The sequence below is a fragment of the Capricornis sumatraensis genome, chromosome 5 (genome assembly GCF_032405125.1).
Source record: "Capricornis sumatraensis isolate serow.1 chromosome 5, serow.2, whole genome shotgun sequence".
Lineage (NCBI taxonomy): Eukaryota > Metazoa > Chordata > Mammalia > Artiodactyla > Bovidae > Capricornis > Capricornis sumatraensis.
Genome location: NC_091073.1, coordinates 81338039 through 81477688, shown reverse-complemented (window position 1 = coordinate 81477688; position 139650 = coordinate 81338039). Strand labels below are relative to the sequence as shown.

Here is a 139650-nt window from a genome sequence, read left to right as displayed (position 1 = left end):
GCCATTTGCAGCAACGTGGATGAACCTGGGGATTGTCAAACTGAGTGAAGTAAGTCAGACAGAGAAGGAGAAATATTGTATGACATCCCTTATATGTGGAATCTAAAAAGAAATGATACAAATGAACTTACTTACAAAACAGAGACTCACAGACTTAGAGAACAAACTTACGGTTGCCAGAGCAGGAGAAGGAAGAGGAGGAGGGATAGTTAGGGAGTTTGGGATGGATGTGTACACACTGCTGTATTTAAAGTGGATTACCAACAAGGACCTACTGTATAGCGCATGGAACTCTGCTCAGTGTCATGTGGCAGCCTGGATGGGAGGGGAATTTGGGAGAGAATGGATGCGTGTGTATATACGGCTGAGTCCCTTCTCTGTTCTCCTGAAACCGTCACAGCGTTGTTAATCAGCTATATCCCAGTACAAAATAAAAGTTTTAAAAACATACAAACAGCAACAACAGAAAAACCAGGAGGCCAAGCATCTCTTTGTGTGCTTGTTGGCTCTAGGTGTTTCCTTGTTGGTGAAATGCCTGTTTGTGTTTTTTGTCTACATTTCCCCTGGGCTAGGAGAAGGCAATGGCACCCCACTCCAGTACTCTTGCCTGGAAAATCCCATGGATGGAGGAGGCTGGTAGGCTGCAGTCCATGGTGTCGCTAAGAGTTGGGCATGACTGAGCAACTTCACTTACACTTTTCACTTTCATGCATTGGAGAAGGAAATGACAACCCACTCCAGTGTTCTTGCCTGGAGAATCCCAGGGATGGAGGAGCCTGGTGGGCTGCCCTCTATGGGGTCGCACAGAGTCGGACATGACTGAAGCGACTTAGCAGCAGCAGGAGTTCTGTATACATTTTTAACACAATTGTTTGTACTCCTGCCCTCCTCACCTCCCACTGCCACCCCTTTGGGGTCCCAGTGGCCCATCACACCTTGTCCTTGAGTGTTGAGGGACTCTGAACTCTCACTGCGTTTCAATGGGTCATGTCCTCACCAGAGCCCTTGACCTTCTGCCTGGGTTGGATTTCTCACTCACTGGATAGAGCTGCCTGTCCTGCCTCCATCTCAGACTCCGTGTGGCTAAGACCAACCCCTGTTTTTCTCTAGCCCTGGTCCTGGCTGTCCCTACTGTTGGAGCCTCTGCCTCACCATCTGCTCCCAAGCCACCGGCTGTAGCTGAATCTACCCCAAAATGGAACCTGACACCAAGAGGCAGAGCCATGGATCAGAGCCTTGAATGTGCTTTTATTTCCAATGTCTGGCTTCTCTGGTCTTTAGAGTAAAAAGGGATAAACTCCAGCTCCAGGGAGGGGGTTATACTTTCTCTCTCTCTTTCCAAACAGTATTTTCCCGCCTGCCTAGTGGGTTTATCAAATGAGACATCCCCCTTCTTATCCTTCTACTGAGTTGTTTCTTTGTTGAACACAAGCTTTAGTTCAGAAGATAGAAATATTTTTAAAGTGTCATCTATTAAAACTTTCCTAAAACATTAAAGGAAGTTTAAGGTGAAAAAAAAATACAATACACATAATCTTTCTTTTTCATTTTTCTGGTTCCCTTCTAGTTTCTATCAACAGCATATCTATTTTTATGTTGTAATTAGAGTGTGTAGTTATATATAGTATATTGAATATGAATAGTTTCCCCCGCACACTTTACATGGCATATTTTTATTGTTGCCATATTTTTATTGTTATCTTATGTGTGGGTGTGCGCATCACTCAGTCATATCCAACTCTTTGTGACCCCATGGACTGTGGCCTGCCAGGCTCCTCTGTCCATGGGATTTTCCAGGCAAGAATACTGAAGTGGGTTGCCATTTCTTCCTCCAGAGGATCTTCCAGACCCAGGGATTGAACCCTCATCTCCTGCGGATGGATTCTTTACCCACTGAGCCATCAGGGAAGCCCATTTAATGATCACCAATTTAAATGAGCTGGTAGCATTAAGTGTCTTGCGACTGGGAATCTGGGTTGTTTCCAGTTTTGTGTTTGTTATAAGCAATGCTCCTGTGCCCAGTTATTTTTACTTGGGAAATCTGCAGAGCTGTCCCACTGGGTCAGAGGTAGCGCTTGGACATCTGCGTTTCCACCTCTGTGGCTCACAGTGTAGATTTATTTTCTTTTGTTTTAATTTGTGGGGGTTTTGGGAGGGGGCTGTTCTTGGTCTTCTCCGCTCTGCACAAGCTTTCTCTAACTGTGGCTTGCGGGCTTAGAGTGCCAGTGTTTCAGGAGTTTTGGCGCATGAACCCAGTTTCTCTGTGGCATGTGGGATCTTCCCAGACTAGGGATCGAACCCACGACCCCTGCCTGCACTGGCAGGCAGATTCTTGTTCACTGTTCCACCAGTGAAGTCCCAGTGCAGATTTCTAAGTCTGCTTCCCCACAGTCTGTTTTATCATTTTCCTCTAAATGTGACTTTAAGAGATTGGAAACTAATAACTTCATATGGTAAAACTCAAGATAAGTGCCCTGTGTCCCACATTCTGTGGCCAGGGAGCGTCCTCCACTTCCCCCAGGGTATTCCTCAATCTCCTAGATAGAACTCGAATCACCTCCTCCCTCTTGGCAGGACTACCCATGTCTGGTGGTTTAGGACCAGCCAGGACTCCCAGGAACATCAGTGCCTCTGAGAAACTGGGGTAGTGACTGGAGCTAGACACAAGTTGGAAGGCAGGGGCCACCTCCCATGGGAGTGTCAGGCAGTTTGAATGGAGGTTGGGCTGCCGAAAGTGTCTGCAGAACCCCAACCCTGGGACAAGTGATCTGATGTAGAACCTCCGTCACAAGCTAGAAAGAGACAAAGAAGAGATTCATGCATGGATGCATGTGGGGGAAGGCAGAGCCTGCAGGGACCAAAGGGTGGCTGTGTATTGGTCAACTCTGGTCACCATAACATATACCACAGACCAGGGTAGGGAGGGGCGGGGTGGTGGGGTTAAACAACAGACCTTTAATTGCCTCAGAATTCTGAAGGCTGGGAGTCCAAGATCAAGGTGTCTACAGCACGGGTTTCTCCCGAGGCCTCTCGTTATGGTGATGGAGGCCCTTTGTGTCCTCACAGTCATCCCTCTGTGCGAGTCTGTGTCCTCATCGCCTCTTCTGATGAGGACACTGGTCTTGTTGAATTAGGCCTCTTTTTACCTTCATCACCTCTTTGAAGACCCTATCTCCATATACTGTTAGGTTCTCAGGTCCTGGGGGTTAGGGCATCAACATGGGATTTGGGGTCAGAGTTCAACTTAGCAGCAGCTACAACTCTGGGAGCTCAGTACAGTTCTGAGTGTAGGCCCCCTGGGGTAGGGACTCCACTGGCTGCAGAACACACACAGCAGCCTCCCACTAGCCAGGAGCTTCTGCCATTGGCTTTCACGGGTGGGGTGGTGGTTAGGGGGCTCCTCTGCCTATACGTGTCCTAACTCACCTCTGCTTTGACCAGCCCCCCCACAAGCTCCCAGGCAGGATCACTGTTCCTTCCTTCACCTAGGAAGGCTCATCATGGGTGAGACTCCCCACCCAGGGTTTCGGGGATGAGGAACAAGCCTCACCAAAGAGGTTTCCTACCAGATTCCTGGGAACAGCCAGGGCAGCACCTGCAGGAGGCTTGGAGTCACAGGAGCATGACTGTGTGGGGCTCACAGAAGAGACTTCCAGGATGCTCCAGTGGGTGGAAGGTTTGGCCTTCCCCTCTGCACACAACCCCCACCTCAGCCTTGGCCATGTTGGGGAGGAATGTTGGACCAGAGATATTGGACCAGACACTCCACTTGTGTCCTGCAGTCACTCTGATTGGATTTAACCCCTATGGCCTGGCTGACCTCTGTCCTCCAGGTACTGCTGACCTTCCAAGGCAGGGCTCTGCTCTTCTTGACAATCCTGCTCCAGGGCACAATGCTTGTCACACAGCAGCTTCTTAATAAATATTTGCTGAAGGAATGACTGAATGGGAGAAGTGGTGGTCTTGGTCAGGGGCGGCTAGTCTCTATGGGGGTAGCTCATCTCCCTTCTTGTCTCCCCAAGGTCCCCAGGAAGATAGATTCCCCATTTCCCTCTGCTGAGAAATGAGGGCATTAACTTTGAAGTTAGTTGAGATGATCAGTTGAGTTGTGTGTTAAGTGCTTTGGAAATATCAGAATAAGTGTCTGAGTCTTGCCTTCCAGCCAGTTCTACCCTTGTATTCAAATACTGACATTGAGCTTAACATGGCAGATGTGGAAGAGAGTAGCCACCTGAATCTTTCATTCATCCCACTAGAGCCTTGGATGACAATCATTCATTCATCCCATTTGGCCTCCCACTGAGCATGGCCTTCTGTTCAGTCAGTTCAGCTCAGTCACTCAGTCGTGTCCGACTCTTTGTGACCGCATGGACCGCAGCACGCCAGGCCTCCCTGTCCATCACCAGCTCCTGGAGTTTACCCAAACTTATGTCCATTCAGTCAGTAATGCCATCCCCATCTCATCCTCTGTCGTCCCCTTCTCCTCCTGCCTTCAATCTTTCCCAGCATCAGGGTCTTTTCAAATAAGTCAGCTCTTTGCATCAGGTGGCCAAAGTATTGAAGTTTCAGCTTCAACATCAGTCCTTCCAGTGAACACTCAGGCCTTCTGTTAGATTATGAATATTTACCCACCACTTGCTGAGTATGGCCTTCTGGAAAGGTCCTTAATTTTTAGAAGGGGAGTGCAGAGGGCGCAGACCACCTCCAAATGTCTGGGTGTTCTTTTTGCGTGAAGATGCTACCAGGGTTTTTGTAAAAGAGCCCCCAACCAGGGACCAGAACGGATTGAGCAGAAACACGAGAAATCTGGCGGCCGCAGAGCGCCCGCGCCCCCTGCTGGCCATCGACTGCTCCGCGCGCCGCGCTCCTCTTCTGGACAAGATCTCTGGCGACTTGGCCTTGCTCTGGGGTCCTTGGTCCATTCACTGGTTGGTCCTGAATGGTTTGAGGGCCTCCAGAGCTCTCCAGTTGTGTTGTGCGCTGGCAGCCACAGGGCTATGAACCCTTGCAATCGGGCGAGTCCAAACTGAGATGTGCAACCAGTGGAAAACACACATTAGATGTCAAAGACAATAACTCCAAAGTTAAATGTGGTATTTAATTTTATATTGGTTCCAGGTTGAAATGATAATATTTTCAATAAATTGTGCTGACTAAAATATGACTAAAGTGCAGCGTGGCTGCTAGATAGCTTAACATTCCATATGTGGGTTGAATCCTATTTCTTTCTGTTGGATAGTGCTGTCTCTAGACCATGGATTGCCTGGGATGTCACGGATGAGCAAAAGCTCCCCAAATGTGACTGCCAGTTTTCTACTTTGCTAAGTGACAATGTTTTAAAAAGCACTAACCCAGCTTATCCAGTGAGGATGGGCTTTCTGCTACCAGGGAGGCAGGATGCCAGGGTCAAGAGTAGAGAGCCCACTGAACCACTCACTCAGTGGCCCATCGATTCTTTTTCTCACTGAGCTGCGTCAGGCTCCAAATGCGGGGTGGCTCTCTAAGGGGCTTCGCTTGCCTTCTTCCTTCTCGGTGTCCACACCAGCTGCAGCCCGATATCTGCAGGTGCCCCACGAGGCTCTGGGACCTGGGAAAGCTGAGGAGGCTGGGACCCGCAGACCTTGGGTCTGTGGAAGTCACATGGTCCTTGGAGCCATGCCTATGCTGAGAGGAGATGGAGGCAGCTGTAATTAGTTCCCAGGAGAAAGGGTAGGCTCAGTCCCTAGACCCTAGGAATCCCATCACTGTCCCCTGATCCCTGCTGCCCACCCTGCTCTGCTCAGGGGTGGAGGGAAATATGCTAGGGAAGGAGACTAATATGCTAAGGAAGGCTGCATTCCAGACCCGCATCCCCAGGCTCACTGGCACAGTTCCTTGTCACGGGTGTGATCTGGGCTCAAAATATCTTTTTTTCTTACTGCCACATAAAATTTGTTCAGAGCATAAACTTCAGAGGATAGAGCTGAGTAAAAGGAAATAACGACACAATGAGGTCATACAAAAGACAGCACCTTCAGCAGTAAGATCTCTTTCCTGTCCTGCCTCTTTAACACACAACCATATAATTCGCAAAACTGTAAGCTATAATTATTCTATACTTACTTATTTCATTTTGCGTAGGTTAACGTCTTCCCATGTCATTTAAATATTATTTCAACAGTCTTAATGGTAGCGTTATGTTCCTTTCTGTGCTCAACCACGGTTTATTGAACTCATTTTTGAACATTCAAAAATTTTCCAAGGTCTTAAGTTTAAATACAATATTGACTTGATATTTCTGCTGTGTCGGTTTTGAAATGAATGTTGATTCCCCAGACTACTTTTTAAGATGCATCCCTGCTTGTCACAAGCCACGTGAAAGTGAAAGTTGGTGTCTCATGTTTTCATGCTCGTGTCTTATTACATTCAACATTTAATATTTTTCATGAATTTATAGACCATTTGTATTTCTTCTCTGTGCAAGTCCTATTTGTGTACTTTTTTTAGTTTTCCAGAAGTCTGGCAATATTACAATTGATTTATAAAGACAGTATCAGTTCAGTTCAGTTCAGTCGCTCAGTTGTGTCCAACTCTTTGCAACCCCATGAATCGCAGCACGCCAGGCCTCCCTGTCCATCACCAACTCCCGGAGTTCACTCAGACTCATGTCCATCGAGTCGGTGATGCCATCCAGCCATCTCATCCTCTGTCGTCCCCTTCTCCTCCTGCCCCCAATCCCTCCCAGCATCAGGGTCTTTTCCAATGAGGTGCATGAGGTGGCCAAAGTATTGGAGTTTAAGCTTCAGCATCATTCCTTCCAAAGAAATCCCAGGGCTGATCTCCTTTAGAATGGACTGGTTGGATCTCCTTGCAGTCCAAGGGACTCTCCAGAGTCTTCACCAACACCACAGTTCAAAAGCATCAATTCTTTGGGGCTCAGCTTTCTTCACAGTCCAACTCTCACATCCATACATGACCACTGGAAAAAACATAGCCTTGACTAGATGGACCTTTGTTGGCAAAGTAATGTCTCTGCTTTTGAATATGCTATCTAAGTTGGTCATAACTTTCCTTCCAAGGAGTAAGCATCTTTTAATTTCATGGCTGCAGTCACCATCTACAGTGATCTTGGAGCCCAAAAAAATAAAGTCTGACAGTTTCCCCACCCATCTATTTCCCACAGAGTGATGGGACCAGATGCCATGATCTTCGTTTTCTATATGTTGAGCTTTAAGCCAACTTTTTCACTCTCTTCTTTCACTTTCATCAAGAGGCTCTAGTTCTTCTTCACTTTCTGCCATAAAGGTGGTGTCATCTGCATACCTGAGGTTATTGATATTTCTCCCGGCAATCTTGGTTCCGGCTTGTGCTTCTTCCAGCCCAGAGTTTCTCATGATGTACTCTGCATAGAAGTTTAATAAGCCTTGATGTACTCCTTTTCTTATTTGGAAGCAGTCTGTTGTTCCATGTCCAGTTCTAACTGTTGCTTCCTGACCTGCATATAGGTTTCTCAAGAGGCAGGTCAGGTGGTCTGGTATTCCCATCTCTTTCAGAATTTTCCACAGTTTATTGTGATCCACACAGTTAAAGGCTTTGGCAGAGTCAATAGCAGAAATAGATGTTTTTCTGGAACTCTGTTGCTTTTTCCATGATCCAGTGGATGTTGGCAATTTGATCTCTGGTTCCTCTGCCTTTTCTAAAACCAGCTTGAACATCAGGAAGTTCATGGTTCACATATTGCTGAAGCCTGGCGTGGAGAATTTTGAGCATTCCTTTACTAGCGTGTGAGATGAGTGCAATTGTGTGGTAGTTTGAGCATTCTTTGGCATTGCCTTTCCTTGGGATTGGAATGAAAACTGACCTTTTGCAGTCCTGTGGCCACTGCTGAGTTTTCCAAATTTGCTGGCATATTGAGTGCAGCATTTTCACAGCATCATCTTTCAGGATTTGAAATAGCTCAACTGGAATTCCATCACCTCCACTAGCTTTGTTCGTAGTGATGTTTTCTAAGGCCCACTTCACATTCCTGGATGTCTGGCTCTAGGTGAGTGATCACACCATCGTGATTATCTTGGTTGTGAAGCTCTTTTTTGTATAGTTCTTCCGTGTATTCTTGCCATCTCGTCTTAATACCTTCTGCTTCTGTTAGGTCCATACCATTTCTGTCCTTTATTGAGCCCATCTTTGCATGAAATGTTCCCTTGGTATCTCTAATTTTCTTGAAGAGATCTCTAGTCTTTCCCATTCTGTTGTTTTCCTCTATTTCTTTGCATTGATCGCTGAGGAAGGTGTTCTTATCTCTCCTTGCTATTCTTTGGAACTCTGCATTCAGATGCTTATATCTTTCCTTTTCTCCTTTGCTTTTTGCTTCTCTTCTTTTCACACCATAATCACAGAAAACTAGCCAATTTGATCACACGGCGCTCAGCTTTCTAACAGACAGCCTTGTCTAACTCAGTGAAACTAAGCCATGCTGTGTGGGGCCACCCAAGACAGGAGGGTCATGGTGGAGAGGTCTGACAGAATGTGGTCCACTGGAGAAGGGAATGGCAAACCACTTCAATATTCTTGCCTTGAGAACCCCATGAACAGTATGAAAAGGTAAAATGATAGGATACTGAAAGAGGAACTCCCCGGGTAAGTAGGCGCCCAATATGCTACTGAAGATCAGTGAAGAAATAACTCCAGAAAGAATGAAGGGATGGAGCCAAAGCAAAAACAATACCCAGCTGTGGATGTGACTGGTAATAGAAGCAAGGTCTGATGCTGTAAAGAGCAATATTGCATAAGAACCTGGAATGTCAGGTCCATGAATCAAGGCAAATTGGAAGTGGTCAAACAAGAGATGGCAAGAGTGAACGTCGACATTCTAGGAATCAGCGAACTAAAATGGACTGGAATGGGTGAACTTAACTCAGGTGATCATTATATCTACTACTATGGGCAGGAATCCCTTAGAAGAAATGGAGTAGCCATCATGGTCAACAAAAGAGTCTGAAATGCAGTACTTGGATGCAATCTCAAAAATGACAGAATGATCTCTGTTCGTTTCCAAGGCAAACCATTCAGTATCACAGTAATCCAAGCCTATGCCTCAATCAGTAATACTGAAGAAGCTGAAGTTGAATGGTTCTATGAAGACCTACAAGACCTTTTAGAACTAACACCCCAAAAAGATGTCCTTTGCATTATAGGGGACTGGAATGCCAAAGTAGGAAGTCAAGAAACACCTGGGGTAACAGGCAAATTTGGCCTTGGAATACGGAATGAAGCAGGGCAAAGGCTAATAGAGTTTCGCCAAGAGGACGCACTGTTCGTAACAAACACCCTCTCCAACAACACAAGAGAAGACTCTACACATAGACATCACCAGATGGTCAACACTGAAATCAGATTGATTATATTCTTTGCAGCCAAAGATGGAGAAGCTCTATACAGTCATCAAAAACAAGACCGGGAGGTGACTGTGGCTCAGATCATGAACTTCTTATTGCCAAATTCAGACTTAAACTGAAGAAAGTGGGGAAAACCACTAGACCTTTCAGGTGTGACCTAAATCAAATCCCTTATGATTACACAGTGGAAGTGAGAAATAGATTTAAGGGACTAGATCTGATAGAGTGCCAGATGAACTATGGACAGAGGTTCGTGACATTGTACAGGAGACAGGGATCAAGACCATCCCCATGGAAAAGAAATGCAAAAAAGCAAAATGACTGTCTGAGGAGGCCTTACAAATTGCTATGAAAATTACAGTATATGTGAATATAAAAACTTTACATATATGCTATAATTTTTAAATTTCATCATTTCTCATTAATTTCTTTTGTGGGTTTTTTGGGGGATTAGAAAATTTTGCTTTTACATGCTGATGTTGCTGCTGCTGCTAAGTCTCTTCAGTCGTGTCCAACTCTGTGCGACCCCATAGATGGCAGCCCACCAGGCTCCCCCATCCCTGGGATTCTCCAGGCAAGAGTACTGGAGTGGGGTGCCATTGCCTTCTCCATTGCTTTTTACATAGTTATATATACATATATACAACACATATATATGTGTATATATACACACACATACATTTTGCTGTATTTTATGCCTTTATTTTTCTTAATATTTTTCCTAATATTTTATGTGTTGCTCTTATGTTTAAAAAGATTTCCCAATGCCAAGATAATAAGGCTATATATTGTCACCCTGCTTATTTAACTTATATCCAGAGTACATCATGAGAAACGCTGGACTGGAAGAAACACAAGCTGAAATCAAGATTGCCAGGAGAAATATCAATAACCTCAGATATGCAGATGACAACACCCTTATGGCAGAAAGTGAAGAGGAACTAAAAAGCCTCTTGATGAAAGTGAAAGAGGAGAGTGAAAAAGCTGGCTTAAAGCTCAACATTCAGAAAACGAAGATCATGGCATCTGGTCCCATCACTTCATGGGAAATAGATGGGGAAACAGTGGAAACAGTGTCAGACTTTCTTTTTTTGGGCTCCAAGATCACTGTAGATGGTGACTGCAGCCATGAAATTAAAAGACACTTACTCCTTGGAAGAAAAGTTATGACCAACCTAGATAGTATATTGAAAAGCAGAGACATTACTTTGCTGACTAAGGTCTGTCTAGTCAAGGCTATGGTTTTTCCAGTAGTCATGTATGGATGTGAGAGTTGGACTGTGAAGAAAGCTGAGTGCCGAAGAATTGATGCTTTTGAACTGTGGTGTTGGTGAAGACTCTTGAGAGTCCCTTGGACTGCAAGGAGATCCAACCAGTCCATCCTAAAGGAGATCAGCCCTGGGATTTCTTTGGAAGAAATGATGCTAAAGCTGAAGCTCCCGTACTTTGGCTACCTCATGCGAAGAGTTGACTCATTGGAAAAGACCCTGATGCTGGGAGGGATTGGGGGCAGGAGGAGAAGGGGACGACAGAGGATGAGATGGCTGGATGGCATCACTGACTCGATGGACGTGAGTCTGAGTGAACTCCGGGAGTTGGTGATGGACAGGGAGGCCTAGCGTGCTGCAGTTCATGGGGTCGCAAAGAGTCGGACACGACTGAGCGACTGAACTGAACTGAACTGAACTGATATATATTATTAATGGTTTTCTTTTACATTTAAAACTTTACTCAACCTATATTAATTTTATAAAGAGATGATAAACCCAGACAGCGTATTAAGAAGCAGAGACATCACTTTGCTGACAAAGGTCCATATAGTCAAAGCTATGTTTTTTCCAGTAGTTATAAATAGATGTGAGAGCTGAACCATAAAAAAGGCTGCGCACCGGAGAATTGATGCTTTCGATCTGTGGTGTTGGAGAAGACTCTTGAGGGTCCCTTGGACAGCAAGGAGACCCAACCAGTCAATCCTAAAGGAAATCAACCCTGAATATTCATTGGAAAGACTGATACTGAAGCTGAAGCTCCAATACTTTGGCCACCTGATTCGAAGAGCCAACTCATTGGAAAAGACTCTGGTGCTGGGAAAGATTGAAGGCAAAAGGAGAAGCAGATGGCAGAGGATGAGATGGTTTAGTATCACCAATTCAGTGGACCTGAATTTGAGCAAACTCTGGGAGACAGTGGAGGCCAGGGTAGCCTGGTGTGGTGTAGTTCATGGGGTTGCAAAGAGTCAGACATGACTTAGTGACTGAACAACAAAAACATGTAGTGCAATAGAAACCATTTCCCAGATACCTAGCAGTTTTATCCTCAAAACATTTCTTAAGAAAGCAGCAATTCTTTGCAGCTGTACTTATCATATTTCTTATCTTTATAATAGAATTCTGCTTTTGGAATTCCTAATTCATTTCATTGGTCTGTTCTTTATATTTGTCCTGGTGTCAAGGAGCCTCAAAATTAGTACCAATATGTTAAAATTTGTAGAGTGTGTCCTCCTAATTTATCTTCTGGTTATTATCATATATTCATGCCTTCCAGATGAATTTGAAACATAATAATATAATTAATATAGTCAATATAATTCAAATAATATATGACAAGTCTCTCCATAGATACAAGACAGGTAGTTGAACAAAAGTCAACTGCATTGACAATTTAAAGTTACTCAATAGTGTAAGAAATGTGTACGTTTTATTAATAACCTCAGGTCAAAGCCAAGCCCACCATATGGGAGAGCTATATAGGCCTTCCCTTTGAATTCAAGGAGATAATGATTTTGACTGCCTGCTTACTATTTAAGTTTTGTTTTCTACCACACTTTTCACGTTTCAGTGTTTGGTGGGGCTTATGGCTTGTGATTTCCTGGCTATTGTATCCTGGTAATTTTTCCCTATGAACTTTCTTATCAACTTATCCATGTTCACAAAAGATCTTGGTATGTTTATGGAAATTGTGTTGAATTTATAAATTAACTTAGGGAAACTGACATCATCAAAATATTGATGTTCTATCTAAGAATTAGAAATAGATATCTTCTGTTTATTCACATCTAGGCTTGTGTCTTACAGGAATACCTTAATGTTTCCCTTCTACAGGTTTTATACATTCCTTTTCAAGTTTCTTCCTAAGTAGTTTATTCTCTTTCATGATATTGCATATCATTTGCTCTACCACTGTATATGAAGGCTGTTTGTGATTTGTATGTGAAGGCTATTATGGATTTCTCTGTGTTAATCTTATATCCTCTCACCGTAGTGAATTCTTATATTGTCTCAGTTAAGATTTATCATTGCATCTCTAAACACAGTCTTAATCCTAAACTAACCTTAATTCTAATCCTACCTTTAACACTAAAACTCAATTTAACCCTAAATCTAACCTTAATTTTTTTAAAGGTACATTTTGTTATTTTTAAAAAATTTTTTATTGATTGATTTATTTTAGCAGTGCTGGGTCTTTGCTTCTGTGCACTGGCTTTCTCTACCTATGGCGGGCAGGGGCTACTCTTCACTGTGGTGCTCAGGGCGTCTCTTGTTGCAGAGCACAAGCTCTGGGCACGTGGCCTTCAGTAGTTTCGTCACTCGGGCTCAGCAGCTGTGGCGCAGGGGCTGTTGCTCCACGGCATATGGAATTTTCCCAGACCAGGGGTCAAACCTCTGTCCCCTGGATTAGCAGGCAGGTTCTTATCCACTTGACGACCATGGATGTCCTAACCTTAATTCTAATCCTAGCCCTAACCTGAAAGTGAAAGTGAAAGTCACTCAGTCGTGTCTGACTCTTTGCGACCCCATGCATTATACAGTCTGTGGGATTCTCTAGGCCAGAATACTGGAGTGGGTAGCCTTTCCCTTCTCCAGGGTTTCTTCTCAACCCAGGGATCGAACCCAGGCCTCCCACATTGCAAGCTGATTCTTTACCAGCTGAGCCACAAGGGAAGCAACCTTAAACTTAACCCTAGTGCTGAACCAAACTTTAACCCTAAACTTTTACCACCCTAGCACTAACGCTAACTCTATACCTAATGGTAACAAGCATTAACCCAAAAGTTAAGGCTGTCATTAACTCTAAATTTCATTCCTACCCCTAATCATAAATCTAACTATAACCCTGACCCTGATTCCAGCCTAATTTAACTCTGACCTGAACCCTAACCCTAATTCAGACTTGGAACCTACCACTCACAGTAGATGAAACATTGCCTTCCTGGGACTTCCCTCTTCAATGAGGGCACATGAGTACTATCCCTGACCAGAACTGAGATCCCACACGCTACCAGGCCACTAAGCCTATGGGCCACAAGTAGAGAAAGCCTTCACTCTGCAACAAAGACCTAGGGCAGCCAAAGAAAGAGAAACATAATCTTCCCTCAAACCGAGTCCTAATCCTAAAGCTTTCTCTAATCCCTGGCTTTAACAGGCACTCCACCCCCGAAATTACCTTAATCGTAACAGTAGCTTCCTCGCTCTCGCGTGAATCTAACATTACTTCTAGTACTGACCACAGCCTACCCCTAACCCTAACCCTAAGCAGCCAACCATTCTAAACCCTGAGACTAACTAAGGCTGAATGTTTGTGTGTCCCCCAAACCCACGTGTAGAAGTGCCAGCTTCCGCTGTGGCTGTATTTAGAGATGCGCCTTTGCAGACATAGTGAAGGTTAATAAGAGTGAAAGTGTTAGTCTTGTCTGACTCTTTGCGACCCCTTGAATTGTAGCCCACTAGGCTCCTCTGTCCATGGAATTCTCCAGTCAAGAATTCTGCAGTGGGTTGCCATGCCCTCCTCCAGGGAATCTTCCTGACCCAGGGACTGAACCCATGCCTCCTGCATTGCAGGCAGATTCCTTACCGTCTGAGCCACCAGGGAAGCCCAGGGTTAATAATGTTATAAATAAATAAGTGTAGGCCCTGTTCCAGTACAACTACAGCTAAAACAAACTCCAACCCTAAAGTTAACTTAACCCCAAGCCCAGTGCCACCTCTAGCACTAAATTTGTCCTTAAGCCTAATACTACTCCAACAAGAAACTTAACTCTTTTACTCTCAATTTTGATTTGAATAAATAATCCAATTCAAATCTCTGTCACTATGTTTATATGTCATGAGATGAAAAGAACCATGCTGATAGGCACATTTCCCCCTAACCTGCTGTAAATGTTGAAATTCTAAGTAGAAGCCACATGATGGTTTTCAGGGAGACTGGTGCCCCTTCCAGGAAGGTTCCCTGTCTGGTACTCTGATCCCATTACCAGATCCTTGTGTGATCTTTCTCTGGAACCCCTGCCAGAGTGCACACAGAGCTGGCCTGATTTTTGGGGACTGATTCATACTAATCAAAATCTAACAGGTAAATGTATAAATCAAATCGCTGGCCTATTAATTTACTGGGTTCCACTTTTCAGTGGGGTTACCATTTACTATTGATTGGAATAGTCCTGGCTACCATTCACGAGACCATTGCTAAAAACTGTCTTTGAAAGACTGCTATGTGGCTGCTGCCCCACTGTTTTGATTCTTGTGTTCAGATGTCCCTTGAACTTGAGGCAAGGGTCCCCACAGCTGAGGAGATGCCAATTAGCAACAGCCAATGAGAGACTGAATATACAAACAATGGCCAGGCTATTTATAAAAACAGACCTCTGACCCACAAGCCGCAGCAGTCAGCCCAGGGAACCAACCCCTTCTCTACAGCAGCCAGCCCAGGAAGTCGGCTGTTGTTAAGTCAAACTTGAAGGAAGCCAGCCTACTGTCTCTAGGGACAACCCAGGAAGCTAAACAATAACCCCTGTAATGATTGGCCCCAAATGGCCAGCTCTTTGTCAGTAACTGACAGCTTCCCCAATTTCTGTCCCTACTTCCAACTCAGGACCAAGCAGAGAAAGCCAAGCACCTGCCCCCTCCCCCAAACCAATCACATGAGATGCCCCCTTTCAGTGACGGTGCCTCTAGCTTCCCCAGGCTCACAGCCGCCACCAGCACATCTGCACCCCTTTCTCCCCCAGGAAGCTTGCCCACTCCCCTGCTGGCCCATGAGTCTCTGCCAGACTAGTGATGAGGGCTACTTCCTCAGTACAGGCAGCTCTGAGCACACACTTCTGCCCTCTTCTGGTTCGGGTATTTGCACCCCAATCAAGGTCTTGCCATCTTCCCAGCCAACAAGAGGCTCAGACAATGGCATGAGCCCAGTCCCTGGCCAGCGGTTCCTGGGAGAGATTTTCTCCTTGACTAAAGGCTTCAGGGTGGGCACACCCTCACTCCCTTGGGTGTAGCCCTGTGAGCTCTGAGGCTTGAGTGATGGATCCTGGGGGCTGAATCAGACACGCGTCAGACAGGCTGCCACACCAGATTCTTGTTCATAAACTCTTCCAAGACTCTGGAAAGACCATGCCTCTCCTATGAACACTTACTTATTTCCAGACAAGACCTGAATCACCCTGATGGCCTCCTGTCCCCAGGCCTCCGCTCCACTCTGGCCTCTAACTCCATCATCCTCTCTCCTGTCTCTTCAGCCTGTGTTGCCCGTCATTAGTTTCAGTCCCGACACTCATGGGGTTTTCAGATCCCTGAGCTGCTCCTTGCCCTGGCCTCTCACCTCCACATCCAGCCTGCCATTCAGACCAAGCCTCTCTCAGCTCTCTGGTCCCCTCGGTTCCACATGGGGTCGTGACAGCCAGCTGGTGTGGCCCATGCTGTTTTGGGCGAGAGCAGGAGAGTGGAGAGTTTCTGTCCTGCTTCTTCATTTGGGAAATGTATGGACTGCTTGGTGGCATGTTTTTGACCCTGGTAAACTGAGGGCAGAGTGACGGGTGGCGTGGGGAAAGTGGGTTTGAGGCCGTGACTGCACAGCGCTGTGATGGGGACCTTTGCACCATGCCCTTTCTCCACCTGTAGCATCGTTCTCCTGTTTGCTCAGCTCACTGAAGATTTAAACAGAACAGATGGTCTGCTCGTTCAGATTTGATTTCTGGAATATTCTGTCCTTTTGCAGGCCAGAAGGGTATTTTTCCCCCAAGCAAAAGTAAAAAGCATAGTTTGCCAACTGACCTTGGGGGAGGAGAGAACGGGGCACAGCTCTGGCAAACCAGGCAGTGGGGTGGGTGGGGGGCATAGGGAGCTGCCCTCACCCCATGCTGCATCTCGTCTCTGGGCTGCCTCCATCAAGACCCTGTGCTGAAATGCTGGGCATCTGTGCGAGGCTCTCAGGGAAGGTATCAGGGGGTTGACAACACTGGCTTCATGGTCTCGCAGCAGCCTGCCCAGTGCCCTGCCAGTCAGGCCAGCTCGGGTTGGTGATATTTATTGTAGAAATCTGGAGAAAAATGAAAAGCGCCTGCAAAAATAGGCTAGAAATCACCTATAATCCCAACAGCCAGACACAAGCACCCTTAACATTTTGGTATCTCCTCCCATCTTTTTCTACACGGGAGACACATAGACAGCACATATTATTCTGTCATATCAAATGTGGACCCCCTGCCCCCCGGCTCCGGCTCTACCCTCTCATACTGTTCCTGATCCATCTCACTGGCTCAAGGCCTTGCCTTGGCTCCTGGGAGGGAAGCTGTGGGGGGTGCCTGCTGTGGCTGGAGGACTCTCAGAGATGGGATGGCAGACCTAGGAACGCCAACCATCCTGCCTGGAATCAAAACAGAGCTTCTAGAAGATACTGCTGCATTCTCAAGCATGGGGGCTGAGCACACTTCCTGACGTGGGCAAAACTTCATCCCTTCTGGGGTTCAGGAGGGCTCGGTGAGATCACCCATCACCCGTGCTCACCTGCAGGACCACACATACCTACATGACCTGCTGTCTGGACAGAGCTCTGGCTTTCCATTCCACACGGCTGGCAAGGGGTCTCTGTGAATAGGGGCCAGACCCAGCTGCTCCTGGCTTGGAGGAGCACCGCGGTGACCACCAGGGAAGGGTCAATAGCCCATACATCATCTCACAGCACACACCTTTCTGAGATAAATGGTGCTCACATGAGTCCACCTCTCCCCACAGAACACCAGCTCACAAGCCATTAGGGAAACACTCAGGTTAGGCATTCACTTAGAATCAGGATGAGGTCTATTGAATCAGATTGGGCTGAGAAGTGGGTCTCTCCTAGTACTTCAGACACACATTTGTTGGTGTGCTCCCTCCCAATAGTCAGTGTAACTCTGGTTTTAGCCTATGCACAATATAAAACAGGGGCTTCCCCAGTGGCTCAGCGGGTAAAGAATCTGCCTGCAATGTGGGAGACACAGGAGACATGGATTCGATCCTTGGGTCTGGAAGATCCCCTGGAGAAGGAAATGACAACCCACTTCAGTATTCTTGCCTGGGAAATCCCATAGACAGAGGAGCCTGGTGGGGTACAGTCCATGAGGTTGCAAAGAGTCAGACACGACTGAGTACATAAACTCATTACTCATTAATATAAAACAATGAAACCTTATAAATATTTAAAAAGTGGCAGAGGGACTTCGCTGGTGGTCCAGTGGATAAGAATCTGCCTGCCAATGCAGGGGGCATGGGTTTGACCCCTCGTCTGGGAAGATTCCACATGCCAAGGAACGACTAAGCCCATGTCCCACAACTACTGAGCCTGTGTGCTGCCACCACGGAAGTCTGTGCACGCCAGAGCCCATGCTCTGCAACAAGAGAAGCCACCACAATGAGAAACCTGTGCACCAGAATGAACAGTAACTAGAGAGTCTGCATGCAGCAACGAGGACCAGTTAAGTAATTCCTAAAAAGTAGCAGAGTATCTGGGATATATAAAGAACTCCTACAACTCAATAATCACAGACAAATAACTCAATTTAAAAACGGGCCAAAGGAACTTCCCTGACAGACCAGTAGTTAGCACCGCACTCTTCTGCTGCAGGTGGTGCTAGTTTGACCCCTATTCGGGAAACTACAATCCTGTATGTTATGTAGTACAGCCAAAAAAAAAGGATCAAAAACTTGAAGAAACATTTCTGCAAACAGAGTACATGAATGGCCACAAGCACATGTAAGCTGCCCAATATTATCAGTCATGAGGGAAATGCAAATCAAAACCTCAGTGAGACATCACTTCATACTCTTCATAATGGTGTTTGAAAAAAAGCAGAAAATGACAAATGTTGGGGTTTCTCTGGTGGTCCAGTGGTTAAGAATCTGCCTTGCGATGCAAGGGACACTGCACTGGGTTTGATCACTGGTCTGGGAAGACCCCACATGCTGTGGGGCAGCTGAGCCCATGTGCCGCAACTAATGAGTCGGCACCCTGAAGCCTGTGAGCTGCAGCTTCTGAGCCCACACACCACAGCTGCTGAAGCTATGTGCCTGGAGCCTGTGCTCCACGAGAGAAGCCACAGCAATGAGAGGCCCAGGCACTGCAGCTAGAGTAGCTCTCGCTCAGCACAACTAGAGAAAACCCGTGAGCAGCAAGAACTAGACGCCCAAAATCAAATACATAAATATTCAAAAACAAAAAAAAACATTCTGGGACTTCCCTAGTGGTCCAGTGGCTAAGATTCTGAGCTCCCGATGCAGGGAACCCAGGTTTGATCCCTGGTCAGGGAACTAGATCCCACATGCAGCAACCAAGAACCAGAGCAGCCAAATAAATAAATAAATGTTAAAAAAGAAAAATTCTCAAAAAAGAAAAATTCTCAAGTGTCTGAGCTACTTTGTGAACAAGAGAAAATAACAGATGTTGGCAAGGATGAGGAGAAACTAGAACCCTTATACACATTAGTGGTGGGAATGTAAACTGGTGCAGTCACTTTGGAACCATTAGTGATTCCTCAAGAAAGTTAAACTTAGAGTTACTGTTTGACCCAGCAATTCCACGCCTATGTACATATGAAGAGAACTGAAAACCTATGTCCACAGAAAAACTTGTGCACAATTATTCATAAGTCAACCAAATGTCCATCAACTGACTAACAGATGAACAAAATGTATATGCTAACAATAGAATATTATTTATCTGTAAAAGAATAAAGTACTGGAACTTCCCTGGTGGTCCAGTGACTAAGACTTTGTGCTTCCAACGTAGGGGGACTGGGTTCAATTCCTGGTCAGGGAAATAGATCCCACATGCAGCAGCTAAGACCCCATGCAGCCAAATAAATAAATATTTTTAATTAAAAAAAAAGAATGAAGTACTGACACATGATACAATGTTACGATATGGCTGAATTTTGAAGACATTATGGTAAGTGAAAGAAACCAGACAAATGAGATTAGATATTGTACAACTCCATTTATGTGAACTGTCTAGAATAAGCCAGATCTATAGACACAAAAAGTAGGTTAGTGGTTGCCAGAGGCTGGGGAGAAGGGAATGGGCGTGACTGCTAGTGGGCAGCAGCTTCTCTTTGGTGTGATGAGAAGTTCTAATATTAGATAATGGCGCTGGCTGGTTGCACAACCTTGTGAATATACTAAAAACCACTGAATTGCCCAAATCAAAATGGTGAGTTTTGTGGTGTGTGAATTATACATCAATAAAAATAAGTGGCAGAAGTGTATGCAAGGTTAATTGAAAGAATTAAGTCTAAGCATTTTTTGAGGGGAGACCAATATAACCTCAAATTTTATAAAAGAAAAGAAAAATGGCCACCATAATGGTTCTGTTTCCTCATCTGCCAAATGGAGATCACCTTTTCTGGTCCTGGGGTTGTGAAGGGACCAGACACACTGAGGGAAGCCGCCGACCGAGCCACATACGAGATGTTCCTGTCCCTGCATCCGGATAAGGCTCACCCCTGCGTGCTGGGCATCTTTCCCACAGCCTCATGTAGTCTTCCAAACAGCCTGAGAAGGAGGTTCTAGCAGACTCACTCTGCTGAGAGGAAGACGTGAGGGGTTCCCATGCCTGGGGTCCACGATTCTAACAGAAAGAGCCGAACTTGATGCCGCTCTGTGGGACTTTGGGGTGGATGCTCCAGACCCTCACCTCAGCGTCATCTCAGGGAATGGCCCTCAGGGGCAGTAGGTTTGTTTTGTGGAAACATGGCCCTTCTGGGCATCAAAACTCTTTTTCGTGACTATGTCACATCCTCCGTGGGAAACCTCAGCAGGTCAAAACACAAAACTGCGAGAGCAGCCCCTTCTGTGGAAGACAGCCCTCCTGAGAGAGGAGGGGCTCAGGGGCTCTTGGGACTGAGCCCCCTCTTGGCAGACCCTCTCCAGACCCAAGCTCAGGTTTATTTTCATTTTTTCACTGATGGGGGCTTTCCCTGTCAGGATGCCACTTAGCAAACGCCTCCTACCCTTGGTCAGTGAGTGGTCCCTGTGTGCCCCACCAGGGCCGGCGCCGCACTGGAGCCACGGTTGCAGTGGTGAGCAGAGCAGTGTCCAATCAGAGCCACCGTGACCAGGCCTGAGGCCTGACTCGAGCAAACAACAGTGAAACCCATGCAATGTTTGCAAGTGACCGGGAAGCTGCATAAGAGATGCACTGTGTGCATGATGACAAGGTGCCCCGCAGAAGGGGGCCCAGGAGTGGGGCAGGAGGGGTTCTCAAGGAATAAAGAACATGTAGGAGAGAAACTGGGAGAAGGCGATGGCACCCCACTCCAGTACTCTTGCCTGGAAAATCCCATGGATGGAGGAGCCTGGTAGGCTGCAGTCCATGGGGTCGCTGAGGGTTGGACACGACTGAGCGACTTCACTTTCACTTTTCAGTTTCATGCATTGGAGAAGGAAACGGCAACCCACTCCAGTGTTCTTGCCTGGAGAATCCCAGGGACGGGGGAGCCTGGTGGGCTGCCATCTCTGGGGTCGCACAGAGTCGGACACGACTGAAACGACTTAGCAGCAGCAGCAGGAGAGGACCTGAGGAATGAGGCTCGAGCAGGTGAAGAGAGGCAGCGGGGACACTCTTCCCAGAGGTAGACGCATGAGCAAAGGTCCCAAGGAAGGAGGGGGCTGGGGTCCTGCTGCCTGAAAGGGCTCTGAGCTTGTGGTGGGCATAATTCTGGAAGGCCTATCTGATTAGGATTTGCCATCTTCCTAAGAGCAGTGAGAAGGGGGCCGGGGGGTGCTTCAAACTAGGCAGCGTTCTCCATAGACAACTGGTAGCCACAGGGAATGAGACCACAGCAGGTTAGAATTTGAGAGAAGGTGGAAGTCCAGGGTGATGGCTAATAAGTGTGCTGATCTCAACGTTACTTAAAGGTGGAGCCAGTTTGCCTTGATGGGGGCCCCAAATAATGAATGGAGGTGAAGGTAGGCTGCAGGATCATGATGTTAGCCTTGGGGCAGGCGCCTGCCCTAAGACAAGAACACTGGAAGGAAGGAGCCAGCTTAGCCATCAGCGCTGGGGAGAGACTCTGGAGTAGGCCATGTCAGGGCTTTGGGGGGCTGCCTCAAGTCTGGGTTCCGAATCAAGCTGCTCTTCCAGGTCAGGAGCAGACAGACACAGACCTGCATGGTGGGGAGGTTACCCCACCCACCTCCAGGAGAGGAGAAGTGTGACAAGGGGAAGCCTCTGTAAGTTCTGAGCCCTTCCATGACACAGCCAGAATCCACAGCAAACAGGTCAACCTCTGTCCATGCCAGCGGGTCACAATTAAGCAAGGATGCCCCCCAAATCAGAGTGCCCCAGGAAGAGGAAGGGAGCCGCTGTGAGAGCAGAGAGGCCACCTATCAAGAGAGGAGAAGGTCTGGGACTGGAGAAGGGCTGGGAGGGGAGGTGCTGGAGAGCTGGGGTGAAGGGCTGGGGGGTAGGGGGGTGGGGAGGGGATCTGCTGGTCAGAGTGGGTAGAGGTGTGTCTACTCTGGCCTTCCTTGGGTTGGCTTCCTGGAGAAGCCCAGGCACAGGGATGCCCTCCCAGACTCTGGAAGGTCCTGGCTCCCAGCATCCCAGATATAGGATTCTCAGGGCCTGGGATGGCCACAGTCAGCACCGACACAGACAGCAGCTGGGACAGTATGTGCCCCAGTGTGTTCTCTGCCCAAGCCCTGCCCAAAGACAGCCCTGGGACCCCCAACTTCCCCAATGGCCCAGTAGGAACAATGGGCCTACAGGAGTGGGGGAGAGAGAAAGAGACCAATGCTGTGGGGAGAGTCGGAAACCCACGAGGGGCAGCCTCAGATATAGGGATCAGCAGAGGACACGGGTGACATTTGCCACATTGGCGATGGCTGGAGACTGTATACCCATAGACACAAGCCATGCCCATCACAGACTCAACATCCTTTATTGCACAGCGAGAGTGCGATCTGTCACTGGTGTGGGCGCAGGTGGAGAACCTCTCAGCAGCTTGGCCACAGGAGGGTGAAGGTACCACGGCTGCAGCGGAAATCCGGCTCTGGCTGCTCTGATCTGTGCTCCACGGATACCAGGCGCCGGGCCCCGCGCTGGGTGAGGGGGATGCAATCGGACACGCGGACCTCCAGGGCCCGTCCCTCCCTGAAGGAAGGAGGGCAGGGTCAGGATGGGCCAGGCTCCTCAGATAGGCAGCTGCCGCCCTGCCCGTGCCCAGGGACTCACCCTTGGCAGTGTGCGGCCAGCACCCCCACCAGCTCCCCGATGCGGTTGTCCAGTGGCGGCTGGGAGCGGTGCAGACACACCACCAGGTCATCATAGCCCCGCGCGTGCAGCACCACCAGCTGGTCCCGCCCGCTGGTCACGCTCAGCCCGGTCACCTGAAGGGGGCAGGGTCTCAGGGTCAGGGGTGCAGCAGGCCCTCCACCCCGACCTTGCATTCTGGAGGGCCCCAGCATCCCAGGAACACACGTTCGCCTGGATGTCTTCCCTTTCCAGCACCCTGCCCTCTTCAGACAGCCTCTTCGAGCTCCAGTCCTCCATCTTCCCTGCAGGCTGTACAGTCCTGCCGTCCCCTCTAGGTCCCTTTCCTCCCTTTCTGGTCCTGCCCATTAAGGAGAGGGTTGGGCAAGGTGCACCGCACAAGAGGACTTTTGCCGTGACGGAATATTCTAGATCTGCGAAGTCTAACATGGCACCATTGCTCACCTATAGCTTTCTAGAACCTGAATGTGCCAGTGCAACTAAGAAGCTGAACTTTCACTTTTCTTTCCTTGTCCATTGCATTTAAAATATCCACACTGGTAGTGGCCATGGTACCAGATGGTCCCTCATCCTGAGAGCTATAGGGACTCCCAGCCTCAGTTTCTGCCCTGGGTTGTCCCTTGTCCTGATGGAGTATGAGCTGTGACTCCAGGGAGTAGTGGGCCATAGAGCTGGGCAGAGGGGTGAAGGGAAGGGACAAGGTCCCATGGGTGGCAGCCACACACTGCAGCCAGGACCATGTGGTCCAGGTAAGAAGGACCCCCAGGCAGGCTCAGGCGCAGATGTGGGAAAGAGGGGCCATTTGGCTCTGCCCAAGAGTTCAGCAGGAGCGGGGTGAGGAGGCTGAGCATGGAGTTTGGGGCCCTACACCCATGGGCAGGCTGTTCAGTGGGGGTTGAGGGGAAGCCGCCGTCCTGAGCCGATGGCTGAGTTCTAGATAGCTCTGGTCATCCCAGGGAGGCATGAGGGGAGGGGCCCAGCAGCAGTGCCCAGCAGGACACTGGGCCCACTGGAGCCCGGCGAATGCCTCTGCCCTCCCACAGGGCTCACCGCGTCCAGGGGCACGGCCCGCATCACCCGGTACTGCCGGCCTGGCTCCAGCTTGTAGAGGTGCCGATCTGTGAGCAACAGTGCCCGGTCCCGGCTTTTGCTGAAGCGATTCACCTGCAGGACGGGTGGTTTCAGGGTCACTGCCTGGCCCAGGGGGCTCCCCAGGAGGTATGGCTGGAGGCCTCCCCTCTGTGAAGCCATTCTCTCACTAACTGGGTTGGAGCTGAAGTTTTTGAAGTGCAAGAGTAGTTGTGAAACCTCTTAGCTGGGCCTGAGCCAGGGCTGCCATCAGCCAGCAGCCCTGAACCCACTGCTCACCTTTCTGACGTGGCTGGAGAAGAGCACGGCCCCAAAGCCGTCTTTTTCCCGAAGCGTCTTCAGTCGCTGAGCAAACAGGCCTGAGGCTGTGGGGTTGTCTGTGGGCTGGGGACAGTTGGGGGTTGCGTGGGGTGAGGTTGTGGGACCATGTGTGATTGACCAAGACTCTTCACGAATCCGCACAGCTATCCTTGACCTCAGAAAACCTCATCATGTCATGCACGAGCCTCCCGGTGGGCCCAGCCACCACGCTGGGTTTCCTGAAGCCCACCACACAGACCCCTGCAGCCCTAAGGTTCTAGGCACATATCTGAGCCCCCCACACCCACCCACCCAGCTCCTCAGGCCAGGCCTGGACAGACGCTGAGATGGAAGGGGCCGAGCAGGACCTGGCTCTTCCATGCTAAGCCATCCATTTGGGCCAACCTCATACCCCTGAGGCTTCTGCCCCTGCAGAACTGGGCCAGGGGGCCACTCACAGTGCCCATGTGGGCCAACGGGAGCCACGGTGTTGGGTGCCAGTCAAGGGGCTGTGCCTAACAAGGGGGTCTGTGCCTGAGAATGGGAGGTTGAGAACATAGGAAAGGGAGTGGGAGTAGGGTACTGGAGGCTCTCAGTAAAGCCTAGGTCAGCTGGTTCTCAGTGAAAACCCTTAAACTGTGGAGGCAAGGGGCAAGGACACAGGGGGACAGCCCACAGGACAGCCAGGCCCAGAGACAGGACAGCTAAGGTGGACACAGGCAAGGTCTCAGCCTGGAGCCCCTCCCTGGCAGCCAGCCCCCACAGCCCTGACACTTACGGAGGACAAGTAGTCCCGGGCCCAGGCCCGCCGGCAGCCCCAGTCCTGCCGTAGCTCCTGCAGGGCTGCCATGGCGGCCACCTTGGCCTTGATCTGAGCCATGTCCGAAGGGGGGATGTTCTTCACCAGCTGCCGGGCCCGCCACCTGGAGAGGGCCAGGTAGTCAGATGGACCGCTGTGAAGGCCTTGCCCCTCCCCACTCCTGGTTCTGTCCCCTTTCCTGAGAACACACGTTAATGACTTTTCACGTCCTTTACCCCAGTAGGAGAAGGCCAAGCCCCTCAGCCTGGCACTGGTCACCCTCTGTGTCCCAGCCTCCCTGGTCTCAATGGAAGGTGGCCTCTCCCCCTCTGAGCACACTGGTTGCCCTTCACACCTTGTCCTAAAGAACTCCTACTCAGCCTTCAAAGCCTGGCTTAGTTGCAGTTTCCCTTACTTCTAGCTTCAACCCACCACCCACCCTGCAGGACCCTAGGAAGGAGATAAAGGCCTGCAAGCCCTCCAGATGTCCAGAATGGTGCTGGAGACATTAGGAATCTTCTAGCGGTTGTGAGGTGTAGGCTGTCAATGGATGCGCACAGCCCTCTGTCTTCCTGTTTATCCAGTGGGACTGTGTGTCTCCTAGCTGGCTCTGTGGGGTTCAGATGACCTGGTCCAGGTGTTCAATGGGCTCTAGCTGAGTGGAAAAGACCAAGGGGGGTCGGGGCGGAGAGCAAGTACCTGGAGAAGAGGGCCTGGCAGATGTCCTGGAACGGCTGCAGCACGGTGGGCGGTGGGGGCCAGACAAGGTCACGGCCATAGTGCGGGGGCTGCCGCGCAGCCTGGAATCGCCGCTGCAGCTCTGTCAGGTGAGCACGCACCTTGTGCCTCCGGAACCAGCGCATGATGGTGTAGATGGCCCTCAGTCGCCGGCAGCGCCTCCTGGCCAGCGTGCCCCGCCATGCCTGGGGGCCGGTAGGAGGTGGTGCTCTGTCAGGCCATGCCAGGCCCCACCTCTCTCACATGTGCTGCTGTGCTGTGCTTAGTCTCTCAGTCGTGCCCCACTCTTTGTGACCCTATGGACCATAGCCCTCCAAGCTCCTCTGTCCATGGGGATTCTCTAGGCAAGAGTACTGGAGTAGGTTGCCATGCCCTTCTCCGGGGGGTCTTCCCAACCCAGGGATCAAACCCAGGTCTCCTGCATTGCAGGTGGATTCTTTACTCTCTGAGCCACCAGAGAAGCTCCTCCCTCATATGAGGAGATCCCAAATTGGATGAGTACCCTGAGAATGTGACCGTCAAATCCTACAAGATTGGAGACCCTACAAGACGAGCAGCCCAGTGAACTCACAGATTAAAACCTGACTTGAACAGACTGAGGACATGAGTGGGGACATGTGGTTACTGACTGGACAGGACACAGGAAGTCAGAAACAACTTTCTAAATCCTATTTCTGGGATGGTGTGGTATTGTGTCATATTCTTAAAAATAACCCCTGTGTGTTAGAGGAGATATCAGAGGTAACAACAAAATGCAGTGTGTCATCATTCATTGGATTCTTGGTTTTTAAAAGACATAATGGGTCATAGTGGGACCCTTTTGGAAATTTGAATATGGCCTACATGTTAGATACTCAGCTATGTAGGTTATATTTTATCAGTGTTAGTTTTCTTGAATGGGCTAATGTCAGTGTGGTTATAAAGAGTAATGTCCTTGTTCTCAGGATACATGTGAGATGAAGGATTCAGAGGTCATTACTTTATGTGGATAGGGAAATAATACAAATATATGGGTATCTGTATGTGGATGTGGAAAGAGATAAAGGCAGACAGACAGAGATGGGGCGGTGGGCGAGAACACATAATTGTAGCCATCCAGTTGAATGGTACATTGTACAAATGTTTCTAGTTTTTATAGGTTTGAAATGTTCAAAGTAAAACATTATGAAGAGAGGTGGGAGAATCCTTATCCTTTGGAAAGCCATACTGAAATGATTATAAATGAAATGATTTGATTCAAAATAAAGCGAATGAAGGTGAGGTGTCTACACAAAACCACAGGGGTCATGAGGCAGGGCAGTCAGAATGTGGGAATTTAGTACACCATTCTGCCTGATTTTCTCCAGGTTTGAAATATTTCAGGATAAATGGAAGAAAGGAAGGGAAAGGAAAGACGTAAAGAAGCCAGATTCCTGATTATCTTGTTTTGAGCACCTGGGCCAAACTTTTTGCTTGTCAGTTTCAATTTCCGTTTGTCACCCGTGAGCAGGGGACTTCTCTAGTACTTGGAACAGTGTCTGTGGTCCCCTCAGTGCACGCACACACACCCCCTCCCTCGGGTGGTGCACATCCATCTCTCCCCTACCCCCAAGTAATGCTCAGAGCGCTCTCCAGCCCCCCTCGACACCGACACCGGCCCTGGCAGGCGTCCAGCCAGCCGCACCTTCTGCAGCAGCAGCACGATGATGGGGATGAGACAGGCGCGGCTCTGCTCCAGAGTGACCAGTGTCCGGGGCGAACGGATGAAGAGCTTGCTGTGGCCAAAGGCCACGTCCCCCTGCAGCCCGTGCTGCTCCAGGAGAGCGCCCACAGCCGCCTTATCCGAGCCCAGGAGGTGATTCGGCCACGTGTACTCACATGTCATCTTGTACCTGTCACGGCAGGACCGGGCTGTGGGCGCTGGGCCCTGGGAAGGGGTGTGGACCTAAGCCCCCATCCTCCCCCTCTCTCCTCCCCACGACCCTCTCCCTCCTCCTCTCCTCCTCTCCTCCCCTCCTCCCTCCTGCCCTTTCCCCCAAGCCACTCCCACTCCAACGCCAGCTCCCTGCCACGCCCACACCCCGTGCCACGCCCATACCCCTCCGTGCCATGCCCACCCCTTGTATCATGCGAGGGGCCTTCAAGACTGGCAGTGTCCCCGGGTCAGCAGCAGCCTGCAGGCTTCCGCACTGACGTCTGAAAAGCGCTCATTGCTTTGGGCACCCCCTGCCAGCTGATGGAACTTCTCAAGGACCAGTCCCCTGGGAGAAGGGGCCGTACCTGAGCAGGAATCGAGGATAGGGCTGGCGGGAAGCGAAGCCTGCCCTGCGGACCCTCACGTTCTCCAGCAGCCCCAGGTATGCGACCTGGTGGCGACAGTGGCCCTCGTCCAGCTTCCCGGCCACCTTGTCCTCATTGGGCTTGATGCAGCGGACGTAGAAGGGCTCCTGTGGGGACAAAGGACACTCGGAGAGGCCAATGTCACAGCCCTGCAGTTACCAGACAGGGGCAGCGAGGAGCTCAGGCCTGTCTCTGTCTCTCCAATGCTGCCATCCATAGGGCAGAGAATCTCTCAGGGGGACAGGGAGGCCTGGGGGCCAAGGGCAGGCAGAAGGGCAAAGCCAGACAGGAGGAGAGTGAGGATGAGGGCATGGTGGGCAGAATGGGACCTGGGAGCTCCAGTGCTGGGTGTGGCAGGAAGCTGGCCCACATTCAGGTTCTGACAGTGCAGCAGAGCCCCTCAGCTCTTCCTCTTGCCTTCCCAGAGGCCCTACAGAGTCTCTGGACATTCTGATGTTAAGCTGGCCCTGGCATCCTCCTGCTGCCCTCTCTGACTTTCGGCCCCAATCTCTGCAAGATGTGAGTGCCACTTTCTTGTCCTGGTGGCTCCAGCTTCCAGAAAGCTAATTGTGGCTCCAGGCAGGACCAGGGCTGGGCCAACTGAAGTTCTGGGTGAGATCTTCCCCAGCCCATCCCTGAGAAGCAATGGGGCCAGGGGAAGGCTACAAGGATCTTGTGTTTACTCAAGCCTTGGCCCAGCCCAGGGCATTGTAACCTGAGCGGTGGCAGGTCCCTTTCTGCTGGAGGAGGTATGGCTCACAGCAGACAGGAAAGGAACACCCTCTTATGATGCATGGAGGCAGTGGAGGACCCAGCTTGACATCCAGGCACAGACAGAAGGATTTGAAAGGATCCAGACTCAAGGTGGGGGTGCCATACCTTGGAGGCCAGGTTTTCCACCAGGGCCACCATGGAGTTCTTGAAGAGTGTGCCGGCTGTCAGGGGACGCTTGGTCACCTCTGTGATGTCCTGCTGCCCATCTGGCCACATGGCCCGCAGGGTGGGATCCGTGCTGTGGACACAGGCATGCCCAGATGCCCTCCAGGAGGACAGCCCCCACCCCAGCTCAGCCATGTGTAACCTTCATGACCTTGGGCTGTGAGGGTCAGACGGAGTGTCTGAAGGCCCTTCCAGCCAGAGTGCCTGGGCCTTCACCGTCTGGCACCCACGAACAGCCCCAGAGAGCCCCCCTCACCTGTTGTACAGCAGCCGCTTGAAGTCCTGGAAGAGGAAGTCTCTGTTCTTATCAATGAAGCCCTCCACAGAGTACCTGGGGGAGGGCAGGGGGAGGGCCAGTGAGGAAGCAAGGGGCTTCTGACCCCCTAGTGTGCCCCTCCCCCTCCTCCCACCTGGCCAGCCTCCGTTCCTGTCTCCTCACGTGCTCCTCTTTCTTCCCGTCTCCTATCTGCTTTCCCTCTCATCATATAAGACCTCTTCCCTCAGAAGTTTCTCTTCTGAAAGATGAGTCAAGGGGTTATGCCCGCAGAGCCAAATGTTGCATCACTGAAGCCTGGCTTTAGCACATACATGCTGTGTGACTTGGAACAAGTGACTTAAACTCTCTGTGCCTCAGTAGACATCACACCCTCAGTGCCTACTGAGTTTCCATAAATAAATGTCAGCGATTGCAGTTACAACCAGAAACTCCTGAGTCATTGGTCTGTTTGGCTCCTTGGCCTGGAGAACTTCAGATTCATCATTCTAGCCTTTGCTAGAAAGCTCAGTGTCAAAATCTTGGCTTCACTTGCAGTTCCTAGAAAAGTCTCGGGGCCATGGGATCTAACTTCTGGCAGCTTCGTCTTTTTGATTTTATTTCTTCTCCTCCTGAAGGACACGTGGGACATTTGTGCCTCTCTCTGTGAGTCACCTCAGATCCAATTCTGGGTGATGTGTGTGACAGGGGAATTAATAATAATCATGGCCACTTTTGGGAGACACTAGGGACTTTGGTGCTCAGTGTGTGGCCTGAGGACTGGCTATGTCCACCTGGCCTGGGAGTTCATTAAAAACATATCATCTGGCCTCTTTATTCCGCCTCACTGACTAAAGGTGACAAGAACTGGCCCCAGGGCTTCCCTGATGGCTCAGTGGTGAAGAATCCGCCTGCCAATGCAGGGGACATGGGCTTAGTCCCTGGTCTGGGAAGATCCCACATGGCGCAGAGCAACTAAACCCGTGCTCCACAACTGTTGAGCCTGGGAGGCGGAACTAGTGAAGCTTGTGAACCCTAGAGCCTGTGCTCTGCAACAAGAGAAGCCACCACAACGAGAAGCCCGTGCACCGAAACTAGAGAGTATCCCCTGCTCTCTGCAACTACAGAAACGTCCACACAGCAACAAAAATCCAGCGCGGCCAATAAATAAGAAATAAATAATTTAAAAAAAATGAAAGAACTGGTCCTGGGCTCAGAACAGAGGTCCCACCCTAGCTGCACCTCAGAATCTCTAGCCACTCTACCAGAAATTGGCTTTTTCTCTTTTAAAGCTGCCCAGAAGATTCTAGGATACAGCCAGGGCTAAGAATCACAATCTTAAAAGCCCTAATTTGATATTTCTCATTTGTGAATCTGGTGAAGAGCATATTTCCAGTGTCTTAAAAAGGGGAAGGGGCGGTGGGGGGGAACCAGACGCCCAGTGCGGGGGGACCAGATGCCCAGTGGGGGGCCCTTACGTGACATCCCCTGCATAGTGCTTGATCCGGAAGTCTCGGCCAAACTCCATGGTCTTGTCTGTGGGGCAGAGCTATGGATGGGGACAGCCCAGATCAATACCTAGAAGGTGTGAGGGGGATCTGGGGGAGAAAGGGGAGACAGCCCTGCAGAGGAGGCTGAGCCACCACCAAGACCCCCCACCCACCCCAAGACAGGCAGTGTGCACCGTGGGGCACTCGCCAGTGCTGGGAACAGTGGGAGGGGCACAGGGAGGGGGTACCGCAGGGGCAGAGGGGCACCTGGCGGCTGGTATAGTGTGGGTGGTGGCGGTGGTGTGTGTCCAGGGTCTGCAGGAAGATCCGGTCGGTGATGGGGCCCGCAGTGCTGCAGGCCTCATCCAGCACCGCCAGGATGCCCCGGTGGGGTCGCTCCACCAGGTCCACGATGGTGGCATTGTTGAAGTACTCCACCTGCGGCAGGCAAGCAGGGTAGCTCCCGAGCCCTGTCCGCCAGCCTCCTGCCTGTGTTCCTGCCCAGTGTCCACATCTTGCAGCCCTCCTCCGCACACCTGCTGGCCCAGCACTGTCCCTCCCCCCATCTCCCTCCCACCCGGGACCCGCGGGTTCAGGGAGGGTCGGGCACCCACGGTCTGCCAGGCGATGCCCTCCCGCTCGTATTCCTCCTGCTCCTGCTTCAGGATGAGCTGGATGAAGAGCTGCTGCAGCTTCTCATTACAGTAATTGATGCAGAACTGCTCGAAGCTGGAGGAGGGGTGGGCAGAAGGGCTGTTCAGAGTCATGCCTCGACCACCCACACTAAGGCTTTGGCTCCGTGCAGAGTGAGTGCAACCAAGAGCAGCTGTGCTGTGCTTAGTTGCTCAGTCGTGTCCAGCTCTTTGTGACTCCATGGACTGTAGCCTGCCAGGCTCCTCTGTCCATGGAATTCTCCAGGCAAGAATATTGGAGTGGGTTGCTATGCTCCCCTCCAGGGGATCTTCCCAACCCAGGGATCAAACCCAGGTCTTCCACATTGCAGGAGGATTCTTTATCATCTGGGTCACTAGGGAAGCCCAATGAATAGCAGGGATCCCCCCAGATAGATGTCTTGAAGATCGCCTGAGGGGTCTGGAGCCAGGCACCCCAAGTGGCCTCCCTGTAGGGTGCATCTCCCACTCTGGGCTGCTCTTTTACTTGGTCCCTACCCCCTAGCCCACCCAGCACATGTGCCCTAAAGTGGATTGGGGAGTCCCTGTGAGGGAAAGTAAGCCAAGATCTTGGGATCCCAGGCACCAGTGGGCAGTGGCACAACTGAAGCAGGCTTGAAGACATGAGCCTGGGGGCCAAGGACCAACCATGGTGGACACTAGGCATCCTGTTCCTCTGCCCAGCCGAGCTCCCCAGGACTAAGAGTTGGGGAGGAGGGGTCAGAGTGTGGGAAGAGGTGGCGGAACTACCCACCTATTGACGGGGAACACCTCAAAGCCATAGATGTCCAGCACACCAATGACTGTGTCCTTGCCATCACGCCGGGGGTCCCGGTCCCGGGGTTCCATGACATGATTAATCCGGTCCACCACCCACTCAAATAGTCGCTGGTACACTGCCTGGGGAGAGGCAAAGAGCCAGCTGCTTCTGACTGCCTCTGGCCTTGTCTCCTCCGGGGTTCCCCACCCACCCCCTAGAATACCTTGGCACAGGCGTCCCGGGCATAGCTGGCCTCGGCCGCAGTGTGGCCCTTCTCAATGACCTCCCTGCCTCCGGAGGCCACAGTGCGAGCTAGTAGGCAGCGCAGCACTAGCTCCCGGGGTGTGGCCGTCAGCTCAGCCACGTGGTCCACCAGCACTTCCTCGGTCACCGCCAGGTGCCCCTGCTCCAGGTTGTTCTCCTCTAGCTCCACGAACTCAATATTTCCCTGGTGATGGTAAATCGTCAAGAGTCAGGCTCTGTGTCTCAGAGGAGCCTGTACACTTATGCCCAGGGAAGGAAAGGCAGGGGCATGAGGAACGGCTCCTGGAGCACACCAAAGCCTTCCCCAAGGCCTCCCACCGGGAATGTCATGTGAATGGGCCCACCGTGTTCTCCTGTAGCTGGTTATGTGCTGCCCACACCTCATGTTTCCTCAGAGACAGCAGAGGCTCAGAGTCACTGAGTAACCTGCCCGAAGTCACTCAACTCTTAGGTGACAGAAGCAAGAGCCAGGTCTGCGTGTTTGTTGTCAGTTGCTAAGTTGTGTCTGACTCTTTGTAATGCCATGGACTGCAGCATGCCAGGCTTCCCTGTCCTTCTCCATCTCCCGGAGCTTGCTCAAACTCATGTCCATTGAGTCAGCGATGCCATCCAACCATCTCATCCTCTGTTGCTCCTTCTCCTCCTGCCCTCAGTCTTTCCCAGCATCAGGATCTTTTCCCATGAGTTGGCTATTTGCATCAAGTGGCCAAAGTATTGGAGCTTCAGCTTCAACATCGGTGGTTCCAATGAAAATTCAGAGTTGACTTCCTTTAGTTGATTTCCTTTGGTTTGATCTCCTTGCAGTCCAAGGGACTCTCAAGACCAGCAGTTCAGTTTGATAGCATCGGTTCTTTGGTGCTTAGCCTTTATGGTTCAACTTTCACATCTGTACGTGACCACTGGAAAAACCATGGCTTTGACTAGACAGACCTTTGTTGGCAAAGTGATGTCTCTGCTTTTTAATATGCTGTCTAGGTTTGTCATAGCTTTTCTTTCAAGAAGCAAGCATCTTTTAATTTCATGGTGGTAGTCACCGTCTGCAGTAATTTTGGAGCTCAAGAAAATAAAATCTGCCACTGTTTCCATTTTACTGAGCCCAAACTGCCCTTACCTGCTGCTGCTACTAAGTTGCTTCAGTCGTGTTCAATTCTGTGCGACCCCACAGATGGCAGCCCGCCAGGCTCCCCCATCCCTGGGATTCTCCAGGCAAGAACACTGGAGTGGGTTGCCATTTCCTTCTCCAATGCATGAAAGTGAAAAGTGAAGGTGAAGTCGCTCAGTAGCGTCTGACCCTCAGCGACCCCATGGACTGCAGCTTTCCAGGCTCCTCCGTCCATGGGATTTTCCCAGCAAGAGTACTGGAGTGGGGTGCTATTGCCTTCTCCGCCTTACCTGCTAAGTACAGGCTAATCTACCAGACACAGACCAGACACATTATGGGAACCCATAATCGAAACAACTTGGGTTTCAGCAGAGGGAGGAGTGGGCCAGTTACACTGCTGGGTTGTTAGAGGCCAATCATCTCCTTCAAGGGAGGTGCCCAGCCAGAGCACCACATGGGGAAGTGGCCGCAGTGCCCACAGGCAGGCTCACCAGGTGCAGTATAGCGGCCAGGATCCGGTGCACAGAGGCCACCTCCTCAGGACTGAAGCCGATCACCCGCATGGCCTCCGTCACCGCCTGGTGGTGGCTCTTCTCGTCAGTGTCCAGGACCTGGGGGGTAAAGGGCTCAGCACACCACTGCCACACTGAACCTCAATTCCTCTGCCTCAGTGCACTTGCTCACCATTGCACCCCTTCCCCACACTAAGCCCTGATTCCTCCAACTGAAAGCCTGTAGAATCGGGCCCCACCAGTCCCACTGAGCCATTCACACCACCCTGGGCCCAGCTCAAGCCACTGGTCTCCAGCCCCAGGGTCCTGGGACCAGGAGTGACTAGAGCCTGGGCTCCCTGCCCCCACTCACATTGAGCCCTGCCCCCTGGCGGGTGAAATTATACACTGCGGGGTTTCTCTGCAGGTGCAGTTCTTGCAGCTCCTCATCCTCACAGCCCCGCAGCACCTGGAGGACCCAGACGTCCCTCTGTTAGGCCCCTGAGCTCCAAAAGACTCCCCCCCATACACCCTACCCACAAACAGATGGCATCCTTCAACCACTGTTGACCCAACGAATGCATGGTATGAGTCAGCACGGTGATGGTGTGGACAGTGCCTGAGCCCAGGGAGGATCCACTTCTAAGTCAGAAATGGTGTAGATTCTGAACAAGTCTGATGAGAACCCACGCGATGTGGTGTAGACACCACTAGAATCCAGGGAGATCCCATTTTGCTGTCAGACACTGTGTAGAAACTGCCTGTGTCCTGGGAAGACCTACTTCAGTGATCAGACATATGTAGAGATGGCCAGTGTCCAGGCACCCACTTTGGTGAGTCAGAAAGGATGTAGAGACCACCTCCAAGTCCAAGGAGATCCCACCTCAGTGGGTCAGACATGGTGTAGACACCACCTGAGTTCTCAGTGGGTCTTACCCAGTGTAGACACTATCAGTGCCCAGAAGCCACCTCAGTGTCAGACACAGTGTAGACACTACCCTGCCCAGGTCCAGGGAGACCCCACGTCAAGGCCAGATAAGGTACACACACTTCCATGTCCAGGGAATTCCCAGCCCAGTGGGGCTGGGGGAAGACAGGGGGAGGGGAGGGGAATGGACTGTGGGTGGGGCCAAGAGGACCTCCCTTGCAGGTCCCCACCTGCCAGCTTTGGCTCACCTGATAGAAGGCGTGGAAGTTCCTTTCGCCTACGTGCTGCTTAAGGACCCGAGACTGTGGAGAAAGGAACAGCTGGGCTCGTGCCTGGGACCGGCCCCATCTCAGGGGCCTGTCCCAGAGTCCCCAGGACAGGGCAGGTAGTGGGTAGTGGTGGACCTGGCTGTGGAGAGAGCCCCGCTCTGTGAACCTGAGACATCAGAGGAGGTATGTTCTTGCCTCCAGGGTGCCAGGGCTGGGAGAGTCAGCATGGTGGGTCGGCTCTGCCTGGACCCCCTGAAGGAGGCCTGTGTGCAGCCCACCTGCCCGGGTCTTAGTAGCATGGCCCACCTTCTCCAGCAGGTAGCTGTGGATGTGTCCCCCGACGGGGTCTCCTTTGAAGTCAAAGTTGATGTCCATGTACTTGCCAAAGCGGCTAGAGTTGTGGTTGCGGTTGGTGCGGGCATTGCCAAAGGCCTCCAGCACGCATGTGGACTTGAGCAGCACGTCCTTGACCCTGCATGGAGTAGGGAGGCAGAGAGGCCAGGACTATAACACGAAGACCTTGCACTCAGGACTGTGTCCCCATGCAGAATCGCTGTCTGAGGCTTCCCAATCACAGGAGGAGAGGGAGTCTGAGGGCCCGGTCTCACCCTGCGCTGCCCCTTGCAGGCGCTTGACTCTGAGATGCTGGGAAAGGCACCTGCCAGGCACTCATGCTGGGTGACCTGTAAAGCCTTGAGCTTTGAAAGGCATTGGCCCGCCTCCTCAGACCAAAGTTGTAGCCCAATGAGGAGCTGGATCTGGACACTTGGCGCTGCCAGGCATATGTGCTTGGGAATTTCCAACGCTGCTGCCACCCCAATCCTATCCCGAACCCCACCTTACCCCACCTTAACAGGAAGAGGCAGGGCTCTCACACAGGAAGCTGCTCCCACAGATCCCTGTTGGTGAGCTGCTGGCAGGTAGATGGGTCCTGGTTTCTGGGTTTCTGGCCCAGCCCTGATACTGGCCTGGCATCAAGGGCTTTTCTTACGGGCAGCCAACCTCTCTGCTTCCATCGGGTCCCCGTGAGGGCCCAATACCTGTCTGTTGGCCCTCTTCACCTCCTCCCTTTCCCATCCCTAGAGGAAGGGCATCCCTATGCTGGGCCTCGCCTCTCCTTGGATAGAGAGGTCCTAGCTGTGGGTCACTTGGAGTCTTACTGACAGCCTCTGAACTTGGCCTGAGCTGGGCTCCATTGTGTTTCTTGCCCTCAAGCAGGCACGAGACACAGGCCAGCCCTGCCCCACCACCCCCGCCTCCCTGGCCTCACCTCTCCACCTCAGCCCGCTGGCTTGGGTTGGTAACGGCTGCGATGTATTGCATGATGTGCTTGCTGGCTTCTGTCTTCCCTGCCCCACTCTCGCCTGCCAACAGATGGACAGTCAGAATTTTTGGCTGCTCCCCCTTAACCAGCTCCCTGTGCCCACCTGTACTCCCAGGCACTCCAACCACCACACCATCATTGACAAATGAAAATGCTGGGACCCAGGGAGGCTGTGAGCCAGCTCCTGGGCCCTGGATGCTAGGCAGGTACCTGAAATAACAATGCAGGTGTCCCTGGACCGGCGCTTCATTGCTCTGTAGGCGGCGTTGGCCACAGCATACAGATGGGGTGGCCTCTCATAGAGCTCGCGGCCCTGGTACCTGGCGATGGCTTCCGGCCCGTACAGGGGCAGCTCCTGGTAGGGGTTTACGGACACCAGCACCTCACCGATGTATGTGTAGATGCGGCCCTTCTCGAACCTGGCACAGGCAAGGCAGGTCCTCAGTGTTCAGGGCCAAGGGGACACGTACCCAGGTCCCGGGGCATTGGGCCCAGGTGGGAAGTCTTGGGGCCCTGGCCCACCCCCAGGGTTGAGGGCAGAGAAGTTCGTGGAGGGGAAGTGGTGGGGTTGACTTGAGTCTTCCACTGCCATCTTGCTGGGAGCCTCATCCACACACAAGGTAGTGTTGGGGTCCAAGCCGCTCTCCATGGGGTGGAGTCACAGGAATCCTGACTCTGTTTTATCAAGGGACTGACTTGCCCTAGGCCACATTGGGCCAGGCAGAACTGGCAGCTTAGGTGATGGGGTTGAGCTCAGGGAGGAGATGGGGTGGGAGGCGGAGGGAGGGACCTCCAGTTGTTTCCGTCTCAAAACCTGGGCGGGGACCCAGAAGCAGAAGCAGGACCCGCCCAGCCCCACCCAGGCAGCAGACTGGGAGGCACTGGAAGGGTGCCTGGGGCAGCAGTGCCGCCGGCCTCCCCTGCACTTCCTCAGACCTCTCGACCCTAGTCACCATCGAGGGTGCCTGTGTCCGTCCGTCTCCTGACCCTTCTGCCCTGGGAGGAGCCCCAGCCTGCCTGCTCCCCGCAGTGTCTGGGACCCGCCCTGTCCCTGACTGCCGGTCCCGGTTCCCCTTCCTCCACTGCTTCAGACACGGCAGTTCTCCGGTTTGGCTCCCTGCACACCCAGGACCTGCTGAAGACAGACTCCATCTGCAAGCTGTGTGGCCCCGGGTTCAGGGTCTCAGTGTTAATATGGTGATGGTAGTACCTATCTCAGAAGCTAGCTTGTAATCTGCTTAGTTATGTGCCTCATACAACAGAGAAGCTCATTTCCGGTCTGACTCTCCATCCCACAACCCTGGCCTTGACTCAGGACCTGTGGTGTCTGACTTCAACAATCTGGGCTCAGGGGGACCTGTCCCTAGGCTCTGCACAGTGGGTACCATCCGCTCCTCATGGCTGTCCAGGGATGCAGCCAGCTCCTGTAGCCACCCGTTGTCACCACCAGCAGCTCCTCCCTGCCCTCTGCCCTCCGGCAAATAGGGCCCCGTGTCACTTCTACCAGCCACACCCTGAAGCACCCCACATGTCCCCTTGAGAGTGGCATCTCAGTTTGTCCACCTGCACCCCAGGGAGGCACCTGACCACTTCCCTTTGAGCTCCCAGAGCTCAGCACAGCCTCACTAGGAAGATGGAGCGGCCACTCCGTCCAGATGCCTGGTACCTGCCTGCCCCTGCCAAGAGGAAGGCTCAGGAGACACCTGAGCTGTGTGGAAGGCACGGGCCTGGGGAGCCTGCTCTAGCACTGGCTGGCTGTCCTGGCCCTGAGGGGACAGTCCTTCCAGCCCCGACATCTCCCTGAGGTCACCCAGATGGTGGGCTGATGGAGACCAGTTGGGGATGGGGACAGGGAGAAGGGGAGCCCATGCCCTGGGTCTACCTGAGTTTCAGATTCTCCATGAAGTCTTCCATGGTCACTTGGTCCAAAAGCACAAAGTCGGGTTTGCCGCACTCAGGGCCTTCATCGTCCTCCATCCTGCCGGCGCGGGAAGCACCCAGGCCAGGTTGCCCCAACCTTCCTGTGCAGAGTGGCTGAGGGGAGGGGTGCTCTCGCACAGGCCCAGCCCTCCCTGCCCGCAGCCTCCCCGCCTGCCGCCCCAGCAGTGTGGTGAAGTAGGAAGTGGGTTCTTCTGGGCCCCGGGAAGGGGTTGCCCTCCCTGCTTGCTGTCCCCTCCCAAGGGGCTCTGACCCCTACTTCCTGGTTCTCTCCCCTCCGGGCGTGCCTAACGGTTGAGGTCGAGGCGGTCAAGGAAACTCCGACCCTCTGTGATCTCACCCTCACCCCAAGCAGAGGAGCCTCTGCAGTCCCCGGCCCTGCTGATCACTTGTGGGACCCTGAGGAGAGATTTCTTTTTGTGGTCCTGGCTGCAAAACTCTGTCTGTCAACTCTCAGACCTCAACACTAGGTGGATTTTAGGGTAGGCACATTGTACCTTGAGAAAAAGTCAAAGAATGATGATACCCAGGCCTTTGGGGCAGAAACCTAGGCAGTAATTCTTCAAAGTGTGCGGGACCACGGCAGGATAGACAAATGGCGAATGACAAAGCCAGCTTCACGGCATACCCCGCCATGACCAGGGGCTTGATGTTTTGGGTTCATCATGCTGACACTCAGTCTTCCAGGCTTCTGGATGCTTCCTGGAAGGGTCCTGTGTCCTTGAGGCCCACCTGCCTGTCCCTCTAGTAGTAAGGACAGGAACTGCTCCAGGAGCCCCCTGTCCCACCTCGGTCCTCACCGCACAGAGGTGTGGCCTCACCTTCCTCTATAGACCATGCAGCACCTTTAGACATGGCCAGACTGGCCAGCTCAGATTTTGACCACATGGCGTCCGGGATTGGGGTTGGGGAGGGGACAGTTCTCTCTTATCCCTCCCCTCACACAGGGAGGATAGTGTTTCCCAAATTTCAGTCATCTCTGTACTACCTTTGGGATTCTGTACTCAAAGAGCTAGTTTATTTTGAAATATTGTTTGATATGCAAGGGTTTTTTTTCTCTTCAAATACCTTAAAATGACTCAAGAGACATAAGTGTGAGCAGACTCCAGGAGATAGTGAAGGACAGGGAAGGCTGGTGTGCTGCACTCCATGGGGTCACACAGTCAGATATGACTTAGTGACTGAATTAACGTCAAAATTGTAAAGTGCTTATTTTCAAATGCCTGAAAAACCAAGCCTCGCATTACACACCGCTGTTCTGAGGGGACCCTTCTGTTAGGATCAAGCTTTGGTTCCACCCTGTGCCAGGCCTGGAGCTTCTTTTGAGCAAACTCTGGTCAGGTTTTATCCTCCCAGTCTCTTAAACACACCCCCTTCATCCCCTGCCTCTTGGGCTGGTGCTTTTGAAGGGTTTTCCAAACCAAAGTTCCGGAGTATCTGGGGGGTTCTCACAGAGCCTCAACGTTTCACTTCCCCAACCTTCAGGCTTCCCCAACCGCCTGGCCTGGGGTTTACATTAAACTAATGTGCGTAAAAAATGATATGGTTGTTCCAGTGAAACTTGACACTGAAACCCGAACTTGATAAAATTTTCATGTCACAGAATAGTTTTCCCACGTAAAGATGTAAGGTTGTTCTTAGGTTGGGGATTGGCCTGTGGGTGGAGCTTGCCTGATCCTACTGCTGTGACCCTGAACTGCAATCATCTCTCTCCACTCTGACAGCTTGCAAAAGGACTTCCCATTCACTACCTCGTTTATCTCACGAGGCTGATGAGAGCACACCAAAACTCCTTTCCCCTCCTGAATCTGGCTGGACCTCTGGGTCTGCTGGCCCCTGCCTCTTCTCAGGCAGGGAAACGGCGGCCCTGTTTGCCACTTCCCCCCGCGAAGGGTGTGACCATCTGTGGCAGTGACTAGCTAGCAGATGGGTGAGAAAGGACAGCTGGGAGGGGCTCCTGGGGGCTGAGGGTTAACAGTTTCACTGGTTACCTAGGTCAATTTCAGGATGCCGCCCTCTAACCAGTCCCTTCAATGACCCCCACATTGGGTCCCCTTGCTGATGCCATTGACCTGTGTAGCAGGATTCCAGTTCCTATTTCTTAGCTCTCCTACATAGTTGTACCCATTTTAGGATTTGCTTTTACTTTCACCTTGTCTCAGAGCACACTAGTTTTGAGTTAGTTGCAGGGACTAAGTCCATCCAAGGGCCATGGAGCCACCTGCATCCGCAAAGGCCACATGACCCAGCCTGAGCTGCTACCTCTCACTCTGTCTACCGCGGAGGCTGTCAGGAGGGTTTCCCCTGGTATGCGGTTCTGAGGTGTGAGGCTTTCTGCCTCTGCCCCCTCAGGATGTAGCTGCAGTGACTCAGGGTGAAGGAACCTTTGGGTACTTTTCCATTCATGACATCAGTAACAAACTGAATGTAAATGTGGTTTACTTAATTCTTTCTGGCCCAATCAGCCTTGGCTTAACCTGCTGACATTCCTTGAAAAGATCACCACCAACAAGCTAAATAGGCTTGTTATATAAGTTTACCAGATGAAAAAGATCATGAGAATAGAGCAACTCTTTATCATAAAATCATATCAATATCAATCATATCACATCAATCCACTCGCTGGGGTCTCAATACTTCGGTGTATAACCAAGACTGACCCACACTGGTATAGAGGACAAGAGCCAGAGAACCCTGTCAGGCCAGTGCAACCCCCTCTGGGATCCAAGGTACAGCTCCTGATGACAGGTCCTAATTCTCTATCAACCACTCTGCAGTCTCAAAAGCAACAAGAATGCGAGACACCTCAGGGGCTCCCTCAAACTTGGCTGAAACTCCTTCAGGAAGGGCAGGGCCCTCCTCTTTGTACCTAACACACAAAAAAGAGAAACAGAGGCTGGGCTGAATTAAAAATTTTAAACTGTTTTATTAAATATCACTTTTCATGCAGATGTCAGAGGGGCCTGGGTCCCAATGTATAGTGAAGATCCTTGTTCTGGAAGCAGACAATATGGCATCCAAACCTGGGGTCAGCGAAGGTCAGTCAGATGTGCACATGTCAGCTGGGCCAAGAACCAGAAACTCCTGACTCCTGGAAGGGGAACAAGTGAGGATTTAAGCTTCTTCAGAAAACTGTGGTGCAAAGGCCTAAGTTCAAACTCCGCTGCACCTTCACCAGGTGCATCAATGCGGCCAGGCCACCACCTCAGTTCCCACTTTCTCATCTGTTAAAATAAGCTGGAAACAGCATGGAGGCCTGCTGTAAAAATAAAGTGATGTAAGGATATAGCCAGGGATTATTAAATTAAGTGGATGGTTTTGAACCTCTTGGTAGGGAGACCTACAGCAAATGAACAGAAATTATCTGCTAGGACAGACCTGGCATACTCACGACTGCAGATTCCCTGAATAATCTATCATCCATGGAAGGGATCACCTCTCAAGTCTCTTCTAGCTCTCGCATCCTGGGATGTCTGCTGCTGAAGCTGGAGCAGGAACACAGTGCAGAGTCTGCTGGGTTGGGGGGCGGTGCCTGTCAGGACCTGATATACCCACAACCAAAGGCAGGTGACACAGTAGCCTGTCAGTTACATGGATGCGGGTAGGAGTTGCTCATTAACCACAGCAACATCCAGAGCCTCAGTGCTCTCCAACTGGCCCCATTTCCCACAGGCGGCACAAGGGGAGCCGGAAGGCACCCGCACGTGGGCTCTCTGAGCACAGGAAAGCCAACTTTTACATTGGACAGCCCGCACACCTGCTCTCTGCCCTAGAGGCACTATGTCAACGTCCCAAGGCTGTCTGTTACTTGAATATCTTTGAAAATAAAGTCAAGTGGCAGCCAGCATCTGACTCCGAGGACTGCAGAAACATGAGACTCACCGAGAAGTGCCTCTGACAGGAACTTCAGGAGACGGGCGTGTTCAACGTTTGCACTGAAGAGACGGATCCAAATTTGCTAGAAGCTTTGACCTTCAGGGGAGAAGGTGCGGTGTGATCCTACTGTCCAGGAGCACAGGAGCTGTGCTGCTCCTGCTATGACCACGCTGGCCACTCTTTCCATCCTGGCATTTCTGTGCCTGGACCCAACAGCCCTCACACCAATGACATTTCCCTCCAATCCAAACTTCTTACCCAATTCTGGATTTCATTCCTCTCTCCCTGTCTGGCATTTTGGAAAAGAGCAGACTGTAGGATTGGAGAGGCCTGACTTGCCATTTTCTGGCTAGGAAAGCTGGGCACACAATTCTGGCCATGACTCCTTCATCTGCATTGGACCTAAGGCTATCCTATGGTGGTCCTCAGAGATTTAAATAGGTAACAATTAAGTTGGGCGCAAAACAGAGTTCAACCAACATTTGTGCCCTCCTAGCCCATGAGGTCTTCCTTTACAATAAATGCATACTGACCTCACCCTCTGTAAGCTCCATGGCCACCCAGCACTGTTGCAGAACTTAGCCTTTGGGTCTGTCTTGTTTACCAGCTAATAGTAACACCCTGTATGTCAGTCCCTCAGGGCAGGGCCTATCCCCATTCTTTCTTTCTACTCTATATTCCCTGCTACTGGTCTAACTCCACCTTTACCACTCCCTCCGAGCTTCATTTTCTTCTGTGAGAATTTTGTTTAAAAGATATAAAGTTTTTAAAGAGCCTGGAACACAGCTAACACCTAAAGTCCAAAACAATTCCTGCAAAGATATCAATGTTCTCTAATCTGCATGGTCCAATACAGTAGTCGCTTGCCTAATGTGGCTACTGAGCACCTAAAATATAGCTAGTGTGAAGGAAAAACTGAGTTTTAAATGTAACCATATGTGTCGAGTGGTCACCACATCAAACAGTACAGGTCTGTGCGCTGCCCAGAATGCCAGATAGGGGAAGGGAACAAGCAACTGTCTGAAATTTCTATAACCTTGCTCTGGATGGAGCAGGGCAAGGCCTCAAACCGTTTCAAAATTTTCTTGCAAGCACTGTAGGAATGCACAGGGTCACTGCAGACCCAAGCACGCTGGAGGCTTGCAGCCCACATTCCTTCAAGTCCCTAAAGCTCTGGGCAGACAGCAATACTTTCACTGAGCACCAGCCTGCACCAGAACCTGGAAGAGATCATGAAGTTGAATTAGGCCTACTTGGGTTTCCATGGACACAAATAAGACAGACAGTAGGGAAGGACAGACGAGGGACAACAATCTCTTCTGGCTCAGAGAGTGAGGGAAACGGCCCTGGGGGAAGCAACCTTATCAAGAAGCTGACAGAACAGGGTTAACTTAACTTCATTTCTTAAGAGATGAAATCCTCACCATCGCATCATTATACAAAATAGCTCTGTCTTCCATATTCTCGGTATTTTTTTTTTTTTTTTTTTTTTACTATTCAGAGGATACTTAGGAACTGCAGACCCAAAACGGGGACCCACTTCTGGGAGCGGGGAGCTGGGCTGGGGTAGCGTCACTTACCGTTGCATCTTACAGGAGCTCTGCTGCGGAGGAGCCGAGGATCATCCACCTGGAGTGGGCACACGGTCAGCTAGAGGCAGGTCTCGTATCGCCTCCCTAGTTCTCGCCCCTTGTGAGACCATACCCAAGACCCTATTCCTCCTGGAGCCGCCCGCCAAGCCGGCACGTATACTCCGAACAGGACTCGGAGAAGATCGGTAGAGTCCCCCTGCAAACGCGGGATCGAACCGCCAGGGCCGAGCACCCGGAATGCGCACCGGACCGACGGGGCCAAGCGCGGGACAACTTGAGGATAGCGCGCCAGCTCCCACTGGGTCCAGCGCCCGGCACGTCACACCCTAGCAGGGCCTCCAGCCTGCACGATCCTCACCTGTACTCAGCAGGTCGCAGGCACCACCTGGGACTCTCGATGGCAGTGGATGGTAACGACGACCAGGAGCAGCCTCACCACCGTAACCACACATGCCTGCAGCCGCGCACATTCTCCTTGCGTCATCACGCCGCCAGCCGGCAGCGGTACGTGCATCACGTGACCCGCGGTCCCGCGCGGCGCCAGGAGATGACGTCACTAGAGCGCCGGAGCGAGGCGGGGCAGGCTTTAGCTGCTCCTTTCAGCTGTCCTGAGAAGTGGATGGGAGGCGCGCCGCGTTACTGCTACCTCGGGGCGGGGACTGAGGGACTGGGGAAGCAGGCATAGCAAAGGAACAGGAGTACCGGAGCCGGCGGAGAGAGGGGCGCGGGCAGGCTGGTGCTGTCTGAAGGCCGCGCACAACTCAAGATTATGTTTCAAAGGGCTTGGGAACCCTCTTTCTGAAATATTGTCAAGGGACTGAAACTGATCTGCTTGTGTCTTGGAAGGTTAAGAGCCCACTTGTCGCCTGACTTCAAATTGCATAACCTGCCTAGGGTAACGGGTTATGTGCTTTTAGCTATATAGGAGTAGGATTTCTGTTTGCATTTTTTTTTCGTTGTGATGCGCATCACATTCTGGTTTAATGCTTATCCGATAATAAAATTGTTTTCTTCTAACTTTGTGGAGAGGTTCTCTGAGTTGAGAAGAAATTTTGTTTTTTTGTGTGTGTATTTTTTGGCTGTACTGCGCAGCTTGTGGGATCCTAGTTCCACCAGGGACTGAACCCTGGCCCACAGCAGTGAAAGCACGAGTCCTAACCACTGGACTGCTGGAGAATTCAGCAAGTATTTCTGCCACACAGGCTGAGAAAAACACATTGGAAGTTACTGAGACTAGCAAGGTCATGGCTTGTTGGAGATACAGTAAGTATTAATGGGATTTTAAGACTACATGAGATGGATGAGAACTGCATATTCAAGTCTTCAACATCAGGCTAGGAAAGCAAGAACCTGGTTCTGTAAAGAAAAGCAAGCAATACTGGAAACTCATTTTATGTATGTGTGCTTGCTAAGTAGGTTCAGTCATGTCTGGCTTTTTGGGACCCCATGGATTGCAGCCCACGAGGGTCCTCTGTCCATGGGATTCTCCAAGCAAGAGTACTGGAGTGGGTTGCCATGCCCACCTCCAGGGGATCCTCCCAATGCAGGGTTCAAACCCGTGTCTCTTACAGCTCCTGCATTGGCAGGAGGGGTTGGGGGAGTTGGGGGTGGGAGGTGTATCTTTACTGCTAAAGCCACCTGGGAAGCCCATTTTTATGTCTCAGTTCAGTTCAGTTCAGTTCAGTCGCTCAGTCGCGTCTGACTCTTTGCGACCCCATGAATCGTAGCACGCCAGGCCTCCCTGTCCATCACCAACTCCCGGAGTTCACTCAGACTCACGTCCATCGAGTCCGTGATGCCATCCAGCCATCTCATCCTCTGTCGTCCTCTTCTCCTGCCCCCAATCCCTCCCAGCAACAGAGTCTTTTCCAATGAGTCAACTCTTCGCATGAGGTGGCCAAAGTACTGGAGTTTCAGCTTTAGCATCATTACTTCCAAACAAATCCCAGGGCTGATCTCCTTCAGAATGGACTGGTTGGATCTCCTTGCAGTCCAAGGGACTCTCAAGAGTCTTCTCCAACACCACAGTTCAAAAGCATCAATTCTTCAGCACTCAGCCTTCTTCACAGTCCAACTCTCACATCCATACATGACCACAGGAGAAACCACAGCCTTGACTAGACGGACCTTAGTAGGCAAAGTAATGTCTCTGCTTTTCAATATACTATCTAGGTTGGTCATAACTTTTCTTCCAAGGAGTAAGCGTCTTTTAATTTCATGGCTGCAATCACTATCTACAGTGATCTTGGAGCCCCCCAAAAATAAAGTCTAACACTGTTTCCACTGTTTCCCTATCTATTTCCCATGAAGTGATGGGACCAGATGCCATGATCTTCATTTTCTGAATGTTGAGCTTTAGGCCAACTTTTTCACTCTCCACTTTCATCAAGAGGCTTTTTAGTTCCTCTTCACTTCCTGCCATAAGGGTGGTGTGCTGGGGTCCAGCCCCGGTGGATCCAGGGTAATTTGAAGTGGGGACGGAGTCCACGTCCTGGAAAAAACTTATTTAATTACAGATATAGAGGGAGATTAGAAACAGATAGTGTAGTAGGAGAATTAGTGGAGAAAAGAGGCTGAATAACTGATTTACATGGAATACCAATCACCACCTACGTAGGCCACAGGCGTCTTTCCATTCTCCCAAAGGAGAGGAAGCACTGAGGCCTCCCCAGTCCGATCTCAGAAGCCCAGGCAGAATTAGCAGGCTTGGTGAGTACCCACATTTCAGATGGGAATTCAGCCAGGAAAACGGGGAGGGAGAAAGAAATGACACGGGGGAATCAGTCTTTCCAGAAACTGATCCGATTTCTTTATTTTTCAGGTTTGTTTATATATCTTTTTGTTATACATAGGGATGAATACAGAGTCACACGGGGGTCAGCAGACCTGACCCTTGTCACAATCAGGTGCTTCATATAAAATTATACAAAGGTCTTATGAGTTTCATCATCTTCTGGCCATGAAGTCTGCTGACATTTTATGGCCCTTTCTGATACCGGTCAGTTAACCAGAAAACTTATTTTTCCAGGGGTGATTTTTTTCTTAAATCAGGCGCCACCCTCCAAATAAAGTTGCATTCCTATAGGGTGAGGGTGTAGTGGGTTACAATCAAGAAAGGAATTTACTTAACCTAAGGTTTAACATGATTAATCTTAAAGGTTAATACTTATTTCTCCTATATGCTAGTTGTATTCATTGTAAGGGCAGGAATATGGAGATTTAGCAGCAAATATCAGCTCAACAAATGTAAACCCTTCACCAATGTTTCCCTTAAGATCTATTTTGTCTTAAGATAGTGATAAAGTTAAATTTTTACATAGCATAGTGATTTATAACAAAGTACAGTGATCTATAACAAAAGAGAAGACTAACTCAAAAAGTCTAGTATTGCTAACATCAAAAAACTACTGTATTTCCTTTTCTATATTCCAAATACATTGATTAATATATTCCCAGGTGCCTAAGGATATGGAGGCCTGATGGCAATCATTGACTCATCAATGAAAAAAGCCCTATGCTAATACTCCAAACTCTCTGTGCTGTTTATGGTTGAGAGGTTGTCACACAAGCTAGTCTGTCAGCAGAGAGGTTTGACCTGAGACATCCTTGTCACACCCAGGGCAGGGAATTAGCAGTAATTATTGGCACTACAAATGAAAAAAACCCTTCACCAATATAATTGATTCACTAATCAACCCACTATACTATACTAATGATCTTCTAACTTCTCAAAAGAGTCTGTATTTAGAAAGTTTTAAAACATCCCATGCCTCTCACAGTTGGGAGGCTGTAAACAATCACATGCGGCCGGACAAGCCTGATCAGGCAGCCAGAGAAGCTTCAGAGTTCCTAAGTTGAAACACTCTAGTCACGCCCAGGAATTTTTATTAACTTGGAGCTGCAAGTTAACTCCTCTGAGAGAAATGGTTATGGGGGAGAGCTCCCCGTAAAGTACTCTGGTTTTGGGGGTAGATGCTCGGGAACAGAGGGTTTCCTGAGGCTTGATCCCGCCTTTGCATATGCCAAGCTTCCTTGCTCATGACCTTTGTCATGGGCGGAGTTCCTCACGCTGGCCCCCAACAGTGGTGTCATCTGAGTATCTGAGGTTATTGATATTTCTCCCAGAAATCTTGATTCCAGCTTGTGTTTCGTCCAGTCCAGCGTTTCTCATGATGTACTCTGCATTTAAGTTAAATAAGCAGGGTGACAATATACAGCCTTGACGTACTCCTTTTCCTATTTGGAACCAGTCTGTTGTTCCATGTCCAGTTCTAACGGTTGCTTCCTGACCTGCATACAGATTTCTCAAGAGGCAGGTCAGGTTGTCTGGTATTCCCATCTCTTTCAGAATTTTCCACAGTTTATTGTGATCCACACAGTCAAAGGCTTTGGCATAATCAATAAAGCAGAAATAGATGTTTTTCTGGAACTCTTTTGCTTTTTCCACAATCCAGCGGATGTTGGCAGTTTGATCTCTGGTTCCTCTGCGTTTTCTAAAACCAGCTTGAACATCTGGAAGTTCATGGTTCACGTATTCCTGAAGCCTGGCTTGGAGAATCTTGAGCATTACTTTACCAGCATATGAGATGAGTGCAATTGTGTGGTAGTTTGAGCATTCTTTGGCATTGCCTGTCTTTGGAATTGGAATGAAAACTGACCTTTTCCAGTCCTGTGGTCACTGCTGAGTCTTCCAAATTTGCTGGCATATTGAGTGCAGCACTTTCACAGCATCATCTTTCAGGATTTGAAACAGCTCAACTGGAATTCCATCCCCTCCACTAGCTTTGTTCGTAGCGATGCTTTCCAAGGCCCACTTGACTTCACATTCCAGGATGTCTGGCTCTAGATTAGCGATCACACCATCATGATTATCTGGGGCGTGAAGATCTTTTTTTGTACAGTTCTTCTGTGTATTCTTGCCACCTCTTCTTAATATCTTCTGCTTCTGTTAGGTCTATATCATTTCTGTCCTTTATTGAGCCCATCTTTGCATGAAATGTTCCCTTGGTATCTCTAATTTTCTTGAAGAGATCTCTAGTCTTTCCCATTCTGTTGTTTTCCTCTGTTTATTTGCATTGATTGCTGAAGAAGGCTTTCTTATCTCTTCTTGCTATTCTCTGGAACTCTGCATTCAGATGCTTATATCTTTCCTTTTCTCCTTTGTTTTTCACCTCTCTTCTTTTCACAGCTATTTGTAAGGCCTCCCCAGACAGCCATTTTGCTTTTTTGCATTTCTTTTCCATGGGGATGGTCTTGATCCCTGTCTCCTGTACAATGTCATGAACCTCATTCCATAGTTCATCAGGCACTCTATCTATCAGATCTGAGAACCCCATGAACAGTATGAAAAGGCAAAATGATAGGATACTGAAAGAGGAACTCCCCAGGTCAGTAGGTACCCAATATGCTACTGGAGATCAGTGGAGAAATAACTCCAGAAAGAGTGAAACGATGGAACTAAAGCAAAAACAATACCCAGCTGCGGATGTGACTGGTGATAGAAGCAAGATCCAATGTTGTAAAGAGCAATATTGCATAGGAACCTGGAATGTCAGGTCCATGAATCAAGGCAAATTGGAAGTGGTCAAACAAGAGATGGCAAAGGTGAACGTCGACATTCTAGGAATCAGCGAACTAAAATGGACTGGAATGGGTGAATTTAACTCAGATGACCTTTATATCTACTACTGCAGGCAGGAATCCCTCAGAAGAAATGAAGTAGCCATCACGGTCAACAAAACAGTCTGAAATGCAGTACTTGGATGCAATCTCAAAAACGACAGAATGATCTCTGTTCGTTTCCAAGGCAAACCATTCAATATCACAGTCATCCAAGTCTATGCCCCAACCAGTAATGCTGAAGAAGCTGAAGTTGAACGGTTTTATGAAGACCAACAAGACCTTTTAGAACTAACACCCAAAAAAGATGTCCTTTGCATTATAGGGGACCGGAATGCAAAAGTAGGAAGTCAAGAAACACCTGGAGTAACAGGCAAACTTGGCCTTGGAATGCAGAATGAAGCAGGGCAAAGACTAATAGAGTTTTGCCAAGAAAATGCACTGGTCATAGCAAACACCCTCTTCCAATAACGCAAGAGAAGACTCTACACATGGACATCACCAGGTGGTCAACACCGAAATCAGATTGATTATATTCTTTGCAGCCAAAGATGGAGAAGCTGTATACAGTCAACAAAAACAAGACCAGAAGCTGACTGTGGCTCAGATCATGAACTCCTTATTACCAAATTCAGACTCAAATTGAAGAAAGTAGGGAAAACCGCTAGATCATTCAGGTATGACTTAAACTTTTATGTCTAGTTCTTAGTAAATATATTCAGTTTGACTTGGAGAATTTTGAGCATTACTTTGCTAGCATGTGAGATGAGTGCAATTGTGGGGTAGCCGAGCATTCTTTGGCATTGCCTTTCTTTGGAATTGGAATGAAAACTGACCTTTTCCAGTCCTGTGGCCACTGCTGGGTTTTCCAAATTTGCTGACATATTGAGTGCAGCACTTTCACAGCATCATCTTTTAGGATTTGAAATAGCTCAATTGGAATTCCATCACCTCCACTAGCTTTGTTTATAGTGATGCTTCCTAAGGCCCACTTGACTTCACATTCCAGGATGTCTGGCTCTAAGTGAGCGATCACACCATCGTGATTATCTGGGTCATGAGATCTTTTTTGTATAGTTTTTCTGTGTATTCTTGCCACTTCTTAGTATCTTCTGCTTCTGGTCCATAACATTTCTCCTTTGTTGTGGCCATGTTTGCATGAAATTTTACATTGGTATCTCTAATTTTCTTGAAGAGATCTCTAGTCTTTCTTTTCCTCTATTTCTTTGCATTGGTCACTGAGGAAGTCTTTTTTATCTCTCCTTGCTATTCTTTGGAACTCTGCATTCAAATAGGTATATATTTCCTTTTGTCTTTAGCTTCTTTTCTCAGCTATTTGTAAGGCATCCTCAGACAACCATTTTGCCTTTTTGCATTACTTTTTCTCGGGGATGGTCTTGATCACTGTCTCCTGTACAATGTCACAAACCTCCGTCCATAGTTCTTCAGGCACTTTGTCTATCAGATCTAATCCTTTGAATCTATTTGTCACATCCACTGTACAATCCTAAGAGATTTGATTTAGGTCATACCTGAATGGTCTAGTGGTTTTCCCCACTTTCTTCAATTTAAGTCTGGATTTGGCAATAAAGAGTTCATGATCTGAGCCACAGTCAGCTCCCAGTCTTGAGCAAATGCTCAAAATTCTCCAAGCCAGGCTTCAACAGTATGTGAACCGTGAACTTCCAGATGTTCAAGCTGGATTTAGAAAAGGTAGAGGAACCAGAGATCAAATTGCCAACATCTGTTGGATCATCAAAAAAGTAAGAGAGTTCCAGAAAGATATCTACTTCTGCTTTATTGATGACACCGAAGCCTTTGACTGTGTGGATCACAAGAAACTGGAAAATTCTTAAAGAGATGGGAATTACAGACCACCTTACCTGCCTCGTGAGAAATCTATATGCAGGTCAGGAAGCAACAGTCAGAACTGGACATGGAAAAACAGACTGGTTCCAAATAGGAAAAGAAGCACATCAAGGCTATATATTGTCACCCTGCTTATTTAACTTGTATGCAGAGTACATCATGTGAAAGACCAGGCTGGATGAAACACAAGCTAGAATCAAGATTGCCAGAAGGAATATCAATAACCTCAGATTCACAGATGACACCACCCATATGGCAGAAAGTGAAGAACTAAAGAGCCTCTTGATGAAAGTGAAAGAGGAGAGTGAAAAAGCTGGCTTGAAATTCAACATTCAGAAAACTAAGATCATGGCATCCGGTCCCATCACTTCATGGCAAATAGATGGAGAAACAATGGAAACAGTGAGAGACTAATTTTGGGGGGCTGCAGAATCATTGCAGATGGTGACTGCAGCCTTGAAATTTAATGATGCTTCCTACCTGGGAAAAAAGCTATGACCAACCTAGACAGCATACTAAAGAGCAGAGACATCATTTTGCCAACAAAGGTCCATCTAGTAAAAGCTATGGTTTTTCCAGTAGTCATGTATGGATGTGAGAGTTGGACTATAAAGAAAGCTGAGCGCCAAAAAGTTGGTGCTTTTGAAGTGTGGTGTTGGAGAAGACTCTTGAGAGTCCCTTGGACTGCAAGGAGATCAAACCAGTCCATCCTAAAGGAAAACAGTCCCAAATATTAATTGGAAGGACTGATGCTGAAACTGAAACGCCAATATTTTGGCCATCTGATGCGAATAACTGACTCATTGGTAAAGACTGTGATGCTGGGAAAGACTGAAGGCAGGAGGAGAATGGGATGGCAGAGAATGAGGTGATTGGATGACCAATTGGATGGACATGAGTTTGAGTAAGCTCTGGGAGTTGGTGACGGGCAGGGAAGCCTGGCATGCTGCAGTCCGTGGGGTCGCGAAGAGTCGGACACGACTGAGCAAGTAAACTGAACTGATGATGTTCAGTTTATAGTATTCAAATCCCATTATTTTGTTAAATGTCATGTGACAGAGTAGGAACAGTCTGCAAACATGGAAATAAGTGTGAAAAATGTGTAAGTGTTAGTTGCTCAGTCAGGTCTGATTCTGCGACCCCATGGACTGTAGCCTGCTTGGTTCTTCTGTCTGTGGAAGTCTCTGGGCAAGAATACTGCAGTTTGTAGCCATTCCCTTCTCCAGGGGATATTCCCGACCCAGGTAAGATCCAGGTCTCCTGCACTGCAGGCAGATTCTTTACTGTCTGAGCCACCAGGGAAGTCCCAACATGGAAATTAACCTAGAGAAGTTAAATGGCTTGCTGAAGATGTCACAGAAGGTTGGGGCTTGATACAGGTTAAGCTCAGAATTTACTGCTCTCTCCATTCTGTCACTCTGCCATGAGATAATCAAAGAGAACCAGGAAAGTAAATGGTTATGAAGGGTCAGAGTATGTATGTGAGGGTGTGTGTGTGTGTGTGTGTGTGTGTGTGTGTGTGTGTGACCAAAAATGGTGTACTTGCCAAGGACTGAAAGAAATTTTTTTTTCTGAAATGATAACCAAAAAAAGTCACTAGAAAGGGCAAGATGCTCCAAGTAATAAAAAATGATACCAAAACATTAAAAACCACATAATCAAAGCTCAACTGCCTTATACAAGGAGGCTGCATGAGGCTGGCACAAAGAGAGACAGACCTATCAGCAGTATCTTAACTACTTCAAATACTGAAAAGAACTTCTTCTAAAACCACATCTCCAGACTTCCCCAATGGTCCAGTGGTTAAGAATCTGCTTGCCAATTCAGGAGACACAAGTTCGATCCCTGGTCCTGGAAGATTCCACATGCAGTGGGGCAACTAAACCTGAGCTGCACAGCTACTGAGCACACACACGAGGGCCCATGAGCCACAACTACTGAAGTCCTTGTTTCCTAGAGCCTGTGTTCCACAACAAGAGAAGCCACCACAGTGAGCAGCCCAATTGCTGCAACTAGAGAGTAGGCCACACTCATGGCAACTAGAGAATGTTGGCACACAGCAACTAAGACCCAGCACATCCAAAAACAAATAAAACCACGTTTCCAAAGAGTAACTTCTTTATTCTTCCAAATCAATTGGGATGTATGCCTGGAAATAAAGTTAGTGATTTGGCTCTGAAAGAATATATAGAGTAACAACCACCTGGAAACTTCAGTGGTGGTCCACTGGTCGACTCCAAGCTTCCACTGCAGGAGGCCTGGGTTTGATCCCTGCTCAGGGAACTAAACCCCACATGCTGCAACTAAGACCAGGCACAGCCAAACTAACAACCCGATAAACAATAAGGAATCTGTTTTCCTGAGTTTGTGAACCATTCTAACATATTATTTGCATTCAAGGAGGGGATCCTGGGACCCTCCAATTTATAGCTGGCTGGTCAGAAGTACAAGTAACAATATCGACTTTTAATTGTCATCTGAAGTGGGATGCAGGGCAGTCTTGTGGAACTGAGCCCTTTACCAGTGAGATCCAATGGTCTCTACAGGTCGCTGTATCAGAATTGATTTAAATATAGGACAGATAGCTAGTGTCAAAAAATTGCTTGGGGTGGAAAAAAAGCCCACACACCTGGTATCAGAAGTGTGAGTATGGTAGTGTGAAAAAAGCAAGGGAGAAATACAGGAATTGAGTGAGTTTTTCCTAACACTAGGTTAAGGGAAGTTTTAGTAGGGTTATTTACATTACAGCATGAGTATGCAAAGGTACATTAGTGGAAGATCTAAAATATCAGGCCTCTTTTCAGTGGATGGTGGGGAAATAACCACTGAATGCATTGCATTATTTGTGTCTGTGAATGTGGGAAGCTAAATTATTGCAGGAGGGAGATTGAAGTCATTTCCCACACTTCGGCTTTATATGCCAAAGGGACTGGAATGCCTAATGCCTAATCCCTAATGCCTTCAGGGAGTACTAGAGACCACTCATTTCTTTGGTATCTTTATCAAATAGGGTTCAATCAGGAGATAGAAACAGTGTAGGAAACATTTACTATAAAGAATTATTAAGTATAACAGAAAATAAGGGTAACAAGGGAATCGGTATTAAAGGTGAAGAGAACTCTGAATACAAGAATAGTAGATATAAGGAGCAACTACTGTACTGAAGGTTACTACAGGGAACACAGGATCTTCCTTCCCCTGGGGCTGAGGTCCAGACTTTGTCAGAAATAGCATAACTACAGCTCACCGAATGGCAGAGAGGTGCTGGCAAAGCTTGCTGAAGTCTACCCTCTACTGCAGTGACCCCCAACCTTTTTGGCACAGCACCAAGGACCAGTTTCGTGGAAGGCAATTCTCCACGGGCGTGGTAGCTGGGATGGTTCAGGCGGTACTGTGAGCAATGGGGAGCCATGGGAAAGGCATATGAAGCTTGGCTTGCCGGCCCGCTGCTCACCTCCTGATGTGTGGTGGCTTTGTTGCTAACAGGCCTCCCAGAGGATTGGGGACCCCCGCTCTAGAGTGCAGGGAAAACTGCTCATGGAGGGGGTCTTGCTGACCACTCCGGATAGAAAACTTCTCAAGATGAGTGCTGGAGGAATCTGCCGGCTGCTGGGTGTTGCTGGCAGGCCCCCACTGCAGTGTCAAGTGCTTGAGAGAACCCGGAGTTGGAGAAACTACCCCTGATGTAGGAAGGTGTGCGCCTCAGAGGCTTCTTTAGGAATGCGCCTGCCAAGAAAACTCATTGAATCTAGGTAACAAAGCCCCTTCCCTCCCACACTGCCTCCAAGCAGTTTCTCCTGGCAAAGCTTCACACTGGGTTACTTGGCAAAGGACTAATGCTCAAAAGGCCCAGCTCCATCCCGCGATGGGAACTGAGAGTGAATGTGAAACTGAGAGATAATCTACTGACCGCTACCACAGGAGGCAATACTCTTAAAAAAGATCAGTTGAGGCAAATAGCGGTTTGTTTGCTGTGGGTTTACATGCTACCTGTGCTGCAAGATTCTTACTGGCAGCCTAGTCGTGGCAAAAAAGCGGGCCTGCTGCAGCTAACTCCGATTTGCAGTGTACTTTTGGGCAAACCAATCGGGCCGGATCTCATTGTAAGATTGCTGTTACTTCCAGGTGGCTGGTTAAAGTTCGAAGTTTTATTCTGTAGGGTCCGGACGTGTTCTGTTGCATTGAAACTTCCCTGACAGGTTTGTATAGGAAGTCTGAAACATAGGAAGTCTTCCCAGAGCCTGCAGGAATGGAAAGTAAAGGGAGAAAAGAAAAGGGCGTCGTCTTGCGCCCCTTCCCCAGGCTCGGCTCCACTTTGGCTTCCCGCCTTCACCTTTCCGCAAGCCCCGTCCTTCTATCCCCTCCGGCCTCTCCCACCCGCAGCCCCGCCGCCCTCTCCGCCGGTCCTGCCCCTTTCGTCAGCTCCGCCTTCCTCTCCCACAGGCCCCCTCCCATAGCCCCACGCCCAACCTTCTTCCCGTCCTTTACCTTCCCCACAGGTCCCACCCGGCCCGCCGGCCCCGCCCTCCGTTTCCTGTCGGCCCGAGCTCCCTCTCCCTGAGCGCGAGGCAGGCTGGGAAGTTGGCTGCCGTAAAGATGGCGGCAGACTTGAAAAGCTGGAGACGCTCCTGTAGCTCTGGTAGGCAGGAGGACGGGCTGAAGGCGGGGCAGGCGCGCTCTGGCCCTCCCTGACGGGCGTGAAGGGTGGTGCGTAGGGGCGCGACAGACGCGCTCCCGCGGTCCTGAAAGGGCGAGGAGGGCAGGCTCATTCTCGGCGGCTCTGAAGGGTTGGAGGCGGGGCGTGTGGGCCGAAGGGGCGTGCGCACACGGGGCGGGGCGTATTCGCGGGGGCGGGGCCGCGCCCTCGGCCCGGAAGTGCGGGGTGTGGGGTGCAGGGCGCGGACGGCCCCTGGCGGCCACGGGCGGAGACTGCGGCCGGGCGAGCGGCGCAGGACCGGCGGTGGCCGCGGGGCCAGGGCGAGCATGTAGCGGCAGCGGGCGGCGCGGCGCTCCCGGGACGGGCCAGGCCGCGGGGGCCGCTCGCGGAGACATGGAGGAAGAGGGCAAGAAGGGCAAGAAGGTGAGCCTGCAGAGCGCGTCCGCCCGAAGGCTGAGCCGGGGGCGTGCTGGACCCCAGACCTAGGCAGGCGGAAGGTGGAGGGGCTGGGGCTGGGCGAGGAAGGGCTCGGGGGACATGGGAGGGTCCCTCGGGGCTGCCCGTCGGTCGGCCTGTACGGGGCGTGGGAAAGTCTGGCTTGGGAGGTCCGTGTAGGGGAGTTCTGATTTAGGCGGTTCGGTGTGGGGAGGTCTAGGACGGGAGTCCGGCGTGGGGAGGCCCGGCACGGGGAAGTCCGAGGTGGGAGTCCGGCGTGGGGAGGCCCCAGGTTGGAAGTCCGGCGTTGGGAGGCCGGGAGGCTCACTCTGTTGGAGGTGAGCGTGGTGGGCAGGCCGGGGCCCCCCGGTGAACGGCGCACGGTCGGGCCCGGGACAGGGTCGCGGGAGTCAGGCTCCGCGCGGTGGAGTAGGAGACGAGCCTCTGGACAATGGGTTTAGGTGGTCTTTTGCCTGCAGGGCGCGCGGGGGAGGAAGGAGCCACGCCTTTCCGCCCCTTCCGGTCAGTGACTCTCCCCCAAACCTAGGCTCTCCACATGGCCTTCCCGGCGGGTGAGTGACCAGGGGCTGCAGAGGAGCTGGCCCCTGTTAGGGGCCAGAAAGTTTTCTAGGGTTAGTGTCTTTGAGGAAATGGGGTGTAAGGTTAACGTAGAAACATTTTCTGCTTAGTTGACTTCATTATCGGAGTGTCAAGTAAAAACAAAAACTGCTTCATGATACAGCCGGTTCACGCTTCGGCCGGCGCGGGCTGAGTTTTGCTCTACCTAGTACCAGCTGAGCGATTTCAGTGACGTTACATTTGGCAGTTGGATTTAGGACATAGTTCAAGAGGCTCCTTAGTCTGTGTACTTTTTAAACTATGTCTTTAATTACAGGCTCGGGTAATTGATAAAGAAACTCAACATTTTAAGGAGTCAAATAACCACATGGGATAAGCTATCATTGAAATGAATAGTGGATTTCAATGAAATGTGTCTTTCTTAAGTACAGGCTTTATAATCCCAAGTGTCTTACTTGTTATTTTCATTTTCACGTATGTGCACTTTTATGCACAAGTTTAAAACAGTCCTTTATAAATGTTCTGATTTTCTGCTCTTCAGAGCCAGCTGTGTCCTTCAGTTGAGGATTACTCATCACAAGGGGCCCCATTTCAAAAGGTATTTCAAATGAAGTGCAGCCAGATGGTTTTCAGGAGATTGTGTCCTGCTTCTCTCACTTTCTTTATTCATTGCTTTGTTATGGTCATAGTATGCCTGTCTAAATTCAAGTGCGGTATCAGTTGCAGTTACCTGCAAAGTTGGCTTAAGTGTGGAAAACAACCCAAGAAAGTGATTCTGTAAGCATCGACCACAGACGGATGCTGCCCACCAAAAAGGGAGAAATCTGAGTTTAATGTTTCTACCAAAGCTGGTAGAAGGCTTCATAAGAAATACAGTCAGTTGCATCCTTCCCTGTCACAGATAGGCAGGTGGGCCAGGGCCCTATAGGAGGAGGCCTGTCACCAGCACTGTTGGCTGCCGGCATTCTCTAGATTAGCTGCCTCAGTTCTAGCAGAGGACCAATCCTAGCCACATGGTATCTTCCACAGTCAGTCCAAACAGTGTCTGCTAAGGAGAATTATTCCTTTCAAATGGGTACTAGCTTGTCTGTGACAGGGAAGGATGAGAATGACTGAATTTTTTCTAGAACTTTCTACCAGCTCTAGAAGAAATATTTGAATATTCAGCATATTGAGAGAGACAGAAGTGGTAAGACATTCCTGAGCTTTAGGAATAGAAGTAAAAAACCAGTGAAACTCAAAGAATTTTATCATGGGGGGCAATGGAAAGATTTAAGCTTAGAGAAGATTAATACATTACATTGTCTATTAAAGGAGATCGTCTGTTATTACATAGTTGCCTAAACCAGGAGTTTTGTGTTTTCTCTGTATTTTGCCACTGCCCTAGCCCATTTTCCCACAGACAGACTAGACAGAAGGCTCTGAGGCATAGATTCCTATCCAGGCCACGACTTAGCACACTTTATCTCTTACTCTCAGCCAGTTGCAAGCCAGCAGAACCTTTCTGCTCTCTCCCCCATTCAATGTGAGGTCACATACAGCTCAATCAGCTTGATGCTTAAGTTGTTCTCATTATGGTAAGTTAACCAGAGCTCTTTATTTTAAAGCTTCAACACCAGTTCAACCTAAAGCAGCAAATAAAGACTTAATAGTTTTATGAAAGTAGCATTTGGACATTTAAATTCTCTTTCCAAGTTAGCTTCCTCAAAAAGTGCAGATTTAAACCTTAAAAAATGTGCACTGTAGGCTTTCCAGGTCTTCAGATGCTTGTCTCGGTGTTCTGTCGAGCAGTTATTCAGGCTTGTTCTAACGTGGCCTATTTCCTCAGGACAGGACTCATCGAGCTGCCAGAGAACCAGTAGACCAGAGTGGATTTCATATAAAGTGCGCAGGTACAGCCCTGTCCTTTCTCAGGCTACCCTGGCACATATGATGAGGGTGACTTGAGCCAGTAATGCCCAGTGGAAGGCGCTGGGTGATGGGGTGTGGGAGGAGCTGGTAGGGAGGTGGGGAGGCCTGAGGGGTAAGCATGTGGACAGAGAGGTCCACTAGCTGCCGGAGGCCTGGGACCCGGGGAGTAGGAGTGACCACAGAGTTCCCACTCCTGCCTAAATGTCCCCAGAGTGACTGGTACCTTTCAGACCACAAGTCCTGCTTGAGGGTTTGGAGAATAAGGCTGCCTCCTTACAGAACAGACCCAAGATCCATGAATTTTGATACTATTCTGTCAAGATGTAATTCTTTTTTGTAGGAAATTTAGGTGTACATTTGAGTTGTTTTATGTGCCTTTTAATAAAAACACTTGACTTAGATGAGGATCACAGCCCTTGGGAAGACACAGTTGTGGAAAGTCACTGTTGGCCCTCAACCATGTTCAGGTCCTGGTTTCTGCTACTTCTGTTGCTGTTGGGTCTGAGGTCGCATGATTTCAGCCTGAATAAAGTTAAATCTTTTCCCATTTATCCATTTTATTTGTATTCTTCAAATTAAAAAAAAACATTAAAAAGTACCCTAGAAATATAGGAGTTGGTGTAAATGATAATGAAGGGTTACTATTAATTTTGTTGGGTGTAATGTTTCTATTATGTTTTATCAAGTTCTGAACTGATAGACGCATACACTGAGATACTTCTAGGTGAAATAAGATGACTTCTGAGGTTTGCTTTACTCAGACTAGAGAGAAAAGAGGGGAGATACCTGAGTGCTTTGGCAGTGGGTATTCATTATTTGTTATTCTTCTGTGAACTTTTGAAGTTTCCATATAAGAAGTTGGGAGAAAAAATTCCTCTCGGATGTGGGTCCCTTGTTATCAGCTCATGTACCTGCCAAGTCATCCCCTAGCTATGCCTGTGAGGAACTCGGAGCTTGTGCTAGACCAGCCCTCAGGCAGCCATACATTCCCCACAGGTATGTGTGGGTATGTGTATGTGTTTGTATGGCTGAAATGAAAGTTTAAAGAAACAATTCTAAAAAAGCAGTGCACGCTGGCTTTTTTTTGAACTGCTGGTCGTGGCCTAATAAATTGCTTCTATAACTAAATTGATTCTATAGGTGTCCCACCCATAATGTGGGTTAACAGAGTGACTTTGGGCCTCTATACCTTGTTTTGTTTTCTCTCGAATAGTTGCCACAGGGATTCTTGGGTGGCATTTTGGCGCCCTGGGCTGAGGAGGCCAGAGGACCACTGCAGGAGGTATCTGGTAGGGACCAGATGTCAGGCCATCAGTAGATGAGTCCAGAATAACTGGCAAACATGGGTTTCATTCCTTTTCCGGTTTGGATAATTACCATTTATGTAGTATCATGTATGTATTACTTTTTTGCATTAGGAACTTAGATTCCCTGTTCTTCAGTCGGGTGGATAACCCACTGACCATGATAGTTTAGACTCAGAAAGCTCATCAGAATCTTAGTAGTACTTTTTGTTTCTGCTCTGCTCATCATTTGAGAGGAAGATAGTAAGGGAAGACATTTCTGTGACAAGTCTACAAAGGAACTGCTTTGGAATGAGAAGGGATGTCAGTATTCTGCCCTGTGTGGTCAAGGACAAGTGCCTTTTGTCCCCTGTAGGTTTGGTCACTGCAGTTACTGTGGTCTTTTATTTCTTCATTTCTGTCAGCAGTAATAACCCACCTGCCCCGTCTTCATCACCACCCTGGTGTGACTCAGTTAAGTACTATAGATTTAGCTGATCTGTGTGAAATCATCCTGTTTATATATTTGAGTGCCTGTTTCATGCTTAGTGTAGTGAGAAGGGCTGAAGACGTTGCATTTTATTTGCAGGGTAAGCTCTTTACACTATGTTAGAAAATGAGAGAGGGCCAGTGCCATTATATCAGGAGAGACACAGGCATCTGCTAATTTCTCTGGGGGCCATGGATGTGATATGCAGAAGCAGGAGAGGTGCTGGGAGGGCTTGGGGCCCAGGGCATGGGAGAGCGGAGTTTGGTTTTGGTCCTGTGTACAGCTGAAACCATTGGTGGTTTCCATTCATTCCTTAAAGAACTGTCATTGCCATTGACTTTGCGCTGGGTGCAGATGCTAAGGAGACACATGAGCTCTGTGGCCACAGAGCTTGAGGGGAAGCTCAGTAGACAGACGAGGACGGATTTTAACGAGCGTGATTTGATAAGAGTGAATAAGGAAACATTTTTGTTATGAAGACATCAAGTACAAGTATAGAGGAAATCTAACAAAGCCCCCGTACCTTAATGTCAAGTATTGTCAGTGCACGGGCAGCTTGTTTTGGGTAAACTTTTTCCTCATCCACTCCTGCCCCCCAAGTGTTACGGGCTGAACTGTACACCACCACCCCAATCCATGTGGTGAAGCCCTGACCCCCAATACTTCAGAATGGGTATGCATTTAGAGAAGAGCTTTTAAAGAGGTGCTTAAAGATAAATGAGGTCACTAGGATGGACCCTAATCCCTTATGACTGATATCTTTGTAAGAAGCAGCAGTTTGGACAAAGAGACACCAGGGATGTGCATTCAGTAGGAAGACGACATGAGGATCAGGGAGAAGATGAGCATTTCTAAGCTGAGAAAGAGGCCGCAGGACCTTGGTTTTGGACACGCAGCCTCCAGCACTGGGAGAAATACCTGTTTTTGAAGCCACCAGGTCTGTGGTGCTTTGCTCAGGCAGACTAAGACAGTGGGCTATTTGGAAGCTGACCCTGAACATCAGGTTGATGTGCTGAGTCTGGTGTAGTCAGTCCTGTGCTAGGAAGGTTTTGGTGGGGCCCTGTCTCAGTCTAGCCCAGAGGTTCTGGGGACCTGGTCTGCACTGTCACCTTAGACATGGACGAGCTGCTTTAAGAGGCGGCATCACCTGTATGTGCCCTGGGCCACAAACTGCCCACTCTCTGTGGTCGTGTGGCCTTGGGTCTGTGGCAAGGCATGGGGCTGAGTCGTGTTGCCCAGCATCCATGCCATCATCCTGACTTGGGATTTTTGTGGGCCTTCTAACTACTCTGTTCGCTCTTTCTTATCTCTCAGTCCAAGGCCAGTGGCTCTTCTTCAAATGTGGTGCTCAGTTTTAACAGTTATGCAGTTGAGAGGGAATTTAGATTTGGATTTGTCAATTTAGCAGGGATAAAAAGGACATATTTTCTTAGGTCTGTGCCAGTGCCAAAAATGTTACAGTTTTTCCTCCTAAGTGTGCCTGAACAGTAGCAGTTTTCTGCTGGATTGTGTTAAGAATTACGTGATTTGATCACAGGCATTAAATGTGTACATTGCCATGAAAATAATCCTCTTTAGTGAGTGCATTGGGAAGTTGGAGTTTGGGCTTTCGTTTGAGGCTTAGGATGGTGAACTGCAGTGCATATGTATCTTGTAACCCAGGAGGCGGAACGAATAGCTGAATTCTGAAAGTGAGAAAAATGGTCAGTCTGACCCTGTTGTGTTACTGTTCTTCAGTAAAACCTGTTGTGGGAGTCGCCCGCTCGGGCTGGGGTATGTTGTTTGACCTGTGTTGTTACCTGTGACTCTGAGAAGAAGAGAAACTTTTATTTGAATAGTTTATTCTTCATTCTATAGTTTGAAATTACACACACTTATTTTCCCCAGACATATAATGTGCTTCCATGTGTTGTTACAGTAACTCTACAGTCAGGTGTGGTTTGGAATATTCCATTTTCCTTTTGCTGTTTACACGGTGGGGATACCGTTTTATTAATTAAAATGCCGTGGACAGACCTGTGTGTTAGGTAGGTTATCCTCCTTGTCACATGTCAGGAAGTGTTCTGGGACCGACTGTGTCTTAAGTATTTTATTACTGCTGGTGGACATATCACGCTTCAGTTTTGTTCTGAGATATGCACAGTGTCTGAAGTGGACCTGCCCATGGTAATCTGATGTCAGACCTTTTTCAGCTCTGTTCTAAGGCTCCTTTTCCCAAGTTATTGTGCCTCTTCAGCCCCACTTCTCAAAAGAGGAGTATGCAGCCATAGTCTGCTTCTTCCACACCCAGCCCCTCCCGAAACATTTTAAAGGGTTTAAATTTTTATTATGTATGTATTTATTTGGCTACACTGAATCTGAAATCTTCACTATGGCATGTGAGATCTAGTTCCCTGACCAGGGATTGAACCCAGGCCCCCTGCATGGGGAGCACGGAGCCTTAGCCACAGGATCACCAGGGAAGTCCCTACCCAAGCATTTTATTATGAAAAGTTTTGAATACACCAAAGTTGCAAGAATTTTATAGCAAATACCCGTGTATACACTGCCTACATTCTGCCGTTAATTCTGCCATTCTGCTGTATTTGTTTTATCCCATATCTAACCATCTCTTCATCCTTCTACCCATCCATCAACCCATTTTGTTTTTTCTGATGCATTTCAAAGTAAATTGCTGACATCAGTTCACTATGATCTAAACACTTCAGCGTACATATCATTAGAGTTCAATATTTGTTTACAGTTTTCTTTTGCTGTAGAATTTATGTATGGTGAAGTGTATGCATCTTAAATGTACGTTAGCTAGGGGCTTCCCTGGTGGTCCAGTGGTTAAGAATCTGTCTTCCAGTGCATGGGATGCATCTACTTCTGCTTCATTAACTGTGCTAAAACCTTTGACTGTGTGGATCACAACAAATTTTGGAAAATTCTTAAAGAGATGGAAGTTACAGACCACCTTACCTGCCTCCTGAGAAACCTGTGTGCAGGTCAAGAAACAACAGTTGGAACTGGACATGGAACAAGAGACTGGTTCCAAATTGAGAAAGGAGTACGTCAAGGCTCTATATTGTCACGCTGCTTACTTAACTTATATGCAGAGTACATCATGCGAAAAACGAGGCTGGATGAAGCACAAGCTGGAATCAAGATTGCCAGGAGAAATATCAATAACCTCAGATATGCAGATGACACCACCCTTATGGCAGAAAGTGAAGAAGAACTAAAGAGCCTCTTGATGAAAGAGGAGAGTGAAAAAGCAGGCTTAAAATTCAACATTCAGAAAACTAAGATCATGGCATCTGGTCCCATCACTTCATGGCAAATGGATGGGGAGACAATGGAAACAGTGACAGACTTTATTTTCTTGGGCTCCAAAATCATTGCGGATGGTGGGTGCAGCCATGAAATTAAAAGATGCTTGCTTCTTTGAAGGAAAGCTATGACAAACCTAGACAGCATATTAAAAACAGAGACATTATTTTGCCAACAAAGGTCCATCCAGTCAAAGCTATGGTTTTTCTAGTAGTCAGGTATAGATGTGAGAATCGGACCGTAAAGAAGGCTGAGCGCCGAAAATCGATTCTTTGGAACTGTGGTACTGAAGAAGACAGTTGAGGGTCCCTTGGAATGCAAGGAGATCAAACAAGTCCATCCTGAAGGAAATCAGTCCTGAATATTCATTGGAAGGACTGAAGCTGAAGCTCCAATACTGTGGCCATCTGATAAGAAAAGCTAACTCGTTGGAAAAGACAGTATACTGAGAAAGACTGAAGGCAAGAGGAGAAGGGTGAGACAGAGGATAGGACGGTTGGATGGCATCACTGACTCAGTGGACATGAGTTTGAGCAAACTTCAGGAGTTAGTGGGAGAAGGCAATGGCAACCCACTCCAATACTCTTGCCTGGAAAATCCCATGGACGGAGGAGCCTGGCAGGCTGCAGTCCATGGGGTCACTAAAAGTCGGACATGACTGAGTGACTTCACTTTCACTTTTCACTTTCATGCATTGGAGAAGGAAATGGCAGCCCACTCCAGCATTCTTGCTGGAGAATCCCAGGGATGGGGGAGCCTGGTGGGCTGCCGTCTGTGGGGTCACACAGAGTTGGACATGACTGAAGCGACTTAGCAACAGCAGGAGATAGTGAAGGACAGGGAAGCCTGGTGTGATGTAGTCCATGGGGTTGCAAAGAGTCAGACACAACTTAATGACTGAACAACAACATTAGTATTCTATTTTACATATATGCCAATATTTGTTTTCTGTCACCTTTTATTGGACATTTAGGTTCTTTTTAGTTTTGTATTATAATGAAAAGCTTCTATGAACATCTGTGGATGACTCATTGTGTGGACATATGTTGTCATTTCTTTTCCCCAGATACCTAATAATGGACTTGCCCAGTTATATGGGAACTATATGTTTAACTTTATAAAACACTGCCCTGCCATTTCCTACTGAATTTTTGTCTGCTAATTCTGTCAGTTACTGAGAGAGAGAGGAGGGGGGAGTATTAAACTATCCAGTTATTGTTTCAGATTTCCTTGTTTTTCTGTTTTAGCTTTGTGTATTTTTGAAACTCTTCTTATGTATATGCATATATAGGGTTACTGTGTCTTGAAATGGTTGTTTTTTCATTATGAAATGGCCATCTTTATTTCTGGTAGTCCTCTTTTGGAAATCTCTTTTGTCTGATATTAATATGGCCACACCAGCTGCATGTCTGCATGTTTAAACTTTTGGCTGCTCTGGGTTTTGGCAGTGTGTGGGCTTCTCTAGTTGTGGTGCACAGGCTTAGTTGCCCCATGGCATGTGGGATCTTGATTCCCCAACTAGGGATCAACCCGTGTCCCCTGCATTGCAAAGTGGATTCCTAACCACTGAACCACCAGAGAAGTCCCCCAGAGAAGTCCCCCAGAGCTATGTTTTTATCATAATTGCCAGAGGCAGAAAAACGCATTGCAGCACGTTCTGTTGGTGGTATTTTATCACCTGGAATTCTCTGGGTAGAAGACATTTCACAGCCATGAATTTCCCAGAGTACCAAATACCTGCTTGGGAAATCCTTTTTCCCAGAGACTCCCCAGCACCACATCCCTTTTGGGTTTGCCTTCTCTGTCTGCCTCATCTCATTGAACGCCCACTTTCAGCAGTGGAGTGTTGTGTTCTTGCCTCTCTGTCTTTTTTCTTCCATTTTTGGATCTCAGACACACAGGAATAAGTTATTCATACATATTATTGGTTCCTGCCAGGCCTGTCTGGTGTTTTCTGTTGGTTTTATTTCTTCACTTACTTGCTCTTTTTCTTTGAAACCCAATCCTCACTCCTCTTTCATGCCCCTCTTTTATTGACAACCATCCTTACCTGTGTCACTCAGGTCCTTTTGTTTGTGCGTGCCCTTGTAAAATGTGTGTTGTTTAAGAATCTTTTTTATTTTGAGATAATTTCAAAATTAAGGAAAACTGCAAAACTAGCCTGGGAACTCCTGTGAACCCTTACAGAATTAGTGCTGAGGTGGTGGCTGTCAGTCTGCTGTGACTCCCACAAAAATGAAGCTCTGGCGTCACTCGGCATGTGATGGCTTTGGGTGGCTGATGGAGAGTTCAAACAATAAAGACCTACTGCTCACTTTGTCAGGTGCAGGCAGACTGACTTTTGTTTTCTTCCCAGAGGGCACAGCTTTCTTCTGGAAGGCACTGGTGGTGCCTGAGGCGGGAGACAGGGAGCTACCTATTGAAGCAACACATTCAGGCCTGGTTACCATGCTGGGTCAAGAGAGTACAGTGACCCTGCTGTTTGAGGGCCGCATCAACCAGTGGCTTCTGTTACCCTGACTGGGTGGAACCTTGAGCCCATTCATGGGTTCAGTAGTGTGTCTTGGTCCTTTAGGGCTGCCAGCCACTCCTACCGTGCATTTGACAGGGCTTGCCGCGCAGGGTCAGCTCCGCCAGTCTCCATGCGTTCACATCAGCTTCTCTCTCAGTTACATGGGTCAATGAAAACAACTAGCACAGCTCAAACGGATAAACCACAGTCAGTGTTCAGTTCAGCAACACAGGAGTATGTAGGCCACGGGGGATCAGGCTCCTAAACCTTGTCGTCCTCCCGACATCTGAGACTAGTTCCAACATCCCAGTTTGGGCTCCTGTATCAGGAGCCACCTCCTCCCGCCCAGTTGCTCCACAGCCTCCCTAGCCAGCTTGGGTTTTCCTTTTGTTCTGTTGGAATTCCAGCCTATAATATGAGATCCTGTTTACGATGACAGATACATACGTTAGGGTTAAAATGAACAGAAACATCCAGGGAATTCCCTGGTGGTCCAGTGACTAAGACTTCAGGCTTTCACTGCCAAGGGCACGGTTCAGTCTCTGGTAGGGGAACTAAGATCTCTGAGAGAAACTCCTGAAACATACAAAAGTGAAGTCGCTCAGTCGTGTCTTACTCTTTGTGACCTCGTGGACTGTCCGTGGGATTCTCCAGGCAAGAATACTGGAATGGGTGTGGAAGACACTTTGTATTTGGGTAAATAACGGCGTCATGACTATCAGCTTTCCTTGAGTTTATTTTTCATGTGATCCCAATAAATAAACCTTTGGACTCTTTAATGGAGCGACATCACTTGACTTAAAGCTCATTTGTGTTATAAACAGGCAAGAACAATCTCTGAAAAAGAAGAAAAACAAGGGAACAACCCCAGATTGGGTCATGCTGTCATCCCCCTGATTAAAGCTGTGGGGTTGTCCTGGAATAAGCTTCAGGAAGTGGAGAAAATACAGAAACAGACCTCACTCCATGGGGAACCTAAGAGCACAGTAAAATGGCACTTTGAAGCGGTGGGGATATTGATTGACGGGTGGTACTAGGGTAACTGGACAGATGTATGGAAAAGGATAAACGCAGATCCATCCTTCCTGTACTAGAGTGAACAAAGGTGGTTCAGAGATTTAAGTGATTAAGCCATAAAGCTTCTAGGCAAAAAGATGGGTGAATTCTTCAGTGATGTGGGCGCTGTGGAACCTTTCATTATTCAAAATTCAGAGCAGTGAGGGAAAGACTCAGAAGATCTGATAAAATGAACATAAAAAAGTAAAAATGCTTCCCAGGTGACTCAGTGGTAAAAAATCTGCCTGCAGTGCAGGCAACCCAGGTTCCATCCCTGGGTTGGGAAGATCCCCTGTAAAAGGAAATAGCCAACTCCCTCCAGTACTCTTGCCTGCAAAATGCTATGGACAGAGGAGCTTGGCGGGCTACGGCCCATGGGGTTGCAAACAAGTCAAACGTGACTTAGCGACTAAACAACAAGCAAAGTAAAAAGACAACAAATTAAGAAAAGTATTTGCAACTTAAAAAACAAAAAGTAGTTACTCCCTGTGTAAGGTGCTTCTAAAAAATAGGGAAGACAAAAACAGGACCTGATAGGAAAAAACAAATCAAGAGATGGGGAAAGACTGAAAAAGGAATGTAAATGGCTTTTAAATGTGTGAAAAAGCAACTGAGACTCTTGCATAATGAAAGGCGTGTAAATTAAGACCAAAGAAAAAAAGAGAATGAGCTACCCCTGTTCACCTTCAGGCCAGCAGAAATCCCTGCTTGATCACGCATGAGGAACTGACCAGCACAGCCCTGACAACTTGTAAGGGGCAAGGCCTGGCGGGACTAAGGTGCCCTGACTGACCCAGCATCTCACTTCCAGAAACCTCCAAGGAAACATTGGCAAAAACATGAAGCAGTTTGTGTACCAAGCTGTTCCTTTTGGCTGCTTTCCACTTCTAGGATACAGGCTCACTAAACTGCGGTACATCCTCAGCAGGGTGGGAGGCAGCGTGGAGCCTTGTGCTTGGATGTGGATCTGAATGCTCTGATGCTTTTTAGATGGTTATCTAGTGGGGAGGGGTTGATATCTTAACACGGGCCTTGTGAGTTTGAAACCATGTTACGTTTTACAGTATTACAAGTTGAATCCAAACGTTTTTCAAAAATAAAGGCACTTAAAAAAATCAAAAGCAAAGTATAAAAATGGCAAAACCAAACAAGACGGAACCCCACAGAGAGGAATTATTTTGGTTAATTAAATCATAGAAATTTGACAGCAGGCCGGCAGTGGGACATGCACTAAGGACAAGAAAAGTCACAAAGAAACTTTAAACAAATTGTTTTCAGTAATCATTTTATTAGTAATAATGGTGGCGGCAGTTTAGTCACTAAGTTGTGTCCGACTCTTGTGACCCTAGGCCCTGTAGCCTGCCAGGCTTCTCTCTCCATGGGATTTTCCAGGCAAGAATACTGGAGTGGGTTGCCGTTTCCTTTTCCAGGCAATCTTCCCAACCCAGGGATTGAACCCCAGTCTCCTGCATTGCAGGCAGATTCTTTACCCACTGAGCTATCAGGGAAATATAATACTGGTATTGTTGTTTTGCAACTGTTAAAATTGTTTTAGGATTTGTGGAATATAGTTACATTAGCAACATTATTCACTGGCTTTCATCCTAGGAGGATTGGGTGGGTGCAGAGAATACCAAAGAAGATAATCAATAGCCCCATAATCCTAAATTTGAATTCTATAAACTCTGGAGGTTTTTCTGTTAAACACAGAATGCTTATTTCCTTGCTCTCTCTGGCACAGAGCCCCAGGAGGCAGTAGCACCCTCGGTGAGTGGTGGTGGGCCTGAGGCAGCACTTTACTCAGGAAGCAGCAGTGCCCATCGGAATAGTGGCAGATTCCACCATGCCACTGATGGTGGCGGTAGAGGCCGCCGCTGGCCTGTGGTGTCCTGAAGCATCCATAAAAAGATGACTAAAGAAGTTGGCTTAAAACTCAACATTCCAAAAAAAAAAAAAAAAAAAACCTTAACATTCAGAAAGCTAAGATCGTGGCATTCAGTCCCATCACTTCATGGCAAATAGATGGGGAAACAGTGGAAACAGTGACAGACAGATAGTGACTGCAGCCGTGAAATTAAAAGACACTTGGTCCTTGGAAGAAAAGCTGTGACCAACCTAGACAGCCTATTAAAAAGCAGAGATGATACTTTGCCAGCAAAGGTCCATGTAGTCAAAGCTATGGTTTTTCTAGTAGTCATGTTTGGATGTGAGAGTTGGACTATAAAGAAAGCTGAGCACCAAAGAATTGATGCTTTTGAAATGTGTTGGAGAAGACTCTTGAGAGTCCCTTGGACTGCAAGGAGATCCAACCAGTCTATCCTAAAGGAGATCAGTCCTGAATATTCATTGGAAAGACTGATGCTGAAGCTGAAACTCCAGTACTTTGGCCACCTGATATGAAGAACTGACTCATTGGAAAAGACCCTGATGCTGGGAAAGATTGAAGGTGGGAGGAGAAGGGGATGACAGAGGATGAGATGGTTGGATGGTATCACCAACTTGATGGACAAAAGTTTCAGCAGGCTCTGGGGGTTGGTGATGGACAGGGAAGCCTGGTGTGCTGCAGTCCATGGAGTTGCAAACAGTCGGACATGACTGAGTGACTGAACTGAACTGAATGGACCATTCACCTTGGGTGGTTCCAGGGAACCAGCATTGCTGTGAAAGCTACAGCCAAAGAGAAAGGATGATGCATTTAACTTTTCTGAAAGATCGGTACCTCAGGGTGACCAAAGAGTCTAGGAGGGAAAAGGCCTCTTTATATGTAAATATTTCTGCTAATAATAGAAGAAGGAATGGCGGAATTAGACTGTTGAAAAATATCACATCCAAATATGAGGCAAAGGGGCCAGTCCATAGCTATCTGAGGTAGGTCACTGCCCCATGTCATGTGCCCCCTGATGGAAGCGTTCTTGCAAAAAACATCACACTTGAGTTAGACAGAGCCTCACAGTCTGTAGGAAATGCCCCTCTCTCTCCCTCAACTGCATTTATGAATGCTGTTATCCTCGAATGCCTCTAAACCCTCTAGAATTTAAGCGCCTGTCCAGGCTCTCATTTGCCTTCTGTGCTGCCTGGCCTTTCTCTTCCGTGCCTGCCCTAGTGGTGATTGCATCTGTTAGAGTAGAACAGGTAGGCTTACATGTGCAGCTGGTTGGCTTCCTTTAGTTTCCTCTGTTTCCCTGGTTGGGGCAGCTTTGGGGCCTCGGAAGGGTTGTGTGTACATGCAGGGGAACCTGTTGGGGAGCAGGCAGCGGACTCAGGCCCCACAGTCAGCCGAAATGAGGCATGGGGACCGCTCTGCATCCTGAGGTCTCTGTATCTCACTCTTGATTCCCTTCTCCTCAGGACCACCTGGTCCTGCTCTGTGGGGGCAGCTTTTAGAAAGAAGGAGAAATCGGAGCCCAGACAGTACCTACAGTGCCCTGTGTCTCTAAAGAGATAGTCCAGACAGTACCAGATGTTTGTTCAAACAAATCTAGAGCGGTACTGCTTTCCCGGTGTACTGTATTTTCTACATCTGCAGCATGTGTGGTAGTAATTAAGGCATGAAATGACTGTTCTGAACCAGTCTTTTCAGAATCTAGAAATATTAAACTTTGTTGCAGTTTAAATTGAACCATATGAAATAATCATTTTTATGGGCAGAAAACCACTGAAAATTAGCACTTTAATTTGATCAAATCTAACTTGGCCACCTGATGCGAAGAACTGACTCATTTGAAAAGACTCTGATGCTGGGAAAGATTGAAGGCCAGCGAAGAAGGGGATGACAGAGGATGAGATGGTTGGATGGCATCACTGACTCAATGGACATGTGTTTGAGTAAACTCTGGGAGTTGTTGATGGACAGGGAGGCCTGGAGTGCTGCAGTTCATGGGGTCACAATGAGTTGGACACAACTGAGTGACTGAACTGAACTGAATCTAATGTTAATTAATATTAGTAAAATTGTATTACATTTGTTATGTTTTGAGTTGTGACTATATATGATCACTCTAATTAACCAAAACAGTTAATTAAGTATCTTCTCTTTGCAGCCATTTTGAACTATCTAGAGAGTTTAAGAATCTTCACTATCAACAAACCCAGTTTCCCCCTTTCAGGATCAGATTTGACCCTGAAGAAGTTAAAGTGAGCTTGCTCAGGGACATACTGTTTAGTTTCAAAGTTGTATTTTAAACTCAAGAGTCCTGGAAGTAGGTAGAGGCTTTTGTAGGCTGGGGGTCATGGAGGTGTGCTCTGTCCAGGCCCCCCTGACGGCTGTGTCCCAAAGCAGACGACACTTGGCCTGAAACAGGCAGGTTGGCCACTTCCACTGCATCGGGGACACGGCGTGGTCAGGAGGGGGAGCCCCAACAGTGCTCTCAGCTTGCTTGTTCATTCTTTCTAACTTTGTAGTCTGGTTTTGCAGAATGGTTGGACTTCCAAAATAATGTCTTTCAGTTGACTGTACCATATTGGCTAGAAATGTGGGGAGGCCACCCATAGGCTCTACAGGCGAGAGATAGTAGGGAAGGTGTGCTGGTTTAGAAAGAAGATGTATTGGGTTTAGTAAGAAGATATGCTGGTTTATTTAGAAGATACACTGGTTTAGCAAGAAGATTTAATGGTTTACTTAGACTGACTGGTTTAGTAAGATGGGCTGGTTAAATTAGAAAAATCCACTGGTTTAGTTAGAAGATGTTCTGGTTTAGTAAGAAGATGCACTGGTTTAGTTAGAAGAGGTGGTGGTTCAGTAAGATGATGTGTAGGGTTAGGTAGAAGACACACTGGTTTAGTATAAAGATGTGTGGGTTTTCTTTGCATCTTTTTGTGCACGCAGCCTGTTTGGATTTTGTCAGGAGTTTCAGGGTGTTGCCTGCCTCTTTAACTTTTTCAAAAAACTAAACAGCTTCAGTGGGGTTTGCAGAAGGAAGCTGTGGTTTATGGTCTTCCTGTTCATTCACATGTTTTTTTCAGAGGGAGGGCGAACATCTGACCATATTTTTCAACCAAATCAGAAGTGAACAGAGGAGAATGCACAGTAACTGTCGGCAGAGGGGGAGGAACCAGAATTCCTCCAGAGAAATTCCTCCTCAGACAGACTTTCCGACAGGGTATCCCATGGAGAACGAGGTAGGTGCAAACCCAGTGTGGAGAGAGCCATCTAGAATGACTGTTGGGTCCTGTGACCTTCACTTTGGGAGCATGGGGTGGTGGAGGGTTCCTGCTGGCTTCCGGGTCTGAGAACCGGTGGCCGGTGAGAGAGATGAGGAGCTTTTTGTAGGTGGTTGGGTTTGTCCATCTTTGCCTAAGGAGTGGAAGACTGTGGGTGTCAGGTCTGCTGTGGATTTATAGTCAGTTAGGGCCCAAGATCTGAGTTCGAAAATGATTTAGGGAAAATGTCAGGAAAGAGTGCAGTCCTAGTCGCGGACTCACGCCCGAGTTTCATTTGTGACACCCAAGGGAAGATGAAGGGGCTGTGTGCCCGGCTGGAGTGGTCTTGGCCGTCCGTGGAGGGTCAGACACTGGGTGTCAGTGGAGCAAGCCACCGCAGTGGAGGGCAGGTTCACGCCCAGTCCTGAGATGGGGAACTTGAGTCTGTAAGGAGGTCCTGGGGCGCTGGCTGTGTCATGTTGTTTATTTAGGACTCCGAGGCACCTAAGAACGGCTCTTTTCCTGTTGGTAGGCGCTTTTTAACTTTTAAAATTTGTTGATTTGCATTACAGTGAGTGGTGGAAGGTAGTTGGAGTTAAGATAGGCAATAGTGCGATGCAGTTTAAAACAGTGGTACTTATAGGAGAGAATTTGTGAGAGTGCCTTGCGCACCTGGGCAGGTCTGAACCTGGGTGGAGTAGCCGCTGCCTTGCCCAGCTGGACAGAACTGTGGTTCTGCCCAGCCTACCCTCTGGCCTTGGTGTTTCCCCTGGCCTTGTCCTGCAGCCCTGTGCTGGAGCCAGAGCGTCACCGAGCTGCTGTCTTCTCTCTCCCTCAGCAGAAGGGGCCCTGGGGTGGGGATAAGGGTCCTTCAAGGTATAGCCCCAGTGCTGGGCATAGGCTCGATGTCCGTTAGACATTTGCTGAATGCCCAACTGAAGGACCCCAGGGCCTTGCTCTTGAAGCCTTTGTTCACGGGCAATTCTGTGTTATGTACTAAAGGAGTAAATAAGGCTTCCTGAGCACTGCACTGGGGCATTCGAGGTTCCCATCACGGGTTTCTTTCCTTCACTGCCACACACTTTCTCCAGAATGTGCTGAGCTGCGAGTTGTGCCTGAGGAGCGAGTTGGTAGATGTTTTCACATTACCATTCTTTTTGGTCTCCAAGTAGAGGCTGCTTTTCCAGGAGTGGTTGTGCTGCTTCCTCAGCTCATGCATTTCTTACTGTAAATTAGTAAACAGACGCTCTGACAGAGAACATAGCCTCTGGGAATTTGTTTAGGAGATGCAGATACTCAGCCTCGTCACCTCAACTGAGATTCTAGGCCAGGCTTCAACAATACCCAGGGCCAGCCTGACCCTGGGGCCCTCCTCTAGGAAAGTACTAAGTGGACCAGAGTCAGTTGTGTGTGTTTAACTAAAAGCTACATTTGAGATTTCCAACTTCAAAAGTTGTTTCAAGCATAAGATGGAAAATGCTGCAAGACAAGTTTTTTAAAAAAATATTTGTTTATTTCTTTGGCTGCGCCAGATCTTCATTGCAGTATGTGGGATCTAGTTCCCTGACCAGGGATCAAACCCGGGCCCCATGCATAGGGAGTGTGGAGTTTTAGCCGCTGGAACTGCAGGGAAGTCCTTTACAAGAGTATTGTAAGGATCTAGGGATCACTTTGGAGCTAGTTCTAGAAAGTGGCGTGTGTTGCACATGCGAAGTCTGCATGAAGCCCTGCGTCCCCTCCCTGGCTCTGTGCCTTGGACCCTCAGCCAGTTCCTTTCAACACTCAGGGCCCCGTTTCTTCACAAGAGACTGGGACGCAGATGCACTCTGGGTCGCGTCAGTGCCGGGGCAACATTCACCAGGAGAAACTGCGCTTGGTGCTGGGCTCTCTCCAGGGGCTCTTTCTTCCATCTTTTGGGTCTAAGATTATAAGATCGTTTTGGTGATGATGAACACGAGTGCTCAAGAAAAATACCTGTTGAATGAAGAGTAAACAATTGCACAGGCTAAAACCATTTTTAAAAAAACTGTATAGATTTGGAGGCTATTCCAGTGAATGAAAGAGTCCACAGTCATTTAATGGAGTCCTGATTCTGTGTGTCGAGAGTATTTTTAATTGTTTGTCAGTGTATTTAAGCAACTTATTGACCAGAGACGTGTTAATATGTCTTTTGTTACCTGAGTGTTACTGACCAGAGACATCTCAGCTTTCCCCTATATAACAAATCACTGGCCACAGCTGTTAGTTTCTGTAAAAATCTCATGGTCAATTACCTATTAACTGGAACTTCCTTTTACATTTCATGTTTAAAAGCACCATTAGTTCCAAAACCCTGAGGTGCCGTCTTGTTCACTGTGTTTCTGGAAAAGCTGAGGGGCCCCCACCATGCCTGCCATACCCCAGCTCCCTGCTGGGTGTGCTTTCTAGCTCCTGCAGTGGGAGCTGGGTGCGCATCTCCTGTGTCACATGCCTGCTCTCTTTGGGTGGAGCAGCTGCCCGCGTTCTGCACTGAAATGGGGCGAGGCAGCAGAGGGAGGCTGCAGGTTTGCTAGGGTGTCTTTCTTTACATAATGGTTTCAGCATTCCACTTTCTAGGAAGGCTCAGCCACTGGTGAAACTTCTTTGGGACATTAAGAAAAAGCACATGGTGCCTTGTGTATGCAAGGCTAAGGACTAAGTTTGGGAAGCTGTGTCTGATTCCCAGTCAGTTAGGCCACGTTCACACTTGACCAGGTGGTCTGGTGTGCGGCCCGGGTTGCAGGGGCAGCTCCCTTTGCCTCTGCTAGCCTGTGACCAGTGGAGGTCTGGCACCACGCTACATCACAGGGCATGCCTTGTTGCCAGGGTAGCTCCTTTAAATACAGGACATTTTGGCACTGAAGCACACCTTTGAGGCACCTGACTAGCAGTTCTCATCGTGGGTTCATCTGCTGTGGGCTTGGTGGTGACCACCTTGAGGATGGGAATTGTCTCATGCCTCCGCAGCACCTTCCTGATGACTGGCTGGCAGAGGCACCAAACCCCTTCATTAACCAGTTTTATTTCTCCTCTGTGGGGTGCTGGGTCACAAGAGGTAAAGGCAGAGGAAGGTGGAGTGGGGCTCAGCATAGGGAAAGCTGATCCTCGAGCAGTAGGGGGGATCTGCAGTGGGCTGTCCTGGTTTCTTCGGCTGGCAGAGTGTCTCCGTAAGGTGGGTTGTAGGTCTTGGGCTCTGGGTCCTTTCCAACACAGACTGTGACTTTATGACCCGTCCCTCATTGTTAAAACAACAGCTTGGGTTGCATGCGCTGTGTGGCCCTGGTGCTTTGGCTGACCTTGGCAAACCTCTCACCTCCAAATTGGTTTCCTGTTGCTCCCAGGTGTAGAGGAGTAGCAAGGTGGAACATCAGACAGATTGAACTGAGCTGTTTTCACGCACCGTCAGATTCAGGATCATCCACGTCTGTGCCCCAACTGGTTATGATCTGAGAGAGTGAGTTCTGTGAGGTTAGCAGGTAGAAATGGTGTAGGGGCAGATGTTTACTCTGGCCAGTTTCGGACATAGGTCATCTCTGTAACGTTGTATTACATGCCTTGGTATTTCCATAGCCCTAGGGCAGGGCCTTGTACATCATAGGAGCTGGGAGGCTCTCAGCGCAGATACACAGTCAGGCAGAACAGGATTGAAGCGTCATCTGTGTGGGATGCCAGCCAGAGATGGAATCACAGTTCAGTATGGCCTGGCCTGGCCTGCTGCAGTCACGCTGGTGAAACATGTTTATATTCCCAGCTTCCCTTTCAATGCAAAGTTTACTATCGGTGCTTGAGTGGGAAATTGTGGGTGACCGTTTCCCACCATTTCCATGTGAGCCCTGCATGGTGGCAACCTGGTCCAGACCCTACCCCCTACTCCTGAATTTCACCTGAAGTGCCCCATCTTCTTCTCTCCCACTCTGCTAACTTGAGTGGGAAATTGTGGGTGACCATTTCCCACCATTTCCATGTGAGCCCTGCATGGCAACAACCTGGTCCAGACCCTGCCGCCCACCCCCGAATTTCACCTGAAGTGCCCCACCTTCTCTCCCACTCTCCTAACTTGTGCTGGGGCTGACAGTGACTGTGGGAGGGAGGAGAAAGAAGCCTGAGAGGATCAGGAGGGCGGTCTGAGAGCTGGGATCAGCCGTCATGGGCTCCTCCAAGGGGCACCCTCTGTCCACTCTGCAGTTCTGAGACGGTGGAGATGACGCTGTCTGTGTGATCATGGTATTGATTATCTTGTCCATGGCTTAAGTGTTCAGTTCAGTTCAGTCGCTCAGTTGTGTCCGACTGTTTACAACCCCATGAACCGCAGCATGCCAGGCCTCCCTGTCCATCACCAATTCTCTGAGTTTACCCAAACTCATGTCAGTGTAAGCAGCTGTAGATGGGAACTATATCCTTAAAATAACAACGTTTTGAACAATTTCACATATATAAACAAAAAGTAAATGAAGGCCCACATGCACGTTGTCATGATCATCACTAGCCCTGTGGGCCTCATATCAGCATTATTTTACACCTACCCTACCCCACACCCAGTATGAAGCGCGGAGGGGCTGCAGTGGGGTGTGGAGCAGCGACTAGGTGGGTATCCGGCACAAGGAAGGGGTACTCCAGGATTACTCCTTTGGGGGATCAGAGGAGTAAAAGGCAGATATCCAGGTGCCAAGTACTCAGGGGTAATGAGCACAGACTAAGGAGCAGAGGAGAAAAGCCAGACTCTGGCTAGAAGGAGCAGGAAGAATGCTGGGGTTCACTTTGCGGAGGGTGTCTTTTAGGTGGGGTGGCCTTTATAGCTGAACGTCTCTGGGTCTGGGGCAGGCCCTGCAGGATCTCCCGGGAGGCCCCCAAGGCCTCACCTGCCTTAGTGGGGGAGTCACTGCCCCTCTCCACCCTCCATCTGTGAGACTGACGGGCTGACGAGGCACCTCACAGAATCATCGGCTCTGTGGCATTCTTTTGGGTGGGATATGGTGGGTGGCTGAATTTCCGATGCAGAGGAGAAACGGAAATGAGAGCTTTTAGAGCATGTTTGGTGACACGTACATTGTTTCTGTAAGGGTTGGTCAGAGGTACCCCTGCTGTGGGTCCCGCCCAGGTAGGCAAGCTGCAGCATCGTAGACAGGACAACGAAAGGTGACTTTTCCCTCTGGGATGGGTCACCAGCTCTGGGTTTTGCTCCTGTGTTTAGTGACATTTCCCTGCCAAGTCTGCATGCTGGCGTGTTGTCTTTGCTTTTATGTTCCGACATAAAACGTAAACTGGAAGTGGTCACCTCTGAAGAGCCCTTCGGAGCTGCTGGGAGGGGTCCAGACCTTTTACTGGGCCTGCAGGCGAGGCTGACTTCATTCTCCCTGACCTCCCTGGTTCTTGCTCTGCAGATTTACTTTGATTGCAAGATTGGCCTTCAGGCTGGTCTAGACACTGATCTGGGGGTGAGGTTGCTTACCTAGGTGTTGGTCAGCACCCCGAGGCCCTGGCAGAGGGAGGGGACAGTGGAGCACAGGCCACGCTTTCACAGGAGAGCGTAGAGGCGGCCTTGCGACTGTTGACTGCATTTTCTGTTGATGCCACAGCCCTGGGTACACCTCCCCACCTTCTCCAAAGACTGCAGTGAAGTGACCCGGCAGAGCCAGGAGGGGTGGAGCAATGCATCATTTTTGTCTTGTGGGGGAATCTCCTGTTTCTGCCCTGTTTTTGTCTCCTGAGTTTACTCGCCTTGAGTACTGTCCTTTGAATCTTCTATGTGTCTGTGAACAGGTGAGGGACGAGTCCCTCAGTACCCGAGGCAGCACTCGGCCCGGCCCACCCTGGCAGCAGTGGCCAGCCCTTGCCTGCACGGGGACTGTGGCAGTGGCTTGGGCCACTTCTGCTTGTTAGCCATGGGTACAACACCAAGCCTTTGTGAATAATGAACTCCAACCATTGCCATTTCTGCCTGCAGCCTGGAATTGTGTCGCCGTTTAAACGAGTATTCCTAAAAGGTGAAAAGAGTAGAGATAAGAAAGCCCATGAGAAGGTGACAGAGAGGCGCCCTCTGCACACTGTGGTGCTGTCCCTGCCCGAGCGCGTCGAGCCCGACAGACTGCTGAGCGACTATATCGAGAAGGAGGTGAAGGTAAGTCCACGGCCGCAGGACACACCTTGCCTGTCGCCAGCAAAGGCTCTCAGTGCACCACACGCTGCGGTCTGGGACCCGTCCCCGCGTGCACCTTGGCTGACTCCCACTCGGTGGTGCCCCCATGGTGTTATGTCTGATACTCGGGCGCCCAATCCCCAGATTGCTGTTTTCTGGCCCCATTTCTAGTTTTCTCTCCAGGAGCAAGCCGCCTCCTTACTCGTAAAGGCTGGCCGTGTGTTTCAGTTCCTTGGTAAAGGCTTAGAGCTGTCCCATGTGTCATTGTTCCAGCCTAGGACACAGGCTTCTGAATTCTGTCAGAGACTGTGCCTGTTTGTGGATTAACATGATGTGCACTGCTGTATTTTTAGTGCTTCCTTGAAACACTGGAGTGAGAAGAATACAAAGGTTTAAAACTGTGCGGTCAGAGAGAATGGGAAAGGGTGCAGCAGTAACGAGCGAGTTCCGTAAACTTGCAGAAGGAGCTGATAAAGGTGGGGTCGCGAGTTCATGGAGCCCTTGGAGCTGGACCCTTGTCCCTCAGAGGATGCAGAGCCATCCAGCTGCTCTCGGGGGTGTCTGGGGGTGTGGGGAGGCACCGTGCACATTGTGAGCGTGCGGAGAGGTCCGCTCTCACTTGGCATGGTGGGAAGTGGGAGGTCTCCCTGGTGGAAATGCAGCACTAGGGGGACTTTAGACATGGGGGCACCTGGCCCAGGGGAGGGTGGGGAGAGACCCAGTGTGACGATGAGCAGATTGAGTCAAAACCTGTCTGGAACAGTGAGAATCGCCAACCCCGTTTCCCTCAAGCTTTCAGAAGGCCTGCAACCAGGCCTTTCCCAAGGGGGATCCTTAGAGGGGTGCTTTTATGTGGAAGCCACGCAGCCCACAGAAATGCTTCCTCAAATGACCCTGCTGTGACCACCCCGCCAGCCTGAAAGAAGCCGATGCTCTGCAGCTCTGCCCGTGCTCATGGCTTCTGTCATGGGCAGCCAAGGAGAAGTACACATTTGAGGAAAACACGTAACCTGGGGACAGAGCCCAGCACAAACACAAGAAGTAAACGTGAACGCAATGGCAACAATGCAGAAACTGGAGGAAAAATGAAAGTATGTGGTATTGTCGGAAAAATAAGAAAGACTGTTAACTGTGAGATAACAGGAAAACAGGTGGAAATAAGAGCTTTTGGAATTAAAAAGTCTTAATTATATATCATAAACAATTCTTTAGAGGGGTCAAAAGGTAAAGAAAATCATCCAGAAAGGATAACCAAAAGATAAAGTAAACAAAGATGAGAGAGAGAAAAATTACAGAATCTGTCCAGGAGGTTTAGCAGCTGACTCATGAGAAGAAGAAATGGAGGAGAGTGGGAGGAAGTTGTTAAGACAGCAAGGGCGTTTTACAGAATTCACCAACAGAGATGACTCTCAGATTGAAAGGGTCCCTTTCTGGTCATAATAACCAGACAAATCAGCTCTCTAAAACATGAGCCTGCAGAGCCCATTCTGACGAGGTTCCTGGGGGATGTACTGCCTTAGTGCACAAGGATGCACCAGGAGAATGGAAAACACAGGTCCAGAACTGGAGTTTAGGCACAGGGAGGAGCAGAAGGAATTCCCAGGACAGGAATCTGGAAAACAGACCAGAGCAGCTCTGGGAGAACAGAGTGCGGATGGTTTTATATGTTGGGGTAGAGGCTGCTGATGAATTGGGAAGACAGAACGTGCATTAGAAACAAAGCAAGTGAAAGGGTAGGTGTATGTTACACCATGAAAATGTACAGTTTGGGGGACTTCCTTGGTGGTCCAGTGATTAAGAATCCACCTGCCAGTCCAGAGGGTATAGATTTGAACCCTAGGCGGGGGGATTCCACGTGCAGTGGAGCACCTAAGCCCATGTGCTACAACTACTGAAGCCTGAACTCCAGTGCCGTGCTCGGCAACAAGAGGAACCACCACAGTGCGAAGCCCAAGCCCTGCAGTGAAGAGGAGCCCCTGCTGACTGCAACTAGAGAAAGCCCGTGCAGCAACTAAGACCCTCTGCAGCCATAGATAAGCAACATAATTTTTTGAAAAAAAAAAAAAAATTAAAGTTTGGGGACTTCTGCTTCCAGGAAGATGGAGTCAACATTTCTCCCTATTATTCCCATTAAGTACAACTAAAAATCCTGGACATTGTGTATGTAACAACCATAAGAAGACTGAAAGAGAGATGGCAGAGCAGACCTCCGGACCCAAGCTGCAACCCAGTGGTGAGTTCCCCAGTTCTGTTTTCCCTCATGTATCTTAAGCTTGGAGCTGAAGAAGCTGGCAAACAAGAAGAACCAACAAAATTCACTCCCTCTGGCTAAAAGACCAAGAAAGGGATGGCTTAGCAGGACAGAAAATGTTTAACAGGACCTGCTCAGTTCCAGCCAAAGGTGACTGAAAAACCCTGTGGCCCCACCACTGCTTCTGCTTGCAAAGGCCAGGTGGGGACCAGAACCCACCCCAAAGGAGGCTGAGTAAGGAGCAGAGACTTTATCCCTGAACATTGCCTCCTGGAACTGAGGTGTCAGTGGAGACATAGGGAGCCTGGAATTCTGCCCTCAGACAGCAGCAGTGATACACACCATCCCTCCTGTCAGTGGGGGCCACTTGGGGAGCTGGAAAGCCAACCATGTCCAGCAGGAAAGACGAGCCCCTCCACTCAGGTGGCAGCAGGGGCCAGTGGGGAGTCAGCCCCTCCACCTGTGCTCCCTCCCGCTGTGGAACCAGAGCCGATTTTCTGACATTTGTGTCATCAGAGTCTCGGAGGGAGAAGAGATGGCTGGCTCGGGTCAGGTGGGGAGAGCTGAAAAACTGATTAAAATAGTCATGGTTGAAACTTCTCTGATTTGGTAAAGAGACAGACTTAGAGATTCAAGAAGTTGAGTGCACCACCAACAGAATAAACCCAAAGCAGTGCCCACTGAGCCATGTCATAGTGAAACTTCTGAAAGTGAAGACAAAGACAGAGTCCTGAAAGCAGCGGGAAGGAGCACTTCACCCATGGGGAGGACAGAATGACTGCAAACTTCTCGTCAGCGCCCAGAAGGAAGCGACTGCCTCCCTCCAGATGCTAGGAGATGGGCTGATGAGAGCACGCTCACCTGCAAACAGCAGCCCAGAAATGGGCTGCTTCCTTGAAGGGCCCAGACTACCACAGGTCACTAGTAAATAGATCACTTGAAGAGCCCTGTAACTGTTAGAGTAGCTTAATATCTAATTTGAAAACACCCGTGCAAAACTTCACCAGGCTCAGGTGGTTTCTGGAAAATTGTATCAAGTGCTTAAAGAGTTAACAGCCTGCACAATCTTCCAGGAAAACAAGAATGGAGGGAACACTTTTTAACTCATTTTCTAAGGTTAAATAAATTGCAGACATGAATACAGTTACTTAGGTATAAATCTAATGAAACACGTTAGAGTTCGTATGCTGGAAGCTACACAACACTGATGAAAGAATCAAAGATCTGAATAAATGGAGAGATATACCATGTTCATGGTTTCGAAGATTCAGCCTAGTTAACATGTCAGTTTTCCCGAAACTGATATATAGGTTTGATACAATTCCTATCAAAATTCCAACAAGATATTTTACAGATACGGACAAGAATATTCTAAAATTTATATGGAAAGGTTTTGAAAAAGAGAAAAATGAGAGCAGTCAGTTCACCTGATTTCAGGATGTACTTAAGAGCTTCAGCAATGAAGACTGTGGTAGCATCAGGGGGATCAGCACAATAATCAGTGGAACAGCATCATGAACCCAGAAACAGACCCTCACACATAAACCCAACTGATTGTTGACAGAGGTGCAAAGGCAAGTCAGTGGAGGAAGGGCTGTCTTCTTAGCAAATGGTGCTGGAGCCAGTGGACCCCCATGGGCATAAAAATGAACTACACTCTAAACCTCACATCTTACACAAAAATTAACTCAAAGTGGAAAATGGAATTAAAGGTAAAATGTAAAGCTATAACACTTTTAGGGGAAAAAAGAGGAAGTCTTCAGGACCCAGAGTAGGCAGAGTCCTTAGACTTGACACCAAAAGGGAACAGTTGGTAAACTGGACTTCATAAAATTTAAAAACTTGTGTTCTGCCAAAGAATCCATCAGGAGAGTGAAAAGAGCTAAACACTGGGAGAAGATATTTGCAAGCCACCTATCTGCTAAAGGTCTTTTATCTAGAATATATAAAGAACTCTTAAAGCCTAATAATAGGAAAGCAAATAATCTGATTAGAACATGGGCAAAAGTCATGAAGAGACGTTTCATACAAAAGAAGGTATTCAGATGGCAATAAGCACATGAAGATGTTCAGCATCACTAGCCATTAGGGAAGTGCAAATTAAAATACAGTGAGACATCATTGCATACCTACCAGAATCACTAAAGTTGAAACATTAGTGAGAATACCAAGTGCTGGTGAGGGTGGGGAGGATCACTCTTGCATGGCCAGTGGGCTTGTAAAATGGTGCAGCATACTAGAAAACAGTGGGCAGGTTCTTAAAGACTAAATCTGCAACTGCCGTGTTACCTGGCAGTTGCATTCTGAGTATTTCTCCTGGAGAAATGAAAATTTAAGTCGACACAAAAACGTGTACGTGAATATTAAAAGCCACTTTATTCATAATAGCCAGCAATTGGAAATACCCAGATGTCCTTCAGTAAGTAGATGGTTAAACAAGTGATGGACCAGCCATACTGTGGAACTCTACTCAGCTGTAAAAAGGCGAGAATTACTGTCCTTCAATAGCTTCCAGGAATCTGCAGAGAATTAAGCTCAGTGAAAAAAAAACCAATCCCCAAAGTTACATACTGTATGATTCCCTTTTATAGCATTCTTGATATGACAGAGTTACTGAAATGGAGAACAGAGAGGACTTGCTAGGGCTTAAGGAGGAGACCAGATGGATAGGAAGTGGGTATGCCTGTAAAAGAGAAATGGGAGGGACCTGGTGATGGAATGTTCTGTAAATTGACCACGTAGTCAGTATCCCGGTTGTGGTCATGTGTGATCACAGGAGGTTTACCTTAGGGGGTGACAGGGTGTGGTGTATAGTGGATCTCTTTGTATTCTTTCTTACAACTGCATGTGATTTATAATTATCTTAAAGGTTTTTTAAAAAATGAAAGGTCATGCATAAAGTTGTGATTTCAGTATGTGTTGGCACAGTCATGAAGTAGAATTACACGTAACAGAATGATACAAGCACCAGGTAATGCTTAGGTAATAGATAGTCTAAACTGTGAGAGGAAAGGAAGAAGTGGGAGTGGTGGTAGAAGAGAGGTGACTCTTTCTTTGCCATAAGTGGGAATCACCAGCTCCTGTCTTAAACTGATGAATCAGGCAGTAGCAACATAAAACCTTTATTTAGAAAGTTAGTCCTAGATCCAGAAGACCCAGAGTTGCTGCCCCTAGGGAGCGGTGCATAGAGTTGCCTGGACTGGGGCCAGATTGTTCTTTGTTAATAAACACTTTGAGGGACCGTGTAACCTTTCTTTAAACTTCGCACATGTGTTACTTTGATAAAGTAAAAACCGTGACAGCAGCACAGCCTGCTAGTGGTGAGGAAGCTTTTACTCCCACATACTGGAGTGTGGTTCTTTATGGAAAGTATTTTGTATTTAGAATGAACATTACTAACATGAAAGTGAGAGGCACGTAGTAGTGTCTTTCTCTGTGTTGAATGCTTACTGTGTACAGCAACACTGTTTACCATTTTAACTCCTTTTCTCCTTGAAGCCCTACCCTGCCTTTTTAAAGCAGAAGCATCCTTCCTCTAGTTGCCATCCCAAGCTGACACTTGTCCTGGAGGAACCCAGTGCAGTGCAGGCTTGGGCCTTGTGGATTCACACACTCTGGCTTTGAATTCTGGCTCCAGCAGCCGGGTACTCATGTGTGATACCAAATGCAAACCCAGGATGCTTCCCCCACCTCACCCTGGGATGCTTCTTGATGAAGCATCATCAGGCATCTTGATTTCTTAATCAAGTATTTTTAAAAGTTGAATGTATAAGTTATGGACATGATGCAAAATTTAGATGGTGAGGAGATTGCTGGTGAAAAGAGGTTCCCTAGTTCCCACCCCCACCCCCACCCGACCAGAAGGAATTCCTGGCATCAATTTCTTGTATGCCCCTGCAAGGGGGATTTGTCTGTACACAAGATCACACTTGTGTGTGTCCCCAAATGATTACCTAGTGGGTCATTTGCACCTTGCTGTTTACAGGCAACAGTGGATCGTGACATATCTTGGAAGGTTGGGGCACATAAAGCTGCCTTGTCTATTTCGCCGGCTGTGTAGTATGCCATTATTTAGCTGAACCATATTTTTATGTAACCAGTGATCTGTTCATACATATTTGTCTCTGTTACACACATTTTGCTAACTCTCTCGGATAAATTTGAAGTAGAATTTCTGGGTGTAAAGCTTTCTTTCTATTTTGACAGACATTTCCAGGTTGCCCTTCCTGTAAGATTTCAGCTGGTAGACACTGTTGTCGGTCTGGGAGAATGCCTGTTATCCACACTCTAAGGAGCCACGCAGTGTACATGCAGGCCTTTTGATCTTTGCTAATCTGGTGGTCCTAGTTTCATCACAGTTCATACTTAGTGAAGCTGTATATCTTTTCCCAAGTCAGATCTCTTAAGTGTCTTTCTATAGCTGTTTTTCTGTTGAGTGGTTTGTGGTTTTCCCTACATCTTCCCCAGCACTCAGTGTGGTTGGTAAGCTCCCTCTTCGCCATGAAGTGAGTTGTGAGTTTTTCCCTGTTGGTCGCTTGTTGTTGTTCAGAGACGTCTGGGTTCTCTAAGAAGCAGAGCCTGAAACAGAGCCTGAAATCGTGTCGGATCGCCTGGAGATCGTGTTGGATGATTCAGGCCATGTTCTCAGGAGAAGGGCAGGGAAGGAAGCAGGATGGGACAGAGGAAAAAGATACGTATCTGCCCACTTATGGGCATGTAAGGGGCACCTGAAGGCCACGCAGGCACCTTGCTGTCCCCAGTATGCAGCAGCTTCCCTACCTCCTCACTGTGACCCAAACCAACCCTGCAGAACAGTGCCGGCTTCCTCTGCTTGCTTGTCTGTGGCATCAGGAGGAGACGGCAGTTACAAGTGTAGATCCCTTTTGTTTCCCCTCACAGGAGCATTTTATCAGTAGGGCCAGGCTCTCAGAACCTACAGAGCCAAAAGTTTCAGGGCTGGGGGCACACGCTCCTCAAGTGTGTCTCTTGGATTGATGGTGACCAGGGCCACTCCTGCTGCCCTATTTTGGGCCCCAGACCCGGGCGTTCTGTCCACCAGGGACCAAGCGTGGTGTAATGACTGTGGCATCCCGATGTGCCCTGCATCTCTGAAGAGATGGCATCCTTTCAGATGTCCTCTCTGGATGTGGCCCCACCTTGAAGGGGACCTTGCTGGCCACCTGGGCCTCTTGAGTTTCAACAGTGTCTCAGACCCTCTCTTCCACGCACCTTGAACAGGTTTTCCTCAAAGTAAGCAATGGAATGGGGTGGTGGGATGGGACGTCCCTGCAGCGTCAGTGTTACCAGCTCACTCTCCGGGGGCTTGGCCTCTCCTTCAGGCACTTTCTGAGACTGGAGTCTGGCTCAGAGATTGCCATCCTGCATTGGAGCAGTGCACTCAGTGGTGGTGTCGTTCTTTGTATACATCAGGCGGGACCTCAGTTGGCTCCCAGCAGCTCTCTCGACACTGGGAACCCCTCTCCTCTAAGTGTATCTCTGTAGGGCCTGTGTACCAGCCCCGCCCTCCCATCCCTTGCCTTGCCATGCGAGTCACTGCCCACTGCAGTGAGCACGCCTGCCTGTGCTCCAGGTGGCTAAGTGCTGCCCCCCAGCTTCTGCTTTCCCAGGGTGCTGTTGTCCCCCTCGCTCCAGGAAAAGTGAAGTGAAAGTCGTGTCTGACTCTTTCTGACCCCATGGACTCTACAGTTCATGGAATTCTCCAGCCCAGAGTACTGAAGTGGGTAGCCTTTCCCTTCTCCAGGGGATCTTCCCAACCTCGGGATCGAACCCAGGTCTCCTGCATTGCAGGTGGATTCTTTACTGTCTGAGCCACAAGGGAAGCCCAAAGCCTGGTTCTAAAGCACCTCCTCCCTTCACCTCAGAGAACAGCCACCATGGAGCTGCCTGGTGGTGCCAGCACCTCTGCCAGTGCCTTTGTTCCAGCTTGTTCTTGAGAATGGGGTGTCTTCTTAGCCCTCCCAAGAAGTAGGGTTGGTCTTGGGGTTCTATGTCTTACACGATAGATCCCGTCCAACAGGCCTACCTCTCTGCATGTTTTGAAACCTTTATGCACAGTTCTCCCATCTCCATTGGGTTCAATACAGGCTCTGAGTTTGCTGAGCTGCTAAGCTATACTAGCAGCGAGTGAGAGCCGTGTCCGGGTCCCTGACCGGGGTTAAGGTCTATGTGCAGAGCTCCATAGACAGTGCTCGTCTACATGGAGTGGTAGGGTTCCATCCCCCTCCACCTGGTACCTGCTGCTCCATCAGTGTTCAGGCTTCTCCGTTTAGTAGGACCAGCAGGTCCCAGTCCTGCCATGCTGAAATTTGACTTCAGGAACAGGTCTTTGGCTGGGAAGGGAGAGGGCAGACCCCAAGGAGAAGTGTTGTCAAGAAAGTTGCCCATCCTTGTGAGGCCTATGTTTAGTTTGCAAGCAAGGCAGGTGTGTGTGTGTGTGTGTAGGTCTCAAGTGCATCTCCCTAGGTGTCCCCCATCCAGGTCTCAGAATCCCTCCCTCCCATCAGCACCCGTGCTCTGCCACAGGAAACTTGTAGGTCAAGGCCAAAGAGGTGGATGTTATAGGGAGGCTGACTTAGACTTAAGGTACAAATGGACTTTTCTTGTATCTCATTAGCAATTATTTTGGGAAGTGCTTTCAGCTGTTTAGAGCTGAAGTGGTGAGCTCACCAGCATGCTCCTGAGTCAGCTGCAGTCTCTATAAGGGCAGCAGAGAGAGCGGTGGGGATAGCAGTGCCCGACAGTCCACTTTTGATACCAGGGCTGATTGAGCTGATGTGAGTGCTCGTCAGATGTTCCCTTGGTCTCTATTTATTGTCCCATCACAGTCATCCCTCTGTAGCAGAGCCCTTGACATGCTAGGATGAGTTCATTGGCACAGCATCCGACACCATGTCACCTCACAGCAGGTGTGGACTGGTCCCTGGCTTTGGTGTCAGAGTCACTGCGTGTTGGTCAGCACTGGCCAGGGTACTGCCCAGGGCAGTGTCAGATCTGTCCAGAAGGCCCACACTGTCCCATCTCGAGTTCTAGCAGAGATCAGAGCTGCTCATTTCCTTTTGGTTAACATTTGTTTTACTAATACATGTTGTGCAGTGAAAAAAATCTCAAATGAATGAGGCCTCACCTCTGTGAAGACAGTAGAATCCTTTTTGGTGCTTTGTGAGCCTGAGTTTGAAGCATCGTGGCACTTTGAGAAAGACGAGACAGTGGTGGTGACATCGTGTCCCCTAGGCCATGTGAAGGCAGGGGTGGCTCTTGTGCAGCCCTGCAGATGCAGTACCAGGGCATTTTTATATGGCTCCAACTTAGTCAGTTTTTTACTATTATTAAACCATTCTAATTTAAACAAAATTAGCAATTTTGGATGATGCAAGTCTAGAAATGGTAACTAATGTATAATATTGATTATATTTCAGAAAGCTTTTAGCAAATACAGTTATTGAGTAAAGCTATGAAAAGATTTTTTTCATTGTGGCAAAATATGTATCACATAAAATTAACCATGTTTAAGTGTATATTTCAGTGGTAGTAAGTACATTCATATAGTTGTGCAGTCGTCATCACCATCCACTTCCAGATCTTTTTAATCTTCTCAAACTGAAACCCTTCCCATTAAACAGTAACTTCCTATTTCCTCAGCCTCTGGCCACCACCATTCTGCTTTCTGTCTCTCTAAATTTGACTCTTCTAGGGATGTCGTGTAAGTGGAATCATACAGTATTTGTCTTTTGTGATTGACTTTAATTACATTGAGTATAACGTACTCAGGTTTCATCCATGTTGTAGCATGTGTCAGAATTCTTTTTTTTTTTTCAGACTAAATACTATTGCATTGTATGTATATTCTCTTCAGCCGTCAGTGGGCGTTGGTTGTTTCTACCTTTTGACTATTCTGAATAATGCTGCTGTGAGCATGGGCATACAAATGTTTGTTCACGTCTCTTGCTTTCTATTTTTTTCTTTTTCTAATTGGGTTAAAATATAGCATAAAACATGCCATCTTAAGCATTTTTAAGTGTGCAGTTCAGTGGGACTAGGCGCGTGCGCGTGGCTGTGCAGTGTCACCATAACTGTTTCATCTTGTAAATCCAAAGCTGTGCCTGGTAAATAAAGCCTTTCCATTCTTTCTTCCCCACAGCCCCTGGCAGCCATCTGTCTTTCTGTGTCTGTGAATTTGACTACTCTAGAAACCTCATATTAGTGGAATCATACACTATTAGTCTTTCTGTGACTGACTTATTTCACTTAGCATAGTGTTCTCAATTTTTACGTGTGTTGTAATGTATTACAGAATTTCCTCCCTTGATAAGGCTGAACAATATTCTAGTGTATGGATGCACCTCATTTTGCTTATCCATCATCCGTCAGTGGACACTTGGGTCGCTTCCATGTTGTAGTTATTGTGAACAATGCTGCTATGAACATGGGGATACAAAAATCTCTTTGAGACCGTGCTTTCAATTCTTCTGTGTGTGTGTGTGTGTGTGTGTCTGTGTATATATATGTGTGTGTGTGTGTGTGTGTGTGTGTGTGTGTATTCCAGGAGTGGAATTGCTGGGTCATATGGTAATTCTGTTTTATATTCCCATCAACAGCACACAGTTGTTCCAGTGTCTTTACATCCTCACTAACAACTTGTTGTGTGTGTGTTTTAATACTTATTTATTTGGTTGTGCTGGGTCTTAGTTGGGGCACATGGGATCTTTGATTTATGTTGTGGCCTGCGAACTCTTATTTGTGGCATGCCGGACTAGTTCCCCAGTCAGGGATGGAACCCGGGCCCCCTGCGTTGGGAGCGTGAAGTCTTCGCCACTGGACCACCAGGGAGGTACTTTGTTGCTTTGTTTATGGTTTTCACTGGCCATCCTAATGAGTGTGAGGCACTATCTCCTTGTTGCTCCGATTGTCTGCATCTAATGACCAGTGATCTTGAGCATCTCTTCATGTGCCCACTGGACATTTGAGTACCTTCTCTGTGGCTTCTCTGGTGGCTCAGGGGCAAAGACTCTGTCCACCAGTGGAGGAGACATGGGTTCAGTCCCTGGGCCAGGAAGATCCCCTGAAGTAGGAAATGACAACCCACTCCAGTATTCTTGCCTGGAAAACTCCATGGACAGAGGAGCCTGGTGGTCTACAGTGTATGAGGTCGCAGAGTCAGACACAGCTGAGTGAGTGAGCATGCCGCACACACATGTCTTCGTTGGAGAAAAGTCTGTTCAGGTCCTTTGCCCATTTGGCATCAGATGTCTTTTGTTGAGTTCTGGGAGTTCTCTTGTCAAATAGATGATTTGCAGATATTTTCTTCCATTCTGCTGGTTGCTGTTTTACTCTGGATAGTGTCTCTTAATGTACAAAATTTCAAAGTCTTATTGAACTTCAGTTTGCCTGTTTCTCCCTTTGTTGCCTGTGCTGTTGGTGTCATAACCAAGAAGTCATTGCCAAATCCGATATCACAAAGCTTTTGCCCTGTGTTTTCTTCTAAGAGTTTAATGTCTGCCTGGAATTCTTTTACATGTATATCCAGAAGTGGACTTGCTGGATCAAAGGTTAATTCTTTGTTTTATTAAGTTATGACCATACTGTTTTCCATATCAGCTGAACCATTTTACATTCCCACCAGCAGTGTGCAAGGGTTCCAGTTTCTCCATGTCCTTAGCAACGTATTATTTTGTTTTGAGAGTAGCCCTTCAGATGGGTATGAAATAATATCTCATTGTGGTTTTGATTTGCATTTCCCTAATTACTAGTGATATTGAGAATCCTTTTGTGTGTTGGCCATCTGTATATCACCTTTGGAGAAATGCCTGTTTAAGTCGGTTGCCTATTTTTAAATCAGGTTGTTAGTTTTTTGTTGTGGGGTTACAGTTCTTTTATATTCTGGGTATTAACTTCTTGTCATATATCTGATTGCAGTTATTTTCTCCCATTGGGTAGGTTGCCTTTGCACTCTATTGATTGTATCCTTTGATGCACAGAGTTTTAAATTTTGATGAAGTCTGGTTTATTATATATTTTTCTTACTGCCTATGCTTTCCCCCCCCATTAAAAGTTTTTCTTAAATTGTGGTAAAATGCACATAACGTAAAATTTACCATCTTAACCATTTTAAATGTACAGTTGAATGGTTTTTGGTTTTGGAATGGTTTTAACATTCACATTGCTGTGCACCCTTTACCACCATTCATGTTTGGAATTATTTTCACCTTGCCATACTCCTGTAACCCCATTTCTCCCTCCCCACAGCGTCTGGCGACCACCGTTCTACTTTCTGTCTCTGTGAATTTGACCACTGTAGGTACCTCATATAAGTGGAATCATGTAGCATTTGCCTTTTTGTGCCTGGGTTTATCTGCCCTGTTGGAAGGACTGATGTTGAAGCTGAAACTCCAATACTTTGTCCACCTGATGCGAAGAGCTGACTCATTTGAAAAGACCCTGATGCTGGGAAAGATTGAGGGCAGGAGAAGAAGGGGAGGACAGAGGATGAGATGGTTGGATGGCATCACCGACTCAATGGACATGAGTTTGGGTAAACTCCGGGCCTTGGTGATAGACAGGAAGTGCTGTGGTTCATGGGGTTGCAAAGAGTCAGGCACGACAGAGTGAACTTATCCATGTTGTAGCATGTGTCAGAATTTCCTTTTTAACAGTGAGTAATATCCCATTGTTTATAACACATTTGGTTTATCCATTCTTCTGTCAAGAATTGAGGTGTTTCCACGTTTTGTTACTGCCTGTGCTTTTGGTATCATAGCCAATAAATCATTGCCACATCCGATGCCGTGAAGCTGTGCTTTTCTTTATGTTTTCTTCTAAGAGTCTTAGAGTTTCAGGTCTTAAATTCAGGTGTCTGATCCATTTGAGTTAATTTTTGTATATGGTGTTAGTTGAGGGCCCAACTTTATTCTTTGTGTGTGGAATGTTGTTTCCTCAGTACCATTTGTTGAAAAGATTGTCCTTTTCCCACTGGATGGTCTTGGTACCTGTGTCAGAGATCAACTGATACTGTGTGTGAAGGTTTATTTCTGACTCTCTGTTCTGTTTCATTGCTCTGTATGTCTGTCTGTATGCCAGTTCCACACTACTGGTTATTGTGGCTTTGTAGTAAGACTTGAAATCAGGAAATGTGAGGATAGACATGCAAGGGTCTGCATGCGGTTTACATGAGCACATAAGAAGAGGATGGAAAGACCTCTGCTAACTGCACATCTGTAGAAACGTTCTGGAATGTTCATCTGTGACAGCTAAGTCTGAGCCAGTAATTAGATGTGCTGCTTATTTATTTCTGAACTGCTCTGTCAGAGGAGTGGATTCTCAGCCCTGTAGAGTGGGGAAATAAATGCACGGTTTGGAATGAAGTGAGGTGAAGGTCGCTCAGTCGTGTCTGACTCTTTGTGACTCCATGGACTGTATAGTCCGTGGAATTCTCCAGGTCAGAATACTGGAGTGGGTAGCCTTTCCCTTCTGCAAGGGATCTTCCCAACCCAGGGATCAAACCCAGGTCTCCCGCATTGCAGGTGGATTTTTTACCAACTGAGCCACAAAGGAATCCCAAGAATACTGGAGTGGGTAGCCTATCGCTTCTCCAGAGGATCGTCCCGACCCAGGAATCGAACCGAGGTCTCTGGCACTGCAGGCGGATTCTTTACCAACTGAGCTACCAGGGAAGCCCCAATACACAGTTTAGTTTTATTTTCTGTCCCTCACCCCCACCTTAGAAAGGATAAACTCTAAAACTTTTCAGAATAAGTATGCATTTCCTTATGGAGTTCCCCAGAACTCACTGAACAGCTTTTGGAAGCAGCTTTTCTGAAGTTTAGTAGAACTGACTGTGCTTAGATGCAGCCTATATCTGCCACTGTGCCCTGTGTGAGCTTCTGCTTGTTCCTCTCCTCTCTGTACCAGTTTTCGTCTTTGCGTGGGCAGGTGGTTGCCAGGCACAGCAGTTGGTGAACTGACTCAAGCTTCTGTGTTTACCTTCCTTGGATTTGATAATCCCCAGAGTGACCTGCCTGCTTGGTTCCCCGTTAGAGAGGCATCTGCAAACAAAGTTTGGTTTCTTTCCTCCCAATCTATACCTTTTATTTCCCTCTCTTGTCCTGTTCCGCTAGCTAGGACTTCCAGTATTGGAAAGCAGTGGTGAAAGGGGACATTGTTTGCTTGTTCTGATCGTAGGCCGTCTTAGCACTGCTTACCATTAAGCATTGATATTAGCTGTAGGGATTTTGTACATGCTCTTTATCAGGTTGAGGAAATTCCCCTCTGTTTCTAGTTTGCTGAGTTTTTGTTATGAATGAATATTAGATGTCATCAGATGCTTTTTCTGCATTTATTTGATATTATGATTTTTCTTCTTCAGCCTTTTAATGTGATCACATTAAATGATTTTGAATGTAGAGTCAACTTTGCATACCTGGGATAAATACCACTTGCTTTTGGTGTAGAACTCTTTTTAAACATTGGATTGGATTTGCCAATATTTTGTTGAGGATTTTTTTTATCTCTTTATGAGAAATATTGATCTTTCCTTTCTTACAGTATCTTTTGTTTTGGTACTAAAGTAATGCTGCCTCATAGAATGGGCTAGGGAGTATTTTCTCTGTTTTCATTTTCTGGAAGAATATAGAGACTTGGTATAATTTCTTCCTTAAATATTGAGTTGAATTCACCAGGGAACCTGTCTGGGCCTGATATTTTCTGTTTTAGAAGTTATTATTGATTCAGTTTCTTTAATAATTCATACCTATTCACATTATCCATTTCTTCTTGTGTGAGTTTTGGTAGATCATGTCTTTCGAGGAATTCCACTGGGATCTGAGAACATACTTTATATGGTTTCTATTCTCTTAAATTTATTTAGGTGTGTTTTATGGCCCAGAATGTGTTCCATCTTGGTCAAAGTTCATGTAAACTGGAAATGAATGTGTATTCTTTCGAATGATGTTGTTGGATGAAGTAGGTGTTGATGTTATTTATATCCAGTTGATTGAGAAGGTTGAGTTCACCTTCATCCTTAATCATTTTCTGCCTGCTGGATCTGTCCATTTGTGAGAGGAGGTGGATGTTGAAGTCTTTGATTGTATTAGTTGATTCATCTGTTTCTCCCCATAGTTCTCAGTTTTTGCCTCATGTGAATTTTAAGCTTTGTTATTAGGTGCATATTCATTAAGGATTGTTATGTCTTAGTGAAATGACTTCATTTTTATTTTATGTATTTATTTAACACCTGTCTTTAAAGTGGGTTTCTTGTAGACAAAAGATAGTTGTGTTTTGAATTTTTTTCCAGTCTGACAGTTTTTGTTTTTTAATTGGTATATTCAGACAGTTCACACTTGAAGTGATTGTTGATATCAGTGGATTAATATTTACCATATTTGTAATTGTTTCCTGTTTGTTGTTCTTGTTTTTTATTTGATCTTCCACCTTTTTTTTTTTACCCCGGTTGCACTAGGTCTTTGTCGCTGTGTGCAGGCTTTCTCTGCTTCATTGCTTTGTGGAGGGATTCCCTGGTAACTCAGATGGTAAAGCATCTGCCTGCAATGCAGGAGACACAGTTTTGATCCCCAGGTCGGGAAGATCCCCTGGAGAAGGAAATGGCAACCCACTCCAGTACTCTTGCCTAGAAAATTCCGTGGATGGAGGAGCCCGGTGGGCCACAGTCCATGGGGTCGCAAAGAGTCAGACACGCCTGAGCAAGTGCACTCTGCTTTTCTCTAGTTGCAGTGAGCAGGGCTGCTCTTCACAGCAGGGCTCTGCCTTGCACTGCAGTGGCCTCTCTTGCTGTGCAGCATGGGCTCTGTCTAGGGCATGCAGGCGTCAGTAGCTGCAGTGCACAGGCTTTAGTAGTTGCAGCTCCTGGGCCTTAGAGCGCAGGCTAAGCAGTTGTGGCACATGGGCTTAGTTGCTTTGCAGCATGTGGAATCTTCCCAGACCAGGGATTGAACCCATGTCCCCTGCATTGGCAGGCAAATTTCTGTCCACTGCACAACCAGGGAAGTCCCCTTTATATGGTTTTATTTGAGCATTTTGTATGATTCCATAGTTTTTCCTATCTTAATATATCAGTTTTACTTCTTTATGAATACTTTTAGTGGTTGCCCAGGGGTTTGCAGAATACATTTATATCTAATTTAAATCCAGTTACAAATAACATTACCTTGCTTCACAGGTGGTGCAGATACCTCATAACCAAATATTCCCAGTTCCTCCCTCTGTCCCATATAATGTGCTGCCATTCATTTCACTTTTCCCTAAGCTATAATTATTGAATACATCTTATGATCTTTGTTTAGAACAAACTGTTATTTCTTAGGTCAATACAATACAATACAATAAGAAAAGTAGAAGGTATTATTTTACCTTTGTGTATTTCTTCTCTTACGTTTTTTTCCTTGAAATAGATCAGTTGCTGACCAAATAATTTCCCTTTTCTCCAAATAAGTTCTCATTTCCTGCCAAGTAATCATGAAATCCCCCAATTTTTGTTTGTCTGAGAAAAATCTTGATTTCTCCTTTGCTTTTGAAGTTTCACCATATACAGAAGTGTAGGTTGGTGGGTTTTTCTTTCAGTGCTTTAGTATCTCACTCTTCCATTGCTTGCATGGTTTCTGAGCACAAGTTTGATACAGTTGTTGCTATATTATTATTCTTGCTTCTTTGTAGGTAAGGTGCTATTTGCTATTTTCCTGTGTCTTCAGGGTTTTCTCTGTCTTTGATTTTTTTTTTTTCCAGTTTGAATATGATATGCCTAGGTGCAGTTTTTTGGTTTTGTTTTTCATTTTGCTGTTCATCCTGCTTGATGTCCTCTGAGCTTACTGGGTCTGTGGTTTTGGTGTTGAGGAAATTATCAGCCATTATTACTTCAGGTATTTCTTGTGTTTCTTTCTTTTTTAGCCATGCCATGCAACTTGTGGGATCTTAGGTCCTCAATCAGGGATCAAACCTGGGCCCTCCAACAGTAGAAGTGCAGAGTCCTAACCACTGGACCACCAGGGAAATCCCTTCCTGTGTTGTTTTCCTCTCCTATTTCTGGAAGTCCCATTGCACACTTATTATACCTTTTGTAGTTTTCTATTTTTGAATGCTCTGTTCCTTTTTTGTTTGTCCCCCCCCCCCCAATTTCCTTTTCAGTTTTGAGAGTTTTTACTGACATATCTTTGAGCTCACTGATTTTTCTCTTGTCTGTGTCCATCTGCTGATAAACCCATCAAAAGCATTTTTCATTTCTGTTGTAATGTTTTTGGTTTTTAACATTTCCCCTCGATTTTTTTAGAATTTCCATCTCTTTGCTTACATTGCCCATCAGCTCTTGGATGATGTTCACTTAATTATAGCCCTTAGCATATTAATTGTGAAAGTATTAGTTGCTCGGTCGTGTCTGACTCTTTGCAACCTCATGGTCTGTAGCCTGCCAAGCTCCTCTGTCCATGAAATTCTCCAGGAAAGAATATTGGAGTGGGTTGCCATTCCCTTCTCCAGGGAATCTTCCCGATCCAGGGAAGTCTCCCGCATTGCAGGCAGATTTGTTACCATCTGAGCCACCAGGCTAAGTAATTAAGTGTTAGTCACTCAGTTATGTCCGACTGTTTGCGACCCCATGGACTGTAACCCACCACGCTTCTCTGTCCATAGAATTCTCCAGGCAAGAATACTGGAATTGTTAATCATAGATATTTTAAATTCTTGGTCTGATCACTCCAAAACCTCTGCTGTGTCTGAGTCTGACTCTGATGCTTGCCCTGTCTGTTCAGTGTTTTTTTGCCTTAGCATGCCTTGTAATTTTTTGTTGAAAGCTGGGTGTGGTGATTCAGATGAGAGGAGCTGAGGTAAAGAGGTGAGGCTGTGTGTTTATGTGGCCAGGAATCAGGCTGTGTTTACTGTTGGCTGCAGCTGTGTGCTATTAAAAGGGTCCGATGCATGTCATCTCCCGTTGTGCAGGCGCCCGTGGATGCAGTGGGGCTGCTGGGGAGGGGAGTGCACTAGCCCTCTGATGAGTTGGTCTCTGTTGTCCAGTGAGCGTGTGCCCCTGGGCTGTGGCTGTCACACGCACGTCTTATTTAGGAGGGACAGAACTGCTGGGGGGCTGGAGTTAGTGTTTACCTTTCCCCAGGTGGCTCAGGCCCTGGTCAAATAGTTTTCCTTGAAAAAAGGCCCTTGTTGAAGAGAGCACAGTACCGGTCATAGTTAGAAGTGGTTTCTTCCCCCCGCCCCACCAGAAGCTGAAGACAACTTCTGAGAATCCTGGCTAGGGGGTCCTCCTGGAGGTAGAGCTCAAGTAAGCCTGGGACCCTGTATGACTGGCCCCAGAGTTTTGTCTTAAGCTCGTCCATGCCCATGTCCAGCCCTTGATCAGCCCCCTTCCAATGCACCTGCCCACCTGGCTCCTGCAGCTTCTCCCTGGGGGCTGTGATTCTCTGTCCCCTGTTGCTCTCTCCAGTTTTGGGGGAAGCAATTTGTGACCTCATTCTTTGATGGATCTGAGAAGACATGTTCATTTGTTCAGCTCTTTTCTTGTGAGAACAGTAGTGACGACTTTACATGTGGAACCAGATACACAAAGCCCATTGTCAACCTGTTAACAGCAACCTTAAAAATTAGAGTTAGAGGATCAGAAATGTTGAGTTATTCTTGGAGAGGAATCCGTATAACCCATTAAAGCACATTTAACACCTGTGGTAATTGGTGGTGATGTGAACACAGCTCGCACTGTGTCCATGCCACACTCAAGACCCTTGTCATTGAGGTTTGTTAGCCAAGTGCTTCATGGCTTCCTGTCACTTCTTTCTCTGTGCTCATCGCTCAGCTGCCTGGCCCTTTATGATTTAATATGTTTCCTTTTTAGCAGATTGTTCAGAGCTATTGTTTTCAATTTCCAACGGTGATCCGGAAACACAAGCCATCCTTGTCTTATCCTTTTATTTTTTTATCTTTTGGCTGCACCATGTGGCTTGTAGGATTGAACCAGGGCCCCTGCAGTGGAAGCCCATAGTCCTAACCACTGGATTGCCAAGGAATTCTCTTACCTGCCTTTTTATAATACAAATTCCACCAAACTAGTTTTGCGGTGTCCTTTGCAGGACTTTGATGCTGTGTGGAGGGAAGTGTGGGAGTGTCCTCCTCAGCCAGTAGAGAGTTTACTAAAAATTTGGAGCATGCTGCCTAGAGGAGGCCACCACTGCGAGCTGGGACGGCAGCCAACCAGCCTGTGGTGGGAATATACAAGGCTTTTGTGATGTTTTATGGCCCTTGATGGTGTTGGCTCATCTTCCCTTGCTCATGGCACTTCCTCTCTCCACTTTCTTTCAGTATTTAGGTCAGTTAACATCCATACCAGGATACCTGAATCCTTCCAGTAGGACCGAAATCCTGCATTTCATAGACAATGCAAAGGTAACCCCATCTGCCTGTCAGCCTGCTCTACCCCAATCCCTGACCTCTGACCCTCAGCCTGCTCCATCTCCTAACCCTGACTTCTGACCCTTGTTTTTCTGACACCAACTCTTGGCCCTCTGACCCTGGGCCTTTATGGCCATGAGGGGTGACCCAGTCCCATGACATTAAGGGTGCACTTGGCCCCTGGCCTTATTTTTCCTCAGTCTGCACATTAACTTTTATTCTCCAGGCTTGCTCGTCATGGTTTTGGACTGTTTTCAAAATTCATGTTTTTAAGATATCCAAACCACACCCCATAGGTCTGAATCTAAGAAGAAGTCTCCATGTGGTTTGAACATAGCAGTGTCGTGGGAGCAAGCATGGGCGTGCCAGCGCAGGCTGTGTGGGTTGCGTGTGCCACGCATGGTGCAGGGTCCCGGGGGAGCCCGTGGCCCTGTGTTTCTAATGCAGTGTGGTTCCTTCCAGAGAGCCCACCAGCTCCCCGGACACCTGACCCAGGAGCATGACGCTGTGATCAGTCTGTCTGCCTACAACGTCAAGCTGGCCTGGAGGGACGGGGAGGACACCATCCTCAGGGTCCCCATCCATGACATTGCCGCCGTGTCCTACGTGCGAGATGATGCCTCACACCTGGTGGTCCTGAAGACAGGTATGACCAGGGTGGGGTCAAGAGGGTCCTTGCCAGAAGTAGGCGCCACCTCTGTCCTGAGGCGTGCTTTGTAGATCTCATGGCATTCTGGAGACAAGTTTCTACAATGTTGGGTCAGCCAACTGCTGCTCGCTGTGCCTGGGAACTAGCTCTCTCTCCAGAGAAGGGCAGTGACCCAGGAGGCTGTGGTCTCTGGGCCCTGAGCTCAGCCAGTGTCACTCAGTGCAACCCCCTTTGGGGATGCTGGAGTGGCCTCTGGCACCCAGGCCTGGTAGACATCGTGGGCGCAGGCGGCTCCAGAGACTGAGAGTGGGGCTTTAGCTCAGCCTAATCAACCTTCAGGCCCTCCTTTGGCCACACAGCCTTCCCAGTGCTGGCAGTGCAGGGAGGAGACCAGACCAGCAAGGAGCTCTCGGTCTGTGAGACTCTCTGAGCTTGTCCTTGTAGGAGAACCTGAGAGCCCTCAGTCCCCGTCACCCAGGCCACTCCCCTCGCCCGATGAGGATACAGTACTGCCTTACTTGGCACTTCCCGACAAGCTTTCTGTCAGGGTCTAGAACCTCTGCCCTGGCATAAGTCCTTGAGAAGTGAGGAGAGAAGTCACAGTTCACTCATGCCATTCCCTTCCCGGGTGGGTTCTCAGGTTGTCGCTGTAGCATGGACGCCATCCCTGGGCTCCTTTAGGCACTGGCAGTGGCTGGGTTGCACCCTGGAGTCGTGCATTTCCAGGGGGCTGGTGGTGGTGTGTGAGGGTGGCCAGCTGGATCGGCCTGGGCCACACACTGCTTTGGCCAGTGCAAAAGGAAAGTTGTATTTCTGCTTGAGGTTGGTAGTCCACAGGGATCTGAGGGCTTGTAAGAGCCAGGGCCTCGAGGAGCTTTTTCATTACTGACCCCTTGAGCGTCAAGGAAGTTCATATTAAAGGGCCCGTGAATCTGGTGGGGATGTGGCAGGCCACCTGCACAGGTAATGGGAAGTGTTTGGAGTTTGAAGATCTGGAGTGCGTCAGAGCCCCTTGACTTTGTATGGCTGTGGCTTAGTGTCCCCCACAGTCACACACACACCAGACATAATCACTGCACATACTTGTCGCCCCCTTCCACACACACTCATTCACATGCACTCACGCGCTCGGGCCCCACACACACTCACAAATGCTCACTTGTTCACACATGCACACACGCACTCCTGTCATTCTGCACTTGAGCGCGGTCCCCTCTGTGCTCTGCTTATTCTTCATTTCCCTTCGTTGTGTTCAGTAGTGTTGTTGTTGTTGCTCAGTCGCTAAGTCGTGTCCGACTCTGCAGCCACATGAACTGCAGCATGCCAGGCCTCTCTGTCCGTCACTATCTCCCTGAGTTTCCTCAAACTCGAGTCCATTGACTCAGTGATGCCATTCAATCATCTCATCCTTGGTCGCCCCTTCTCCTCTTGCCTTCCATTTTTCCCACCATCACTGTCTTTTCCAATGAATCAGCACTTCACATCAGGTGACTAAAGTATTGGAGCTTCACCTTCAGCACCAGTCCTTCCAATGAATATTCAGGACTGATTTCCTTTAGGATTGAGTTGTTTGATCTCCTTGCAGTCCAAGGGACTCTCAAGAGTCTCCTCCAACACTACAGTTCAAAAGTGTCAATTCTTCGGCATTCAGCCTTCTTTATGGTCCAACTCTCACATCCATACATGACTACTGGAAAAACCATAGTTTTGACTATACAGGCCTTTGTCGTCAAAGTGGTGTCTCTACTTTTTAAAACACTGTCTGGGTTTGACATAGCTATTCTTCCAAGAAGCAAGTGTCTGTTAATGACAGGCATTATTTTGAACAACACAAAGCTGCCAACTTTTAACCATTTTAATCTAAAAAAAAAAAATGCTATTTAATGTGGCTCAAACTAGTAGAAAGCATGTGGCATGAATGATCTTGTTTAGTCTCCACAAGAAACCTGTAAGGAGGATCCTGTTTCCTTCCACCTTTGCCGGCAGGTGGGTTGGGTGACTTGGCAGGGCCCCCCGGTTGTTAGGTGGTGGCTGATTGGTTGAGGTACTGTGTAACTGCTTCCACCAGTGCTGCCCAGCGCCGTGGTGACTGCTCTTCCCTGCATGGAGACTGTCCCTGCAGGTGGCCCGTGGTATGGGGCCTCCCTGGGGACCAAGCAGTGAGGCGAGTGCTTCTGGCTGGGGGCCGCAGGCCTTAGGGCTGGTGGGAGGGGAGCTAACCCCTGGGTTTTTTGTGTCCAGAACATTTCTCAGTGTTAATTGTAGAACACATTTTCTGGAAAACGAGTAACCGATTTTCTAAGAGACAGAATGAGCACCACAGGAGAAGCTTTCCAAAAAGAGATGAAAACCAGGACCCCCCAGGGCTTTGAGAGCTTTCCAGTTAAAAGGAGAGTGAATTCCATTCTGTGTTCTGGAGGGCCTCCTCATTCTAGAGGCTCTTCCTGAGGGAAGTCACGAGCCCCGGGGGCCTTCCGGTCTCTCAGAGGCACCTGTCACAGCGAGTGTCTGTGTGTGAGGTGATGCATGTGGCTGTCCTCAGCACTGGCACTGGCAGCGTAGCTAACACTTACTAAGTGCCTCCTACATAGGGGCCTGTCTTTTATGCCTCCCCTGGCCTGGGCTGTGCTGGCATTGGGGACAATGTGGTGTCGGGGGTCAGGGTCAGGTCTGGCTGCAGGAGACTCTGTGTGGCAAGCACCACTTGTGGAGATGTCTCATTAAGGGATGTTTCTGTGGACATAGGAAAGTGGGCAGTGGATCTGAACCGGGACCTGTGGGGACAGCCTGTGGGACTGGGGATGGATGCTGCTGGGCGATTGGAAGTAGGCTCGCTGTGCATGGCTTTGGAGCCACACACCTGCTTCCTTGGGAGCAGCCACGGCTGTGAGCCATAAAGCTATTTAAAATGTCCTAGAACATCTTGCCAGCGTGGTCAGTGTAGCAGTCACTAGTGAGCAGTCTCACAGTATTCTTTGTCCTGATTCTCAGACCCTTTGGGTGCTTTTCGTTTGGGGCACAGCTCAGCGCCTGTGGCCCATGGCTGTGGGGTGGTATAGTCAGGTTCTAACAGTGAGATTCGTGGGGCTCAGCCTCCACATGGGGTGCCACCAGCCTTGCCCTACAGAGCCCTGGTCTTTGCCAGCCCAAACACTCAGAGTCTGGCTATTCCTAGCTGTGGTCCTGTCTCTCAGCACTGTCTGAGCTATGGGTGGTCTTCCTGCTGGGCTGGGTTTGCCCTGAGATATCCCGGCATCAGGGGAGCTCCAGCCTTCCCTGGCACTGCCTGCTCCCGGGCGTGTCTCAGTGGATGTGCCTGGATCACTGTTCCTGCAGAAGCTTCCCTGGGCCACAGCCCCCACTTCCTGCCTCAGGAATCTCCCTCACATCCTACGAGACCTTGTGTGTGAGGAGGCAGCTAACGAACTGGCGGGTGCTCTCGTGGCTAGATCCCCACCTGGGCTCTGCCCCTCATGCACCCTCGGACCCAGCCCTCTGCCCCCTCTGCCTCAGTTTCCTCATCTCCTGTCAGTATTGTGTCTTAACCCTGTCACTAGAACTCTGTGAATACCTTCTTTTGTGTAGATGAGAAGCAGCTAAATGTTCGCAGTTTTCGTCTGAGGTATTCACTCTGTCTTTGGCAGAGAAGCTGGAAGGTCATGTTAAGGTGGTGGTTTTGAGTGGGCAGTGGCAGGGAAGGGTGCTCTTGTGAAGGGAAGATGAGGGCGAGGGCTTGCCTGGCTTGGTCCGTCCCCACCTGAGTCAGGTAGGGGCTGCCCAGAGCCTGCCATTGAGCTCCCACATGGGCCCTAACCTGTCATGGTGTTGACTTCCCAGCCCAGGACCCCGGCATCTCCCCCAGCCAGAGTTTGTGTGCAGAAAGTTCCCGAGGCCTTACCACAGGCTCCCTGTCGGAGAGTGGAGTGGGGCCTGTGGAGGCATGCTGCCTGGTGATCCTGGCCGCGGAGAGCAAGGTGAGCGGGGTTGGCACCTGGGACCCAGGCCCTGCCCATCCCCACCCATATCCTGACTCAGCCCCAATAGCTTGACCAGGCTCCACCCATTCCAGCCTTAGCCCTGCCCAGGTCCCACTGAGTCCCAGTCTGATTATCTCCATGCTTTTTCCTTCTTCTCTTGGTTGGCACCCCTTTCCCTCCCCCGTGTGGGGGCTGTTGTTTTCGCACCAAGCTGTGCCATTGGGGAAGACTCTGGGGGAGTGGCTTGAGGCCCACCATAATGCTGCCAGCCTCAGGGAGCCCCTTGATATCCTTCTGTTTAATTTTCACGCCTTTAGTAAGACCAAAACCTGGATGGTGGTCTTGGCAGCCGCTGATCAGTATCCCTCCTCCTCGTCTTTGCCCGCCTTCCACCTGAGTAGTTCTTCCTTCTGGGGCCGCCTCCTTGGCTTGTCCCCACTGGGAGCTCTGCCAGATGTTGCCCCCTGTCTCGGGGGCAGAGCCTCCCCAGATGGGACCCGCGTTGACAGCACACGTGTGAAGGGGTGTGCAGTGTTGGGAATGCTGTCCATGTGAGCTGGCTCAGGTGCTGTCCGCTCTCTGCCCTTTCCCTGAGGCTGGCACGGGTGCTGAGATGGCTGTGGGTGGAAGAGCAGTGGAGGAGGAGGGCCAGAGGTGACACTTCTGCGGGTCCAGAGAGCCTCCTGGGTGTGGGCTGGCATCCTTGTGGCCCTAGGGGGCAATGGGAGACAGTGGGCCCTGATTCTAGGTGTGTGTTCTGCATCTGAGTGTCGGATGCCCAGGAAGCTGCCTGGAAGGCTCAGCCTTGTCCTCAATTGGCAGGTCGCCGCGGAAGAGCTATGCTCCCTGCTTGGCCAGGTCTTCCAGATCGTGTACACAGAGTCCACCATTGACTTCCTGGACAGAGCCATATTTGATGGGGCCTCGACACCCACCCACCACCTGTCCCTTCACAGTGGTACGTGAGCAGCTGAGCTCCCTCTCCCCTTCCCACCAGGGCTCTGCTGCGAGCTCCTGCCAGAATAGCACCTAGGTGGCCACTGTCCAGGGCGGAGTTTGAGTCAATACCCTTCGTTCCCAGATGTCACTGTTCACGTGTTCTCCCCACTCCCTCCTTTAGGCCCCCTGGTGGCTTCCTGCATAACTCTGGGGGCCAAGAACACTTACTCTGGAACCACTGGTGGCTAAAGTCACTGTACCAAACAGTGAGGGCTGGGAGGGGCTCCCTGCACCGTGGGTGTGGGTCCCTTTCCCAGGTGCAGGCTGCCCAGGGCAGGGTGGGGCCGGCGGCAGGAAGAGCACAGAGCCCAAAGGCAGTGCAGGGGGACTGGCAGAGTCCGAGCAGTGTTTCTGGGAATTGTAAGCTCACAGCACACTTCGTTTACACGTAGCCCACTGAAGCTCAGTCTTCTAAACACTAGGAGCATCTACTTTTCAAATAAATAGTTTATTGAGGATCTGTGGCTTCTGTCAGTCAGGGAACAGGAAAAAAGATATTGGAGACAGCTCAGCGGTGGCCTCCAGGGCTGGAGGCCGCTGGTCTCTCTATGGAGAGGAGTCTAGCCCCACTCCCTTCACTGCGACTCACACATCCCTGTGAACAGCACAAAACCCTCTGCATGTAAACGCAAAGCTGCAGGGGCTCTTTGAGCAAGGGCTGGTTCCCTGGCTGCGTTCTCTTCTCGCTGTTTATGCTGGAGCTGCTTGCAGCCCCGCAGAGGTAGCCTGGTGAGGCTGGCAGTCTGTCCTGTGGGCAGGTGGGAAGGTTGAGGCCCCAGTGGGCAGCAGGTGGTTTATTGAGCTATATTTAAACATTTAGCTTTAGTGTGATTGCTTTGGCCCTTGTGTTTGTTTGCTTGTTTTTTTAATAAACTGTTTTACTACAAGATATACACAAATCGAAAGTGTACAGCTTAATGAGTTTTCACGAAGTAGACACAGGGATGTTCACTGTCTACTGATGAAGCTTCTCTTGTTCTGGCCACTGGGGAGCCTGCTCCAGCCCCACCACTTGGCACATCTTCTGGGGACCAGAGCATTGTCCTGGCTCCTGTCCAAACCCATGGCAGTTGGTGCATCTCAGGAGAAGCAGGTGTGGGTGCAGCCCAAAGGGTGCACCCCAGGGGCCTGGACGGCTCCCCACCGCCAGGGCTTTGCCTCTTCTGCTTAGCACGTGAATAGTGGGCTCAGGGCCCCCTCCCTCAGATAACCAGAAGCTTCTGTGTTCTACCTTTCCACACAGATGACTCTTCCACAAAGGTGGACATGAAGGAGCCATATGAGACGGAAGCCAGCACTTTGTGAGTACCCCCACCTGGGTCTCAGCACTGCCCACGTAGCTGCCTGGCCCCACCTTCCTTCCCCAGTATCAGGAGTCTTCCAGCGAATGGGCTCCTCTGGGTCACACTAGTGATGTCATCACTCCACTGAGACCCTGCTAGGCTGCTGGCCCCTTCTGGGTCCTTCCCTGCACATGTCCTTCTTTGTCTTTCCCCGAACACCTCCTCCATGACAGGCCTCCTCTTTGTCTCAGCCCCTGACTCTCACTGAATCCCTGGGGGTGAAGGTGAGGCCCCGGGGCAGGGCTAGGGGGCTGCCCACCCACATCTTGGCTTGCGCCTTGCAGCTCCTTCCCCGAGTGTGCACATGCAGGCGGCGTCTCGCCCTTGTCCTTCTGCATGCAGACGGCACCCCACGCCAAGACGGTCAGCGAGAGTGAGCTGAGCGCCACGGCTGCGGAGCTGCTGCAGGACTACATGCTCACGGTACGCCGCCTGCCAGTCGCCCACCAAGGTCAGAAGACGCTGGCCCCGCCAGCAGGCCTGTGTGCGGCGCCTTCAGGCTAGGAGCTCCCTGGAGGAGATGGGAAGAAGGTTTGCTTCCCCATGGGTGGAGCTGGGGGTAGCATGGATGCCTTGCTTACAACTGGACCTTGAAGTCTTTCCTACCAGGTCAGTTTTTGGAAAGCGTGCGAGGTGGCCAAGGCCTGAGCGTGGGGCTGCTCTAGCGTCTGGGGCTGAACGACAGACCTGTCTCTGGGTCTCTGGTGGTGAATGGTAGCATGGGGTGCTACCATGGAAGGGCCAGATGGGCCTTGTTATCAAGCTCAGCAGACTTTTCCTCTGTCCCTCGACTTCATGTCATTAAAAACTTGGTCAATACACCGAATATCACTCTGGGCTCTGTGTGCAATTCGGTGGCTCCTGGCAGTGGTGTCAGACATGCAGCCTCCACCCATTGGTGGTCAGCCACGCCAGCCAGGTGGCAGGTTAAAACAAATGATGTGGGCTGGTCTCCGAGGCACTCGTTGCTGGTGTGGGGACCTCGGGGCTGGTGTGGGGTTCCCCTCCCTCCTGCTGGCCCTCCAGCAGGGGTCAAGCTGGGTGTGGGCAAGGTGGAGGCAACGCCAGTCACCTCCCCGCGCGGGCCCACTCTCTCGGCAGCTGCGCACCAAGCTGTCGTCGCAGGAGATCCAGCAGTTTGCAGCACTGCTGCACGAGTACCGTGACGGCGCCTCGGTGCACGAGTTCTGCATCAACCTGCGGCAGCTCTATGGGGACAGCCGCAAGTTCCTGCTGCTCGGTGAGCGCGGGGTGGGTACGGCTCCCTTAGGGGTGGGGGCCAGCCAGCCAGCAAGCCGAGTGGTTCTTCCGATGGCGCTTCCCAGTGACTCTGGGGACCCTGCCCCCAGGGAAGCAGGAGGGGCCCCTTGGGAGCCAGACTTGGGGTGAGGTGGCCACTGTACTGCCCGCTAAGGGCTGAGGGAGGCTCTTCAGAGGAAGTTGGTGCAGGGACAGGTTTGGGGGAGTAGGCAGGAACTTGCTGGGCGGAGGAGTGATGACACCATTCCCAGTGAAAAGCAGCCTTAGCTGAGGCCCCGAGAGAAGAGCCTGCAGAGTCAGCAGGGTGGGCGGGTATTCAGGGCCTGTCACAGCCAGATGCAGCCCTGGATGTGTGTCCACACGCACAAGCACAGTGGAGCGACTATGCTTTCCCTATGCTGATCCTAGAGAACATGGCTGGTGGAGGCTCCCAGGTCCTGGGCTTTGCCCCCGACAGTCCAAGGAGGGTGCTGTGCTGATGGGGTGGGGGTGGAGATGAAGGGCTGAGTGCAGACATGCATCCAGTCTGATCTCTTGCTGACCCCACAGGCCCCTTTGAGTCAGCCAACAGCTAAGCCTGGGGTCCAAGGTCTGTTTCATATTGTTCTCACATCGGAGTAGGTGTTCTCACACCTACTTTCCAGGAAGTAGGTGGTCACTGGGAGCTGGGCAGTGGGGCCTGGTGCTTGGAGCCCTGTGCCAGCCTCCCCTGCACCCTCTCGTCTCCTGTGTTTGGAAGCCTGTGAGGTGGGGCTTTCGTAAGGACCGAGGGGAGTGATGTAAGAGTGTGGCTTCTGGCCTGCACCAGCCCTGTTGCCAAGGCAGGCCAGTCCACAGCACCTGCCAGGATTGGGGCAGACACATGGGGTAGGTGGGGTTGGTTTATCCAGGCCATGGGCCCCCTGGGACAGACATGCGTGCTTTCAGCAAGAGGCTTGGCTTAGAATCAGGTGGGCCATGTGTCTGCAGGTCTGAGGCCCTTCATCCCTGAGAAAGACAGCCAGCACTTCGAGAACTTCTTGGAGACCATTGGGGTGAAGGATGGCCGTGGGATCATCACGGACAGCTTTGGCAGGTACCGCCGGGCCACGAGCTCCACCTCCACCTCAACCTCCAACGGGAACAGGGCCGCGGGCAGCTCTGACGACCAGTCCGCGCCCTCGGAGGGGGACGAGTGGGACCGCATGATCTCGGACATCAGCAATGACATCGAGGCGCTGGGCTGCAGCATGGATCAGGACTCGGCCTGATGGCGCAGGGGCCCCTGCCAGTCGCCCTCCTGGGCCCTGGACATAGGTGGCTCTACTGTGAAGGAGGCACCCCCGTGCCGGGGCAGAAGTCAAGCTGCACCCACCTGCATGCCACCCTGCCTCGGGAGGGGGTCCTGTCAGCCAGACCCTGGACAGCTGTCATTTTGCACACGACGTTTCTATTGAAACTCTCAGAGACCTTAAAAGGAGTTTACTGCAATGTGAATAATTTATCTCTGGTTGCCACTGTGTTTCTGCTCCAGGGGGATAAGAGCTGGGGCCTCCACCCTGGCCTCTGTCTCAGACCCACACGCCCTGGCTGGGCACCGTGGACTGAGCACTTGTGCCCGACGCCTGCAGGGAGGGCCTGATGTGGGTTTGTGGGCACAGGGCAGGGAGCAGGTGTCCTGAGCACACGTGGACGCGAGCACTGGGCTCTCGGAGGGGCTCGCTGTCCTCTAGCCCTTCACCCGAGCCCATGAACCCAGGCCACATTCACCGTCATGGTGGTTCACAGCAAACCTGCACACCACGTCTTCACCAGAAGTGCCATCCCCACCCTGAGAGCATGGCATCTTGGAGCCCAGGGTCCCTGGTCATCAGGGAGGCCAATGGGGGCCGGTCAAGCCCCTTGGCCTTGGTTCCCCCTGGGTGGGGCCCCTCCTGTGCCCTTGGGACATGGGGAGGCCATGGGGGTGACCTCAGGGCCATCAGACTGGAGGCTGGGGCCTGGGCACTGCAGTGCAGGCGCGGGGAGGCCCAGCTCTGGGACTCCCTCCTCACCCCCAAGATAGTGCACCTCGAGGCTCCTGACTGCATATGCAAGAAGCCCCGGGCTCAGTGGGGTGGGTACTTGAGCCCCCGGGAGGGAGGGCAGGCATGTGGGCTCGATGTCCAGCTCTGTGGGAAACAGGCAGGGGTCTGCAGTCTCCTAGGCTCCCTCCCCGCTGACAAGGGGCAGGACCGGAGGAGGGATCTCAGACTTCATTCTGGCCCTGGCAGGCCAGGTGCTGGTTGTGGGCCTGGGCTGGGCAGAGCTAAGGGAGACAGTTGGTAGATGCCGTCTCTAGGTGTGTGTGTGTAAATCAACCTGCCCTGAAAGCATGTGGAACAGCTAAAGATAGACAGGTGGGCCAGGGGCCATCCCTTCCACAGCCCACCCTGTGCTTGTGAACAGTGGGGACCTTGTGTCCCATGAGCTTTCTGTGATGGTCAGGAACTGCTCCTCTTCTCCGGGGGCTCCACCCACACATGGTCCCGCACTCAGTGGTCTCCCTCTTTTGTCCTGGGATGTCACCCCCACCCTGCGGCTCCCTGGACTTTGTAGAAGAGAGAGGACAGGGAGAGGGTGGTGACTCCTAGAGCTGGGCCACAGCGAGGGGCCAGGAACTTCAGGAGATAAAGTGCTGCTCGCCTTAGCAGACACTACTTCCAGCAACTCCTCCAGCTCAGGGGCCCCTGCATCTGGGGAGTTCCTTCCAGAAACTGTTATTCCCAGGCCCATGACTTGGGCCACAGCCAGGTGACTGGATTGTCCACAATCCCTGGGCAAGGTGGATTCCCTGGGACGCGGGGGAGGGACTACCACCCTCCTCGGGACCTCTGTGGCTTCAGGAAGTGTCTGCACACCTCCTGCAGTCCGTTTAGCCAGAGCCTGCGCTGGAGGAGCAGAGGCGATGAAGGGACACCACTTTATTGAGCAGCAGAGCTAGGGGCAGGGGTGGAGCCGGGCCTCTGGTCAGCAGCTACATGGTCAGCTCCTGTGAGAATTGCAGAAGGAGAGGGTCACGTTGGGGGACAGGCCCCGGCGGAGACAGCAGCAGGGCGTTTGCGGAGGGGCCAGCCACTCACCATGATGGCGTTGACGATGTCACTCTGGTTGTCCCTCAGGGCCCGCACGGCCTTGGCCCTTGACACGTTGGCCTGTGCCATCACCAGCTCGATGTCCCGCAGCTCCAGTCCTGCCTCATCCACCTGGAGCGGGATATGCAGGGAGGTGCTGGAGCGGCCCCCTCCCCCAGTGAGAGGCCCCAGGCAAAGCTGCCCCCCTCCACAAGACTGAGCCGTGGGCCCCTTGGCCTCACCTCCTCCTCCTCTTCCTCCTCCTCCTCCTCCTCGCACTCGGGTCTCACCCTCGGCCCAGGTGCTGACTCAGGCACCAGGGCGGAGGGCTCCGAGGGCACTTTGAACTTCTCAGCCGCAGCTCTGTGCACCTGCTGCGACAGGTCCTCGATCTGCAGCACAGAGGTCAGCTGTCAGCTGAGCCCGCGCCCCAGACTCCCTCCCCGCACCCATGGCCAGCCGCTCAGACCTTGGCCTCGCCGAAGACCACGTAGGTGTCTGAGGCTGGGCTCTTAAAGACGTCGGGCTTGGCAATGACAAAGAGGATGTTCTTAGACTTCTGGATGGTGATCCTGGTGACCCCCTGGATCTGTCGTAAGCCCAGCTTGGACATCGCCTGGAAGCACAATGGTCTCAGACCTGGGCATGGGCCCCAAAGTTCCCAGTTGGGGGTTGGGGAAGAGGAGCAAATCCGGGGGAAACGGCTCACTGCCAGGGGGCACAAGGGTTCCACCACCCACCCTCTGTGGAGCCTCCCAGGTGGCTCCCCATGTGAGCAAATAGGACGTCAGACTCAGGCTGTGAGTCTGTTTCAGCTGACAGCCCAGCCCCAGTTACTTCACACAAAGCATCCAGTTACTCCCTTTATCCCAGGGCCCCCATCGATGGGATTCATCAGCTATGGGGTGGGAAAGGGTCCCTTTAGGCTGCCAGCCCCACTCTTGGGGTGGCTGGGGTTGTCTGGCCAGCCTGGCCCCTCCTAGAGGGAGCAGAGTCCCAGCTGGGTGCCCAGCCCACCTTTCGGGCCTTCTTCTCACTGCGACTCTGCTTGGCTTTGGCGACTGTCTCCTCACTCCCACTGCCGGCTGGGGCCTGGAGAAGAAAGGGGGTCTGAGCACCCGAGGGCAGGGCACGGAGCCCTCCCCTGGGTGCACAACCTGCCTTTTCGGGCACCTGGGCTGGGCACTGTGCGGTCTGTGGTCCTGGGAGGTCCTGCTCCTCCAGCTCGGCTGACGACTCCCCGTGGCTGTCCGAGTGCTGGCCAGAGCCCAGAGCGCGGGGCGAGTCTGAGGAAGGGGAGTGTGAGGATGGCCTGCCCTTCTGGACAGGCACGGGGCGAGCAGCTCTGGCATCCCTGCCCAGCCCTCTGCCCCCTGGGTCCCTGGCTCAGGACAGTGCTGCTGCCTGCATCCCACTCACCTTCCTCCAAACTGTCGCCGTCATCCTGCTGCTCGGTGGCTGGGAGCCCTCGAGGGCCGGCTGGGCTCCGGGGCCCAGAGCCAGGAGGCACTTGGCGAGGGGGCGAGAGCCTCGAGGCTGGGTCTTTGGCATGGGTACCCCTCTTGAGGGCTGCCTTGGGGCTGAGGAGGGTGGGGTGGGGTGGGAGGCTGACCTGCCCAGCCCCAGGGGGGTTTGTGATCCCTGAGGAGGCAGCCACTGCCCGCTGGGTTCTTGGCCGAGGTGGTGGGTGGCTCGGAGAGCCCAGGGGCTCCGCGCCCTCCACCAAGTCTTCCTGGGGTCCCCGGCAAGGGCAGGGAGCAGGGGATGCCAGGGGGCTTGGGACTGCCTCCATGAGGACACCAGGAGCAGGGGGCTCAGGACCCTGGATCCTGTCTTGGGGTGCACTGGGAAGGCCCCCTATGGGGCTTTCTGGAGGCTGCAGTGGGGAGGGGCCAAGGGGTCCAAGTGCTGCCTGGGCCTGCTCTCCCCTGCCTGGGCCCAGCACAGGCTTTGGCTGCCTCACGGGCAGGGGAGATGTTGGGGCAGGATCTTTGGCACAGTGCCCTCCCAGCCTGGGCACAGCTCTTGAAGGAGACTCTGAGCAGGAGCTCAGCCCAACCTCTGAGCCCACAGCCATGGGAAGCCTGTGCCCAAGAGTAGCCCTTCCTTCCTCCACTGGGCTTGGGGGCCCCAACTGGCCAACCTCCAGGCTGGCAGTAGGACACACCCCTGGGCCATGAACCACTGGCTTTAGGGCCTCATGACCCTGGTGCTCAGCCCCCAGGGCCTCCTTTGGGGGTGAGCTGGACTCAGCTCCATCACCCCCATGTGCACAAACATCATGACAGGCTTCCTGCTCAGGTGCCAAAATGCCCTTGGCTACTTCCTCCCCACTGGAGTCAGGCTTTGGGGGACCTTGGGTGGCTGTGAAAAGCTCAGGTGTGTCTGGGACCTCTGTGGCAGGCTTGGAGGGGCTTGCATCTCCCTCCAAGGGTGTCCGAGCATCTGCAGGTAGGTCTGGGCCACCCAGATGTATCTGATCCAAGGCCAGAGAGTCTGATCCTCGAGTGTGGTCTGGGTCTCTTTCCTCAGGTGCTGGCCTCAGTCCCAGGGTCTTTCGTCCTTTCCTATGGGCTGCAGTGGCTGTGGGCTCTGTCTCTTGGATACAGCTTGTGTCAGTCATCGGGGCCTGAGGGCTGGCACTGGTGGCAGATACTTGACTGGAGGGGAGACCTGCTTCCTGCAGGGGCGGGAAGGCTGTGAGATCTTCTGACTGGGGCTCCGGGCTGGCCTTGGAGGCTGATCCCTGGACCAAGGGGAGACCTGCGTCCTGCAGGGTTGGGGAGGCTGTGAGATCTTCTGACTGGGGCTCCGGACTGACCTTGGAGGCTGATCCCTGGACCAAAGGGAGACCTGTGTCCTGCAGAGTTGGGCACGCTGTGAGATCTGACTGGGGCTCTGAGCTGGCATCGGAGGCAGATCCCTGGACCAAGGGGAGACCTGTGTCCTGCAGGGGCGGGGAGGCTGTCAGCTCCTCTTCTTCTGAGTGGGGCTCTGAGCTGGCCTCAGAAACAGATCCCTGGACCAAGGGGAGACCTGCATCCTGCAGGGGCGGCGAGGCTGTCAGCTCCTCTTCAGACTGGGGCTCTGAACTGGCATCGGAGGCAGATTCCTGGACCAAGGGGAGACCTGCATCCTGCAGAGCTGGGGAGGCTGTAAGCTCCTCTTCTTCGGACTGGGGCTCTGAGCTGGCATCGGAGGCAGATCCCTGGACCAAAGGGAGACCTGCATCCTGCAGGGGTGGGGAGGCTGTCAGCTCCTCTTCTGAGTGGGGCTCCAGGCTGGCCTCAGAAACAGATCCCTGGACCAAGGGGAGACCTGCGTCCTGCAGCTGGGGGGAGGCTGTCAGCTCCTCTTCTTCTGAGTGGGGCTCCAGGCTGGCCTCAGAAACAGATCCCTGGACCAAGGGGAGACCTGCGTCCTGCAGCGGTGGGGAGGCTGTCAGCTCCTCTTCTTCTGAGTGGGGCTCTGAACTGGCATCGGAGGAAGATCCCTGGACCAAGGGGAGACCTGCGTCCTGCAGAGTTGGGGAGGCTGTGAGATCTTCTTCTGACTGAAGCTCTGAGCTGGCATCGGAGGCAGATCCCTGAACCAAGGGGAGACCTGTGTCCTGCAGGGGCAGGGAGGCTGTCAGCTCCTCTTCTTCTGAGTGGGGCTCTGAGCTGGCCTCAGAAACAGATCCCAGGACCAAGGGGAGACCTGCATCCTGCAGGGATGGGGAGGCTGTCAGCTCCTCTTCTTCAGACTGGGGCTCTGAGCTGGCATCGGAGGCAGATCCCTGGACCAAGGGGAGACCTGTATCCTGCAGGGGTCGGGAGGCTGTCAGGTCCTCTTCTGACTGGGGCTCAGGGCTGACCTCAGATGCAGATCCCTGGACCAAGGGGAGTCCTGCGTCCTGCAGGGATGGGGAGGCCGTCAGCTCCTCTTCTTCTGACTGGGGCTCAGGGCTGGCCTTGGAAACAGATCCCTGGACCAAGGGGAGACCTGTGTCCTGCAGGTGTGAGGATGCTGTCAGCTCCTCTTCTTCTGACTGGGGCTCAGGGCTGGCCTCGGAAACAGATCCCTGGACCAAGGGGAGACCTGCGTCCTGCAGGTGTGAGGATGCTGTCAGCTCCTCTTCTTCTGACTGGGGCTCAGGGCTGGCCTCGGAAACAGATCCCTGGACCAAGGGGAGACCTGTGTCCTGCAGGTGCGAGGATGCTGTCAGTTCTTCTGACTGGGGCTCTGAAGTAGCATCGGAGGCAGATCCCTGGACCAAGGGGAGACCTGCAACCTGCAGGGGTGGGGATGCTGTCACTTCTTCTTCTGACTGGAGCTCAGGAGTGGCCTCGGAGGCAGATCCATGGACCAAGGGGAGACCTGTGTCCTGCAGGGGTGGGGAGGCTGTCACTTCTTCTTCTGACTGGGGCTCAGGGCTGGCCTCAGAGGCATATCCATGGACCAAGGGAAGTCCTGCATCCTGCAGGGGCAAGGATGCTTTCAGATCGGACTGGTGGTCAGGGCTGGACTCAGAAGCAGATCCTTGGACCAAGGGGAGACCTGCATCCTGCAGGGGTGGGGATGCTGTCACTTCTGACTGGAGCTCAAAGCTGGCCTCGGAGGCAGATGCATGGACCAAGGGGAGACCTGCATCCTGCAGGGGTGGGGAGGCTGTCAGCTCCTCTTCTTCTGACTGGGGCTCAGGGCTGGCCTCAGAAGCAGATCCCTGGACCAAGGGGAGACCTGTGTCCTGCAGGGGTGGAGAAGCTGTCAGGTCCTCTTCTGAGTGGGGCTCAGGGCTGGCCTCGAAGACAGATCCCTGGACCAAACGAAGAGCTGCATCCTGCAGAGGTGATGATGCTGTTAGATCTTCTGATTGGGGCTCAGGGCTGGCCTCGGAGGCAGATCCCTGGGTCAAAGGGAGACCTGCATCCTGCAGGGGTGAGGATGCTGTTAGATCTTCTGACTGGGGCTCAGGGCTGGCCTCGGAGGCAGATCCCCGGACTAAGGGGAGACCTTCATTTTTCAGGGATAAAGATGCTGTCAGATCTTCTTCTTCTGACTGGGGCTCAGGGCTGGCCTTGGAGGCAGATCCCTGGACCAAGGGGAGACCTTCATCCTTCAGGGGTAAGGATGCTGTCAGGTCTTCTTCTGACTGGGGCTCCAGGCTGGCCTCAGAGGCAGATCCCTGGACCAAGGGGAGACCTTCATCCTTCAGGGGTAAGGATGCTGTCAGGTCTTCTTCTGACTGGGGCTCAGGGCAGGCCTCAGAGGCAGATCCCTGGACCAAGGGGATACCTTCATCCTTCAGGGATAAGGATGCTGTCAGATCTTCTTCTTCTGACTGGGGCTCCAGGCTGGCCTCAGAGGCAGATCCCTGGACCAAGGGGAGACCTTCATCCTTCAGGGGTAAGGATGCTGTCAGGTCTTCTTCTGACTGGGGCTCAGGGCAGGCCTCAGAGGCAGATCCCTGGACCAAGGGGATACCTTCATCCTTCAGGGATAAGGATGCTGTCAGATCTTCTTCTTCTGACTGGGGCTCCAGGCTGGCCTCAGAGGCAGATCCCTGGACCAAGGGGATACCTTCATCCTTCAGGGATAAGGATGCTGTCAGATCTTCTTCTTCTGACTGGGGCTCCAGGCTGGCCTCAGAGGCAGATCCCTGGACCAAGGGGAGACCTTCATCCTTCAGGGGTAAGGATGCTGTCAGATCTTCTTCTGACTGGGGCTCAGGGCAGGCCTCAGAGGCAGATCCCTGGACCAAGGGGAGACCTGCATCCTGCAGGGGTGAGGATGCTGTTAGATCTTCTTCTTCTAACTGGGGCTCAGGGCTGACCTCAGATGCAGATCCCTGGACCAAGGGGAGACCTGCATCCTGCAGAGGTGAGGATGCTGTTAGATCTTCTTCTTCTGACTGGGGCTCCAGGCTGGCCTCAGAGGCAGATCCCTGGACCAAGGGGAGACCTTCATCCTTCAGGGGTAAGGAGGCTGTCAGATCTTCTTCTGACTGGGGCTCAGGGCAGGCCTCAGAGGCAGATCCCTGGACCAAGGGGAGACCTGCATCCTGCAGAGGTGAGGATGCTGTTAGATCTTCTTCTTCTGACTGGGGCTCAGGGCAGGCCTCAGAGGCAGATCCCTGGACCAAGGGGAGACTTGCATCCTGCAGGGGTGAGGATGCTGTCAGATCTTCTTCTTCTGACTGGGGCTCCGGGCTAGCTTCAGAGGCAGATCCCTGGACCAAGGGGAGACTTGCATCCTGCAGGGCTGAGGATGATGTCAGGCCTTCTTCTTCCAACTGGGGCTCAAGGCTGGTCTCAGAGGCAGATTCCTGGACCCAGGGGATACCTGCATCCTGCAGGGGTGGGAATGCTGCTGGATCCACTTCTGGCTGGGGTTCAGGGCTGGTTGCAGTGGCAAACCCCTGGCCTGTGTCTTCCTTCAGGGTTTGTAGACAGTTGAGGTCTGCTTCTCCCTTCGAAATCCAGGGCTCTGGGCCTAAAGTAGCAGTATCTCCATCCTGCAGGGGCTGAGACGTGACTGGGGCAACAGGTACTGGTCCCATGGTGGAGCCTGGCTCTTCTCCCTGGGCCTGAGGGCTCATCCCAGTGTGGTCCAGAGATTCCTGTGGGATGTGAAGGGCCATAGCAGGAGACACCTGGGCTGCAGCGGGACCCACCGTCGTTATCTCGGAGATGGGTTCCTGACTCTTGGCAGCCTGGCCAGCCTCTCCCTTGGACACCCCAAGAGTGAGCTCTGGGCCCCAGGAGGCAGCCTCCCCAGGGCTGTCCTGGAGCAGTGTGGCGGGCTGTGCGTGGGGCTCTCCGCTGTACAGCCTCTCATCATCAGCCCCCGTGTAGGAGGCCGAGTCGGGGTCAGAGGAGGCAGCTGAAGTGTCATCCCGGAAGGCGAAGGCCTCGTCCACGCCCTCGGTGATGGACAGGTCGGACAGCGACTGCAGGGAGGATGCGAATGTGCTATCATCCTCGCCCTCCCCAGCTAGATCCCCTCTGGGGAGGGGGACCTCCTGCTCCTCTTCTTGCTCCTCCTCCTCCACTTCCTCCTCCTCTTGGGGCAGGGGTGTCACCTCCACCGCCTCCACCTGGAAAATCAGGCTGCCCTGGAAGGGCAGGAGGTAAGCAGGGATCATTGGGTCATTGGCCAAGAAGTCCAGCTCGAAGAAGTGGCCCTCCTGGCCCCAGGAAGAGCTGCTGTCTGCTGAGAGGCTGGACTCTGGGGACGAGCCGTCCGGGGTCCCTGCAGGGGACAGCTCCCTCTCATCGACCACAGAGCCGGGTGGAGAGAAGCCCCAGCCTGAGGGCACATCCAGCCCTTCGGCCAGGGCCTGAAGGCTCAGGGAGCAGGATGGGGATGAGGCCCAGCTGTCCCCATCTGCCGTGATGTACGAGCCAGTGGGCGAGGCTGGCGGCGAGTCCCCCAGCTCAGCCTGGGCATCCTGGGTGTCCCTGTGGGGCCCGGGGCCAGGGAGCAGGGTGGAGGCTGTCTTGGTGGGGGTGGAGGGAGGCGTGAAGTAGGAATCGGAGTCTGGGGCAGGGAAAGGCACAGGAGGGTCACCCTGAGAACACAACTCGGGGGGTGGGTTCAGATTAGCATGCCCACCCTCCCAGTCCCTGAGCTCCGGCATGGTTGCCCTGGGCAGCGGGGCTGCCTGGCACGTCTCCTCGCCCATGACAATCCGGGGCTCCAGGGAGGCTGGGAGAGGACCTTCAGCAGGCCGAACCTCAGCGGGCCCTGGACTGGGGCCGCCCTCTGCCTGGACTGCCCAGGCTGAGGGGGCGCGGCCCGGCCCTGCATCCCAGCTGGCTCCCTCAGGCGGGGGCCGGGCACCAGGCTTGCCGTGCAGGAACGTGAGAGCCAGGGCGCTGGGCCCAGATGTCGGGGCACAGTGCTCCAGCCGGTCCCCCTTTGGGGTGGTAGCCTCAGCCGCATCACAGGACAGATCTGTGGAGACAGAAGGGCGTGAGAAGGGCAGGCATCTTCCCTGAGAGGCAGCTCCTGGCTGCAGCCTCCCCTCTCTCAGACGAGAGTTGAGCACAGGACTGGGGGCCCACGAGGGTGGGTGTCTGCTGAAAAGAGAGGTGAGGAGAAGGAAAGGGTATTGCTGTGCCCAAGGGATGATTTCCAAGAGTTCTTCCATGGCAAGCAGCCTGGGGTCTGGCTTTTCTCCAAGATGCTCGTTAAAGATGAGACCAGCTCCTGTCTCTCAGGACACTAACTTGCTGACTCCATGCACGTAATCTGTGCCGCCTCAGCCGGGCTTGCCAGGAAAGGTCTGCTCATGACCTCCTAGGTCAGTGGGCCCCCAGGGAGCAGGAAGCCTGCTCTCCACTCAGCTCTGGAACATTCCAGATCTCACACTGGCTGTGAAGTGGGAGTCTTGCTTCTCTGCCTCATCTCTCTCCTTTCCTTGCTGCCTATACCTGAGGACAACCTGTCAGGGTCTCACTGGGCTCCGCTGCCCCACCCGTTTCCAGAGTCGGCACACGTGAGAGGGAAAGCAGGGGCCACGGTGTGCTGTCCTCAGGCAGGACATCCCAGCTCACTGCTGGCTCGGTGATGGCCAATGGTGGCGCACACAGGGGACCCGCCCTGCCCCATAAGCAGCTCTGAGGGGCTGTGGGCTCTTGGGGCTCTGAGTGCATCTGACTGAGTTGCCAGCAGCAGCCACCCGCACAGAGCTGAGGCTCATTTGTGTGGGTCCCATGGCAGTGGATAGGGGCTGCCCAGCTCTGGCCATTTTCTCTGGAGGCTTCCACGTTCACCCATAACCACCCACAAGTACATCTCCTGTGCTTCAGCGTTCTGTCTGCAAAGTGGAGGTGAAGCTTAGGGCAGCCCCCTCCCCAGGCTTGGCCCATCTGCTGCAGCAGTGCCAGAACCCTGGGCCCTTGGGCCACACTGCTGGGGTGCTGGCGTGGCCAGAGGGTCCTGAGAAGGGGGTCCTTTGGGTCCATGGGAGTGTGATGAACACCTAAACCCTGGAGGTGGGTGTGGCTGGCGGGGCTGGGTGCTGGAGACCAGGCTCTTGGCACTGGCCTGGTAGGGTACCCCTGTGCACCCTCACTGGACTCCAGGACCCTGAACAGGCTGAGGGTGGGGTTGGGCGCCAAGAGGACAGAGAAAGAGAAGCCAAAGGTCAAAGATTTTTGTGCCTCATTCAAGGTTGTTAAACAGTCCAAGCAGAGACAGTCCCGACCCACTTTACAGGACCCAGAGGGGAGGCCAGGCCCCTGGGCCCAGTATAGGTTTAATCGCCAGGGGACTTCTCACCCACAGCAAGGTGCCCTTGGCCCTCCCGGAGCCACACATGGCTGACCTCATGCCCAGTGGCCATCCTGGCTGGTCTTCCTGGGCCTAAGGCAGATCCCCTCCAAAGCTTGCTCCCTAAGTCTCTCCAAGGATTTGGGCTTGCACTCCAGGGCTGATGCTCTGCAGCCCTTGCTCCCCCAGGGCCTCCCACCTTCCAGCCCTCGGGCTTCCCCAGGCTTCAGCTCCAGCCCTGTTCTCCCTCGAGCCAGAACCAGCCACCCGCCTGCCTGCCCGGAGACAGCTCTCAAACACAGGGAGGGGTGAGGGGGGTGGGGAGTGGGGAGGGCCGGCGCCCCGCGAATCTGCAATCCAAGTGGCTGGGGTGCAGATGACAACCCACGCTGCAGGGGCCGTGAGGCCCATTGCCCCCCCTCAGACAATGGGGCGCGGCGGGGGACGCCCATGGGAGCCGGGAAGCTCACGCCTTCAAGTCGCTTTTGGCACCCGGAGGACATCTAATCCACCCCGCCCTTCCCTGAGGTCCTGAGTAGGGGCCAGGGTTGGGCTACATTGGGCTAGGACTGGGGACCAAGGAAGGGGACAGGGCGGAGATGGACAAGGGACAGGAAAAGAGAGAGGGCAGGGAGGGGGTCGCGAAGAGAAAATGGGACGGAGCTGGTAGAGGGACAGTGTCGGAGAGGGAGAGGGGTAGAGACGGGAGGGGACGAAGAGAGGGGTTGGCGGAGATACACGCAAGCGGGACGGAGAGCGCGCCGCAGCCTCACCTGTGCGGGGTCCCGGCCCGCCCGCCTCCGGCAGCAGCAGCTCGGCGCGGGCAGCCTCCCCGGGCATGGCCTGGCCGTACGCCCGTCCTTCCGTCCCCTGTCTGTCGGTGAGTCCGTCCCGCGGAGCCTGCGCGGCCACCGCCCCTCGGCCGGGGGGTGAAAGGGGTCAGTGGATGACGTCAGCGCCGCCCCGCCCGCCCAGCGCCCCGAGTGAGCGAGTGAGCTTGCGCGGGCGCGCCAGGCACTGCGGTGTGCCGGGAGCGCAGGGGGTGGGACAGCCTCCGTCCCTCCCTCCCCATACCCCACCCCGACTGCACTGTTCTCCCGCGGTCCGCGGCCCCGCCTTTCCCGCAGCATCCCAGCCCTTGGGCCCCCTCCTCCCCTTCACTAACGGGAGAGGGGTTCAGGGCCAGTCGGAGGTATCACCCCTTAGTCGGGCCGGGAAGAGGCAGAAGGTCGTCAGAAGTCGGGGTGCGGGGGCCGGGGAGGGTGTTGGGGATTTTGGGGGACCGGCGCTTTGGGGGTGGCGGCGCCATAAGCCTCCTGCTCGAACACCCGGCTCCCAGCTGCCTGGTCAGGGGTCCTCATCCTAGCCCGGTGCCTCCATCCAAGAGGTGAGCTGGCGCCGCAGCTCTTCACTGATTGGTCGGTCCTCGCACGTCGGTCTCCGTGGCAACCGCCTCCTGGCTCTATGGCAACCAGAGCCGGCAGGCAGGAGCGCATCAGGGAAAGCAGCCCCAGCGGAGCCTCAGGTTGACTGGTCCCCGGGGTTCCCCGCAGCTCAGTGCTGTCCCATCCTTCAGCTCTTGGGCAATGGAAGGAAAATGGAGAAGCTTGCCTTCCTCCATTCTCAGCAGACGTCCCTGCCACACCTCCCAAGGTTGCAAACCCTCCCTGAGCTTTCCAGAGATGCGCCCTTGCTTCCACACAGGCCCTCCTGCACTCAGATTCACCGAGCATCCGCCCCGTGCCAGGCTCTGGGAGACAGTTGAACATTGTCATCATCCCAGAGCTAGACGGGGGCGGGGGTAGGCAATCAGAACGGCCATTGTTGTGGGGGAGGCTCCTCATCCTCAATCTTCTGTTGGCTCTACCCCAGAGCCCATGGAGCCAGGGGCTGCCTGCTGGGCATCTCCCCAACACATCAGGCACCAGACCCATCATGTCCGTCCCAGTCTAAGCCTTGCATCTTGCATCCCTCTCAGTCGCTGGAAATCTGTCCATCTATCCACTGATGGGGAGCTCCTCTTCTTTGTCCCTTTTCTCCACACCCATCTTCATCCTCACCTCCTAAGAGTTTCTAAGTTGCCTCCTCCAGGGAATTCCCTAGTGGCCCAGTCACTAGGACTCAGTGCTTTCACTGCTGGGGCCTGGGTTCAATCCCTTGTGGGGGAACTAAGATCTCACAAGCTGTGTCATGGCCAACAACAACAACAACAACAACAACAAAAACTTGCTTCTTCCTATGGCCTCTTTCTCATCGCCTTAGCTGAGTCCTTCATAAATCTTCACCGTTCTGCTAACCTCTACCACTTGGCCAACAGCACTGACATTCGAGAAAACAGAAGGCTTTCATCAGTGCCTGAGTAGCTTCCCTTTTGGACAGGATGACACAAGTTTGTCTCTCTGCTCCTCCTAACCAATAAAAATATGGGAAATTAGAGACCACCAGAACTGAACTAAGACAAAAAGAGAAAGGTGAGCTGGGGAGAGACCCCAGGATTGGAGGAACAGCAGAGCAGCCTACTCAACAGAAGGGGACCCAAGCCTGGCATTTCCTGTCACCACCAGCTACTACGTACTGGGAGGACCAGGCATTCACCCTCATATGAACTGGAGCTTGTGACAACTCTAGGGAGTGTGGCAGAACTGATACTGAAAATCAAGGGGAAGCCTCCTGATAAGGGGCCAAGGGATGCCATTCCTCCCCACCTCATGCATCCCCTCTCTGGCTCTTGCCCGCCCGCCCCCCGAGTCTCTGGAGGGTGGGGGCCACTGGCAAAGGAAATTGCACCACAGCAGGTTTTCAGCCCAGCAAGCTGGGTTCCCCCCTGACCCCACCTCAAAGGCACAGGATTGTCCAGCACAGGAAGTGCCTCATATCCATTCAAGAGCACCAGCAGAGCCCAGTGGCAGGAGACCAACAGTGCTGTGAGGCATGAGAACCACAGGCCATGTAGCCCAGGACTGCAGCCTGACCCAAACAGGCTGGCTGCTTGCTAAAATTTGAACATGATAGCCTATCTGGGGTACGTTTTTTAAAAAAAACCACCCATCAAACCAGGAAAATCACGGACAAACCCAACAATAAGGAAAATTACAACGAGAATAAGAAAAATGTTAAGAAACACAGAACTGAAGTGAATGAAAATACAAATATTAAATTATGTGGTCTGCAGATAGAAATGCTGAGAGGGATATTTATAGCACGTTGGAAGAGAGGAAAGGACTCAAATCAATCATCAAAGTTCCTACCTCAGGGAACTAGGAAAAGGACAAAATCAACTATACTCAGCAATAAGAAGGAAATAGAGCCAAGAGCAGAAATCAATGAAACGGAAAACAGGAAAACAGTGGAAGAAATCAGTGAAACAAACGAATAGTTCTTTGAGAAATCAGTAAAATTGCAAGATGGACCAAAATAGAGACAACACAAATGACCAGTATGCCATGGGGGCTATGATGGTTAATTTTGTGTCAACTTGACTGGGCTTAGCGATGCCCAGATAGTGGATTAAATGCTGTTTCTGGGTGTGTGCAAGGGCATCTCTGGAGATGAGCATGACTCAGTAGACTGACTGAAGAGATTTGGTCTCACCAGTGCAGGGTGGATACCAACCAATCTGTTGGTGGGGGAAGGGTGGGTAGGGGCAGAGAAAAACAAAAAGGCGAAGTGTGAATTCACTCTCTTGAGCTGGGGTGTCCACCTCTGACCCTGGAACATTGGAGCTCCTGGTTCTCGTCTTTGGCCTCCAGGGCTGACACCAGTGGCGCCACAGCCCCGCCTGCCACCCCTCCCCATCCTCGGGTCTTTGCACTTGAACTGAATTTATACCAGTGGCTATGGCTTTCCTGGTTCTCCACCTTGAGAACAGCAAATTGTGGAACTCCTTGGTCTCTGTAACTGCAGAGCCAATTCCTATAATAAATCTCTCATGTTTCTCTCTCATATATTGTTGGTTTTCTCTGGAGAATGCTAATAACAGGGCTAACACTCTGGAGCCTGAAGACATTACAAGGATACTAAGGGAATGCTACAAATTTAATGCTCATAAATTCAAAAACTTTGAAGAAATGGACAATTACTTGAAAATTAAAATCTACCAAAAATTCAAACAAGATGAAATAGGTAACACGAATAATCCTAAAACCATGAAAGAAACTGAATCTGTAACTTAAAAAAGCTTCCCCCAAGAAGTCTTCAGGCCCAGATAGTTTTATTTGAGTTCTATGAAGTATTTAAAGTAGTTCAGTTCAGTCAGTCATGTCTGACTTTTTGCAACCCCACGGACTGTAGCACACCAGACTTCCCCGTTCATCACCAGCTCCTGAAGCTTGCTTAAACTCATGTTTAAATGAGTAGTTAATTCTGATTTAAAGTAGAATTAACATCAATTTTGGACAATCTCTTTCACCCAAATTTGGAACTTTTTGTTTCAAAGGACACCATCAATAAAGTGGAAACACAGTCCACAAAATGGGAGAAAGTATTTGCAAGTCCTTGCAAGTCCTCTATCTGGTAACAGACTTGTTTCTAAATATATAAAGAACTCTTACAACATAGTAAGACAGACTAGTTAAAAACTGGACAAAGGGTCTGAACAGGTATGTCTCCAAAAATTACATGTAAATAGGCCATAGGCATGTGAAGACACCATTAGTTATCATGGAAAAGTTAAAATCAAAGGCATGGTGAGATACCACCTCACACCCACCAAGATGACTAGAAGTCAGGTTAAGTGCTTCACATCCCTAGCCTTTAGGCAAATGCAAGTGAAAAGATGACTCCACACCCATCCAAACCGCTCCGGGAATCCTTGAGAACACCATAGGCTGGCAGGGATGTGAACTTCACTGCTTCCCACTGCTGGTGGGAATGTAACATGGCACAGCACCTTTGGAAAATGCGGTGGCAGTTTCTTAAACAGCATATAAATCCCATATGACCCAGCAGCTGTACTCAGGCACTTATCCCAGAGAAATGAAAACTTGGGTTTACACAAACACCCACACATGGGACTGAACCACAGTCTAACAGCAATAACAAGGACCTACTGGATTAAACTGCAGAGAACTGTGCCTGTGAAAAAACCCAATTTCCAAACTTCATAGACTGGATCATTCCTGTACGGAACATTCTCGAAGTAACAGAATAAAAGTGGAGGACGTGTTGGTGGCTGCCAGTCGGCTCAAAGCCAAGGGGGTAGGCATGAACATAAAGCGCAACATGACGGGTCCTGGTGGTGATCCAAGCGTCCTGCGCATGGACTCTTGTTCTTGGCAGTCAGTATCCTGGTGAGACATGTGCCCGTCACCTTTGAGCAAACCAACAGAGGGCACAGGGGACACTGTAGCTTCTTTCAGCTGCAGGGAATCTGTCAAAGTATCTCAACTACAAGCCACAGATCCTGAATGGTGAACACGAGCTTTGTGGGTGCCCCCGAACCTGGCTTGGCACCCCTGATGCTTGTCCACGCTGGCCCTTCACTTTGGTACACCCTTCCCCACTCCCTCACCTTGTCTGGGCTCTGAGTCACTGGCTTCAAAAAGCCATCTCGGCTGTTCTGTTCTCTGGGCCAAGAACCTCAGCCAGCCTGTGTGCCGAGTGCCAAGCACCCACATCCTGCGAGCTGTTCTACAGCTCCTCCTCTAATCCAAAGCTTGTGTGATTCACTTTCTGAGGGACCACTCTGGAGGGAGTGGGCATCAGTTGAGAGGGGGGCCCAGAGAAGCCAGGTGGCCCTTCTCTGCTCAGCTCCACAGCAAAGTCTCTTGTGATGGACTAGAAGCTGGAAAGCCTTTTTTTGGCCTTGGTACTTGGCTTGTGGGATCTTAGTTCTCCAACCAGGGACTGAACCTGGGTCCCCAGCAGTGGAAGCAAGGAGTCCTAACCCTTACACTGCTGGGGAAGTCTGCTGGCGCTGCTGCTGATGTGAAGGGGGCTCTGGGCTCCGGGGAAGTCTTGGTGGCACTGCTGCTGATGTGGTGAAGGGGGCTCCGGGATCCTTAGGCAGATGGCTGCCACAGCGGCGGCACACCACGGCACTCCGGCCCAGGTGTGAGGACAGTAAGGGGTCTCTCTGGCCCTGCAGTGTCAGTCAAGTACATGCATCTCTTCTTCTCAGAGCCAGCGCCTCCTGAGGGGCTGCACTTACACCACCTGGCAGCACAGGCCGTCAGGGTGCCCCTCTCACCTAAGACCACTGGATGGGAGGGGACCTCCCAGGATGCCACGCACTGAAAACCCAACTGGCTTCCCCTGGGAAGGTCCTCACTTGCTGATGTTCAGAACTCCAGGACTCAGCCCGTACGGGGGCTGACTGTGGGCTTCTGAGCAACAGGCCAGCCGTGCACGAATGTCTATGAGAGGGATCCTCTGTGGGTGGCAGAGAAACCAGGATAGTCAGGCAGTTGATGAAGAATTTATTACTCATGAGAGAATGACCTGCTACTCAGAGATGCTGGCCACCGGCCCACTTCCCCACTTCCAAGGCCAATGTCCTGCACTGAGGTCTGTCCTGGAGCGTGCCACCTCTTGCCCACCCAGTGCCCATGGCTAGGCCTCTGGAGAAGTCCGGCCCCCTGGGCACATAGTCCTTGCTATGGGACAGGTCATTTGGCCAGCTCCTCTGCCACTGCTTTGCGCATCTTGTCCTTGAGATAGGCGCTCTTCTGCCATTCAGACTTGAGTTCCATCCACTCATAGTATGGGACCTGGGAAAGGCAGTGGAAATGAGTCAGGGCAGGTGCAGAGCCCCGTCATGCCCCCTGCCCTGCACATCACACCCCTAGCCCCCAAATCCTGAAGGAAGACGCCTATAGAGCTAGAGCAGAATGGGTGGGAAAGAGACCCCCACTTGGTTAGTGCTCAGAGCTGCAAAGGCCCATGAATAAACGGGACCAAGGGTGGCTTCAAGATTTTAAAAGCTGTATCAAAAGCAAAATAAAACACTCAAAAATGAGTCACTTGTGTATTTTCTGGCCCCATACAAGACAGCCTGCTCTCCGGTGCAGATGTCTCCACAGTGAGAACCTGGGACCAGGCCCGGGGCCGGCCCTCAGCACAGAGCCCCGTGTGAGGCACAGGCCAGCATGAGGCCCTGGGCACTGGGTCTGTCTTACCTCTTCCTCTCAGAAACCCTGGCTGTGGAGATGCGAACAGCATCAGATACTTAAAAGCTGTGTGACGTTGGGAGAAACCTAACACCCTTCTAAGTTCCTATTTTCTCATGTGTGAAGGGGGAACCCCAACACGGGCGACCTCAAGAGCTGGGGTCTGACACTGGCTCCCATCAGCCAGCTGGGACTAGCAGATACTCACGTCGACCAGCAGGAAGCCAGCGGCCAGCAGGTGGCGCCGGGCCAGCACGAAGCGCCCCAGCAAGTCTTTGCTTCGGCTGTTGAAGTTGGGGAACTCCCAGCGAAGGAAGGCTAGCCTGGAGGGCCAGACGGGGTGGTGTGAAGGAGGGAAAAGGGAATTCCAGAACCAAATGCACACGGCCCCCAAGGGTGGCATGGCCACCTACCTCTTGGCCCCAGGGGGGAGTGGCTGGCTGCCAGAGGTGGGTGCGAGATGGGGCGCCACAAAGTCCCTCAGGGGCAGAAGCTGGCTCTCGGTGTCGAGCAGTACCTCAGCATCTGAGGAGGACAAAGAATGAAAATGTGGTGGGGGCTATCCCTCAGAGATCAACGGGGCTCATAGCCCCTGCCCTTACGATGGATGAACAGACGGGATTGTGGGGAGGGAAGGGGACGATGGGTCCTCACCCAGAACCCAGCCATACTGCGTGGCCACCATGAAGCTGCCCTTGTCGGCACTCCCCAGTAGCCCCTTCAACGTCTCCTGCAGCTCCTTCTGCAACGGGGTCATCTTATGTTCAAGGGCCGAGGGGCTGGGGACCAAGGCTGAGGTAGGCAGAAGCGGTCCCGTGTACTCGGGGTGCTCCAGCTGGGCAGTGGCACTGATATGCAACAGCTTCTGGAAGGTGCTTTGATCCTTTGGGGACTTGCCAGCTAAGGGGAGATGATGGAGTGAGAAAAGAGGCTCAGGAGGACCGGGATGGAGGGACACAGGGGCCAGGTGGGAGAGTCGGCGGCCCCCTCCCCAACACCCAAGTCTCACCCTGGACTCTGGGTCAGGAGCAGCAGAAAGAAGGTCTGCCGGTCACCCACTAGGAGTGGACAGAGAAGGAGCAGATGCTGGGTGCGCCCTGGCCTGGCCCATCTCCCCAGTGCTGAGCGGAGCCCAGGGCTGACAAACAGGCAGCCTTCCCAGCTGCAGTGGTCCCTGGGTGAGGTGGGGGAGGGGGCACGCGCAGTGGGCTTGCCATCACTCAGGAGAGGGAGGGATGCCCCCCGCCGCTCACCTAGAAACTGGGCGTGAAATTCAGGGCGGAGCACAGCCTGCAGCTCGGCCTCCCGCACCTGCTGCAGCACACACAGGGCCCACACCACGTCCACCTGCAGGGCTGGCTCCAGGCCCAACAGCTTTGACCCCAGCTTCTCATGCACCTGGGCGAGGACAGTGCAGGGTGGGGAAAGCAGGTTCTGCTTAGTGGCTAGAGGCATCCCTGGGTGGGCAGCAGCTGGAGCTGCCCTATGACCTGGACGTGCTGAGGCCCAAGGGGGTGAGGAGAGTAACCTTGGCCGAGGCACTCTTGGTCAGGTTTGGGGGACCCTTGGTGGCAGGTACCAGAAACCCTCCTCATCCCTTAGGCCCAATCTGGACAGCAGCTGGACTACCCCTACTGCCTCTTCCTCCCACCCACTAGCAAGAACCTATGCACAAAACCGTGCCACCAGCACAGGGGAGGTGTTTCTGGACCCAAGAGCTAGAGATTATGAAAGGGGAAGCAGCTGGCTGGCTGGGGGAACACCCACTGTGGGGGCCCGGGGTCATACCCAGTTCACTCATAGGATGCTCTCACCCCGGCAACTGCATTGAGTCTCTGAGCCCCAACAGGGCATTAAGGGAACACCAGGAAGTAAGATAGCTCGACGTTTCCCCGGTGGCTCAAAGAGTAAAGAATCTGATTGCAATATGGGAGCTCCAGGTTTGATCCCTGGGTCGGGAAGATTCCCTAGAGAAGGGCATGGCAACCCATTCTAGTATTCTTGCCTGGAGAATTTCATGGACAGAGGAGCCTTGTGGGCTACAGTCTATGGGGTCACAAAGAGCTGGACATGACTGAGAGACTAACACACACATAGGAAGTAAGCACAGGGGCCCCCCAGGCCCACTGCCAGTGAGCCACTGGACGCCTTTCTGGTCCTTGGCGGCCATGCTGGCTCTCGCCTGTCCCCAGACAACCCCTGGGATGTATGGCTCCAGCTGGCTCCTTCCACACTCCCACCAGGCTTTCTTCATTTCTGCCTCCCCACCTAGGTCTCCTCAGCACAAATCCGGTCTCTTTCCTCCCTCCTGCTCAGTCCCAAGCTGCTCCAAGCATAGCAGTAGAGGGTGTGAAGACTGTACCAGGCTGAAGAATGGATCCTCCCGTTCTGGGCGGAAGTTCACACGGGCGAAAGCCAGGAGCATGTTGCACAAGTGTGGCAGAGTGATGCTCTGGGCTCTGTCCAAGACGTGCTGGGCCAATCAGGGAGGACAGAAAGGCAGGATGAGAGGGGCCTGGTAGAAAGCGGACCTAGCCCTCCCCCAGAACCCATGAGCTCCCAGCCCAAAGGGGTAATTTACACAGGGCAATGGGCAGAGGGCTAGCCCCTGTCCCCTGCCAAGGCAACATACACACATAATAGGCCCCTGACAACAGCTTCAGAGACACTCTTCAGCCTACAGACACGGCTTCAACCTGCTGCACCTAGACCTCAATGCAAACATCCTTTCTTCACAACTCCATTTTGCAGCTCTTGGAAGTTTAGGGAGAGTTTTGAGTGGATTCTAGGCCTTGCTCCCTGTCCTGCTCCCTGCACAGTCACCCAAAGACACATACAGTCTGTCACCTACAAAGTTTGGTGAAAGAATGAAAGGGTTTCAACTACGCTTTCTTTCACAACTGAGTCATATTGCTTCTCTCCAAAGAAACTGGAGTAAGGACTCCGTTATCTGCCACTAGAAAGTGTTCTAGACTGGCTGGGCCTCCCTGATGAAATGCCCAGGGAGCATGCCTAAGCAGGGGGTCAGGCAAGGAGGGCCCTCAGAACCCAGGCCTCACGCCTGCACCCCAGCTCACCTGGACGAAGGCCTCAAACAGGGGCAGGTTGAGCCACTTAAGGAAGGCGAAGGACTTGGTGCAGCGGGCTACCTCGCTGGACGTCATGCTTGGCGTGTGGGGCAGCAAATCAGCTGCCAGGCGCTGGAACACCTGGGTCTGGTGGAAGCCGAGTTTGCCTTGGGGACAGAGCCTGAGATTTAACTGGTGAGAAGTGGCAGGCCGCGCCCTCACGTGCACCCCACCACCCATCCCGGTCTTAAGGAGTAAGAGCTTGGTGTCTGTAACCAAATTTATCCCTGAGGCCTAGCACAGAGGATCAGGGCCCATGAGTCACAGTGTTTCTGTAGCAGCCTTTTGGGCCAGTGCCTGCCATGGGTGAGGTAGGCACCGAATTTGACACAGCTGCAGCCAGAACCCTCCCCCTCCCAGCCTCACTCCCCGTGCACAGGGCTCACCATAGGCATAGGCCAGGTCCAGGAGGATGCTTTTAGTCAGGGGGAAGGGCTTCTGGACCAGGTGGTAAGAGATGGCCCGCAGCAAGGGTACCGATCTCCGGTTCTGAGCTGCCAATGTCACCAGCACCTTCCGCAGCTCCTCAGGGCCAAACTGCTCCACCAGCTCCAGGCACTGTCAACCATAGCCGGCAGGGGTCAGCTTGATGGCCCGAGGGCCAGGGGTCCCATGCAGTGCAGGCCCTGCGAGATAGCAACTAGGCCTGAGCTTACTAAACATAGGTCCCATCTGTGCAGGGCCTGCCTCTGCTCCTACCCCAGGGAGTCCCCAGACTGGGTATACCGTGTCCGTAGCCAAACTTATCCCCAGGTCCCAGGGCAGGGGACCCAGGGCCCATGAGCTGCGGAGTTTGCTGTGGCAGTCATCCGGGCCAGCCCCTGCTACCACGGGAACAGGGCTGAATTTGACTAGACTGCAGGGCTGAGGCAGGGGTAGAGCAGGGGGCAGCAGGCATGATGTCTCTAGGAAGCACTAACCAAAGCTGAGCCAGTGGGGCGGCTGAGGCCACACTTCAGGAGCTGCTGGCCGTGCTGTTTCCAGGTCATGTGCAAGATGCAATTTTGGAGGAACTAAAATTTTGTTCAGGCTCTGCAACCCCTTGGATCCTTGAAGGAACCACTGGGCACAAAGTGCTGCCTGCAGCTACCTAAAATGCCAGTCCTGCCAGTGCCATGCCCCAGACTATGGTCAGAAGCCACAAGGCTCTTGTCCCTTAGTACCTTGTCCTCCAGGCGGTTCATCAGAGACTCCGAGAGATGCCCAGTTTTCATCATCATGGCCACCACCGTGCGTCTGTCTTCAATTTCTGCCCAGCGCCGCTCGAGGTGCACAAGCAGTTCAGCCAGCAGCTCCCGGGAGCCCTGCTCCTGCATGTAGGTGGCGCTGGACTCGGCCAGGAAGGCCAGATGCTTGTACTTGAGCCTGCGCATGCGCCAGCGGACCTCCTGCTCCACTGACCGCAGGTCCTTGGAGGTGGCGGGGAGCCCCAGTGTGTAGAGGCTCCGGAGCAGCTTCACGAGGGTCCCATGCCAGACTACAGTTATCTAGGTGGGGGGTGGGGTGGGGCGGGAGAGACACACAGGCAAAGTCACACTTGGGACCTTATTGATCCTGTCATAGAGCAGGCCAAGGCTCTGAGCTGGAGCCTGCCTCCCGAGAACTGGTTATTTTAATGTAGGCATTTCTACTGGGCACACCAGGAGGCTCCTTAATAGCCTGTCTGGGCCTGTTTTCTGCCCACAGTGCTCACCCCGCCTCCAGCTTCATTTCTGAACAAGGGTGACTGCCAGGAGCCAGCGTGAGGAATTCCACCCGTGACAAGGTCATGCGGCAGAGCTCTGATGGCAAGGCTAATCAGACCTCAGGTTTTCCCCCTGGAATTTCCTGAGCATCCACCACCCCCCCCTCAAAAATAAGAATCTGCCTGCTTTTCGACTCTTCTAATATTCTCTGGAAAAAGTCAAATCAGGGCGTTAGCCTTCTGCGTTTGAAAGGGATGTTTCAGTTAAACCCCTCTGATAGCTCTCTAGCTTGCCTAACAGGTTCCCCCGGACCTCTTACAGCTTGTGAACTGCTTACAGCCCCCCAACCGCAAGAGGCACAGAGCTTAAAGCATCTTAAGATACAGAGCCTTTTCTAAGAGCTAAAAATCATATCGGTGACGGGTTTTCACTGTTGACTCAATGACTGCCGCCAGGCCTCCATATTCTTTATCTTTTAGGCACCTGGGAGGATGTTAATCAATGTAAACAGGATATGGAAAAAGATATATAGTAGTTTTGATGTTAGCAACACTAGACTTTTGAGTTAATTACTTCTTTTATTATATATCACTGCACTCCTCTTGTGTCCTTGCTATGTAAGAATGTAACTTTATTTAGTGCTTTCTGAGAGTGGCACCAGACTTTGGGAAGATCAACACAAATAAGTCTTCTAGTTAACAAACCCTTATTAGAAAAAAGGCTGTAAAATGTTAATTGGCCCCTTTTCGGCCAGAAGATAATGTAAATCACCTAAGACTTGTGTATACAATTAGGTATGCAGAGAGAAAAGCCTGGTTTTGATAAGAGTCTGGACTGCTAACGCTGCATTACTTTGTGTTATCCATTGATCTCCATGTTTTATCGAAAGTATAAAAGGCCTTCTGAACAATAGAGGACGGGGCCAGTCGCTGGACTGGTTTCCCCCGTGTCTCCTCTTTACTCTAATTTCAGGCTGAATTCCCATCTGGAGCGGGGCAGCTCACCATGTCTACTTACTTGTCCCGGCTTTTAAGATCCACGCGAAGGGGAGCCCAAGGCGGGGCACCCTCTGATATTCAAGTGGGTGCCGGTGGCCCAACGTAGATGGTGCAAGCTCCTTGTCTGGAACTTTATTGGCCTTCCCCATAAGCCAAGTTATTCAGCCTTCTTTCTCCACTTAATTTTCCTACTACACTATTTCTTCCTAATCTAATCTTATATTAATAAATAAATAAGTTTTTTCCTCGCTGATGCTGTCCCCGCTTCGAATTCCCTGGATCCGCCAGGGCTGGACCCCGGCAGGTGACCCAGCCATTCCCTGCAGGGTGTGCTTCCAGACCTCAAAGAAACACGAGGAGCCTTCTGGCCCAGACCCTAGCCTCAGGGAAGGCAGCATGTGGTAAATGAGAATGGCTCTGTTGTCTGCTATGCTAAGGCTGTTAACTCTGCCACTCTTCAAGTCTCCAGACTCTTCTGTGAAATGAGGCTGCACTGCCAAGACAGGGAACTGAAATCATACACATGAGGTGAGGGGCAAACAGAAAAGCAGTTGTGTGAAGGGCTGGGCAGAAGGAGAAAAGTATGGGGATTCCCCAGCAGGGCAGTGGTTAGGACTCCAGCCTTTTACTGGTAGGGTCCTGGGTTCAATCCCCGGTGGGGGATCAACAATCCCACAAGCCAAGGTATGGAGGAAAAAAGAAAAATAGGAATTTGATCTCAGCATCACATGAGCCTTCAGTGACTTCTGCTGTTTCTGCAGAATTCCCAGACAGTAGGATTCTTTAAAAGAAAGCATGATCAGTTTATATTTCTAAATCCTGGTTCATTATTGGCTTGTAATTTTGCTACAATGTTTAGTCTGTCTCTAAAGCTTTTGCGTAAAAGGTTTAATAAATAACGACTAGAATGACAGTCTCAGAACAAGAAGGGATCTAATTAAGATAATTTATATGAGCTATATTCTCAGTAAGAAAAAAATCTGTACCGTGATCCCAACACACGGGCTCACAGTACAGATCTGTTTCTTAACTGAAGACAAAAACTTCCATGAAACAATACTTCTCTTACTATCTGTGAACTGTTTCCAATATTACTCTATTTCCACATCTACTATACTCTCATAACCTGCAGCTGAAAAAACTCATTTAACTCGACCCCTCCCTTGAGCTGAGTCTCCTCGTCATCCCTGACAAGCGGTCATGGCCTTGCCTTTCCAGAGCAGCCAGGGTGAGAGTCTGTACCTCTTTTCTGTGTCACAGGCCCTTCGGGTCCAGCAGACCCCAGGGTGCCTGAAGTCTGCATGGAGTCCTTCTTCACACTGAACAGGAACTGGGTTGAGTTCTTCCTGTACCCACCCCTGCCACACGCAAGTCCCTTCTCTCCATGTTCCTCCTCTAAGGATCTGACTGGCTGGGATAACACCCACAGTCCGTTCAAGTTTCTGAGATCCTCTCCTAGTCACCATTCATCTCTTCCAGTTTCAAGAGTGTGTCCCACCAGCCAGACACAGAGGAGAGGCCATATCAGTCAAGACTGCACGGTGAGGGGGAGGCCCCTGATGCACTGAGAAAAACCAGGCTCAGTCCTTTGGTTTGTATTTCCTGTCTGGGCTGCCTGTAAGATGAGGACAGCAATATTCACTTAACAGAGCTGTCATGAGGATTAACAGAAGTGAAAGCACATGAAAGTATTCTGGAATCTATAAAATGAAAAAACACCACAGGATGTGGATGGACTAAGCACACAGCAGAGTTTCTGTCTACACTGGGAAAGAACTCCGTGGCCTCTGCTATATTCTGCTTGCTGAACCTGCAGAAAAGGCTCCAGAACCCACCTGGCTGTTGACAAGATGGAGAAGTTGCCAGAAGCGAGCATCCTGTATGAGTGTGGCTTTGTCTTTTGGCTTCTCAGAGAGCAGGCGAGAGAGCTGGATAAGCGCGAGGGCGGCGTGGTTCTGCTGCAGACAGTGACCACTGCCCAGGAGCTCCAGGAGCTCCTCAGGCTGGGTGGCTTTCTCGATGAGCTGCTCCACCTCCTGGTGCCCAGGATAGGGAGTAAACACCTGTTCCTTCTCCACAAGCTCTGACAAGGGACCTGGGAGGCGGGAGCTGGGCGAGGTAGCTGAGGAAGTCAGAGGCTTCTGGGTTCCCTGGGGGAGTCTCAGTTGGCCGACGGGGGACATAGCAGGGGCCAGGCGGGTGGCCTCCCGTAGGAGGCATGTGCATCGCCTCACCAGCCGAGCGGCCATGGTGGCCTGGGCGGCAGGGAGGGGAGCCTCCTAGCAGGTGACTCCAAAGCCCTGAAGAGAAAAAGGAGAGAGAAAGGGGTGGTGAAGGGGCAGTTCCCAGTTCACAAACATAACAGAAGAACCCGACAAACGCAAAGGAGCCACAGCCACATTCTCCATAGGCCAGCCCAAACTCCTCATGTTCCGAAGCAAAAATCTCAGAGGGCTTTTTGTTTCAGTACAGAATGTAACCCAGTACTGAAACTCAGGAGCATTACCGTCTGGACTGGAGGGCTTCTAGTCCTGGTTGTGGAATTACCTAGGGATGGTTCAACACTTCAGAACCCCAGGCCTGGTCCAAGACCTCCTGAGTAGGAGTTTCTGCAAGCAGGGTTTGAATAGCATTCCACCCACTCCCCCGCTCCCTTTTAAGTTTTAAAAGTACCCAGGATTAAAAAATTATTGGCTTACAGAGAAAATGAGACAGAATATTTTAAATTAGACTACTCCTAGAAAACCCTGGATATATAATCCATATATACATCCCACAGCTTCTGTGGATGTATTTTTAATAACTTTATAGATACATGAGTGAACCTTCCCAAACCAACTTGCACTATTACATCACTAACCTACTAAACATAGATACACCCCTTCTGAGAGCAAAATCCCTGAACCAATCATAAAAAGCAGTTCACAACATGGCGCAGAATTATTTGCCCAGTTTTACCTTTTCTTCCTCCCTGGAGCACACTCCCTCATTCTCAACAGGCCTTGCACTTTCATTACACCTGGGCAGGGCAGGGCAGGGCAGGGGAAGGCTTGCTGCCTCATTTTTTTTTTTTACCCGCCATCACAGGGCTCAGGAAATCACCCTCCATCTTTCCTCACTCAAATAAAACGTTACCTCCTCCCAAAATGTTACATACCCGATGCTACTGCTTTTTAACAACTCTGCCTCGCGCACTAGCGTGATTAAACGACCTACGTAAGGCAGACCACCGGCACACGATAAAAAGTTAACCCGGGCTCCCTTCTGCCAAAGCAGAGAGCGTGTTTGACCTTAGATTTCCCAGAACTTGGTCCAGAACATTTTAACATGAGCTGATTGTTGCAGCTGTAAAATGTTTAGACTCACTGTACACAAAACAAGAGGCTCAGGGAGGAGAAATATTGGCCCAAGGGCAACATCCACATACATCCAAAGCCCCAGCGGCGGGGAAGCACTGGAAACGATCCCTACTAAAGACAGTCCTACCAGCTAGTGAGGAAACGAGTTCAACTCAAATGGACTTAAGGATTCTTAACACCAAACCGGAAGTTCGGCCCTCAGACTTAGAAAAGAGAATCACCTTTACAAAGAGCACGCAGCGACCGCGCCGAGGGTCAGTGCGGGGATCGTAGGCCGTCACGCGGGACCTCAGAAAAGGGGCGCGTGCGCACGAGCGGGCACAGCTTTAAACCGGCCCCGGCCCCGGCCCCGGCCCCTGCCACCCACCCCGATCCACTGCGTCCCAGTGCGCCCTCCAGGTCTCCTCTCCCAGCCATGACCCCAAGTCTTCAGGACCCCCTTTCTCCCCTGGTCCCGATACGTACGGCGCCACCGCCGCCGCCGCCTCTATAGGGAGTTCCGCCGCTGACCTCCATGCGCCCCAGTACTGCCCTCAGTCCACGCTGCGCGGCGCGCTCGTTTACGTCACTCGGAGCGCCGCAGGAAGCGAGGCTCGCCGCCTGCCGCACGGCCGGAAGTCACTTCCGGTTCCTTTTTCCGGCCGGGTGCCATCTTTGCTGAGATCGGGAACTAGGTGGTGGGAAGTGAGTTGAGATGTGTTGAGCGATTTAGGAAAAAATGGAAGGGAGAAAAAACAGAAGTGTCCAGAAACGGAGGCTGGGGGGCTTGAGCGCCAGCCTTTGTTTAGTACTTAGCTTTCATAAAGCGTATAGAAGGCGACCCTTTGTCGTCTGTTGGCTCCCGCGGCCTATCGCCGCGCCTTCCTCGCCGGCCTCTAGGTCTCTATAAAGAAGCCCCGGCTTGTATACTGTCCAGGAGTGGGCTGGGGCTGGGCTGTGACTCGCTGGGGAGGCCTCTCAGCCTAGGTCTGCGGAAATGTAGGGCACCATTTGCCGAGATCTTGCAGTTTTTCCAAAAAAGAATGTAGGATTATGGAATCGTATGTGCAATCTCTTGGTTTTTAAGTGTTTACCTTTAATTACAAAAGTAACTGCGGGGTAAGCCAAGCAAGATATATTTGAGGTCTGTATGTGGACTTGATTAATTTTTTTTTCTTGGACAAATTTCTATTTCCATGGAATTAACTGCTTTTTGGGGGGTTGATTATCACAAATTCTCCAAATCCTTCACAGCATCAGAGTCGAAATCTCTCAAGATGTTCTGACACTTAAGATAGGTCACCAGGTTAATCTTACCGAAGGAGTCTCTTTTTTGAGGCTTTTTTTATGACCTCCAGTGTGGATTATCACCACTATGCTCTCAGCGCGGGTGTCGTCCTGGGATCTATCTCCCTTTACCATGTGCTTGGTTCCTTTTGCTTCCCATGATGCTTGCTCTCTTATTTCCTGTCCTTTACCTTATTTCTTGGTTTATGCCCTTGTTTGGGTGGAGCACATCCTCCAGTACTTCTACGAGAAGTGATTCCAAGGAGATTACGTTTCTAAAGGACTTGCAGGTCTAAAATGTATTTTTTGTATCCTGCCTGATTGGTAGTTCGACTGGGTACTGTATTTTAGAAATCATTTTCTGATTTTGTAGGCTTAGTCTGTGAGCCTCTAGCTTTCATGCTTCTGGTGTTTGTGAGAAGTCTAGAAATTGTATGTGAGATGTTTTGTTCACCTGCCCTCCTTTCCTTCCATCCGTTTTTTTTTTTTTTCCTTCCAAATTTCTAAAAGTTTGTATCTTCTCACTATGCCTAGGGTTCTGATATTTCACAGTGATGTTACTCGGTGTGAGTCTATGTCTTATTGACTGAGCACAAGAAGAGCCTTCAATCTAAAAACTCATTTTCTCAGTAGTGAAACTTGTTATATATTTTGTTGAATATTTCCTTTCCTCTGCTTTCACTCTTCTCTTTGAAACACCTGGATTTGAATATTGGCTTTTCTGGGCTGATACTTGGTTTTCTCTAGCTTTCTTGTTTTACCTCTTCTACTCTTTATCTGTTTATGTGTTTATGCGCTACATTCTTGGAGATTTCCTCAACTTCGGCTTCCAGCTCTTCTGAAAATTTGATTTCTGCTATCATACTTTTACTTTCCAAAAGCTCCTTTTTGGCTGTTGAATGTTCCTTTTTTATGGTATGTATCTTTTTTTGTTCTTTCATGATTACAGTATTTTATCTCAGGATTTTTGTGATAAGGATTTTTTCCTCCTAGCTTTTCTTCTCTCTGTAGTTGCTGTTCTTTTTTCCTTTTGTTGGTATTCATATTTGGTTTTTATCCTCAGATATCTACTTATATTTAAATACGGTAAGAAGGAACTGTCATCCTTTGCTGGTGGGAGTGCAAAAAAGTACAGCTACTTTCAAAGACAGTTTAGTAGTTTCTTAAAAAACAAAACATACTCTTACCGTGTTCTGTGAACTGAGTGTTTATGCCCGCCCCCGCCCCTTCAAATTCTTGCGTTGAAACCTATTGCCCATGATGATGGTATTAAGAGGTTGGGCCTTTGGGAGGTGATTAGGTAATGAGAGTGGTGGCTTTGTATTGGGATTGAGTTCTCTTACAAAAGAGACCTCAGAGAGCTCCCTTGCTCCTTCCACCGTGGAGAACATTGTGTGTGTGTGCGCACAGGTGCTCAGCTGTGTCTAACTATTTGCAACCCTATGGACTGTGTGTGTGTGTGTGTGTATGTATATGTATGTGCACAGGTACTCAGTTATGTCTGACTCTTTGCAACCCTGTGGACTGTAGCCCTCCAAGCTCCTCTATCCTTGAGATTTTCCAGGCAAGAATATTGGAGTGGGTTGTCATTTCCTCCTGAGGGGATCTTCCTGGTCTAGGGACTAAACCCGCTTCTCCCACATTGCCAGATTCTTTACTGCTGGGCCACTGGGGAAGCCCAGGAGAATCACAGTAAGTCTGCAATACAGACGAGAGCACTCACCCAACTGTGCTGATGCCTAATCTTGAACCTACAGCCTCCAGAACCATGATAAATAAATTATTGTTGTTTTTGGGCCGCAAAATGTATGGTATTTTTGTTACAGTGGCCCTAATGGACTAATACAATACAGCAACTGTGCTCCTTTTTATTTACGCAAAGGAGTTGAATACTTATATCCACACAGAAACCTGCACCTAGAAGCTTGCTAGATGTTTATAGCAAATTTATTCATAATTGTCCAAACTTGGAAGCAATCAAGATGTCCTTCAAGGACCTCTTTGGTGGTCCTGTGGCTAAGATTTTGCCCTCCCAATGTGGGGGCCCCAGTTTGATCCCTGGTCAGGGAACTATATCGCACATGCTGCAACCAGGACCTGGTACAAATAACTATTTTTTTAAAGTGCAGTGAAGTTGCTCAGTCGTGTCCGACTCTTTGTGATTCCGTGGACTGTAGCCCACCAGGCTCCTCCATCCATGGAATTTTCCAGGCAAGAGTATGGAGTGGGCTGCCATTTCCTTCTCCAGAGGATCTTCCCAACCCAAGGACTGAACCCAGGTCTCCCGCATTGCAGGCAGATGCTTTACTGTCTGAACCACCAAAGAGAGATCCTAAATAAACTGTGATAAATTCACACAGTGGAATGTTTTTCAGTGTTAAAAAGAAATGAACTATTAAACCATGAAAAAAAAAATGGAGGAAACTTAACATTCAAGTTACTAAGTAAGAGAAGCCAACCTGAAAAGGCTGTGTGCTGTATGATCCCAACTATAAGACATTCTGGGAAAGGCAGAATTATGGAGACAGTAAAAAGGCCAGTGGTTGAGGGGAAGGAGAGATAAATAGGTGGAGCACAGATTTTTAGGGCCCTCCAAATTGTCTGGTGGATACATGTTACATATTTGCCTAGCCCATAGAGTTCAACAATAAAAGTGACCCCTAATGTAAACTGGTTTGAATGATAATAATGTGTTGGTGTAGATTCATTGATAATAATACATGTATCACTCAAGAGGGTATGTGTGTGTATGTGTTTGAGGGCTATATGGGAACTCCTGTACTTTTCACTCAACAAACAATAGTAATTAGAAAA

General features: G+C 50.5%; 4 protein-coding genes, 1 long non-coding RNA gene and 3 other non-coding genes across 12 annotated transcripts; 1 reads left to right on the top strand and 7 right to left on the bottom strand.

The window, feature by feature from the left end:
- Positions 1 to 22615: 22615 nt before the first annotated feature.
- MYO1G (myosin IG) lies at positions 22616 to 38605 on the bottom strand. The gene is made up of 22 exons (XM_068972412.1): positions 38511 to 38605; positions 36839 to 37047; positions 36575 to 36668; positions 35611 to 35776; positions 35284 to 35337; positions 34481 to 34576; positions 34108 to 34227; positions 32474 to 32698; positions 32245 to 32390; positions 31434 to 31548; positions 31087 to 31257; positions 30808 to 30878; positions 29333 to 29407; positions 29017 to 29149; positions 28078 to 28244; positions 27482 to 27689; positions 25780 to 26003; positions 25060 to 25204; positions 24261 to 24365; positions 23943 to 24056; positions 22854 to 23008; positions 22616 to 22772 (listed from the first exon to the last, which is right to left on the bottom strand). Exons 1-22 carry the CDS (start codon positions 38603 to 38605, stop codon positions 22616 to 22618), a joined length of 3045 nt encoding a protein of 1014 aa, XP_068828513.1.
- A 2920-nt stretch (positions 38606 to 41525) lies between these two features.
- On the bottom strand, positions 41526 to 44511 carry LOC138080312 (uncharacterized). Of its 2 annotated transcripts, XR_011144948.1 has the most exons (5): positions 44393 to 44511; positions 44023 to 44071; positions 42449 to 42538; positions 41945 to 42108; positions 41526 to 41657 (listed from the first exon to the last, which is right to left on the bottom strand). It is a non-coding gene; the product is annotated as an uncharacterized lncRNA (long non-coding RNA). The 2 variants fall into 2 exon arrangements; XR_011144947.1 differs by having other exon boundaries at positions 41526 to 42108.
- LOC138080491 (small nucleolar RNA SNORA9) lies at positions 43457 to 43588 on the bottom strand. The gene has a single exon (XR_011144955.1). It is a non-coding gene; the product is annotated as a small nucleolar RNA SNORA9 (small nucleolar RNA).
- An 11981-nt stretch (positions 44512 to 56492) lies between the features above and the next one.
- CCM2 (CCM2 scaffold protein) lies at positions 56493 to 108374 on the top strand. 4 transcript variants are annotated; one of them, XM_068972667.1, is made up of 10 exons: positions 56493 to 56602; positions 78859 to 79032; positions 98627 to 98710; positions 99179 to 99362; positions 103203 to 103339; positions 104165 to 104300; positions 105585 to 105642; positions 105969 to 106107; positions 106786 to 106924; positions 107914 to 108374. In XM_068972667.1, exons 1-10 carry the CDS (start codon positions 56573 to 56575, stop codon positions 108192 to 108194), a joined length of 1362 nt encoding a protein of 453 aa, XP_068828768.1. In that variant the 5' UTR covers positions 56493 to 56572; the 3' UTR covers positions 108195 to 108374. The 4 variants fall into 4 exon arrangements, with proteins under 4 accessions (XP_068828768.1, XP_068828770.1, XP_068828767.1 ...); XM_068972666.1 differs by lacking the exon at positions 56493 to 56602 and adding an exon at positions 72770 to 72875; XM_068972669.1 differs by lacking the exon at positions 78859 to 79032 and having other exon boundaries at positions 56506 to 56602.
- A 1545-nt stretch (positions 108375 to 109919) lies between these two features.
- On the bottom strand, positions 109920 to 120134 carry NACAD (NAC alpha domain containing). Its single transcript, XM_068972411.1, has 9 exons — positions 120068 to 120134; positions 112180 to 117974; positions 111456 to 111912; positions 111210 to 111322; positions 111054 to 111128; positions 110506 to 110652; positions 110279 to 110428; positions 110046 to 110168; positions 109920 to 109954 (listed from the first exon to the last, which is right to left on the bottom strand). Exons 1-9 carry the CDS (start codon positions 120132 to 120134, stop codon positions 109940 to 109942), a joined length of 6942 nt encoding a protein of 2313 aa, XP_068828512.1. The 3' UTR covers positions 109920 to 109939.
- A 5589-nt stretch (positions 120135 to 125723) lies between these two features.
- Positions 125724 to 136109, bottom strand: TBRG4 (transforming growth factor beta regulator 4). The gene is made up of 11 exons (XM_068972879.1): positions 136036 to 136109; positions 134047 to 134511; positions 130692 to 131015; positions 129915 to 130086; positions 129478 to 129635; positions 128763 to 128873; positions 127654 to 127798; positions 127055 to 127300; positions 126814 to 126925; positions 126609 to 126723; positions 125724 to 126001 (listed from the first exon to the last, which is right to left on the bottom strand). The coding sequence occupies exons 2-11, from the start codon at positions 134458 to 134460 to the stop codon at positions 125900 to 125902; spliced, it is 1899 nt and encodes a 632-aa protein (XP_068828980.1). The 5' UTR covers positions 134461 to 134511; positions 136036 to 136109; the 3' UTR covers positions 125724 to 125899.
- On the bottom strand, positions 129732 to 129866 carry LOC138080487 (small nucleolar RNA SNORA5). The gene has a single exon (XR_011144951.1). It is a non-coding gene; the product is annotated as a small nucleolar RNA SNORA5 (small nucleolar RNA).
- Positions 130254 to 130389, bottom strand: LOC138080488 (small nucleolar RNA SNORA5). Its single transcript, XR_011144952.1, has one exon. It is a non-coding gene; the product is annotated as a small nucleolar RNA SNORA5 (small nucleolar RNA).
- Positions 136110 to 139650: the final 3541 nt, after the last annotated feature.

Excerpts from the sequence above, each read along its gene's own strand:
- MYO1G (XM_068972412.1), bottom strand. The coding sequence starts at position 38,605 with ATGGAGGACGATGAAGGCCCTGAGTGCGGCAAACCCGACTTTGTGCTT. Across the intron at positions 31,549-32,244 it reads GAGGTGTTCCCCGTCAATAG|CTTCGAGCAGTTCTGCATCA; the intron begins GTGGGTAGTTCC and ends CCCCTCCTCCAG. Across the intron at positions 28,245-29,016 it reads TGGAAAACCTGGCCTCCAAG|GAGCCCTTCTACGTCCGCTG; the intron begins GTATGGCACCCC and ends TTGTCCCCACAG.
- CCM2 (XM_068972666.1), top strand. The coding sequence starts at position 72,777 with ATGCACAGTAACTGTCGGCAGAGGGGGAGGAACCAGAATTCCTCCAGA. Across the intron at positions 79,033-98,626 it reads ATATCGAGAAGGAGGTGAAG|TATTTAGGTCAGTTAACATC; the intron begins GTAAGTCCACGG and ends ACTTTCTTTCAG. Across the intron at positions 103,340-104,164 it reads TCCTGGCCGCGGAGAGCAAG|GTCGCCGCGGAAGAGCTATG; the intron begins GTGAGCGGGGTT and ends CTCAATTGGCAG.
- NACAD (XM_068972411.1), bottom strand. The coding sequence starts at position 120,134 with ATGCCCGGGGAGGCTGCCCGCGCCGAGCTGCTGCTGCCGGAGGCGGGC. Across the intron at positions 117,975-120,067 it reads CGGGCCGGGACCCCGCACAG|ATCTGTCCTGTGATGCGGCT; the intron begins GTGAGGCTGCGG and ends CTGTCTCCACAG. Across the intron at positions 110,429-110,505 it reads TGGTCTTCGGCGAGGCCAAG|ATCGAGGACCTGTCGCAGCA; the intron begins GTCTGAGCGGCT and ends TCTGTGCTGCAG.
- TBRG4 (XM_068972879.1), bottom strand. The coding sequence starts at position 134,460 with ATGGCCGCTCGGCTGGTGAGGCGATGCACATGCCTCCTACGGGAGGCC. Across the intron at positions 131,016-134,046 it reads TCCATCTTGTCAACAGCCAG|ATAACTGTAGTCTGGCATGG; the intron begins GTGGGTTCTGGA and ends CCCCCCACCTAG. Across the intron at positions 127,301-127,653 it reads ATTTCACGCCCAGTTTCTAG|CTGGCAAGTCCCCAAAGGAT; the intron begins GTGAGCGGCGGG and ends ATCTCCCCTTAG.